General features: G+C 40.4%; 8 protein-coding genes, 2 long non-coding RNA genes and 2 pseudogenes across 20 annotated transcripts; 4 read left to right on the forward strand and 8 right to left on the reverse strand.

Moving 5' to 3' along the window:
- Positions 1–3,400: 3,400 nt before the first annotated feature.
- Positions 3,401–52,356, reverse strand: LOC120747113 (vitamin D3 hydroxylase-associated protein-like). Of its 4 annotated transcripts, none has more exons than XM_040052759.1 (16): positions 19,214–19,706; positions 18,712–18,949; positions 17,683–17,796; positions 17,304–17,444; positions 16,307–16,440; positions 15,904–16,110; positions 15,778–15,818; positions 15,534–15,658; positions 14,331–14,456; positions 13,279–13,376; positions 12,995–13,094; positions 12,765–12,808; positions 12,626–12,665; positions 5,259–5,367; positions 4,684–4,829; positions 3,401–4,336 (listed from the first exon to the last, which is right to left on the reverse strand). In XM_040052759.1, the coding sequence occupies exons 1-16, from the start codon at positions 19,327–19,329 to the stop codon at positions 4,214–4,216; spliced, it is 1,902 nt and encodes a 633-aa protein (XP_039908693.1). In that variant the 5' UTR covers positions 19,330–19,706; the 3' UTR covers positions 3,401–4,213. The 4 variants fall into 4 exon arrangements, 3 of the variants coding, with proteins under 3 accessions (XP_039908693.1, XP_039908694.1, XP_039908696.1); XM_040052760.1 differs by lacking the exon at positions 19,214–19,706 and adding an exon at positions 51,593–52,356 and having other exon boundaries at positions 3,403–4,336; XM_040052762.1 differs by lacking the exon at positions 19,214–19,706 and adding an exon at positions 19,841–19,887 and having other exon boundaries at positions 3,403–4,336.
- On the reverse strand, positions 22,445–32,188 carry LOC120747077 (annotated as a pseudogene).
- Positions 42,360–52,477, reverse strand: LOC120747117 (annotated as a pseudogene).
- On the forward strand, positions 43,637–59,292 carry LOC120747119. Of its 5 annotated transcripts, none has more exons than XR_005699040.1 (4): positions 43,637–43,646; positions 45,163–45,173; positions 50,894–50,899; positions 57,955–59,292. It is a non-coding gene; the product is annotated as an uncharacterized LOC120747119 (long non-coding RNA). The 5 variants fall into 5 exon arrangements; XR_005699041.1 differs by having other exon boundaries at positions 58,025–59,292; XR_005699043.1 differs by lacking the exon at positions 50,894–50,899 and adding an exon at positions 56,618–56,626 and having other exon boundaries at positions 58,165–59,292.
- Positions 56,050–67,366, reverse strand: LOC120747118 (vitamin D3 hydroxylase-associated protein-like). The gene is made up of 15 exons (XM_040052770.1): positions 67,042–67,366; positions 66,582–66,695; positions 66,102–66,239; positions 65,825–65,958; positions 65,467–65,673; positions 65,330–65,370; positions 65,080–65,204; positions 64,760–64,885; positions 63,832–63,929; positions 63,498–63,597; positions 63,376–63,419; positions 63,232–63,271; positions 63,048–63,156; positions 62,369–62,514; positions 56,050–56,508 (listed from the first exon to the last, which is right to left on the reverse strand). The coding sequence occupies exons 1-15, from the start codon at positions 67,219–67,221 to the stop codon at positions 56,386–56,388; spliced, it is 1,725 nt and encodes a 574-aa protein (XP_039908704.1). The 5' UTR covers positions 67,222–67,366; the 3' UTR covers positions 56,050–56,385.
- A 2,865-nt stretch (positions 67,367–70,231) lies between these two features.
- On the reverse strand, positions 70,232–107,468 carry LOC120747114 (vitamin D3 hydroxylase-associated protein-like). 4 transcript variants are annotated; one of them, XM_040052766.1, is made up of 18 exons: positions 106,763–107,467; positions 105,625–105,738; positions 105,316–105,456; positions 105,008–105,141; positions 104,394–104,600; positions 104,269–104,309; positions 102,306–102,430; positions 102,053–102,178; positions 101,860–101,957; positions 101,587–101,686; positions 101,351–101,394; positions 101,216–101,255; positions 101,032–101,140; positions 100,594–100,739; positions 97,876–98,031; positions 83,098–83,170; positions 82,070–82,072; positions 70,232–70,928 (listed from the first exon to the last, which is right to left on the reverse strand). In XM_040052766.1, exons 1-15 carry the CDS (start codon positions 107,009–107,011, stop codon positions 97,909–97,911), a joined length of 1,797 nt encoding a protein of 598 aa, XP_039908700.1. In that variant the 5' UTR covers positions 107,012–107,467; the 3' UTR covers positions 70,232–70,928; positions 82,070–82,072; positions 83,098–83,170; positions 97,876–97,908. The 4 variants fall into 4 exon arrangements, with proteins under 4 accessions (XP_039908700.1, XP_039908697.1, XP_039908698.1 ...); XM_040052763.1 differs by having other exon boundaries at positions 104,269–104,600; XM_040052764.1 differs by lacking the exons at positions 70,232–70,928; positions 82,070–82,072; positions 83,098–83,170 and having other exon boundaries at positions 97,616–98,031; positions 104,269–104,600.
- On the reverse strand, positions 70,842–82,055 carry LOC120747115 (vitamin D3 hydroxylase-associated protein-like). The gene is made up of 15 exons (XM_040052767.1): positions 81,471–82,055; positions 75,203–75,316; positions 74,818–74,958; positions 74,541–74,674; positions 74,183–74,389; positions 74,045–74,085; positions 73,795–73,919; positions 73,440–73,565; positions 73,252–73,349; positions 72,918–73,017; positions 72,789–72,832; positions 72,645–72,684; positions 72,461–72,569; positions 71,405–71,550; positions 70,842–71,159 (listed from the first exon to the last, which is right to left on the reverse strand). The coding sequence occupies exons 1-15, from the start codon at positions 81,693–81,695 to the stop codon at positions 71,037–71,039; spliced, it is 1,773 nt and encodes a 590-aa protein (XP_039908701.1). The 5' UTR covers positions 81,696–82,055; the 3' UTR covers positions 70,842–71,036.
- Positions 83,126–91,867, reverse strand: LOC120747116 (vitamin D3 hydroxylase-associated protein-like). Its single transcript, XM_040052768.1, has 15 exons — positions 91,347–91,867; positions 89,849–89,962; positions 89,126–89,266; positions 88,661–88,794; positions 88,317–88,523; positions 88,185–88,225; positions 87,948–88,072; positions 86,569–86,694; positions 86,391–86,488; positions 86,061–86,160; positions 85,925–85,968; positions 85,779–85,818; positions 85,595–85,703; positions 84,564–84,697; positions 83,126–83,322 (listed from the first exon to the last, which is right to left on the reverse strand). Exons 1-15 carry the CDS (start codon positions 91,569–91,571, stop codon positions 83,200–83,202), a joined length of 1,761 nt encoding a protein of 586 aa, XP_039908702.1. The 5' UTR covers positions 91,572–91,867; the 3' UTR covers positions 83,126–83,199.
- Positions 106,647–111,154, forward strand: LOC120747120. Its single transcript, XR_005699045.1, has 3 exons — positions 106,647–106,676; positions 110,352–110,441; positions 110,551–111,154. It is a non-coding gene; the product is annotated as an uncharacterized LOC120747120 (long non-coding RNA).
- A 9,202-nt stretch (positions 111,155–120,356) lies between these two features.
- On the reverse strand, positions 120,357–122,584 carry LOC120747246 (cytochrome b-c1 complex subunit 6, mitochondrial). The gene is made up of 4 exons (XM_040052966.1): positions 122,428–122,584; positions 122,096–122,125; positions 121,581–121,742; positions 120,357–120,584 (listed from the first exon to the last, which is right to left on the reverse strand). The coding sequence occupies exons 1-4, from the start codon at positions 122,467–122,469 to the stop codon at positions 120,552–120,554; spliced, it is 267 nt and encodes an 88-aa protein (XP_039908900.1). The 5' UTR covers positions 122,470–122,584; the 3' UTR covers positions 120,357–120,551.
- A 967-nt stretch (positions 122,585–123,551) lies between these two features.
- On the forward strand, positions 123,552–128,041 carry LOC120747244 (cytochrome P450 2J6-like). Its single transcript, XM_040052965.1, has 9 exons — positions 123,552–123,947; positions 124,035–124,197; positions 124,442–124,591; positions 124,674–124,834; positions 125,823–125,999; positions 126,124–126,265; positions 126,513–126,700; positions 126,794–126,935; positions 127,134–128,041. Exons 1-9 carry the CDS (start codon positions 123,744–123,746, stop codon positions 127,310–127,312), a joined length of 1,506 nt encoding a protein of 501 aa, XP_039908899.1. The 5' UTR covers positions 123,552–123,743; the 3' UTR covers positions 127,313–128,041.
- A 6,514-nt stretch (positions 128,042–134,555) lies between these two features.
- LOC120747308 (cytochrome P450 2J6-like) lies at positions 134,556–139,038 on the forward strand. Its single transcript, XM_040053087.1, has 9 exons — positions 134,556–134,947; positions 135,035–135,197; positions 135,293–135,442; positions 135,521–135,681; positions 137,126–137,302; positions 137,425–137,566; positions 137,814–138,001; positions 138,095–138,236; positions 138,442–139,038. The coding sequence occupies exons 1-9, from the start codon at positions 134,744–134,746 to the stop codon at positions 138,618–138,620; spliced, it is 1,506 nt and encodes a 501-aa protein (XP_039909021.1). The 5' UTR covers positions 134,556–134,743; the 3' UTR covers positions 138,621–139,038.
- The last annotated feature ends 2,950 nt before the right edge of the window (positions 139,039–141,988 follow it).

The following is a 141,988-nucleotide window of genomic DNA, read 5'->3' on the forward strand; positions in this document are numbered from 1 at the left end:
TGCCTGACCATTCGGTGGGCGGTTGTCGCTCTTTGCTATTACCTCCTGGGCTCCGGATTCACCCTCTGGAACATCCCGCGAAAATTCAGAAGCAGATTTGCGATGCAAAAACGCGTCAGTCGCGCTACTTGCTCGCGCGAATAAAAATACGCGCGGCTGTTTGTGTGTTGCATTTTGTGCATTCGACCGTATTGCGTTTACCGCTCAAATTGGAAAAATAGGAACTCCAGCGTCAAGTCACACTGCGACAACCATTTAGGAGCCTGGTGACGTGATGCTCTGACCTAGGTCAAAGGGGCAGATCCAGCCAAAGCCCTTCATTCTTCATTCAATATGGAGGAAAGGCTCATCAACGCCGTAGCAAACCACCTGGAGCTGTAGGACACCAGCTGCTTTCTCTACCGAGAATTTAAATATTATTTCAAATAAATGTTTGCAATGACTAATGTCTCAGTTCTACTACACAGCAAATATTGGCACACAACTTGACACATGTAGAATTCATTTCATATTATACTAATGAATCATGCTCACAGGTGTACACACGGGTGCTCACACACAAAAACTACACCCTTTTTGGCTCCTACCTCAAAGCACACTGTGCGCTGTCGATCCTACGTGCTGCACAACAATATTCAATATTTAGTATTTACTGTTATATTCACAAAGATCATCGCAATGATGTTGTTTATTATATTGCTCTTTTTTTTTGCTTGTTTTCTCTTTTTTCTTTCTCAGCAGGTGATCCAGGTGATTCTTATATGTATTTTTTCTCTGTTTGTTTTGTTGGTTTTTGTATTTCTCTTTCTTTCACACCTTTTCACCCTTTTCGTTCCCCCAGTCATGTCTGTCCCGTGTGTAGCGAGTGAAAATAAAATACAATAAAATAAACAATAAAAGCAAAGGTGAATCAAATAGACCATTACGGTAAGGCTGGGATGGTCCATTTGGTAAAGTAAATCCGTTGGGCATCTTTCTTTGCCTTTAGACAATAATTCTGATGGCAAAAGAACCAAACGGGACACCTTGTCCCACCTTTCTGCAGCTTTGATAGTTGGCTAACCTCCCTCAGTGCTACCTTGATCTTAACCTCTAGCCTCCTTCTCCATGGAGGGTACTGCCCCTTGTAGCCACGCATCTCACTTGTCACTGCTGCCATATTGTAAATCAGCTTGTTAGTCTTGGTAATGATGGCTTTAGGTATCGTCCGTAACATCATCTAGCAGACCTTCTGAGGGTACTTCATGTAGTCTGGGTAACCGCCTATGGGGGGTCCAGGTTTGATCTCATCTTTCAGGTCAGTTCCTCTCACACTCAACGATCCTTCTCCTATCGCACTTGGCTTGGTACCCAATCTCAGGTGGGGGTGATGATATCTCCCCCCTGACCTGGTGTCCTGGCTCCCCCTTGCCGTGGCATTTATGTTGTACCTCATCAATCTCTAGCTGTGAGAGCAGTCCCTTCTGAGCTACTAGTTGTTTCGTCGTCGTGGATGTTGGGTATCGAAGAATCCATAGGTCCCTCATCCTATTCATGTAGCCCCTTCTGCCAGGGTTACTTGCGTAGTAGCATGCCAAAAACGCCCTGTTTTTGTCTCTTGCTCACCGATTGCTTCTTGTTCCAGTAGCCCATTTCTTGTCAGGGTGCCGTGGTTCCTCATCACCTGAAGCGGACCTTATTGAGCCGGGCGACGTCCGAGCCAGCATGCCTTCATATTCATCTATCATGTCTGCGGTAGGCTCGCTTAGCATGGGGGGTCTAGCCTTAGGACCCTTACTGGATGCAGACACCCCAGGCGGGAATTGAACTTGCAATCCTCCACTCCAAAGACATGTAGTCTAACCATATATATATATATTTAATGTATTGTATTATTTAATGTATTGGTTGGGGTGAAGAAACATGGGTGTGCTAACAATTTTCATACCTGTTATGAATTCTAATTTTCAACATTTTTTCCGTAATTTAATTTCAAGCTTTATTACGTAAAATTGAGAGCAGAGGACAAAATAAAAAGCCTGGTCTTAAAAAAATATAAAACCTTAATTTTTACAGTTAACATTTATTCAATCTTTAGCAAAGAGTCAAAGAACTTTCTAGATACACTTGCAGAGGGAGTGTGTCATGATTTATGACACAATTAACATATTAATAATGCTAATGATAATTAAGTTAAGATCTTAACTATATTTAGTATTAATACTAAAAATACTTTTGAATCATACTTGAGTCACACTTTTGTTGTTGTTGTTTTTTTTTTCTTTTGCATGATATTTATTTTGTTTTTGCATGTGAAAGAGCTGAGTTGAATCAATTAACATTTTAACTTTCTAAAGGGGGCAAATTAGCATGAAGATGTAACCTCAAAAATTGATGGTAGAGTAAAGTTCTGTTGGTTATCTAGTAATAAAGCACTAATATTCATGTTCATGTCAATAATGAACCACATTCTTCATACAACAGCAAAAACTGCTGGGTCAAAAACAAGAACATTAAGAATCTACTAACAAAATAAAATGCATAACCACAGGTTGAAAGCATGTTTGAAATGAATCTCAATATACTTTGATAAAAGGGTGAACTCTTCTGGTAGAAGTTTATGAGGGGGTGGGGGTCTTCCTGAAACAGCTATTCACAAGAAACGGGTGGACAGTAGCATTCCTCCAGAAGGGTTGGTTTGTTAAATGTGCAGGCAGTCATTTTTTTAAGGTTATTTAATACAAAAACTTAATATTTAATACATAAATATACATTAATTAGTGTGTAATTACATCTTCCAACAAACTGAGAAATTTTCATAAACTTAAGCTTAATCCTATAAAAATAGGGTCACCACAGAGTGTGCAACATTTGTGGAAGCCTGTCATGTTCCCCTGACATCCTGACAATGGCTCATCAGGTGGTTGTAGTGTAGGAGGTAGAGCAGCTCATCTACTAATTGGAAGGTTGCTGGTTTGAGCCCTGGATGCTCCAGTCTCCAGTCTGGCTAAGTATCCTTGGGCAAGAGACTGAAAAGTTGCTGTCCAATGCATTCATCAGAGTATGAATATGTGTAAATGTCAGCTAGAATGCCCTTAGGTGTAGAAAAAGTGCTTTCAATGGATGAATGAAGCATGTTAAATAAAGCACTTTGGCTGCTTACAGTAGAAGAGTGCTATATAAGAACCAGTCCATTTACTATTTACCAGATGGCTCCATGTGCTAATTACACATCTATTTACAAAATGTTAATTTTAAAGCTTTGACCAACCATGTTGGTCTACTACTTCCATTCATGAAATTTGCAAGGAAAATTCAGCTAGTCATGACTCAACTTAAACATTTTACCACTCATTTGTTATGATTAAAAGAAAAACTCCAAAATAGAAATCATCTGGTGAATGGCATGTTAAACAAAATGTATGTCTATTGTAAATCACTGCACATTAACTGCACACGCAGTAACTTTTCATAGGGAAGGAGTTGATAATCAGTAGAGCTCGCCTAAGAATAGCAGTTTTTAGTTTCAAAGTAATTCAGTGAGAGCTGCCAGGAGACAATTAGTGGACTTAAAAGTCTAAAGAAAACAAAAGAGCATTATTTAGCGGGTTTAATACACCTTACTGTGCTGAAGCATATATTACAGGGTAAATATCGGGCAGCAGAATCTACTTTGACCTCTCGAGTATGACGAGGACGAATGGTCCCCTAAAGTTTTCTCATAAAAATAGTATCAATATGTTTATCCTGACTGACAGCAGATGCTGATTTTTAACTTACTTCATTGCGTCCTCCAGCTTTCTTTAACCCAGATATTGTATCATGAATATCTCCGTCATTGTGACTGAATAAGAAGACACACACACACACACTCCTATACATATAAATTATGTCTGTTTTAATAGCTTAGTGATTTCAATTTTTTAAAATGTACTGTTCCAGTTATTAATGGCTGTATGTATTTATTTGTTCATTCCCTGTGAAGAACCTTTACATGTGATTTTGGCATAAAGAAATAAAACTGCCTTGACTTTAACCTGAATTTTAACTGTTAAAATTTATTTAAACTTTACCAAATAGTCAAGGCACAAAAATTGCCAGATTATATTTGTAAAAAAAGAGAATGCTCTGCTATTTATGAAAGATTCAGCTCTCATTTATAGGATCTACTCAAGTTAACACATTGCCTCTGAAGTCTGCAGCGTCTCTTGTGAGACTGAGAAAGAAAGCAGCTTTACTTCTTGCTTTCTTTGACCAGTTGTTCCACTTCCTTCATGAAGCGCAGGCAGAGCTCATCCTGCCACGGCAGAGCAACACACTGAACCGCCACAGGTAGACCCTCGCCACCGGTCATTGCCTGAACACAAAAACACACTCCTGTCACTTAACGCTCAGCAGCTGGACCGCAGTCTTCTGCCTCGAGCTGACTAACAAATTGTGGAACATTTAATAAAGTTCATGTATAACTGAGAGTCAATAAATTACAGAACCACAAGAAAAAAATGTCTCAATCGTCTGATCTGGTTTAGCTCTTGGTTCCATGTAGGATAGATGGGCCTACCCACCACCACACCTGAAATCTTCCTGTGTGTAGTCAGTGTAGTTGAAAGTTGTATTCATTTGTTTAGAAATTTTAAAACTGCATGAAAAACTGGTCTCACAGTAAATGTGTTCAATCTGTCTCCCCTCAGTGGTATGTGTTACCTCTTTGAGGAACTTGTCAAAAGTGTCCTGATAACAGCCCTTATAGTGTTTTAGTTCCTCCTCATCCTTCGCAGTCACTGTGGAAACAGTGACTACACCCGCAGGAAATTTTAAGAGATTGTAGAGCATCGTGCAACTGACAGCAGCTGAAATAACAGAAAATACAAGTAGATTAGTTATGATGAAATATTTTAAGACAGATTCACTTTTCTTTAGCCCTTCAAAATTCTGTTGCTCTTTAATTAACATGTGATTTATTTAGTGTAACAGTGCCTTTGTATTATTATTTGTCCAAATGTTCTAATCTACAGGTGACTTTCCTAAATGACTAATGTCTGGAGATATTGTTTTTCTTCACTCTCTGCCTTTTTTAATCATGCGTGTTAGCACTAGAGAAAGGCAGCAATCCTAATTTTTTATGAGATAATTGTTATGTGATCCCAAATCCCAGGAACTATGCTGCCACCTAGGAGCATTGCACACATCCACAAACTTATCCTGAGATTACAATAATGAAAAAAGAGAGAGAGATAGATGGACAATAATGCTTTTTTTTAATACTCAGTATACCATACTTGAAACTTTGTCAGCGTGCAATAACCTGCTGGCTGGCCCTATCATGGGGGACAACAGCACATCGATATTGCAGCTCCTCCAATGTGCTATTGTCTCTTGAATATAGTCCTAAAGAAAAAACAGGAAATTTTCTTGATCCTTTATACAACTGCGATTCCAAAACATTTGGGAGACTGTGTAAAATGTAAACAAAAACAAAATGCATTGATTTACAAATTTTGAAATATTTAAACTGAGAAATTTTAATATCTATCCATCCATTTTCTTCCACTTATTCAGGGCCGGGGTCACAGGGTTAGCAGCCTAAGAAGCAAAGCCCAGACCTCTCTCTCCCCAGCCACCTCCTCTAGTTTATCCGAGGGAACAACGAGGCCTTTCAAGGCTAGCCAAGAGAAATAACCTCTTCTGCATGTCCTGGTTCTACTCTGAGGTCTCCTCCTATGTTGATCTGTGGAACCAGCACTCCAAAACAGGAACTCTAGATAAATAGTCTAGTCTCTGATCCTATGAGTATTACACAGCAGGCAGTGCAGGGCTTGGATGGAACTGATGGCTGAGGGGAACTGCCCAGTCCTTCTTGTGGTTGGAGGCAATGGGAATGGGATAATGGGATAACCTTTTATAATTCAGACATACAAAACAAACAAACAAATAAATATATACGCATAAACATATACATAGATAGCTGAATATATATATGTACACACACACACATGGGTGTGCACACACACACATATGACTTGAAATCACTTGATCATCACGTCCAAAATGGAGTAGGAAGAAGTATGTACATACTTATTAATCCCTACCTCGTGCTTAGCAGTCTATTGATTTACAGTAATCATCATTTCTTCCCCCCAGCTCTTGTATACACTTGCTCTGTTCAAATTTTGTAATAACTAGTTTTTATCAAACCATGTTTTTAACTGAATCATTTCTTGTGTGACAATTTTCAAGATCTGCTCTGAATGCGCCCTAATGCAGTAAGTAGTTGCATCATCTGTATCATCTGCAAATAAAATAAAATGCAATATATCAGATGCTTTACATATGTCTTTGATGTACAGGATAAACAATTTTGATCCCAATACGGACCTTTGTAAGACTCTACAAACAATGTCTGCACACTAAATGAAAATTCACCAATTTTCCCAATTTTCCCAAATACCTCTCAACCCGCTGAAGCACAACTCCTTTAACGTCACAGTGCTCCATTTTATCAAGTAATATTTCAATATTTCACGATTAATTTTATCAAAAGCTTTTTTGGATCAATGAAAACTCTAAAGTGTGCATTGTCTTGTTATATTGTGTTTTGTATCTATGTTATTAGTGATGTTTTCAATTAATTCCAGTAATGCCATAGTTGATTTGTTTGATCTGAAACCATACTGAGTCCATTAACATTTTATGTTTATCAACGAATTGCCCATAGCCTCACGAAACCCTGCTTGTTAATGAAAACCTTTTCCAGTATTTTGGAGAATTGTGAAAGTCTGTACATGTAATTTGTGATTTCCATTTTTGTACAATTGTATCACTTTTGTGATGTTAATGCACCAGTTTGTAGAGAGAATTCGCACATTTATGCTTAAAGCTTTAGAGATACCATCAATAGTTTATTTAACAATTTTTGTATCACGGCCATTAAAGTCTGTAGAAGTTTGATTTTGTGGTTTCCCAACAATGTCCATGATTTTCTTTTCTTCCACAGCTGATACAAACATTGAAGTTTGTCTGCTCTCGCTGCAAAACTTCTATCAGTCTGGTCCAACACTTACAAAGAATCTATTAAATTCATGAACTACTTCACCAACATCACTAATATTTGTATCCTTATTAATACCCTATTACACAGGGTAATTTAAATGCCTAGACCTATTTTACAATGGTGTTTAATGTTTTCCAAATCCCTGTTAATGTTTTTCTTCATGTCTAATAAATTTGCACAATTTTTGTCAAAATACTATTTAATTTACATTTTGTTATATTTATTTTCAGCTTTTTAATTTCATATGGTATATATGGTATTTTTCTTTTTACATGCATTTTGTAATCCTATTGTGATCCATGGGCAAACTGCATATTTTTCTTTGTTGCAGTATTGCTTTATTAGTCAATGCCTGTCATATAATAATTTAAATTTTCCTAAGAATGTCTCATAAGCTTTATCAATATCCCTTTCCTTATACACTACCTCCAAATTTCCCCTCAAGTAGGTCACTTTTAAATGCATTCATGGATTCCTCTGTTCTCACCTGTTTTATTTTAATTCATTTTCCTGTTTGTCGTTACTATGATTGTTGTCATATACTGGAAAAAATGCACAATGATCACTGATGTCACTAATTAGAAGGCAATTTCGTTTTCTGATTCATTAGTTAAGATACAGTCTATTAATGTTTTTCTGGACTTATCACATCTGTGTTGAAATCCCCATAAATAAAAAGAACTTTTTGGTTTGATTTTGTATCCACCCACTCCTTAAATGCTGGTTTACCTTAAAACCTTAGATGGTTTTCTATATATGTTGTCCACCAACATAGTCATTTTTTCTACCACCTTGTAAATTTTCTGTTCACAATAGGCATCTCATATCCATACCTACTGCATCTTACCTTCATACCTTATGATTCTGTCTTTACTTTTCACCCACTTTTAACTAGAGCAGACGTTACTTCATTAACATCACTTCATTGCATTCTCTACTTTTCTATGTTGCACTTTAACATGATTTATCAAACATTCTATCACATATGAATATTAAATCACAATATGAATATACTTCCGTACACGTTTATTCAGTTTATGCTATTTTTCTTCACTAGGATTTATTAATAGTTCAATGACATATGAATATTAATTTCAACGCGATTTTCATCAACTTATTCACATAGGACTGCTTTTCTTACTTTTTATTTATAACTATGCCAATCACAATATACACAATATAAGTGTTTTTTTGTTTTTTTTAATCACACATGTTAAAATCTGACATTCTCTTGTTTACTTAGTCAATTTGACCAAGACAGGCTCTGGGCTGTGTGCCATGTTTGCATACCCCCTGGGTACAAATAACACCAACAAAGACCAACACACGCCCTTGTTCCCAAATATTTACTTTTCTGTGACCCTCAGGCTGCAGAATAATCCCTCTTCCCTCTGGGTGGTGGGTCTGGTATTCTTGGCCATTGGTCCCTGCTTCTCTCCCAGCTTGGATTGTTTTTGTGATGCAGCGTCTAGTCTTCTTTTTTAATTTTTATTGTTCTTATCATTTTCACTGGGCTCCATAAACTACAGCGTTTGTGACCTTCCGATCTTGCCTAATTTGGCATGTGGGAATGCAGATCTGCTGCTGTCTGCCAGTGGCTCTCTGTCTCGACTTACTGGCTACATGGCCCAGTGTGTCATAGACCTGCCCCAATTTCCACATGAACTCTTCTGCTCTTCTGCTTTTTTGTCCATCAAATGAGGGATTTTCTCCACTGATGCGCAGATATCTTCTCCCACCTGCAGACATTACGCAGGGCGACCCATGCCTCCTGAGTCACTATCTCTTGGGCCCTCAGATGGAGGCCACATGCGGGCCACTGTGATGATGTTATTCTGCTCCAGCACCAGTTTCTGTGGGTCTATACACCAATTTCTTGGCTGGAGCCTCCCTCGATTTGGCTTCTGTGGACTGCTTCAGCCACCTTCTCCTTCAAAAAAATGCCATTCTCGCCCTGGATTGGTTCCCTGAAGGCCCTCTTCTATACTAATTTTCACATTTGCATCCCCCACTCTCTTGTCCCCTCTTCCTCTGCGTACATTCACTCAGTGTTGTTGACCTTGAACCTTTCTCTCCCTGACTTTTCACCCACTTTTATCTCTGAGGTATCTATGAGCAGTGTTGGGGAGTAACGGAATACATGTACCGCCGTTACGTATTTAAAATACAAAATATGAGTAACTGTATTCCGTTACAGTTACCGTTTAAAAAGGTGGTATTTAGAATACAGTTACTTTATTGAAATAAATGGATTACACGGCGGTACTTTCCCGTTTCATTTTGTCGCGGGTCAGGACTGTTTGGGTTTTGTTTGACAGCTATGGTTACCATGGTTACAGGGTGACGCTCTCTCTCTGCGTGTTTCCTGGGTGAGAGAGCGCCTTTTTGTTGTTGTTGTGCTAAGCTAATAGGCAGAATGCTACAGGTATAGCTCTAAAGAATGTAGCATCATAGGCAGTGTACTCGGTGCTGCAGGGAGAATGGACTGCCATACACGTTATGTGTCTGTGAGCGAGGGAGGGAGAAAAAGGAAAAGTACGAGTTGTCATCGAGGAAAAACGGGAGCTGGAAGCATGTAAATATAATAATAACCACTGCAGCCAAGAAGAGTGCCTGACGAGCCCAGTTGTAAGTAAGCTATTAAGACTCGACTGTACACCGTGTTCGTGTTTTCCTCCAAAAACAATAAGTTCCGTTGGAGCAGCCTTTCAACGCCTCTCTTTGTCTCTCGCAAGCAAAGTTGACCCAGACAACAAAGTAAAGCTACTTTTTGGCTACGAGCCCGAGGTATTAGTCAGAGGTCCCTTTACTACGGTTTGGAGCTGCAGACCTTCAGTAACAGTAATAAATCACAGCAATAGTACATTCACGTAGTTGTAAACAGCATGATAATATATTAAGTAATCCAAAGTATTCAGAATAGGTTACTCTCCTTGAGTAACGTAACGGAATACGTTACAGAATACAATTTGGGGCATGTATTCTGTATTCTGTAATGGAATACATTTTAAAAGTAACCTTCCCAACACTGTCTATGAGGTAGAGGTTACTTCATTAAAATCGCTTTATTACATTTTCTTCTTTTCTATATGGATATTAAATCACACATGAAAATACTTCCCTTCATGTTTAACTCACTTGCACCTGACTGCTACAATGCCTCCTGCACCTTTTCGAATGTTTTTAATTTTTTCATGAAAAACATTACCTTATTTTGTTTTTGATGACAGCAAAAACAGACCTAAAAAAGGTGTAAGGGGATCAACAAAAGCCAAAAGATATGTGAAAAAAGAGAAATAAAGAGCTGGATGAAACTGATGCAGCTAATTAACTCAGTATCATGACTCTGATGGAAAAATAAAGTATTTCAGAGAGGCAGAGTTTCTCAGAAGTAAAGAAAACTGCATCTACATATTACAGAACAATTTCAAAATAATATTTGTCAATGTAAAATTGACAAACAAAAAGACTTTTAACTATCTCATTATCTACGGTACATTATCATTAAATGATTCAGAGACTCTGGTGAAATCTCTCTGTGCAAGGGACAAGGCCAAAAGTTTGTGTTTGTGAACTTTGGGCCCTTGGGCAGCAGTACATTAAAACAGGGATGATTTTGTCATGGAAATCAATGCTTTGGCTCAGCAACATTTCCAGATATCACTGTCTGCGAACACAGTTCGCCATGCTATCGACAAATGAATCTTATGTGTTGTCTCTATACGATCACTCATCTGCCTGCTGTCCTGGATGTTTGGCTGCTAATCTTTGTTATATAACTTTTTCTTTCCACACTGCCAAACTCAATGTCGACAGCGTTGTTCTAGTTCACTCATCTTCTAGCCTGTCCACTCAAAGCTCCATGCAAGCCTCCAGCTTCATCTTCACCACTACCATACTCTACTTCTAATTCCTATCACCTCTAAGATTCTGCTATGATGGGTCAATCGCCAAACCAGTAGCTGAACTCTGTATCTCAGTAAATCATGTTCAATTCTTCCAAATGAACTGTCGCTATTGAAATACAGCTTAAAGCTCTAAAGCTCATGCAAACGGGAATTCATATATGAACATAATCCATAAACACCACCACCACCTTCTTTGGGCCAAACCTCTTTAGAATGGACTGACACAAAGTAAAAGACTGTTTTGTGGCCAGACAAATCACAATTTGACATTAGTTTTGAAAAACATGGATGCGGCATCCTTCGGACTAAAGAAAAAGGAACCATCTGGCTTGTTATTAGTACTCAGTTCAAAAGCCTGCATGTTTCAGTGCCATGGCATTGGCAGCTTGCATATCTGGAAAGACACTTTTTAATGCTGAAAGTTGTGTATGGGTTTAACCTTCACAGACATATGTACAGGTTTAGGTTTAGAAGAACATAAAACTTCCATTAGAATGATATTTTCTTGCTGAAGATATTTGAGCAAGTCAATGCTAAAGTGTATATTGCAGCTATTACAATAGCATGGCTTTGTAGTAGAAGAATCATTTTTCTGAACATGGTATACATTATTTTTTCAGTTTGAATATTAGATTTGCCCCGGGGCCTCCTCCCGGTGGGACATGCCTGGAACACCTCACCCAGGAGGCGCCCAGGGGGCATCCTTGTCAGATGCCCGAACCACCTCAGCTGGCTCCTTTAGATGTGGAGCAGCAGCGGCTCTACTCTGAGCCCCTCCCGGATGGCCGAACTTCTCACCCTATCTCTAAGGGAGAGGCCAGCCGCCCTTCGGAGGAAGCTCATTTCTGCCGCTTGTATCCGCGATCTCGTTCTTTTGGTCACTACCCACAGCTCGTGGCCATAGGTGAGGGTAGGGACGTAGATCGACCGGTAAATTGAGAGCTTCGCTTTTACACTCAGCTCCCTCTTCACCACGACGGACCGGTGTAGCGTCTGCATTACTGCAGCTGCAGCCCCAATCCGTCTGTCGATCTCCGGCTCCCTTCTCCCATCACTCGCGAACAAGACCCCGAGATACTTGAACTCCTCCACTTGGGGCAGGAACTCATCCCCGACCCGGAGTGGGCACTCCACCCTTTTCCGGCTGAGAACCATGGCCTCAGATTTGGAGGTGCTGATCCTCATTCCCGCTGCTTCACACTCGGCTGCGAACCGTTCCAGTGCGAGCTGGAGGCCCTCACCCGATGAAGCTAACAGAACCACATCATCCGCAAAAATCAGAGATGAGATTCTGAGGCCACCAAAGCGAAAGCCCTCCGCCACTTGGCTGCGCCTAGAAATCCTGTCCCGGGGCAGACCCAGGACACGCTGGAGAGATTATATCTCTCGGCTGGCCTGGGAACGCCTTGGTATTCCCCCGGATAAGCTGGAGGAGGTGGCTGGGGAGAGGGAGGTCTGGGCCTCTTTGCTTAGGCTGCTGCCCCCGCGACCCGGCCTCGGATAAAGCGGATGAAGATGGATGGAATATTAGATTTGTTTTCTATGTGCTATTGTGGATAAATGTAGGTCGGTAAGATTTGCCAATAATTGCATTCTGTTTTAATTTACATTATACACAGTGTCCCACCTCTTTTGAAATTGTACTGTGATACTCAACCATGCATCATTAGTTGAAAGTTAAAGTTACCTCAACAGCAGCATGTTGCTTCCACAGATCGGAAACAGATCTAAAAAAATAAAGCATTATTTTGTGACTTTGCCCATCACATGTATTATATGAAAAAAGAATCATGTACAGATGATGAATTTCAACAATACTTTCTCACCGAACTCCACAAATAGCACTCACGATGGAAGACAGACGAGGTGACTGCAAAAAACAAGTGAACGTTATTGACTGGCCTGCACAAAGCCATGGCTTTAATCCCATTGAAAATCTGTGAGTTTACACATTCTGGCACTTTACAACATAGGCTCTATCAGATAAAAGTTCCAAGATTATGTTCAGTCCTGTGCTTGAATTTACACATGTTTGTCACCAAATGAGAAAACTCACCACAGGTTTTAGTAGGAAGGAAAGGATTTTCTTAAACCACTTAGGGAGCGAGTGTATGAAAACCTGCCGCTTCAGAGAAGGGTCCAGAAGTGCCCCTTTCCTAAAATGAAATGAATTATTTACTGTGTTGACACTTAATGACATGTAATGATTTTAGTATTCTACAGTATTTTAGTTTATCATGCTAGCACCTGCAACTTAGCACTGAAAAAAAATCATACATTTATTAGATGTTTTAAGTTCATGAGAAGTGATTAGATGAATTATTAAAAGGTACAACTCACAGTTTTTGTAGAAGGGTGGTAGCACCATCTGCATATACACCCGTTATTAATAGCTCAGGAACAATTTGGCTGATTTTCAGTGGAGAGTAAGGAACCAACTAAAGGCATAAAAGAGAACATTAAAGATGTATGGCTCATATCAAATACTAGGCAGTGATTATTAGTGTGTGTGTGTGTGTGTGTGTGTGTGTGTGTGTGTGTGTGTGTACATATTTAGACATCTTTGTGAGGACAGAAAATTGGCACGCGACTATACTTGTGGGGACCAACGGTCACTTATGGGGACAATTTGACCCGTCAGTGTATGAGTTACTGACGGGTCAAATTGACCCCAACAATATCTATGTAACATAAACATGCAGAGAGATTTTATTAGTTCATTACACTCTTTAAGCCAAGCAGAAGAAGTTTTATATAAAAAAAAATACTTTTAACAATTTTTTAGATTTTTTTAGATGGCTTAACTTTTAAAAGGGTCAGTTTGGACACTGTCTCAGCTGAACTCTGGACACGCACACACATACACATACACTGATACGCACTCACTCATCCCCCCTCCCTTTCCAAACGCCTTCGATGCTTGTTCCCTCCTGGGAACACGGCGGGTCTGGGCCCGCGCTGGAATAATAGCGCAGGGCAGGATGGCTGCTGCGTTTGCTTCGGATTACTCTTCACCCCCCCCCCCCCCATCTTGTGCTGTGGACATTTATGTGCTTTTTGTGCAGAGGAGGGTTTTTTTTGTTTCCTGTTCTCATGCTGTCCTCCCAGGAGCCCAGCATGAGTAGAGGTCTCTTTTTTTCCTCTTGTACTTTCCCATTGTAGTGTATATTTCAGTGTTTTTCTGTAACGCTACCGATCTCCGACTTGTATCCCCATGTGATGTCTGTGTTGTGTGTGTAAGGTCGGGGGGGGGGGTCCCATTTCACAGCAGGGCAACGTGCATGTGGCGAATAAAGCCTTGATTGATTGATTGATTGATTGTCCTGTAACATAACAGGGGGTTCATAACAATTCAGGACAGTAACGATTACATGTGTGTGGTGACGTCTTACTGTGTGCCCTGCTTGCTCTAACAGAGCTTTGACCTCTCTGACACCTCGGACCATGCTTGGAGACGGTTGCAAGTAGCCATCATTTTCCAAATAACCAATCCTAAGAGGTCTGGAGCTTCTGTATATCTGTAGATGAGGACAGAATTATTAGCCCACCAAAGAAAATTTCAGCTTTTTAAAAGTATTCCCAAGTGCTGTTAAGAAGAGCAAGGGATTGTTAACACGGTTTTTTCCAAGCATCTTAATTTTATTTTGGATGGTTACATTATTTTACTTTGGTCTTTGTTTAAACTCACAGATTTTCAATGGGATTAAAGCCATGGCTTTGTGCAGGCCAGTCAATAACGTTCACTTAACAAGTGGGAGGCACATATGCAAACTGCTGTAATTCCTACACCGTTCACCTGATTTGGATGTAAATACCCTCAAATAAAAGCTGACAGTCTGCAGTTAAAGCACAGCTTGTTCGTTTCATTTGAAATCCATTGTGGTGGTGTATAGAGCCAAAAATGTTAGAATTGTGTCGATGTCCCAATATTTATGGACCTGACTGTATGCAGGGTCATAGCGAATGTTTTCTTTGAGATTACAATTCCAGGCTTGGTTAAGACATTCACTAGTGTCTTGGCTAAGGTCTTTAGACATATTTCTCACTAGTTTTCTTCCCAGAATCAATTAAATCTTTCAATTTTCACAATTTTCATTTATTTGCTTTTTTTTTTACATGATGCTTTCTCAACAGCTCAAACCCTTCCTGAGGTTTTTGTACTGTAAATTGGAAAATAGCCCTCAGTTTTAACTTGACTTGAAGAGCTTTGAACATTACAAATGCAATGACTTTTAAAAAGGTCAGCTTTTCCGGGGGTTATTATATTATTGGCCCAGGTTAATTTTGTTGTATTTCTGCTACAGTTCAAAGATTGTGTGTAAACAGAAATAGTGTATGTGTTCAAAAGAAAACCGGTATATTTAGAAATGGTGAAAATGTTGAAAATCCTTTGCTCTCATAAAAAAAAAGCACTTGGAAATGTTATAGGAAGACTATTAACTTTGTCCTTTAGAACTTCGTCTTTTAGCATAGAGAGATGTGTTAAGAAAATTAACTTGATTAATTTCTAGTTTCTAACATCTATGAATGATCTGAAAATATATAGAAAAGATGATCATCAACAGAGGACATGAATCCCACAGTACAGGACACACCTCCATGTTAAAAGGTAATGGTGGAACAGTGGGGTCCAAAGAAAACATGTGGTCACAAAGAAGCGCCTGCATGCACAGAGCCAGGCTGTCCACATCTCTTGCCATGGGTCCAGGAGATGACGACACTAGTTTAGTAGCAAGCATAAAGCAAATGTTTTGAACAAAATGTTCCAGAAAATTTGTGTAATATTATCAGACACTGGTTATATATAATCTGCATTTACTTCATGTGCTAGTTTCTTACCTGACTTTTGTCCTCGACAAATTGAACGAAAACCCTGTAAACTGTTCATTATCCAAAGGTGTTAACAAATAAAGAAACCTTAACTCGTCAATTTACAATCATTTTCTATGACTAAAAAGGATCTACCTCAGTCGGTGAGCAGTTGGCTTGAAACCACAGATTCCACAGAATGAAGACGGAAGACGGATACTGCCACCTAGATCAGTGCCTATACCAAGCAGGGAGCCCCCTCCCCCAATGAGAGCCGCCTCCCCACCAGATGAACCACCAGGAGTCTTCTGGGGGTTATGAGGGTTCACAGTCTGCCCGTAGATAGGATTACTGCAGTCATAGCTAAAGGTGGATGCAGACAAACAAAGACAGGTTATGAGTCTTTACATAAAATACACACATGGAAGATGCAAATGGTACATGTATTGGTTCTTATATAGTGTGTTTCTACTCTATCAGGGGACTTAAAGCACTCTCCTCATTCACCCATGAGTACACAGAGTTGTTTTAAATTTGAAATCTTGATTAAAAAATGTACCTCATGAGGGCTTGGGCCAAGTTGGTTCTCACAAAGGGAATAGCTCCTTGTTTCTTCAGGACTTGAACAAGCACACTGTCCTTTTCAGCGGGCTGGTCCAGGTTAATGACCACACCACAAGAACAGTCATGATCCTTGTGAAGTAAATTAAAGAACACAAGAGTGCATCAAAGACTACACAAATGCCATACCTTAATATTTTGAAAACCTGTAAGTGAAATTCAGAGATCATAAATAACATTATTATTAAGACCTTAATTTATACAGTATTCTCACTGAGATTGAGATCTCTTTCTAAAGAGGGACCTGCTTACAAAAAATGCCAAGAAATTGAGAAAGATAAAACAACACAGTAAACTTGATCACAAATTAACAAAGACATGTGTCTAAAACCTTTTTAAATTATCAAATGAAATCAAAGATCGTAACATCATAGTTTTTGTGTAGTTCATTTAATTCATAGGCAGCAAACCATTTAAAACCAGCTTTTCCAAGTTCTGTGGAAATAAGAAGTAGAGTCAGTATTTATGTGTTGCTCATGATTTATAAAATTAACTGTTTTAATTCTAATACTTGGTAAAATGGTAAATGGCGCTTTACTTAGTCCCTAAGAACCCTGGAGTGCTTCACACTACATTCAGTCATCCACACACTGGTGATGGCAGCTACATTGTAGCCACAGCTGCCCTGGGGCGCACTGACAGAGGCGAGGCTGCCGGACACTGGCGCCACTGGGCCCTCTGACCACCACCAGTAGGCAAATATGGGTTAGCCCAAGGATATTATGAAACTGCTTGCTCACATTTAGACCCACTCCTCCATGTCAGGTTTAGCTTTTTGCAACCAACTTGGCAATGGTGGAAAAGTTCATCTTGAGGTTGGACTCCAGAAAGCAATGGTTGGTGTCCTAGCTGCATTCGTCCATTATTATACTGCCTATAGCGTAACTGCCATTTGTTTGCACTACAAATACATTAATTTATTAAATTATTCTTACCTTAAATGCAATATTTTCTTTGATGCTAACTGGAACTCCGTACAAGAGACCATCCTTGTTGGAGCCAACAGTTGTCAGCTGGTCCAAACTCTCCAGCAAAATTTCAGTGCAGCAGTTCAGCTTTTGGTTTACAGCCAGAGTCTGTTGGAAAGGAAATGCGCACAGAGAGATTCAGATGAACTTATTTACTTTAAAGGGATACTGATCTGTGTAAGCGCTCTGTAAAATATTAAACTCTCACTGGAAAAGAAAATAGATTACTTAGTGTTTATGCTAGCTAAAATAAACTGGTGTATATATTGTATTTCAGTCAACCTTCAGATAAAAAGATCTGTGTTATGTTAGGCAGTGAACTCTTGTGTCATGCTGGATAATGAACCTTTTCCATGTAAGAGTAAAGCACATTGTCAGGGTTCAGTGAGCCGTCCTTCAGCTGCTGTGTCAGCTCAGACAGGGAGAGCTTCAGGATCAAAGCAGAGTCAGTCGTGGGATGCTAGAAGACGCAGACCCACACAGAATCATTATGTTATAAAAATTTATAAAGCTGTAAGAAAGAAAGAAAACCATATCAGTGTATAGATTCAGGACTCCTACTTCCTGTACTTCTGCACAATTGTAAAGTGTAGAAGTAAATTTAAATCTAATTTGATATACAAAGAGGTGTTTACAAAGGTTATAAAGCTAGTTATGTAGCTATTTGGTGGTTACGTGTTTTGATATTTACATGTTTACACGTTTGAATGTTTAGACATGCATGTTCAAACCAGTAATATGTGTTATATCTACCTAGTTGTTTTCCCTGTTCTGATCTGAGTTCAAGATTTCCTGGCTTCTGAGAGGCCAGTGAAGTATTCATGAGGGCGGTACACAGAAAGTGTGAGTTGTTGCGGTGTGCGGAGAGTAAAGAGGCTGCTAAAAAGTTATCCGTCTCCATCTTGCTGTTCCTAATTATTCAGAGAGATTCCAAACCATCTAGTGAGCCCTCGCGTTACACAATCACCAGATTTCTACGGTGGCCCCTAGAGACAAAGCACGCACAAAATCCAAAACACTTACAAAAGTTTTGGATTTTGCAAGTGTTTTGGAGTTTGTGCGTGCTTCGTCTCTAGGGGCCACCACAGATCCAACAGAGCAACTTTAGGGTGAGGTGGAACAGGAGACGTGCAGCTGACAAACCGCGTGTGTGAAGTTATGTGTCAACTTGGGCCAACAAAACAAATCCAGAAGAGCAGCATAATATTAATGTGTTTTTAAGTTTTTGTATGCAAGTTGACAACAAAAAGTGTCAGTAATTTGGAAATTAATAACTAAACCTCTGCCAGGCTTAAACTAAAAGCACATAATTTGTTTTGATTTCTATCTAAAGAAAAGGTTAAACATTTCAGTGTTTAAAGCTCTGAACTCTCACCGACTGTTTGTACCGGTGCACCGCCTGCTCTGCCCGCTGCAAGCTCTTATCTCTCCTGTTTCTGGCTCTCTTGATCTTTTCCTCCGCCTGTCGGAGGCTGTTGATCTTTTTCACCTGCACAACCAGGTATCCCACAATGCAGGCAACACCAGTGAGCAGAGCCGCTGTCCAGTTGTCCATCTTCACTCTCTTAATAAACAGTTCAGTGTTCTGCGTGGCTTTCGTCTTTGCCCTGTGGCTGCAAAATGCAAAAATCTAAGTGGACCTAACACACAGCTTTTTAAACACGACAGGCTATCTTGTTTTAGCTGTGGGCGTGTTGTGCATGTACCGTGCCCTAATTTAGGGGTGGACAGTTAATTTACCCGACGCACCTCGGGGCCAATTGAAGCACCGCTGCGCACTGTACCATACACGCACCATTCTAGCCCATTCGTTCATTTTCATTGCCGACACTGTAATACCCAATCAAATCTCTTAATGACACTTGGGCCTCTCCTACCTTCGCTGTGACTTATTGAAGAGTTTAGTGTGAAAACTTTCAGCTGAAAGGCTAAGACAGAAAAAGAAAATGAAAGTAAAAATGAATTCAGCGCAATGTGTGACATTAAAAGACATATTAGCTGTGGCACCAGCCAATGCCTCACAGGCGTATATATACACGTGTGTGTGTGTGTTTGTTTACATGTGTACATAACATGATACCTATCAGTAGAGAAGTGCCACAGGCAAATAGTAAAAAGGTAAAAGGTAAAAAAAGAGAGTCATTTATTGCCTTTATAACATATTTTCATTCATAATACTTTGTTGAAACATATTCTGTGGGGTAAATATCATAGTATGTTAATTATTTAAAAAAATGAACACCAGCTACCTTGACCTCAAAAACACATTTTCAGAAGATTGGTATTATTATCTTGCTTCTCATTAAACAGTGACAGCTCATTGCCACTGATTAACTAAAATACACATGTACAAACACACACACAGGGCCGTGCAGAGAGGTTTAAAGGGGCGGGTGCTCAAAGTTAAAATGGGGCACGTTGAACCAGGCTGAATAACAACAACACACATTCATCAAGAATCTAATATGGGCAACAAGGCAAAGCAAACGTCGCCGATGTTTTACCTGATGGGTACAATGTTGCTGTTGAGGGGTTGCTGTGGATAGTGCTGGAGGGCAGGGCTGTGTTGATCTGAGACTGTAGACAGTAAAAAGTCCATAGGAGAGATGGTAGCTGATTAAACAAGTGTCATGAGATAATAACAAAATGCAAAGATTGGTGACAGCGCTTGGAACCATAAGGCAATCTATCTATCAAGTTGTGTCTATCTGAGAACAAGGCACAACTTGCTATTGCAATAAACTATAATCTAATTATCCACACCTAACAACTCCAGCACTTAATCTATAATAAAATGATGACAGAAAAATGTTGTAGCACTGCCTTTAGTAGCCTCACACAGCGCCTACTGTTTCCTCCTCATGTCCTTACCAGCCATGTCTGGACAATGTTATATCATGAGTAATATTTTTTTTAAAAATCCATCTAAATAAAACACACACATGCACGCACACACAGTGACATTTTACACCTTCTTCAGAATACTGTATATACTATGGGCATCATGGTGCTGATCCAGAATCCTTGCATTATTATTTATTACTAGAGCTACAATAATAAAGCAAAGAGGAGGGGGAAGTAATAAATATGAAATAATGTCATTATGATGATTCCATTTGTTTCACTATCCACTCTGTGCAGGGGCAAAGCTTATTACATTTTTAAACTGCAGAGATACAATTTTACTGCTGTAAAATCCACATTTTGTCTTATTTAAAATATAAATCTAATATAATCTGCTTCTTAATGTATGTTCTTTAAAGTATAGCGTGTGTTTTTTAATATATTATAATTATAATAATGCATAATTATGTGGACATGCATATTAGATCATTTTTTAGTGAAATATAATCCCTTCAGAAAGGCAGGAAAAGCCCGGAAACTTACTTTAAAACTAAATATGTTCCCTAAAACGGTGACAGAGCTACAGACCCATGACAGCCTTACACAGGTAGCCAGCAGCTGTGACCAGCACTACCTGTGCAGTTAATAAAAGGACAGGTAATGTTTGTCGCGCTGTTGCACACACAGCACGCTCGTTTGTTTCAGTTCGTCAATTGCAACAAGACAGCTTACCAACGTGTACGTAATAAGCTAATACTCCTGTGTGCTACACACTACAGTGTGCGCTGTACACCTACTTACTGGTTGTGTCGCATCAGTCTGTGTCTCTGAGTTAACTTGTGTTTCTCCTACAGCTCCGGAGCGCAAAAAATGCGCGTGCACTTTGTGAGCTCGTTCCCGGCTCGTAACCAGCGCGTTCTGCCGTCAAGGGCGATCATTGGTTAAATGTGATCATGTGACTGATGCAAGCCAGATTTTATTTAGCAAAACTGTGATTAATAGTTAAATATTATTGTTGAAGGGCACAGACAGGACTCCGCACGCACACACACATTAAAAAATAATAATAATAATTTTTTTTTAAAAAGTTGCCTCAACAAAAGGCCACTTTGGGCATCCATCAGGAAAGGGGCGGGTGCTCAAGCCCCTCTAGCCCCCCCCCGCACGCGCCTGCACACCTGCACACACATATCGTTTCTGTCTGTTTTGATATGTCAGTGACCTTATTTTTGAAACGTTGCCTGTGAAGCCTTTAAACGTTAACTTGACTTTAACTTGTACAAATAAAACTGACTTGACTCTAGAAAAATACATAGAATTCATTTTATTCAATGTGTTTCACAGACAGCTTACAGCAGAGAAATGTGGGTTTTCTAGTCTCAGAGACGTCTCTAGATTCAAGATTCTTTATTTGTCTCGTGCATGGTTATACAGGTATAACACGCAGTGTTTCTTGCCTGTGTTTTCTCCCAGAGTCGCCAGTTCAGGTTGGTTTTGTTAGTCATTCCCAGTTTAGGTTATCTTTAGGTTCTGTTTTTGCTCGGCGTGTTTCGGTTTGTGCCACCAACGTTTAAATAAAGCTCGCTCACATCCAAGCCAGTGCCAGCGTTTGGGTCCTCTCTCACACACCACACATCTGCCACTGCAGCTGTGACAGATTCCAGTTTTTGTTAAACCTTGAAGTGCCTTTTCAAGCTTTATTACATGATGGTGATAGAAAGACAATACAAAAGACCTGCCTTAAAAAAATAAGAACAAAACAAAACATAAATGTATAATTTATGCATAAACGGGCAACCGTGGCTCAGGGGGTTGGGAACCGTATCTGTAACCGGAAGGTCGGCGGTTCAATCCCCGGGCTCTCTGTCCTGGTCGTTGTGTCCTTGGGCAAGACACTTTACCCTACCACCTACTGGTGTTGGCCAGAGGGGCCGATGGCGCAATATGGCAGCCTCGCTTCTGTCAGTCTGCCCCAGGGCAGCTGTGGCTACAAACGTAGCTGCCTCCACCAGTGTGTGAATGCGAGAGTGAATGAATAGTGGCATTGTAAAGCGCTTTGGGTGCCTTGAAAAGCGCTATATAAATCCAATCCATTATTATTATTAATTTAACCTTAAGCAAACAGCCAAAATGCAAAAAGTGCATAGATTACACTTGTAGTGCAGAGAATATTTCACCATTTATGACTTGATTAGCTCATTATTACAGGATATATTCAAATTAACATGTCTCCTCTGAAGTCTGCAGCCTCTCCTGTGAGACTGACAAAGAAAGCAGCTTTACTTCTTGGTTTCTTTGACCAGTTGTTCCACTTGATCCACTCATGAAGTGCAGGCAGAGCTCATCCTGCCACGGCAGAGCAACACACTGGACCGTCACTGGTAGACCCTCGCCACCGGTCACTGCCTGAACACAAAAATAATACAACTGCAGTGAAGGTTCAGAGTAATGATCATATTTTCATAACATTCCAAAGGGAAAAAATGGCATTTTATATATAAGGAAAAAAAATGATATGTCCTTATGGTTCCGTAGTGGAGCTACACCAATATAGATCTGATACTAAGGGAAAATTAGAAACAAGCAGTTGAAAGACACAGGGAATGTGGGGAATGACGTGAAGTAAACATTCAGCTGGCTGAAGAACAACCTGGGCATGTCAGAGAAGTTGCAGCCTTTATTGGAAATTCTTCATATATTTTTAAATTATTTAAACTGCAGTGCAGCAGATGAACAGCTATACTGTAGGTTCCCTGGTATCACATGACTATCATGGTTCACACATTTCTTAAGAAAAAACAGAAATGACTCTACTTTTTAAGGAAACATAAGAAGGCTAACATCCAACAACATGCACAGAGGAGTAATAGGGAACATCAAACGATGAACTCTACATAGCCCGGGACAGATGTGCTACAGCAGCTGACTGAAACCACATTAAAGTACACTGACGCACATTTACAAGTATTCAAAACATAAATATATCTATACTTGAGACTTTACATCGAGGTCTTCTGAAATGTTGTGGCTGCACGAAAAGTTAGCCTGACAGTGAGTCCAAAATACCAGAATTACTAAACAGGTCAAAAAGGCGCAGTCCCCAAATATTGCTGGTGTTTCATGGGGAAGTTATGTATGTTTATGCATGAGTACATCTGCGATCTCACACATTGTCAAAGTGCAAAGTTTATCAGCGTAAATACATTTTTTTAGACTGATGTCGTTCAAAGGCCTGATTCTTTTGAGGATGGGGTCCAAAGTCAGTGTTTCTCTGCCTGTCTCTCAATTTTTTGGCCATTTCTCTTTGAACCCCATTGCACAGGCTGCGAAATTGAAGAGTTGGAAAAGGTTTTGTTGCTGCTGGCATTGTGTGACTCCTTTAGATTGGAGGCTGCAGGCCATCTCTGAGTTCACTGAGTAAGTTCAGTATTAAGTGTCTTTGTAATTCAGTTCCTTGGAAATGTTAAAGCTGAATGAATGCTGAACTCAGCTGCCAGGCTCTTAACATCAGCAGGTATCAAACTGATGATCAGTGAGACTTCAGCCTCTGTTTCTAGTCGTTCATGTTTCTAAAGTAGAATCACAGTGGCGATCAGTTAGAAGTCTATTTCTGCTGGTTTTTAACCTTTGCTATATGCTGTCAGCTTTGTGTTCATAACCAGATTTACCTAAGTAGAATTTTCAGGTATCTGTACTCTACTTGAGTACCTACTTTTTTTTCTGACACTTTTTTTTTTTAACTTTTACTGACTACATCTTAACACAAATATCTGTACTTTCTACTTCTTACATCTTCAGAGCGGACAGGTCACTCTTGGTTTGGCGGTATCATCCTGCTGTTTATGCTTGGGAGTTAAAGTTGGCTGGAAGGAGGTGACCGTATGTTGGGTTTAAGATTCTTCGGAAATCTTGTTAGAGCTACAGAAGAGGAGGAACCATGAGGGGAGTGCCGTTATTTTAAGTGGCAGTTAATTTCAAGTTCAAAGTTTCTCAGCTCAACAAATATCAGCAAACACACAAACTGTTTGTGTGCAGTTTGTCTCACAGTGTGTTGCTTGCTAAAGGTCCAGCAGCTGTATTTCACCAGAAGACTAAAGAATGAGAGCAAACTTCACTCTGAGATGGAGAAAGATGTAGAAAGGCAAAACAAACAAAGCCATACTAACTTTGTGTTATTCAAATGTTGCATGAAAAAACTGAATAGTTTTGTCCGGGGTAAACAGGTTAGCAAGATTTAATGTGGTAAATTCACAGTAAATCAGCCATGATAGCTGGTGAAACTGCTGACATCTTGTTGAATTCAGTTGTGTAAATCCGCAAAAGAGGAGCAGGCCAGCGTATCACAGCATGTACACTAAGAAAAACTTATTGGAGCTCACATTAGAAATGATTCTAAGACTGTTTTCTCTATGCTGAGCCACTACACAGATCTCATTGTTCATCAACCTGCTGAAGATCCCGTTAACCCTTGACTGTACTCTTTTTATAACATAAGAGTGTTCATAAGTGCACGTGGCACCAGGACACTCTAGGCCACAGGTCGATGATCAATTTTGTAATCGTATCACCAGACCTGAGGCCATATGTTTTGGACACTCGGGTAAAGAGAGGGGCTGAGCTGTCAACTGATCACCACCTGGTGGTAAGTTGGATCAGGTGGCGAGGGACGACGCTGGTCAGACCTGGCGCGCCCAAACGTACAGTGAGGGTGTGCTGGGAATGTCTAGCAGAGGCCCCGGTCCACGAGATCTTCAACGCACACCTCCGGCAGAGCTTCAACAGCATTCCGAGGGGACATTGAGTCCGAATGGACCATGTTCAGCACCTCCATTGCCGAAGCCGCTGCACGGAGCTGCGGCCGCAAGGTAGTTGATGCCTGTCGTGGTGGTAACCCCCGAACCAAATGGTGGACACCAGAGGTGAGGGGAGCCACCAGGCTGAAGGAGGAGTCCTACCGGGCTTGGTTAGCCAGTGGGACTCCGGAGGCAGCTGATCGGTACCGACAGGCCAAGCGGAATGCGGTGCGGGCGGTGGCAGAAGCTGGTGGAGCGCTGCTGACTTCGACTGAGAAAATTGTCAGGCAGTGGAAGGAATACTTCGAGGACCTCCTCAATCCCACTGGCACGTCTTCCATGGTGGAAGCAGAGTCTGGGGACGAAGGGGATGACCCACCAATCTCTGGGGGCGAGGTCACTGAGGCAGTTAAACAACTCCTTGGTGGCAGAGCCCTTGGTGTGGATGAGGTCCGCCCTGAGTTCCTGAAGGCTCTGGACGTTTTAAGGCTGTCTTGGTTGACACGTCTCTGCAATGTTGTTTGGAGATCAGGGGCAGTATCCCTGGACTGGCAGAGTGGGGTGGTGGTCCCATCTTTAAGAGAGGGGACCGGAGGGTGTGTTCCAACCGCAGGGGAATCACACTCCTCAGCCTCCCTGGGAAAGTCTACGCCAGGGTGCTGGAGAGGAGAGTCCGTCCGTTAGTTGAAACCTCAGATGCAGGAGGAACAATGTAGTTTTCATCCTGGTTGCGGAACACTCTTTATCCTCTCGAGGATACTCAAGGGTGCATGGGAGTTTCCCCAACCAGTCTACATGTGTTTTGTGGACTTGGAGAAGGCATTCAACCGTGTCCCTCGGGGGGTCCTGTGGGGGGTGCTCCGGGAGTATGGGGTGTCTGGCCTATTGCTACGGGCCACTCAGTCTTTATACGACCGTTGCAAGAGCAACGGACCTCATCTCTGCTTTTTGCAGACGATGTGGTCCTGTTGGCTTCATCAGGCGATGGCCTCCAGCTCGCTTTGGAACGGTTCACAGCCGAGTGTGAAGCGGTGGGAATGAGAATCAGCACCTCCAAATCTGAGGCCATGGTCCTCAGCCGGAAAAGGGTTGAGTGCCCACTCCGGGTCAGGGAGGAGACCCTGCCCCAAGTGGAGGAGTTTAAGTATCTCGGGGTATTGTTCCCGAGTGATGGGAGAAGGAAACGGGAGATCAACAGATGGATTGGTGCAGCGGCTACAGTGATGCGGACGCTGTACCGGTCCTGTTTTGGTGCAGCCGGTCGATCTACGCCCCTACCCTCACCTATGGTCACGAGCCGTGGGTAGTGACCAAAAGAACGACATCACGAATGCAAGCCGTGGAAATGGACTTCCTCCGAAGAGTGGCTGGCCTCTCCCTTAGAAATAGGGTGAGAAGTTTGGCCATTTGGGAGGGCCTCAGAGTAGAGCTGCTCGCCTCCACATTGAAAGGAGCCAGTTGAGGTGGTTCGGGGATCTGACAAGGATGCCTCCTGGGCACCTGCCGGGAGAGGTTTTCTGGGCATGTCCCACCGGGAGGAGGCCCTGGGGCAGACCCAGGACACGCTGGAGAGATTATATCTCTCAGCTGGCCTGGGAATACCTCTGTGTTCCCCCAGATAAGCTGGAGGAGGTGGCTGGGGAGAGGGAGGTCTGGGCTTCTCTGCTTGGGCTGCTGCCCCCGCGTCCCGGCCCCGGATAAGCGGAAGAAGATGGATGGATGGATGGATGGTGTTGAGGCAAAGTCACCGTCTAAAATGTAGACACCAGAAAATAGTGATTTTTATTTTATTTATTTACTTTTTTAAATTGTCTTTCACTGAGTGTGTCCTTGGTTGGATTTTCTGTAGCAGCTGGGTTCAAATAGGAGGCTTGAGGCAGAGATGAGATGCAGACCAACTGCATGTTTATTCACCAACGGTAAAATACCAAATCATAACACAAAATAAAACAATGTAGTCCAGTGGTGGGACAAGGTTTGCAGCAACAGCCTCTGATGTTAACTGGCAGCCCTTTATAAACTGCTGCCAACTGGCCCTGAAGCCATACCATTATCTGGGGTTACATAATAACTACACACACATTTTATCTAATAACCTTTATGAACACCAAATGAATACAGTAGACACGGAAAAATGCAAAAGTAATGTAATGAGTTGTGTAATGAATTGGTTTCACCTGTGAGTAATTAAATATACTGCATTACTTTCAACAAGTGTTCTGTGTAATATGTTTAATTAATAATTCTTTGAGTAACGACCCCAAAATGCACAAACATTTGACCAAACAGCATGCAGTTAATTTGCATGACTGTAATGTCTTCCGTATGGTATTCCAGTCCCTTCTTTGTAATATGTATGTTTTTAATCACATCTTCGTTTGATATTACAAATAAACTGACCCATGGAGAAAAGTTTCACTTCCAGACACACATATGCAAAATGATCAGTTCCAAAAGACTCAGAGTTTCCACCTCTTAACCACAGTCTTCTTAGTGCACTCTCTTTACAAAAATCTACTTTATTCTTTTTTAATGCTAAAACCCAGTTTGTCCTGAGACAAAGTGTTAGTAAATCTGGCTCTATGTTTTCAATCAGTCTTATCTCACTGGTACATGTTGCCTACCTCTTTGAAGAGTTTGTCCCACATGTCCTGATAACAGCCCTTATAGTTCTTGAGTTCCTCCTCATCCTTTGTGGTCACTGTGGAAACAGTGACTACACCCGCAGGAAAGTTTAGGAGATTGTGGAGCATCGTGTAGCTGGCAGCAGCTGAAAGTGTAGAAAACAAAAATAGATCAAAGATAAAGAAAAATATAAACACTGTTTTTAACCTTTACAAATGCAGTTGATGTTTAATTTAAATATAATTTAGTTAATGCAACAATACCTTTGCATTGCTCTTTATCCAGATGTTGTAATCCAGGTTACCTTTTTAAATTAAATTATGTCTTTTGCTTTTTAAATTTTACAGCTCTCTCTAGGAAACTATTCAAGTAAAAATATCTGTGATCTAATTTGTGACTGATGTTTCACACTTTAAACATCTTTAAAGTTCTTAGATTACAGTGTTTTAAAAACAAAGTGATAGATACAAAAACTAAGTTGTCTGTCATACTGAGTTAATCATACTTGAAAGTTTGCCACAGTATAAGAAGTTGTAGGCTGGTCCAATCACAGGACACAGCAGCACGTCAATTTTGCAACTCCTCCAATGTGCTATTGTCTCTTGAATGTAGTCCTAAAGAAAACACAGGAAATCTCAATTTCATCTTCAGACTTTCATACGTGACCATGCATCATCAGCTGACAGTACCTCAACAGCAGCATGTTGCTTCCACAGCTCTGGAACAGATCTAAAAATGATGCAGAATGTTTGGATATAATTCCTAGCACATGGAAATGTAACAAAGAAACTGAGATTCAAGCACAAAAATGAACAATAGCAAGAATACTTTCTCACCCAACTCCACAGAGAGCATCAAAGTTGGCAGAAACACGAGGAAACTTCCAAAAGAAGACAAACTGAGGTGTAAAATTAATTTTCCAACCAATCTCTAAATTAATATGTTCCTGTCACAGAATTAGAGGACTCACCACGGGTTTGAGCAAGAATGAAATGGTTTTCTTCAACCACTTGGGAAAGCCGTAAGGAAAAACCTGAGGCTCCAGACAAGGGTCCACAGGTCCCCCTTCCCTAAAATGAAAGAGATCATTGGCAGAGGAGAAAACAGTCTGTTCAGAGACACTGAACTGAGAATTACTGTAATGGTTTCAAAAAGAACCACAACCCCATGTTGTTCATAAAGACAATGGCAGCATGCTGATGTTTAGTGGTTAGAACTAAAAAGAAACAAAATCTCTAAATGTTACATGATTTAAGTTTAGAAAACAAATGGTACTAACTGACTTATTAAATGGAACAACTCACAGTTTTTGTAGCAGGGTGGTAGCTCCATCTGCAAATACACCCTTTAAAAATAGTTCAGGGATAATTTGATCCATCTTCAGTGGACAGTAAGGGACGAGCTAAAGACACAAATATCAACACTGAGGACCTATGACTCATATCACATGCGTGGCTTGACAGTGATCATAGTGTGTGTGGTGACATCTTACTGTGTGCCCTGCTTGCTCTAGCAGAGCTTTGACCTCTCTGACGCCTCGGGCCATGCTTGGAGATGGATGCGTGTAGCCATCGCTTTCCAAATAACCAATCCTTAGAGGTCGAGCTTCTGTATATCGAAGGGTCAATCATTTTTACTTCCTCAGTCAATTAAACATAATCAGTTTGCAAAGGTTAAGATTACAGCCTGTAAAGTTAGTTCTGTATCTCAGGACATTAATAACAGGTGAGGTAAGAGTAGGGATGGGTATCGTTTAGGTTTTATCCGATACCAGTACCAAACCGGTACTTTTGAAACGGTGCCGGTGCTTAAACGGTGCTCAAACTGATTGGCTAGAATCTAAAGTGTATCACAGCTCAGGAAAAAAAAAAGCACCGAAATAAAGCACCGAAATGTGCGCTGTTTTTTGGTCTGGTTACTACCGTTTATGTCAGAACCGGTGCCGTCATGGCACCGGATACCGGTACCCATCCCTAGGTAAGAGTAACATTAAGTGAAGCGTTAGGACAACTATGTATCCGCTTAATTTGTAGTTTTTAACCAAAAGAATAATCATTAACAGATTATATGAACCTCACAGTACAGGACACACCTCCATGTTAAAAGGTAATGGTGGAACAGTGGGGTCCAAAGAAAACATGTGGTCACAAAGAAGCGCCTGCATGCACAGAGCCAGGCTGTCCACATCTCTTGCCATGGGTCCAGGAGTTGACGACACTAATTTCATACGAAATATAAAGCAGTGACTCAAATATTTGAGACAGTTTGTGTCTGTGAACAGTGTTGGGGAGTAACGGAATACATGTACCGCCGTTACGTATTTAAAATACAAAATATGAGTAACTGTATTCCATTACAGTTACCGTTTAAAAAGGTGGTACTTAGAATACAGTTACTTTGTTGAAATAAATGGATTACACGGCGGTACTTCCCTGTTTCATATTGTCGCGGGTCAGGACTGTTTGGGTTTTGTTTGACAGCTACGTGCTGTTGTTCTAGGCGGCAACGTTACGGTTGCCATGGTTACAGGGTGACGCTCTCTCTCTGCGTGTTTCCTGGGTGAGAGAGCCCTTTTTGTTGTTGTTGTGCTAAGCTAATAGGCAGAATGCTACAGGCATAGCTCTAAAGAATGTAGCATCATAGGCAGTGTACTCGGTGCTGCAGGGAGAATGGACTGCCATACACGTTATGTGTCTGTGAGCGAGGAGGGAGAGAAAGGAAAAGTACGAGCTGTCGTCGAGCAGAAACGGGAGCTGGAAGCATGTAAATACAATAATAACCACTGCAGCCAAGAAGAGAGCCTGACGAGCCCAGTTGTAAGTAAGCTATTAAGACTCGACTGTACACCGTGTTCGTGTTTTCCTCCAAAAACAATAAGTTCCGTTGGAGCAGCCTTTCAACGCCTCTCTCTGTCTCTGGCTAGCAAAGTTGACCCAGACAACAAAGTAAAGCTATTTTTCGGCTATGAGCCCGAGGTATTAGTCAGAGGTCCCTTTACTACGGTTCGGAGCCGCGGACCTTCAGTAATCGTAATAAATCACACAGCAATAGTACATTCACGTAGTTGTAAACAGCATGATAATATATTAAGTAATCCAAAGTATTCAGAATACGTTACTCTCATTGAGTAACGTAACGGAATACGTTACAGAATACATTTTGGGGCATGTATTCTGTAATCTGTAATGGAATACATTTCAAAAGTAACCTTCCCAACACTGTCTGTGAAATATTGCTATACAGTGGTTATGTAACTACATTTACTTTATATGTAAAGTACATATGTTTCTTACCTGACTTTTGCCCTCGATAAATTGGACGAAGGCCCTGTAAACTAATCATTACACAAAAGTGTTAACAAAGACAGAGTTTAACTCAGTGTAACTCAATGTATAATAAATTTCCAGGAAACTGACTGAATGAGACCCACCTGAGCCGACCTGCAGTTGGCTTGAAACCACAGATTCCACAGAAGGATGCAGGAATACGGATACTGCCACCTATATCAGTGCCTATACCAAGCAGGGAGCCCCCTCCCCCGATGAGAGCCCCCTCCCCACCAGATGAACCTCCAGAGGTCTTCTGGGGGTTATGAGGGTTCACAGTCTGCCCGTAGATAGGATTACTGCAGTCATAGCTGTCAACAGACAGTTAATGAGTCTCTGCATATTATTTTCATTCATATTTTCATTATTTGCACATTTGGAATGGACAAAGGCAACTTAACACATGCACTCAGTTTTAAATGTGCTGTAGATTTTTATGTGAGTAACTGATAAAAGATGTACTTTAAAAGAGCTTGAGGCAAGTTGGTTCTCACAAAGGGAATAGCTCCTTGTTTCTTCAGGACTTGAACAAGCACACTGTCCTTTTCAGCGGGCTGGTCCAGGTTAATGACCACACCACAAGAACAGTCATGATTCTAGTGTTGGAAAAAACAAAGATGATAATGTTACATCAAATACCTGAGCTACGATGCTCGAGAATACTGTACCATACTTATAAATACTGATGGGAAATACTTTAACTGTAACTGAAATTTGCATTGCATAACCTTTGTAATACCTTAAATGTAATATTTTCTTTGATGCTAACTGGAACTCCGTACAAGAGACCATCCTTGTTGGAGCCAACGGTTGTCAGCTGGTCCAAACTCTCCAGCAAAATTTCAGTGCAGCAGTTCAGCTTTTTGTTTACAGCCAGAGTCTGTTGAAAGGAAACATCATCATCTCCATCACCTTTGTAAAATATTAAACTCTTGTTGGAAACACAAACATTACTTGACACATCAGTCTGTGTTGCTTATATGATTATTATTATCCAGTGTGTCTAAACTTTAACTGTAATAAGACACAATTCTGTGTAAAAAGAACTAAAAAGCAGTGAGTTATAAGTAGGAGTAATGTCAAAAATAAACAACATTAAGATAAGTCTGAGTAATTTAAATGATTACTTGTTTAAAAATGACTTTTGCTGTATTTGATCTATTATGAAAGATTTGTGTCATGCTGGATATTGAACCTTTTCCATGTAAGAGTAAAGCACATCCTCGGGGCGCAGTAAACCTTCGTTCAGCTGCTGTGTCAGAAATTATTTTTTGGAGCGGCACAAATAATTTCTGTGGCATCAGATTTGATGCAGAACAGCTGATTGTTCTGTAAATAGTTTGAAATGTTTATTTATTTATTTATTTATTTTAAAAACGCCTTGGCTGCATTTTTAGGTAAACAGCTGCAAAAAACTTTGTTTGCAAAACTCAGTAACTTTTTTGAAGAAGTAACTATATAATTAATTGCCCAGCATTGGTCATTATTTACTGTATTTTGCAGACAGAGAGCTACAGGACTCTCTCCCAGACCACAGACTCAGACTCATAATACAAGTCAGAGCTTTATAAAGAAAGAAAAAAAAAGAAAGTTGTGTTTTCGAAATTGGAGTTCAAGTTATTTTTACTTCCAATAGTGTTAACATCCTACACAGGTCATGAACAAGATTTTTTTTAAATTTTCATTGTAAGTGGGCTAAAGCAGTTAATTAAAAGTAGTCTAACATAAATGTAAACGTTGTAATTTGATTATTTTAATAAACATGTAACTTGGATGGATTTGATGCTGGCGTGACCACAGTGCACACGTCTGCTGTTGCTCACAGTGGTCCAAGTGTCCGCTCAGGGAGTTTGTGTGTTCGCTCAGACACGTGAAAAATTAGAGGGAACATTGCTGGTAAGATGTCATCAGAGCTGTAAATATTACTGCAGATGTTACTGTGTCAAAGTTACTGTGACTCAAACATAGAAAAATAGATTTTTTATTTCCCTCACCTAATTTTTAAAAGTATTTTATAGCATATAACACCTTTGGAAATATGCTTTGGTTCCCATTTAACTCCAGAAAATCATAAATCAAAATATGGATATTACCTGTCCACAGATTCATGGTGATGTAACTGCTCTTTTAACTGTCTGGTGTCTTTGCTTGATTTTTCTGAGTGAGAAATACTAAATGGTTATCCACTGACATAAACATTTATTGTTCAGCTAAATTAAAAAATAGTTTGTGGTAACTTACGTTTTAACATTTTGCTTGCATACAAATTAAATGCAACTAAATCCCATTAAATTTTTATCACTGTTGACTTAAAAGATTTCTAGTCCAACAACACAATAAACAATATAAAAAGTGTATGTAAATATGAATATAAAATAATAATGAAAAACACTTCTTGTAAAGCGTTAAATCAGCGTAACGATTATTTTTAAATGCAAAAAATTGATCAGCCAACATACTGGAAACTGTTCTCCTGAACAATTAACCGCCACTACTGTAGCTGGTGTTATTTAATGTTTTAAAGGTTTTCAAATCAACATTTCATATTTTTTATTTTATATATGTATCTGTTACACAATTTAAAACTTTAATAATCTCACAATGAATCAAAGCCTCGGATGTAATCCTTTTGAAACTACGTTTAAGCGTCCCATAACTTTGTATTGCAATTTACATTAATGATATTGGCTGTTGTAAAGGTCCAGTTTTGTTTATTGATCTAAGCCTGAGCAGCTACGCGTAGTTTCCAGTAGAGGGCTCTGTCGCTTAGTTAGCAGCAAGCTGCACTTCCAGCTTGTATTTGATTGCTTAGTTGATATTTTATTGTATTTTCTGCTTTGTTTGAGTTCATATTTGTAATAAGCGTCTAAGAAAATGTACTTTGTGTTTTTGTTTAGTTTTCACGGTGCATTGGCGCACCTCAGCACTGTTAGATTCTGAATGAATCTCAATGTAAAAATTAATGCACCCATCGAGGCTCTCTCTATTTCTTCCTTGGTCCGGGGGACTGCTACAGTGAAAACTCGGTTGCTGAGTGAAGACTACTTGCTAGCTGCCATGCCAGATGAGTGCAGCCCGTGCCTGTCGAGCTGGGTCCGTGTGTCAGCTGTGAGAGATTTCTACACCAGTCAACATCATCATTGCTTCATCGCCTACCTCCATTTTGAACTCTGATGGTCACTTTACAAAGGTGCAGGTGTTATGCCCATTAAGGACTTTGCTGATAACAAAGTTAAAATGTCTGCACACTAATTCAGAGTAACTTGCCTTAAATATGTTGTGGTTTACAGCCTTAAAGGTATACTGTATTGCACTAAGTAATTACAATCTTTAAATTGTATTGGTTTATTCTTCTTGAAAGTAACGTTATGGTATATCAGCAGGATTTACAGTTACATTTTGTCTAATATGTGGGTGCTAATCTGTTTATTTATGTGATGTAAACGTCTGATGTGAGCATTGTTTCCAAAAAGTTAAAGTAAGTCCAGACGTTATCACATAGAGCAACATACACATTACAGTAACAAAATGTTGAACCCTGCTGAAGAAGCCGACGACTCAGAGCAACAAGGAGTGAGAACCAGCAATCGGGAAAGGCATTTAACTGAAAAAGGTAAAGAAATGCAGGAATATGAGGCAAAGAAAAATGAGAAGGCATTTAACAAAGTTTATGACACTTGGAAGAAGGCAACTAAAGAAATCAGAACAAAGCTGAAAACTTTCTGCTCACCCAAAGAACTAAATAATATCAGTCATGACATAAGAGACAAGCACGCTGTAGTACAACAGCATTATGAACCCATTCGCCGCAGCCAATCCATGACGCCAGACATTGTTAAGCGAATGGATGCTTGTGCAGTGCTTACAACTGACATTTGTGAAGTTATTGCTAAACGACAGGAAAATATCAATCAGCTCTTTAATGATCGACTTTAAAAGGAAAGAGTACCGACATTTAGACCTCACAATACTACTCCAGAACGAGAAGAACTTAGCTTAGTTCAAGCCCTTGCCAGCTCTCTTATCCTAAACAGGCTTCCTGTACATGAGCCCACCATCTTTAGTGGCGACCCCCTAACGTTTATGGATTGGAAGGTATCCTTTATGGCACTAATTGGTGACAAACCTCTACCTGTGTGTGAGAAAATGTTGTATCTAAAGAGCTATCTTGCAGGTGAAGCATGAAAGGCGGTAGAGGGATATTTCTTCCGCAACAGTGAGCAGGCATACGCAGGCATTTGGAGCGTTCTAGAGGAAAGGTATGGCAGCCTATTCGTTATCTAAAGAGCCTTTAGGGCTAAACTCACAAAATGGCCTAAAATAGCTGCCAATGATCCTATAGCACTGAGGGAGTTTGCAGATTTTCTCCAAAGCTGTGCAGAGGCTATCCCCCAAGTCAAAGGCCTAGATATCCTTATTGATTGTGAGAAAAATCACAAGCTTCTAAGAAAACTGCCTAAGTGGATAGTACAGAGATGGAGCCGCATTATAGTGGAGGAGCTAGGCAAAAGCCAAGACTACCCCAACTTCGCTCGCTTTACAAAGTTCATACAAAACGAAGCTAAAGTAGTTTGCAATCCTGTTGCCTCACCATTCCTAATGAACGAAAGGGCATCAGAAGAGCGGAACGTTAAAAGAGCGAAGGCACTCAGTACTACCATTCAACCAAAGTCTCCACCGATCCCAGTATCCACTTCTAGACCTAAACCCCCATGTTTGTTTTGCAAAGAAGAATCGCATGGCATAGCTAAGTGTCCTGCTTTTGCAGCGAAAACTAGTGATGACAAGAAAGTTTACATTCAGGAAAATCCTCTCTGCTTTGGATGTTTGAGAAGGGGTCATGTAACCAAAGAATGCAGAGGACGTCTCTCCTGTAGTAAGTGTGGCCGGCGTCACCCCACCTGTCTACACACAAAAAGAGCGAATGAACCTAAAGAAAGCAAAACTGAGGATTCTAAATCCCCAGATGAAGGTGCAAACAAGGAAGTGCATAATGTTATGACTCATGTACTAACAAGCAAAACATCTTCCACATCCAGCATAGTACCAGTATTTGTGTCAGTTGCATCTGAGCCTGAGAAAGAAATACTTACATATGCCCTGCTTGACACCCAGAGTGACTCATCCTTTATTTTAGAGGATTTGGCCTCAGAACTAAATATAGATGCCCAACCAGTGCAGTTAAAGCTTAGCACCATGACTTCCGTCGACACAGTTGTTGCAAGTAAACTTGCCAACAACTTACAGGTGCGTGGGTTTGACTCTGAGACTCCTGTCCGAATAGAACAAGCCTACTCTCGTGACTTTAACCCAGTTGACAAGTCTCATATCCCTACCAAGGAAACTACACTTCAGTGGCCACACCTTGAAGGCTTAGCTAACAAGTTACAGCCATTGCAGAACTGTGAAGTAGGTCTATTGATTGGTTATGACTGCCAATCTGCGCTAGCCCCCCTAGAGATTGTCACAGGCAAAATAAACAAACCTTTCGCACAAAGAACCCTACTAGGATGGAGTATTATTGGTTCTGGTAATCCCCACCTAGACAGAGAAGGTAACCAGAGTTATGTGCACAGGATCACAGTCAAAGAAATGCCCATACTATCAGCTACAGATGTACTCAAAGTCCTAGAGACTGACTTTAATGAGAGAAACTATGAGGATAAGTATGTATCTCAGGATAATGTTCGCTTCATACAAATCCTCAGTGATACAATAAAACAAAGACCAGATGGGCACTATGAGATGCTGCTTCCTTTCAAGGGCAATGATCCACCAGCTCTTACCAACAAAAGGCTAGCCACAGTCCAACTGCAACACCTGACGAAAAGGCTAAAGGCTGATAAACAGTATAATGAACATTACTGTTCCTTTATGAGAGACATTATCAGCAGTGGTGATGCAGAATTAGCCCTTCCTTTGTCTGATGGCGAGACTGCATAGTACATCCCACACCATGGGGTATATCACCCGAAAAAACCAGCCAAGCTAAGAGTCGTCTTTGACTGTTCAGCAAAATTTCTCGGTGTCTCATTAAACGACACTCTTCTCACAGGTCCAGATATGATCAACTCATTGGTGGGGGTACTCTGTCGTTTCAGAAAGGAAAATGTAGCCATAATCTGTGTTCTCTGTTTGTCCAGATAGGGATGGGCGATATAAACGATATAAATTTGGCCAACGATAGAGATTTTGATTGTACCGCTCTATCGCGATAGCAAATGTTGATGATGTCATCAAGCTGCGCCTGTTTTGGTCGAAAGCATTGACTGTAGAAAACATGGACGACGCGACAGCACCCCAAAAATGAAGCCAAAACGTCTCTATCGCCCCCTGGTGTCTGGCTGCAGTATAGGTCATAAACCCCACCTCCTCCATGTTAGCGGATGGGACTGGGGTTAGACTAAAATAAATTTATTCTCCTCAGATAATTTTTTTCCAAAGATTCTTTCTTTTGTTTTCAATAGTTCTCATCACGTTGACTGATGTCCAAGAGGTCTCCTTTCCCATAAGTTTGATTCTAATTCCTAACACGGTGATGTTAAATTGGGGTGAAATGTCATCGTAGCAGCTTTGACTGGCAGCTGCGGTCACGGTGAAACTTGCGTATCTCTGTTCGGGAATAACAGATAGAGCGTAGGCTCTGAGAGGAGGGACAGCGTTTACGCTACGAAAACACAACTGAGTGTTTTAACCTGACAGCCTGAGGTGTTCTTCAGTAAACGGGACTACCCGACTGAAGGACCCGAGGCCCCGCTGCAATTTTTCGGTAAGTTAAATGTGTTTGTAAGCTACTCCGTAATTACCGTCCATAGCTAGCTCCTGAGACCTAGCTAGCTAAAATGAGCACTCGGCTGTCAGGGTTCGTTTAGCTAACCCATGCAGGTGAATGAATTTACCCTGACTAAAGAAATCAAGAGAAACGCTCCGGGCTGCTCAGTCACTAATTACTGTTACTGTACTTTTATTACAAGTATTATACTTTATAAACAACGCCTCTCGCCCTATGACAGCTGGGATAGGCTCCAGCACCCCCCGCGACCCTGAAAAGGATAAGCGGAAGCGAAAGGATGGATGGATGGATGGATGGTTTTGTTGCCTTTGTGATTACAGGAGCTGCCCTCAGATTCAGACCTCAGCACCACCCAGTGACAGCAGACAGATCATCCAACATATTCATATGTTAACTGCAAAATGAACTGATGAAAATAGTACAAAGGTTAATGAAAGATGCAGCTGTTTTATTGATAAAGCAGAGATCATGTCAACATGTTGGTTGTCTGGTCCAAAGTTTCTGTGGGAACATGACATTTCATATGCACCCAGCCCCTCAGCTGTGTTGTTAGTAGGGGATCCAGACGTCAAAGCACTCAAAGCTCTCACAACTCAAACAAGTGAACAAGACAATATCCTCAGCCATTTGTCAAGGCTTTCAAGCTGGTCAATGCTCCTTAAAGTGGTTGCAAGGATAAAAAAGACTGAGATCCAGCAAAGCTTAGTATGGCAATTTTGTAACAGTAGACGAACGGAAAACAGCTGCCGACACAATAATAAAATAATAAAAAAAAGCTTCTTCAGCAGCAGGCCTTTTCTCGAGAGATGGAAGTGTTGAAGGTGGGAAATTACCTTCTGAGTTCAAGTCCCCTCTTTAGAGTAGATCCAGTACTAGATCAAGGACTTCTCCGTATTGGAGGAAGACTTAAGAAGTCAACACTCTGTCAGGGACTTAAACACCCCATCATCCTCCCAAAAGACCATCACATTACAAAGTTGATCATTGTTCTTTTTCATGCACAGATTTGTCATCAAGGTAGAAGCCAAACTCTCATGGAAATCAGATCAAACTGATTTTGGGTGATTGGTGGGAGCAAGGAAGTTGCAAAACTTATAAGCAAATGTGTTCAATGTGGAAAACTAAGACGTTCACCAGAAGAACAACGCATGTCTGAACTTCCAAAGGAACGAGTTGAAATCTCAGATCCTTTCATGCATTGTGGAATGGACTGTTTCGGACCATTTGTCACAAAACAAGGTCGCAAAGAGCATAAAAGATACAGACTCCTCTTTACATGTCTTTCCTCACGTGCAGTCCACATTGAGATGCTTGAGGATCTTTCTACTGACTCTTTCATCAACGCTCTGAGATGTTTCATCAGCTTAAGAGGAGCTGTTTGTAAGTTGTACAGTGACCAGGGTACAAACTTTATTGGAGCCAAAAATGAGCTCAAAGAGTCTCTTAAACAATATAACACAGATTCCTTAGAAGCATTCCTTGCCAATAAACAGTGTGAGTTTGTCTTCAGTGCCCCATCTGCTAGCCACGCCGGAGGTGTGTGGAAACAACAGATTCGAACCATCCACAATGTTTTCAATGCCACCATTGCTCAATGCCAAGGCAGGCTGGATGACAGCTCTCTGAGAACTCTATTCTATGAGGCGATGTTTATCGTTAATGGCCGACCACTGAGCGTCGATGGAATCAATGATCCTAAATCTCCTGAACCTCTAACTCCAAATGACCTCATAGTGATGAAATCAAAGGTTGCACTGCCTCCACCATGAAAGTTCGCGAAAGAGGACTTATATGCAAGTTAACGGTGGCGCAGAGTCCAGTATCTCACTGAGCAGTTTTGGAGTAGATGGAAAAGTGGCACGTACCACATCAAAATCTTAAAGTCAATGACATAGTCATTATCAAAGAAGAGATGCTTCACAGAAATCAGTGGCAACTGGCTCGAGTGGTTGAAGCACCAGAAGAAGATGATGGTTTGGTCCACAGAGTCAAGCTTCAAGTTGGTGATCGAAGCTTAACAAAGAAGCAGGGAACAGCACACAAACCTCACATAGTTGAGCGATCTGTTCAAAAGCTTGTAGTTCTATTAGAAAATAACTAATTGATGTTTGAATCAATACTGTCACACCAGGCGTATTTTAGCGAAGGTTTATTGATGATGTACTTGAAATTGTGTTGTTCTTGTAGTAATGTGCATATGTTAAAGCTGGAAATCATGTAAAGAATGTTGTTTATAATACATGATTTGGTGGGAGCGTAAAGGTCCAGTTTTGTTTATTGATCTAAGCCTGAGCGGCTACACGTAGTTTCCAGTACAGGGCTCTGTTGCTTAGTTAGCGGCAAGCTGCACTTCCAGCTCAGACCAGTTTTTGTGGTAATGTAAAAATTACTGCACCCATCAAAGCTCTCTCTATTTCTTGCTTGGTCCGGAGGACTGCTACAGCTGTTGAAGCTAAAGGTTTCCTGAAGGAATTTTTCTGCTGTTTTCTGACCAGCGCATGGATTGTTCCCAAGATTGTTTGTGTCTCGGCATTTCCTGCTTCCTGTTGATGTCTGCTTAGTGCCCGTGGTCAGCTTTGATGACCTCCGCCGTGAAACCTGAGGCCGCTGCGTCGGATTTCTCGACTTGCTGAAGCCCGTGCTCCAGCTCCAGCTCCAACTCCAGCTCCTGCTCCTGCCAGGATTGGCCTGGTGAGTGACAGATCGCTTTTGAACGACACTTTTGATCTTCAGGACTTTTTCGGTTCCCGTGATCTGGATTTCCTGTGTGTGACTGAGACGTAGCTGAGTGGTGGCGAGTCCAGCGCTCTGTCTGAACTTCTACCAGTGGATTGCTGCTATTTTAACTCGCCACGGACGTCAGGCGGAGGTGGAGGCACAGCGGCTATTTACAAAAAGAATGACAAATGTAAGCAGTGTTTTCTGAAGCCTTCATTCTCCAGCTTCAAACTTACCTCGCTTGAGGTGAGTCACACAAACCCGGTTTTCTGCGCCTCATCTATCGCCCCCCGAAATACAACAAGAACTTCATAAACGACTTCTCTGATTTTCCAGCTGGGATTATGCCCAACTATGATCATGTTCTTTGATCATTTATTTATGATCAAATTAAAAAATATTTTCCCAAAAGTTTACATAATGAATGACATACAACACAAAAGCAAATGTACTACGTACTAACTCATATCACCATCAATGAAAATAAATTGGGGGTTTCTTATTATTATTTTACAATAATCTCAGTTCAAAGTAATTCAGTGAGTGCTGTCAGGGAACATGTTAACTATCAGAAAGGAGCGGTTAACAGGAAATTAGCCCACTTTAAAGTCCAGAAAGAGTAATTTATCATTTTTATAATATAATTCTGTCCAAAATACTTTGAAACATATGCTGTTGGGTAAATATCATGGTATGCTAACTATATTTAAAAAATAAACTGGGTTGCACCAGCTACCTTGACCTCAAAACCTTTTTTCTGAAGATTAGTATCTATAAGTTGCTGCACATTCAGGACATAGATGTTGCAACACAGATTGCTCATTGCCATTCATTAACTAAAATACACACACACACACACACACTTTCTTTTTTATAAGTTAGTGAGCTTATTTTTTAAACATTAGCTGTGAAGCAATTTAAACACACATGACTTTAGCCTGTACAAATACAACTGACTTGACTTTAGTAAAATACATAAAACTAATGTTACAGACAGCTTAGAGCAAAGAGATATAGGTGTGTTTTGTGCAGATTATTTTCGATACCTATCGTTTAATGTTAATTTTCAACATTTTTAAACTTGTGCTAGCACCGTCTCTTTGCCTAATATTGACATGCTTCCAGTTTTCAAGCTTTTAGTGCCTTTTCATGCTTTATTACATGAAATGGATGGTGTTAGGGAGAAATATTTTCATGTATGGTTAAGATGTCCTTTTATACTTCTATATTTTTTGTATTGCAGGGATAAAGGAAAGTGGAATCAGCCATTCCACAACTTGTTGCCAAAAGATGTAAATAATTCAGGGCCTGTGTGTGTATATGAACAACCCAGTTTCATACAGGAGAAACCTTCTTGGCTCTGGGTGTGATAACAGTGTTCTCTGCAATAAGAAAGAGAGACTTTGTGTCGGTTAAAGCTGATATCAGCATGACAATAAAACATCCCTGATAACAACTGAGGTAAGGTGTTTTCTCGCACGGGGCACTCTGTCAAGTGAGATCTCTCACTGTAAGCCAGTGACTGTTGCCACGTGGAAAGACTATCAGGAGAACAAATCAGAGAGTGCCAAGTCTTAACCACGGCTCTTTCCCTGTGTCATTCTTTCAACCAATCAGACAGATGCACATTCTCATGTAAATCTTTCTATAACTGCTAAGATAGTTTACTCTCTTTTGGAAGTTGACTGCTTGCAGACTGTAGTTTTCTGAACAGAAGAGATCCATGTATGTGCTGATTTTTGATCATCCAATGCTTTAATAAATACACCAAAAGATGAAGCGTTTTGACTGCAGGTTCCTAAAAGTGGATAAATGATCATGATAACAATGGTGATAGCAAGACAATATAAAATACTTTAAAATATAAGAACAAAAAAACCAAAAAAAAAAACCCCCCCAAAAAAAAAAAAAAAAAAAAAATGCATAATTTTGCCAGTTAACTTTTATTTAACCTTTAGCAAACAGCCAAAAAAAAACCCAGAAAGTGCCCAGATTAAGCTTGTAGTGCAGAGAATATTCCATTTATGACACCATTAGCTCATTATTACAGGAAATACTCAAGTTAACATGTTTCCTCTCAAGTCTGCAGCCTCTCCTGTGAGACTGAGAAAGAAAGCAGCTTTACTTCTTGCTTTCTTTGACCAGTTGTTCCACTTCCTTCATGAAGCGCAGGCAGAGCTCATCCTGCCACGGCAGAGCAACACACTGAACCGCCACAGGTAGACCCTCGCCTCCAGTCACTGCCTGAACACAAAACACACTCCTGTCACTCAATGCTCAGCAGCTGAACGCACCACAGTCTCCTTCATCCACCTACTGTAATAAAAAGAAACTCTATAAATATTGGAGCCGCAATAGACTGATCTGGTTCAGTTCTTGGTTCTGTGTAAAGTCATGTTAAGTACATAGAATTGAAGTGAATGTCCAGAGTAATACATCACATTTTTAAATAACATTCCACAGGAAAAAAAATTGCATTAAATTGTATTTCTTAATTTAGCTATTACAAGATAAAACTGATACTAAGGGAAAAATTAGATTCAAGCGAGTAATGTTTATTATTACTTCAACATGCGCAGATGAGTAATAGGGGACATCAAACGATGAGCTCTACATAGCCCGAGACAGATGTGCTACAGCAGCTGATTGAAACCACATTAAAGTACACTGACGCACATTCACAAGTATTCAAAAAAAAATCTGTATTTTAGACTTTACATCAGGGGTTCCTGACTTGTTGCTGCATGAAAAGCTAGCCTGACACTGAGTCTATGACACCAGATTTACTAAACAGGGCAAAAGAGCACAATCCCCAAATAGTGCGGATAGGCGTTTAGCTAGAAAAAAAAAAATGGTTTTGCAGAGTTCACGTGAAAGTTATGTACAGGTCCGTCTCAAAAAAAATTTGCATATTGTGATATTCATATATGTCATATTTGATCCGACCAATAACAAAAAAGTGTTTTTAATACAAAAAAGTCAACCTTCAAATAATTATGTTCAGTTATGCACTCAATACTTGGTCGAGATTCCTTTTGCAGAAATGACTGCTTCAATGGGGCGTGGCATGGAGGCAATCAGCCTGTGGCACTGTTGAGGTGTTATGGAGGCCCAGGATGCTTCGATAGCGGCCTTAAGCTCATCCAGAGTGTTGGCTCTTGCGTCTCAACTTTCTCTTCACAATATCCAGCAGATTCTCTATGGGGTTCAGGTCAGGAGAGCGAGTTGGCAGGCCAATTGAGCACAGTAATACCATGGTCAGTAAACCATTTACCAGTGGTTTTGGCACTGTGAGCAGGTGCCAGGTTGTGCTGAAAAATGAAAAAAAAAAAAAACTTCAGGCATTTCCCTTGCCCCAGTCTTCCTCCAGACTCTGGCACCTTGCTTTCCGAATGACATGCAAAAGTTGCTTTCATCCAAAAAAAACAAAAACAAACAAAAAAAAAAAAAAAAAAAAAAAGTACTTTGGACCACTGAGCAACAGTCCAGTGCTGCTTCTCTGTAGCCCAGGTCAGGCGCTTCTGCCGCTGTTTCTGGTTCAAAAGTGGCTTGACCTGGAGAATGCGGCACCTGTAGCCCATTTCCTGCACACGCCTGTACACGGTGGCTCTGGATGTTTCTACTCCAGACTCAGTCCACTGCTTCCGCAGGTCCCCCAAGGTCTGGAATTGGTCCTTCTCCACAATCTTCCTCAGGGTCCGGTCACCTCTTCTCATTGTGCAGCCTTTTCTGCCACACTTTTTCCTTCCCACAGACTTCCCACTGAGGTGCCTTGATACAGCCCTCTGGGAACAGCCTATTCGTTCAGGAATTTCTTTCTGTGTCTTACCCTCTTGCTTGAGGGAATGATGTCCAGAATGATGGCCTTCTGGACAGCAGTCAGGTCGGCAGTCTTACCCATGATTGCGGTTTTGAGTAATGAACCAGGCTGGGAGTTTTTAAAAGCCTCAGGAATCTTTTGCAGGTGTTTAGAGTTAATTCGTTGATTCAGATGATTAGGTTAATAGCTCGTTTAGAGAACCTTTTCATGATATGCTAATTTTTTGAGATAGGAATTTTGGGTTTTCATGAGCTGTATGCCAAAATCATCAATATTAAAACACTGAAAGACTTGAACTACTTCAGTTGTGTGTAATGAATCTAAAATATATGAAAGTCTAATGTTTATCAGTACATTAATGAACTTTATCACAATATGCTAATTTTTTGAGTAGGACCTGTATGTGTAGGCGTGTACATCTGTGATCTCACGTATTGTCAAAGTGCATGCAGCTGAATTTGTGTAGACCCACCAGTAATAAGTAATGGTGTTGGAGCACAGCTGATGTGCTGAAAACTGTGTGCTGTTTACAATCCTGGAATTATAACTGTTTAAAAATGTATTTGTTAAATTTTATCAACATAAATACATTGTTTAGTATGATGTCCATCAAAGGTCTGATTCTTCTGAGGATGGGGTCTAAAATCAGTGCTGTCCTCCTCCCTGTTTCTCCATTTTTTGGCCGTGTCTCTTTGAACCCTATTGCACAGGCTGTGAAACTGAAGAGCTGAAAGCAGTTTTGTTGCCGCTGGCATTGTGCGACTCGTTTAGCTTGAAGGTTACAAGTCACCTCTGACTTCATTGAATAAATTTAGCATTGAGTGCAATTTTCCCTCAATTTTTCACGTGTCTGAGCGAACACACAAACTCCCTGAGCGGTCCCTTGGACCACTGTGAGCAACAGCAGACGTGTGCACTGTGGTCACGCCAGCATCGAATCCATCCAAGTTACATGGTTTATTAAAATAATCCAATTACAGCATTTACATTTATGTTAGACTACTTTTAATTAAGTGCTTTAGCCCACTTACAATGAAAATGTAAAAAAAAAAAAAAATCTAGTCATTGACCTGTGTAGTATGTTAACACTATTGGAAGTAAAAATAACTTGAACTCCAATTTCGAAAACACAACTTTCTTTTTTTCTTTTTTCTTTTTTTTAATAAAGCTCTGACTTGTATTATGAGTCTGAGTCTGTGAGAGAGTCCTGTAACTCTGTCTGCAAAATACAGTAAATAATGACCAATGCTGGGCAATTAATTATATAGTGATAGGGCGATCGTGGCTCAAAGAGTTGGCAGTTCGTCTTGTAATCGGAAGGTTGCTGGTTGGAGCCCCAGCTCGGACAGTCTCGGCCATTGCGTCCTTGGGCAAGACACTTCACCTACCGCCTACTGGTGTTGGCCAGAGGGGCCGATGGCGCAATATGGCAGCCTCGCCTCGGTCAGTCTGCCCCAGGGCAGCTGTGGCTACAAGCTGCCCTGGGGCAGTAAATGTAAACAGGAAGAAAACCAAACATTGCAGATATTTTTATCATAACTCTGGATTAACACAATTTAAAAACTGATATAAAGTCCACACTTTTTCCGTCAATTGCTCCGTCTGTCCTGCTCACATCTCCAATGGTTGTACATGTTGTCATTAACATGGCTTCACTCCACATCAGCCGCTTTGCCAGCTAAAAGACCGGTGTCGGCACATAAGGACGCTGTCATAGCCTGTCAACCACGTTGATTAGCTGCGTATATACGAATGTGAATCGCATCATTGGCTGGACTACGGGATAAGGTGGCATCGTTCTAATCCCATACGGGAGCCGCCAGTCACTGACTGACTAACACTGCAAAACAGAATTGTTAAAGCATTCATTTTCATTTCAATTCAGGTTAGAGTTTTTTTGTGCGCAACGCAGATTTTCTGTGCGCAGAGGCCGTGCCAGCAGTGCGCAATTGAGCACGTGCGCAGCTTAGAGGGAACATTAATTGAGTGGTTTGGTAGTCAGTTCCTTGGAATGGTTAGTCTGATTGCCTATCGATCTTGCTTATCGGTTGCACTTGCACATGAGATACAATCAGCTGATTTCAATTCATATGCCGCAGGGCGAAAATAGTGACACAGTCAGTTTAAATTGCAGAATAGAACGAGCGTTAAGGTACAGTGAAAACGTCCAGAACAGAAACAACTGCAACAGTTTTTAAATCTACTGCACAATATTTTAAGGCATTTATCTGCTATAAAAAGACAGGCCAGGAAAATCTCATCACATTCTCTGTATTTTATCCTCAGTTACTTTGACACAAAGGCATCTGCTGTGATGCTTACACCTCTAAGATCTCACACGTGTCAGCTTTTTTTTATACAAATATAAAAATAGGGATATGTACTGATGAATGATCAGAATTCTAGTATTTCTAGATACCTGAGTTAAAACTGAATCGACTGGAGTCAAAATCAATACGCAGCACTAATTTCATGGAGAAATACGAATGTAATGTAATGAGTTGTGTAACAAATTGGCTTCACCTGGGAATAATTAAGTAATGCACTGGATGGCCTGGCCTGACACAACGTGTTAGTAAAGCTGGCTCTATGTTCTCACTCAGTCTTATCTCACTGGTACATGTTGCCTACCTCTTTGAAGAGTTTGTCCCACATGTCCTGATAACAGCCCTTATAGTGCTTGAGTTCCTCCTCATCCTTTGCGGTCACTGTGGAAACAGTGACTACACCCGCAGGAAAGGTAAGGAGATTGTAGAGCAACGTGTAGCTGCCAGCAGCTGAAAGTGTAGAAAACAAAAATAAAGAAACATAAACACCATTCTTAGCCTTTACAAATGTTGTTGAATGTTGATGTTTAAAGTGTTCACATTTTAAACATCTTTAAAGTCCTTAGATTACAGTATTTTAACTCATTCACTGCCATTGACGTCTATAGCCGTCAATTGCAGTGAATGAGTCAATGGGTTTAACTCATTCACTGCCAATGGCTGGCAGTGAATGAGTTAAAAACAAAGTGATAGATACAGAAACTAAGTTGTCTGTCATACTGAGTGAATCATACTTGAAAGCTTGCCACAGTATAAGAAGTTGTAGGCTGGTCCAGTCACAGGACACAGCAGCACGTCAATGTTGCAGCTCCTCCAATGTGCTATTGTCTCTTGAATGTAGTCCTAAAGAAAACACAGGAAATCTCAATTTCTCCTTCAGACTTTCATACGTGACCATGCATCATCAGCTGACAGTACCTCAACAGCAGCATGTTGCTTCCACAGCTCTGGAACAGATCTAAAAATGAAGCAGAATGTTTGGATACAATTCCTAGCACATGGAAATGTAACAAAGAAACGATTCAAGCACAAAAATGAACAATTTCAAGGATACTTTCTCACCCAACTCCACAAAGAGCATCAAAGTTGGCAGAAACACGAGGAAACTGCCAAAAGAAGACAAACTGAGGTGTAAAATTAATTTTCAAACCAATCTCTAAATTAATATGTTCCTGTCACGGAATTAGAGGACTCACCACGGGTTTTAGCAAGAATGAAATGGTTTTCTTCAACCACTTGGGAAAGCCGTAAGGAAAAACCTGAGGCTCCAGACAAGGGTCCACAGGTCCCCCTTCCCTAAAATGAAAGAGATCATTGGCACAGGAGAAAACAGTCTGTTCAGAGACACTGAACTGAGAATTACTGTAATGGTTTCAAAAAGAACCACAACCCCATGTTGTTCATAAAGACAATGGCAGCATGCTGATGTTTAGTGGTTAGAACTAAAAAGAAGCAAAATCTCTAAATGTTACATGATTTAAGTTTAGAAAACAAATGGTACTAACTGACTTATTAAATGGAACAACTCACAGTTTTTGTAGCAGGGTGGTAGCTCCATCTGCTAAAAAACCCTTTATCAATAGTTCAGGGAAAATTTGATCCATCTTCAGTGGACAGTAAGGGACGAGCTAAAGACACAAATATCAACACTGAGGACCTATGACTCATATCACATACGTGGCTTGACAGTGATCATAGTGTGTGTGGTGACGTCTTACTGTGTGTCCCTGCCTGCTCTAGCAGAGCTTTGACCTCTCTGACGCCTCGGGCCATGCTTGGAGATGGATGCGTGTAGCCATCGCTTTCCAAATAACCAATCCTTAGAGGTCTGGAGCTTCTGTATATCTAAGGGTCAATCTTTTTTACTTCCTCAGTCAATTAAACATAATCAGTTTGCAAAGGTTAAGATTACAGCCTGTAAAGTTAATTCTGTATCTCAGGACATTAATAACAGGTGAAGTAAGAGTAATATAAAGTGAAGCGTTAGGACAACTATGTATCGGCATAATTCGTAGCTTTTAAACAAAAGAATAATCATTAACAGATTATATGAACCTCACAGTACAGGACACACCTCCATGTTAAAAGGTAATGGTGGAACAGTGGGGTCCAAAGAAAACATGTGGTCACAAAGAAGTGCCTGCATGCACAGAGCCAGGCTGTCCACATCTCTTGCCATGGGTCCAGGAGATGACGGCACTAGTTTCATACAAAATATAAAGCAGTGACTCAAATATTTGAGACAGTTTGTGTCTGTGAAATATTGCTATACAGTGGTTATGTAACTACATTTACTTTATATGTAAAGTACATATGTTTCTTACCTGACTTTTGCCCTCGATAAATTGGACGAAGGCCCTGTAAACTAATCATTACACAAAAGTGTTAACAAAGACAGAGTTTAACTCAGTGTAACTCAATGTATAATAACTTTCCAGGAAACTGACTGAATGAGACCCACCTGAGCCGACCTGCAGTTGGCTTGAAACCACAGATTCCACAGAAGGATGCAGGAATACGGATACTGCCACCTATATCAGTGCCTATACCAAGCAGGGAGCCCCCTCCCCCGATGAGAGCCCCCTCCCCACCAGATGAACCTCCAGAGGTCTTCTGGGGGTTATGAGGGTTCACAGTCTGCCCGTAGATAGGATTACTGCAGTCATAGCTGTCAACAGACAGTTAATGAGTCTCTGCATATTATTTTCATTCATATTTTCATTATTTGCACATTTGGAATGGACAAAGGCAACTTAACACATGCACTCAGTTTTAAATGTGCTGTAGATTTTTATGTGAGTAACTGATAAAAGATGTACTTTAAAAGAGCTTGAGGCAAGTTGGTTCTCACAAAGGGAATAGCTCCTTGTTTCTTCAGGACTTGAACAAGCACACTGTCCTTTTCAGCGGGCTGGTCCAGGTTAATGACCACACCACAAGAACAGTCATGATTCTAGTGTTGGAACAAACAAAGATGATAATGTTACATCAAATACCTGAGCTATGATGCTCGAGAATACTGTACCATACTTATAAATACTGATGGGAAATACTTTAACTGTAACTGAAATTTGCATTGCATAACCTTTGTAATACCTTAAATGTAATATTTTCTTTGATGCTAACTGGAACTCCGTACAAGAGACCATCCTTGTTGGAGCCAACAGTTGTCAGCTGGTCCAAACTCTCCAGCAAAATTTCAGTGCAGCAGTTCAGCTTTTTGTTTACAGCCAGAGTCTGTTGAAAGGAAACAAGCACAGACAGATTGAGATTAACTTATTCACCTAAAGGGATTTTAATCTTTGTAAAATATTAAACTCTTGTTGGAAACACAAACATTACTTGACACATCAGTCTGTGTTGCTTATATGAATATTATTATCCAGTGTGTCTAAACTTTAACTGTAATAAGACACAATTCTGTGTAAAAAGAACTAAAAAGCAGTGAGTTATAAGTAGGAGTAATGTCAAAAATAAACATTAAGATAAGTCTGAGTAATTTAAATGATTACTTGTTTAAAAATGACTTTTGCTGTATTTGATCTATTATGAAAGATTTGTGTCATGCTGGATATTGAACCTTTTCCATGTAAGAGTAAAGCACATCCTCGGGGCGCAGTAAACCTTCGTTCAGCTGCTGTGTCAGCTCAGACAGGGAGAGCGTCAGGATCAAAGCAGAGTCAGTTGTCGGATGCTAGGAGACACAGACCCACACAGAATCATTATGTTATTATTTCTTTTAAAGGCTGCAACAAAGAGACGTAACCGCATCCATGTACAGATTCAGGATTCTTCCTTCCACTTTTTTTTAAACAAACTTTCTCAAACACAGCAATGAGTTCACTGCACTTAAACGGTCTGCACAGTCATAACTTTAATTTTCATGCTCAAGTAGGCCTAAGCATGGAGACATTGAAAAGTGCCAGTATTTTGATATTTAGTGACTAACCCTCCACCAGGTTAAACTAAAAGCAGATCATTAGCTGAGATTTCTCGATAAAGAGAAAGCAGAAAACCCCCCAAAGCTCTGAACTCTCACCGACTGTTTGTACCGGAGCACCGCCTGCTCTGCCCGCTGCAAGCTCTCGTCTCTCCCGTTTCTGGCTCTCTGTATCTTTTCCTCCGCCTGTCGGAGGCTGTTGATCTTTTTCACCCGCACAGCCAGGTATCCCACAATGCAGGCAACACCAGTGAGCAGAGCCGCTGTCCAGTTGTCCATCTTCACTCTCTTAATAAACAGTTCAGTGTCCTGCGTGGCTTTCGTCTTTGCCCTGTGGCTGCAAAATGCAAAAATCCAAGCGGACCTAACAGTCAGATGTTTAAACACGACGACAGGCTTGTCTTGTTTTAGGCGTGGCCGTGTTGTGTACCGTAGCTTCCCTAATCTACATACACAGCAACATGGCCTTTCATTTCAATAATAACCCACATTCTAAAATGTAAAATCTAATTAGTTCTCAGAATGTAAAGAAATTATGCAAAATCGCTGCCTTAAAGAAAAGTACAGCTTACTTAAGATTGCTGAGTTAGAGCAACTTATTCATTGTGAGTACACAGCAGTAAGAATGGCTTGATTTTTCTGAGTGAGAAATACTAAATGTTAACCACTGACATAAACATTTATTGTTCAGCTAAATTAAAAAATAGTTTGTGGTAACTTACGTTTTAACATTTTGCTTACGTGACCAAGTGGTCGGCGGAGTTATAAAAGAATAATAAAATGACAACGCTATAGGGGAATTTCACCCCCAGGAAATATATATTTAAGAAAAATAGATAAAAGGAATAAAGAGAGGCCGCACAGATTCAAGGATGCACACCGAGGCAGATTGGCTCCAATATTAAAACTGTTTTATTTATAGTAAAAATAAATAAAATATTAGAAAATCAAATGTAGCGTCGTTGTTGACAGTGTCCTAAAACTTTAGGACACTGTCAACAACGACGCACCACAAGAAGAAAATCACTACAGCCCACCCGGTGCTGTACAAAAGTGCGAAAATGACCCACCACCTGAGGTCTCAGGGCCACTGGCACATCCTCCGTTCACCGAAATAAAACACAGAAACACGTTAAAAGAATAAAAGGACACTGAGCGTCCGGCTCGCTACAGATCATAAAAAACTAAAACCAACTTTAATAAAAGAAATCACGCGCGCGCACGCACGCACACAATACTGGAAGGCGTACGCCCCACGAATCAACTACAACTCCAGCAACAATCCAGAATAAAATAAAATAAAACCAGGCGAACCAGAAAAAGGTAAGCCTACAGTTTCACGACGAGACAAGACAAGACAGCAGGCTCCACCGAGGAGGAGCCCTCACAACAGCAGCTGGGAAGGCGTTTCACTCTTCCGATTAAGGTCGGGCAGTTTGCCACGGAGATGTGAAGCAGCAATCAAACCCTATAACAACAGATAAATATAACCTTAGCCTCCGGTAATTGTGAATGCTAATAAAAATAGTAGGACCGGAGGCGCTATACTCTCACTGGTGGAGATAACTGGAGCACTTCTCTCCGCAACGCCGGAATAAAACAAACTGCCGCGCTGTAGCTGTCATATGATCTACTCGCTTGCTGATCAATCCGTTGTGGCGTGCCAGCATTGGCTGCTGCTTTTTGCCAAACGGATGGGAGGAATAAACCAGGAGAACACCGGCTTTGTCATGGTCCTGGGTCGGTGACCCAGCGCTTTGAGTTTATGATTATTATTTTCTAGTTTATTCTGATTTTGTATTAGTTCTTGGGGTTTGGTTGTAGTGTTTCTTTTCCCTACCTGTGTCTCCCTCTGTGCTCTGTCCCCGAGTTTTGTGTTGTGAAACAGTCTGTGTGTGTCCTGTTTTACTTTGTAGGGCTGTGTCTCGTTATGCCTATTAGTTCCAGCTGTGTCCCCTCCTGTGTGCCGTTTCCTGATTGGTGTGTGTATTTATAGTTTGTGTCTGCCTGTGCTTCTCGTCGCGTCGTCTGTGAATCTCCCGTGTAGTCTACATTGTTCCATGTTTCTTCGTGTCTTTCTGCTCCTCGCTCCATGTCCTCCATTTCGTATTAGTTTTCCCAGTTTATGTTTATGTTCGGTTCTGCCCACACCTTGGTTTTGTGCACTGTAAATAAAACCCACTTGCACCTCCGCCATTGGATCCTCCTTTCTCACCATCCACACTAGAGGTCTGCATTCCCGCGGCTGTCCCGCGGGAGCCGACCAGATTTCTTGCGGCGCGGGAATAAATTTCCAAATAAAATGCGGTAGCGGTCGGTAACTCTGGTGTAATTTGAACGGGAGCGCGCGGTCTGAAAATATAGCGTGCCCGACATTTTTTCGGAACAGCATATCTGTGATTTCCTCATTCTAATTGAGCACTGGTACAGCCAGTGCTCACGCCTGTTACACGCACTGAGCGCATGGATCAGTGCTTTTTGCACGTGCATTTTACTTGCACAGTCTGTGACTCTGTGCGCGCATCACCTGCATCAGAGCGCGCTTTACCAACATGGCAGAGCAAACTGAAGATGCAATTTCCTTGAAGGACGTTCAGCTGGGATTAGACAACGGTCAGTTTACTTTAAGGAAACCCACATCAGGCAAGTCTGATGTATGGGAGTCTTTTTCATGCGTCATAGACGCAAATGGAAAAAAATTACCCTTTGTACAATGCGATAAATGCCTCAAAGTTTTACCCTTTTGCAGTCACAAGACTGGAACCTCAGGTTTAAGGCGGCACTCATGTCCCATCCCATATTTTTGCAACACGTTTTCCATGTTAAAAGATAAATGTTGCATGTTGACAGATAAATGCATCTTGTTTAAGAAAAATAAATACAATCATTGCACAACCTGCAGTTTTATCTGTTATCTCTATTTTTTGGTGGTACCCCATTTAAATGTGAGATTTTGGAAACCAGATCTAAATTTAGCGGGAACGGTCGGGTCGGGTAGAAAATTATTCTAAGCGGGCAGCGGGTGAACAAAGACTGAATATACAGCGGGAGCGGGACTAAAAAAACATTCCCGCGCAGACCTCTAATCCACACGACTGCCGCCCCAGCCGTGACAGGCTTTACTTTATATGGACTGGCGCCACCCTGCAATCAATATGCAGGTGGGTTCCCAATTAACCTAGCGAGCGAGCGAGGGAGAGAGAGAGAAAAAGAAAGGCGAGTAGCCCATCCGGCTACACTTACAAATTAAATGCAACTAAATCCCATTAAATTTGTATCACTGTTGACTTAAAAGATTTCTAGTCCAACAACACAATAAACAATATAAAAAGTGTATGTAAATATGAATACAAAATAATAATGAAAAACACTTCTTGTAAAGCGTTAAATCAGCGTAACGATTATTTTTAAACGCAAAAAATTGATCAGCCAACATACTGGAAACTGTTCTCCTGAACAACAAACCACCACTACTGTAGCTGGTGTTATTTAATGTTTTAAATGTTTTCAAATCAACATTTCATATTTTTTATTTTATATATGTATCTGTTACACAATTTAAACTTTAATAACTTCACAACGAATAAAAGCCTCGGATGTAATCCTTTTGAAACTATGTTCACATAACTTTGTATTGCAATTTACATTAATGATATCGGCTGTTAAAGCTAAATGTTTCCCGAATTTTTCTGCTGTTTTCTGACCAGCGCATGGATTGTTCCCAAGATTGTTTGTGTCTCGGCATTTTCTGGATCCTGTTGATGTCTGCTTAGTGCCCGTGGTCGGCTTTGATGACCTCCGCCGTGAAACCTGAGGCCGCTGCGTCGGATTTCTCGACTTGCTGAAGCCCGTGCTCCAGCTCCAGCTCCAGCTCCTGCTCCTGCTCCAGCTCCTGCTCCTGCCAGGATTGGCCTGGTGAGTGACAGATCGCTTTTGAACGACACTTTTGATCTTCAGGACTTTTTCGGTTCCCGTGATCTGGATTTCCTGTGTGTGACTGAGACGTAGCTGAGTGGTGGTGAGTCCAGTGCTCTGTCTGAACTTCTACCAGTGGATTGCTGGTACTTTAACTCGCCACGGACATCGGGTGGAGGTGGAGGCACAGCGGCTATTTACAAAAAGGATGACAAATGTAAGCAGTGTTTTCTGAAGCCTTCATTCTCCAGCTTCGAACTTACCTCGCTTGAGGTGAGTCACACAAACCCGGTTTTCTGCGCCTCATCTATCGCCCCCCGAAATACAACAAGAACTTCATAAACGACTTCCATTTTTTCCAGCTGGGATTATGCCCAACTGTGATCATGTTCTTATTGCTGGCAATTTTAATATACGTGTGTTGTCCTGATAAACCACTAGTAAAGGACTTTTTGGGCCTTTTGACTCTTTTAACCTGGTATAGTCCGTGCCTGGCCCTACACATGAGCACGGACACACACTGGACCTTGTTCTTTCATGTGGTCTGCCTGTCACTAACCTGGAGATCTGTGACTCTGTGCTCTCAGATCATATGCCTGTGTTATTCAATGTTGCTTTTACACATACTGCAGTTAAATCTCGCGCTGCCGCTCTGCACTGTCGGGTTATTAACCCCTCCACTGCCACGCAGTTTTCTGCTGCTTTTAATCAGCCCTGTGGCCCTTCTGACTTTGTCTCCTCTGATACAGAAGACCTTAATTCCTGGTCTTATTCTTGCTGTCAAACTATCTTGGAATCTGTGGCTCTAGATATCATTTCAAACTCTAAGACTGCTGGAATTGCTACTAGAACACTGCCAAAGAGGCAAAAAGGGAATACTTTGCAAATATTATTTCTTCCAACAGTCATAACCCACTTGTGTTATTTAAAACCATTGAGGCTGTTCTTAATACTCCATTGAATGTCTGTTTGGAAGTTTCTGCTAATATGTGCAATCATTTTCTGAGCTTTTTTATAGTGAAGGATGTCACCACCAGGGCTCTCATACAGCTTCTGACTCTGACCTCTCTGTCTCTGTTGTTTTTACTCAGTTTGAGCTTGTGACTCTCTTGATTTTAGGGGATGTGGTTCATCATATTAGGCCTGGCAAATAGAACTCTTTCTGTCAGCCTTCTCAGTTTTGTATCATCTTCTGCTCAGAATGCAACATTTTGATTATTTATTTATGATGAAATTAAAAAACATATTTTCCCAAAAGTTTACATAATGAATGACATACGACACAAAAGCAAATGTACTATGTACTAACTCATATCACCATCAATGAAAATAAGTTGGGGGTTTCTTATTATTATTTTACAATAATTTCAGTTCAAAGTAATTCAGTGAGTGCTGTCAGGGAACATGTTAACTATCAGGAAGGAGCGGTCAACGGGCAATTAGCCCACTTTAAAGTCCAGAAAGAGTAATTTATCATTTTTTTAATATAATTAAAAAATGTAATGTAAAAAAATGTAAATCTTTCTATAACTGCTAAGATAGTTTACTCTCTTTTGGAAGTTGACTGCTTGCAGACTGTAGTTTTCTGAACAGAAGAGATCCATGTATGTGCTGATTTTTGATCATCCAATGCTTTAATAAATACACCAAAAGATGAAGCGTTTTGACTGCAGGTTCCTAAAAGTGGATAAATGATCATGATAACAATGGTGATAGCAAGACAATATAAAAGACCCGCCTTTAAAATATAAGAACAAAAAAACATAAATGCATAATTTTGCCAGTAAATTTTTATTTAACCTTTAGCAAACAGCCAAAAAAAGTGTCTAGATTAAGAATTCTCCACCATTTATGACTTGATTAGCTTATTATTACAGAATGTACTCAAATTAACTTGTTGTCTCTGAAGTACTCAGCCTCTCCTGTGAGACTGAGACAGAAAGCAGCTTTACTTCTTGCTTTCTTTGACCAGTTGTTCCACTTCCTTCATGAAGCGCAGGCAGAGCTCATCCTGCCACGGCAGAGCAACACACTGAACCGCCACAGGTAGACCCTCACCACCGGACACTGCCTGAACACAAAAAAACCCCACTCCTGTCACTCCAGCTGAACGCACCACAGTCTCCTTCATCCACCTACTGTAATAAAAAAACCCTCTATAAATATTGGAGCCGCAATAGACTGATCTGGTTCAGTTCTTGGTTCTGTGTAAAGTCATGTTAAGTACATAGAATTGAAGTGAATGTCCAGAGTAATACATCACATTTTTAAATAACATTCCACAGAAAAAAATTGCATTTCTTAATTTAGCTATTACAAGATGTTAGAGGAAAAATGATTCTATGTAACTTTACCTTCTTTTAAATGTACAAGCTGTGTTTAAGATAAGTAGTTTAGAAGTGTCTTTTAGATTTTCCCAGCAAGGACGTATTGTCTCAGATTGTTTTATCTTTCTCCCAGCTCTCTGCTGACGAGACTAGAACCATATATGGAGTTGTTTTATTTTATCTGTTTATTATTTTCTTATCCTGTTCTCACTGTCTCTGTGCTCTGTGCCTATAAAAATGCCAAGCCTCTGTTCATGGTTGTGAGTTGTTCTTTGCAGCTCACCCGTGCGCACGTTAAAGCATAAAAAGTAACTTTGTCTCATTGTGTCTTTATTTCTCCTGGGTTTTTTTACAGAGTTTTCCCCCAACATTTCTTGGTCCTTCGGAGCCGGAGCGCCTCCATCGTGTCCCATCTCCGTGACCAGTCCACGTTGTTCGCCTGTCGACAGCTCACACACCAGGTGTGTGATAAAAGACCAAGAGCGTTAAATTCGGGTCTTGGCCAACGTCTTAGAAAGTGACCCACGGTGGTGGGGACCCGATCGAGGTGGACCAGACCCGGCGACACTGACCAGGTAGATACAGACACACTGACACAATCTTGCGTTAAAAACGTATTTTAAATTCAGGGAATTTAAAATAGCGGAAGTAGCTCGTCGACTGGTAGCTTGGAGCTCGTCGACTGGAAGCTCCCCACTTCTGTGGGTTAGGTTTGGAGCTCTGGGTAGCTCCCCCAGCTGGGTCTAGACAGGGTCTAGGGAATAAGTAGCTCGTCTACAGAAAGACTGGCAGCTCCCCTTATGATAAGGGTTCCGGTCGCGCGAATAGGTGTGAATGTGTGTGTGTATTGTTTCAATTAACGGAGCAAGCTGAATTTTCACGGTCCAATAAGTGACTGAGCTGCTCCTACTGTGTTTTTTTTTTTTACTGCTGTTCACTGACGTGCTGGTGATTTGAGAGAACGGTCGAGTTCCGTCTCGTAAAGTTCACACCGCTTTCGGAACTAGTCCGAAAGTCGAAGGGCGTGTGAGCAACCACTCTCGTCTCTAATACCAGCGAAGGTGATAGCAGCTGTATCGTGTATACATTACTTAAACAAAAATAAGTAAATACAATAAGATGGGTAATCAAGCAAGTGAAATTAAAACTCACTCCTGCTGACGAGCAGTGGTGAGAAAAGAAAAATCCAGGCGCCGGACAAAACAATGTCTGTAAATTGAGAAATTTAAGAAAACAAAATATAAACAGTCAGAAGAATAGAACTCAACTGCCAGTTTAGTAAAACCAGAAGACGAGACACTGTGCAGTGCCCACAATCCTTTTAGAAAGCCATGACTCATTCCTGCAGCCGCATCTGCAGCAACACCCATATCAGGAAGAACATAATAATCCCTATTAAGTGAAAACTAGAGATCACAGTAGTTTGAAGTAGTTTAAAAGGGTTGAAAACAGACCCCACTGAGTAGATATAAATATAAAAAGTACGAAATAAAGATAAACAAAGGGAAAATTACAGTAGAAATTATCTTTAGAGTATTTGAAATTAATAATAGCAAGGATAACAACCTGTAAAGTGATATTATCAATGAAACACAGTTGGCATGATGACCATGCCCACAATGTATAAAATGAATATAAAGCAAATAATTCACACGAAAATATTTTAATAACATAAATAAAGTATATTAAGGCTGTGTCACTGTTCAGCCAAGGACAGTGTGTGAAAAGGTAACTGTCTCCACCTTGGGAAAAGGATGATACTGCAGGTCATCTGAAGCCCTTGATGGATACAAAATAAAATATAAATAATATATTATAATAGAACTGCCTGGTCCGCCATGCAACAGAGAGAACAAATGTGACCGCAGATTGGATGAATTCTAAATTATCTGTTTGCTGAATAAGATGATCCTAACTAACAAATTGGCTCAGTAGTAGTATAGTGGTACACACTAATAAAATATTATAATATGCTATTGCTGTTATAAGACAAAGAGGATAATATTAACAATGACATAATATTAATATGAAGAGGCACCTTAGTCGGTTATGATGTGAGGTGGATAATTGTTAAACAGTAGTCTGCATCAAGCTTAAGGTTTGCTGAAACTCAGTGTAATGACATGTGAGATGAAGACAATACAGAGAATAACTAAACTAATGAAGTGCATAGAGGCACTTGACCAGCTTGAAACCTATCATTCTAGAATGACACATTGCTGAGATATAGAGCACACCTATAATAACAACCAATAAGCAAAACCCTGTAGACAACAGCTAAAACTACAGGATTGAGAAGCTGAATTAAATATGTAGACACTGCTAAGCTGATGAGCATGTTCCACATTTTCTTTTCCTTTTATTTATTTGTTTCTTTTAGAGCAGAAGCTGCTGTAACACACCCAAAGAAAGACTCTAGGTCTGACCAACCGTCTCAGTCATGGGCAAAAAGATGACAGTCAATAAAATTCTAAAAGATAATTTATTGACGAAAAATATATCAAGAGATAAAATATAAAGCAGTCCAGTTTCCCCACTTATGAATTGTATAAAAACACACAGTCCCAAGGCCAGAGCCAGCTATGCCACACGGCCAAGTTGCACTCCACATGTTGCCTTTAACAGGATTAGAAGTTGTCCTTGGAGACCCACCACCCTGCAAGCATATAGTCAGTGGTCACTCAAGCCTCTGCAACCCTGCTGCCTTTAGGCTGTGGCATATAATAGGCCCTGGACTGCACAGAGAGACAAAACGACACACTTAATATAAAATTCATAGCGCAAAACCCATCCATCCCAAACATATCTGATTTCATCACATTACATACCTACACAGAGAGACAAAACGACACAGCAGTGTTTGTAGTGTGGGCTATAAGTAGACCAGTGTATCAGTGCAATCAAGTACACCTGCCTCTAATTAGTCCAACCCGATTCCAGCCATTGGCTCACCAAAAATGTGACACACACAAAACCACTCCCAACCCAGTGCAACTTCACACAATAATATGGAGCTGAATTAACACAGGCACATTAGTCTACCATGTTACAAGCTGCATGCTATTAAAAGCCAACATATGCAGACTTCTGCCTTGTTCGGATGGCAGCATTTTTTCTTTTTTCTTTTGTGTCCTGACACGTTTATGTTTTTGTTTTTGTTTGATTATTTTGTTGGTTTTGGAAACGAATTTAAACGAACTTGTGACAATACTTGAGAATCACAGTGACACATAGTGATTAGGCATATGATTGAAAAATGCCTAGGTTTAGAGCTGTGAGCTATGAGCTGTGAGCAATGCAAAGTTTTATATATATAGATATATATATATATATATATCTATATATATAAAAAACTGGGAAACAACCCTAACTTCAGAGTTTGAAATGTGTGAGATGCATGAATTGTTTGAAAAACTAGAAATTATTTAAAACTGCCTTAAGTGAAAATGTAGTGTTGCATCTATTCTCCCAAAACAAGAAAAAAAAAAGAAGAAGCATTCTGTAACTTAAAAATAAGGCTGACGTGTTGACATTAGACTAAAACACTAATCCGCAGGTGGCTATCAGGGACAGAGAGGCGAGCAAAGTCACAAACACCAAGGCTGCAGACAGCCACGCAGAAACAGCAGATAACATAGAGACAACGCCTGCTAGAACCGTGGAGAGGAAGGTCACTTCACACGAGATTGTAGGAGTAGGCCACAGAGAAATAATGCAAAACAGTTTTGAGGCAGCCACTTAAGAACTTAGTTTTCAAAGGACAAATTAGTTGTAAAGTCAGCTTCAGGCCACACAACTGTACAACAATTAACTGCCCCTTTAGAACTAGTACATACAGAAAGTGGCCGCAAGTGCTTTATTAAATGCATATATGACCCGTCGTGTCCAGTAAATTTGCTAGGTAGAGACGCTCTGACAAAACTTAAGATAGGTGTAATACCAGAAAAGAATGGCATGACTGCTGAGTGCATGCTAAATGACACCCCACCAGATAGCACTAACACAGAAAACAGTAGCCGCGTGTGTCTCTCTCAAGGCTACGGTGTTCCACATTATTACTGGACTCTCGCTTTGCCAGAGCTAAAAGCACTACACGATGTGGCCCGTCAACACACACCCGCCACATCCACTTTCCAGAAACCGACCGAGTATCACAACACTCTGAGATTTAAACAAACTCCAGGCCCAGATCCACCTTATGATCAGCAAGTGTGGAAGCTAGGAGAACAGCATTTGACCTTACAGCACAAAACTGATACTAAGGGAAAAATTAGATTCAAGCGAGTAATGTTTATTATTACTTCAACATGCACAGATGAGTAATAGGGGACATCAAACGATGAGCTCTACATAGCCCGAGACAGATGTGCTACAGCAGCTGATTGAAACCACATTAAAGTACACTGACGCACATTCACAAGTATTCAAAAAAAAAAAAAATCTGTATTTTAGACTTTACATCAGGGGTTCCTGACTTGTTGTTGCTGCATGAAAAGCTAGCCTGACACTGAGTCTATGACACCAGATTTACTAAACAGGGCAAAAGAGCACAATCCCCAAAAGTGCATGCAGCTGAATTTGTGTAGACCCACCAGTAAGAAGTAATGGTGTTGGAGCACAGCTGATGTGCTGAAAACCGTGTGCTGTTCATGATCCTGGAATTATAACTGTTTAAGTGGAGTATAATAAAACTTTAAAAGCACACTTTTACTTAATAACTTTTATCAACATAAATACATTGTTTAGTATGATGTCCATCAAAGTTCTGATTCTTCTGAGGATCAGTGCTGTCCTCCTCCCTGTTTCTCCATTTTTTGGCCGTTTCTCTTTGAACACTATTGCACAGGCTGTGAAACTGAAGAGCTGGAAACAGTTTTGTTGCCGCTGGCATTGTGTGACTCGTTTAGCTTGAAGGTTACAAGTCACCTCTGACTTCATTGAATAAATTTAGCATTAAGTGGTTTGGTAGTCAGTTCCTTGGAATGGTTAGTCTGCTTGCCTATCGATCTTGCTTATCGGTTGCACTTGCACATGAGATACAATCAGCTGATTCCAATTCATATGCCGCAGGGCGAAAATAGTGACACAGTCTACAACGTGGATATAAACATTACTTTTATTTTAAATTGCAGAAAAGAACGAGCGTTAAGGTACAGTGAAAACGTCCAGAACAGAAACAACTGCAACAGTTTTTAATCTACTGCACAATATTTTAAGGCATTTATCTGCTATAAAAAGACAGGCCAGGAAAATCTCATCACATTCTCTGTATTTTATCCTCAGTTACTTTGACACAAAGGCATCTGCTGTGATGCTTACACCTCTAATAAAGTCTCACATGTGTCAGCTTTGTTTTTATACATAGATATAACAATAGGGATATGTACTGATAAATGATCAGAATTATAATATTTCTGGATGTCTGCGATAAAACTGAATCAACATCAATATGCAGCACTAATTTTACTCTTACTGCACTTTCTTTACAAAAATCTACTTTATGCCTTTTTAATGCTAAAACCCAGTTTTGTCCTGAGACAAAGTGTTAGTAAATCTGGCTCTATGTTCTCACTCAGTCTTATCTCACTGGTACATGTTGCCTACCTCTTTGAAGAGTTTGTCCCACATGTCCTGATAACAGCCCTTATAGTGCTTGAGTTCCTCCTCATCCTTTGTGGTCACTGTGGAAACAGTGACTACACCCGCAGGAAAGGTAAGGAGATTGTAGAGCATCGTGTAGCTGGCAGCAGCTGAAAGTGTAGAAAACAAAAATAAAGAAACATAAACACTATTCTTAACCTTTACAAATGTAATTATTGTTTAATTTAAATATAATTTAGTTAATGCAGTAATGCCTTTGCTTTGCTCTTTATCCAGATGTTGTAATCCAGGTTACCTTTTAATCAAGCAATGTCTGGAGACAGTTTCATGACTCTTACTGTGCTGCACTCTGTCCTGTAATGCCCAGTTTTCCCAGCAGTAGACAAAAGCAGTCGTCCTCATCTTTGATGAAATGTCTCTTTTTCTTCACTTTTTTAAGTCCTGTCACACTCTTGTATTGTAACATGTAACTGTTTTGTTTCTTATACTGTATGTATCCGGTTCCCCAGTGATGAAACCCTCTGAATCCACTACAACATGAATTACACCTTTAGCTAAACTTCATTTACAAATAGAAGTACTAAACACAATAAAAATTAAACTGGAAAAATAAAGCGGTTGTTTTCTTAGTCCCTGCAATCTTTTGCCTTTTATAGTTTACAGCTATCATAATCAGCCATACTTAAAAGTTTGCCACAGTATAAGAAGTTGTAGGCTGGTCCAGTCACAGGACACAGCAGCACGTCAATGTTGCAGCTCCTCCAATGTGCTATTGTCTCTTGAATGTAGTCCTAAAGAAAACACAGGAAATCTCAATTTCTACTTCAGACTTTCATACGTGACCATGCATCATCAGCTGACAGTACCTCAACAGCAGCATGTTGCTTCCACAGCTCTGGAACAGATCTAAAAATGAAGCAGAATGTTTGGATATAATTCCTAGCACATGGAAATGTAACAAAGAAACGATTCAAGCACAAAAATGAACAATTTCAAGGATACTTTCTCACCCAACTCCACAAAGAGCACCAAAGTTGGCAGAAAGGCGAGGAAACTGCCAAAAAAAATCAGCATCATTATAAATGTTTTATCAGACTGAACTGTGAAGTTAACTGTTAAACCAAGGACTCACCACGGGTTTGAGCAAGAATGAAATGGTTTTCTTCAACCACTTGGGAAAGCCGCAAGGAAAAACCTGAGGCTCCAGACAAGGGTCCACAGGTCCCCCTTCCCTAAAATGAAAGCGATCATTGGCACAGGAGAAAACAGTCTGTTCAGAGACACTGAACTGAGAATTACTGTAATGGTTTCAAAAAGAACCACAACCCCATGTTGTTCATAAAGACAATGGCAGCATGCTGATGTTTAGTGGTTAGAACTAAAAAGAAACAAAATCTCTAAATGTTACATGATTTAAGTTTAGAAAACAAATGGTACTAACTGACTTATTAAATGGAACAACTCACAGTTTTTGTAGCAGGGTGGTAGCTCCATCTGCAAATACACCCTTTAAAAATAGTTCAGGGATAATTTGATCCATCTTCAGTGGACCGTAAGGGACGAGCTAAAGACACAAATGACAGGATTAATGACCTATGACTCGTAGGGCTATGCGATATGTCGAAATATATCAGATGACGATATGAAAACATCTATCATTTCAAATTATATGCTATCGTTTGTCATGGTGTCGCAAAATAAACTGTTTACAGCAATATTTTTTCATCGGGACACAGAGAATACCAGCTTAGCCAGTGAAAATGAGGCAACACCAGGTAGCTCCAAATGGAAGGACCAGTCAAAACAAATCAAGGACCTTATTCCTAGACGAGGGGCTACCTCTGAAGCATGGACATGGCTTGGTTATGAAAGAACTGACGCGGACCGGAAAACTGTACTATGCAAATTACGCTGCAAACCGCTCACCACCACAGACTCAAACACGACAAACTTCTTCTACCACCTACACAAGAATCATGTGAAAGCGTATAGAGCGAGTTTATGGATGGGAAGCAAAAAAGAGCCGTCAGGTGCTCAAAATAAACTTTAGACTCAAACATTAGAACAGGCTTTTCCCCGCAGCGCGCCGTGTAATAAATACATACAAATAGAAATTGGAGCCCCTGTCACAACTTATGTTTAAAAATGTATAGCTTCATGCATGGGTCAAACTACTCAACTCCAGGTACACAACGCCCAGCTGAAAATACTTCACGCAAGTCGAGTTGCCCGAGATTTACAGAATTTACAGAAAATGCCCTATTTTGTGATATCTATTGTTATCGGGATGAAAAATGTCCTATGTTGGGATATGAGATTTTGGTGATATATAGCACAGCCCTAAATCACATACGGGGCTTGACAGTGATCATTGTGTGTGTGGTGACGTCTTACTGTGTGTCCCGCCTGCTCTAGCAGAGCTTTGACCTCTCTGACGCCTCGGGCCATGCTTGGAGATGGATGCGTGTAGCCATTGCTTTCCAAATAACCAATCCTTAGAGGTCTGGAGCTTCTGTATATCTAAGGGTGAAGAATTTTCATTTCCTGAGTCAATTAAATATAATCAGATGTGTTTGCGAAGTTTAAGATTACAGCCTGTAAAGCGTAATATAAAGTGAAGGATTAGGACAACTATGTGTCGGTTTAATTTGTAGTTTTTAACCAAAAAAAAAAATCATTAACAGATTATATGAACCTCACAGTACAGGACACACCTCCATGTTAAAAGGTAATGGTGGAACAGTGGGGTCCAAAGAAAACATGTGGTCACAAAGAAGCGCCTGCATGCACAGAGCCAGGCTGTCCACATCTCTTGCCATGGGTCCAGGAGATGACGACACTAGTTTCATACGAAATATAAAGCAGTGGCTCAAATATTTGAGACAGTTTGTGTCTGTGAAATATTGCTATACAGTGGTTATGTAACTACATTTACTTTATATGTAAAGTACATATGTTTCTTACCTGACTTTTGCCCTCGATAAATTGGACGAAGGCCCTGTGAACTAATCATTACACAAAAGTGTTAACAAAGACAGAGTTTAACTCAGTGTAACTCAATGTATAATAAATTTCCAGGAAACTGACTGAATGAGACCCACCTGAGCCGACCTGCAGTTGGCTTGAAACCACAGATTCCACAGAAGGATGCAGGAATACGGATACTGCCACCTATATCAGTGCCTATACCAAGCAGGGAGCCCCCTCCCCCGATGAGAGCCCCCTCCCCACCAGATGAACCTCCAGACGTCTTCTGGGGGTTATGAGGGTTCACAGTCTGCCCGTAGATAGGATTACTGCAGTCATAGCTGTCAACAGACAGTTAATGAGTCTCTGCATATTATTTTCATTCATATTTTCATTATTTGCACATTTGGAATGGACAAAGGCAACTTAACACATGCACTCAGTTTTAAATGTGCTGTAGATTTTTATGTGAGTAACTGATAAAAGATGTACTTTAAAAGAGCTTGAGGCAAGTTGGTTCTCACAAAGGGAATAGCTCCTTGTTTCTTCAGGACTTGAACAAGCACACTGTCCTTTTCAGCGGGCTGGTCCAGGTTAATGACCACACCACAAGAACAGTCATGATTCTAGTGTTGGAACAAACAAAGATGATAATGTTACATCAAATACCTGAGCTATGATGCTCGAGAATACTGTACCATACTTATAAATACTGATGGGAAATACTTTAACTGTAACTGAAATTTGCATTGCATAACCTTTGTAATACCTTAAATGTAATATTTTCTTTGATGCTAACTGGAACTCCGTACAAGAGACCATCCTTGTTGGAGCCAACAGTTGTCAGCTGGTCCAAACTCTCCAAAATTTCAGTGCAGCAGTTCAACTTTTGGTTTACAGCCAGAGTCTGTTGAAAGGAAACAAGCACAGACAGTTTGAGATTAACTTTTTAACTAAAGGGATTTTAATCTTTGTAAAATATTAAACTCTTGTTGGAAACACAAACATTACTTGACACATCAGTCTGTGTTGCTTATATGAATATTATTATCCAGTGTGTCTAAACTTTAACTGTAATAAGACACAATTCTGTGTAAAAAGAACTAAAAAGCAGTGAGTTATAAGTAGGAGTAATGTCAAAAATAAACATTAAGATAAGTCTGAGTAATTTAAATGATTACTTGTTTAAAAATGACTTTTGCTGTATTTGAGCTATTATGAAAGATTTGTGTCATGCTGGATATTGAACCTTTTCCATGTAAGAGTAAAGCACATCCTCGGGGCGCAGTAAACCTTCGTTCAGCTGCTGTGTCAGCTCAGACAGGGAGAGCGTCAGGATCAAAGCAGAGTCAGTTGTCGGATGCTAGGAGACACAGACCCACACAGAATCATTATGTTATTATTTCTTTTAAAGGCTGCAACAAAGAGACGGAACCACATCCATGTACAGATTCAGGATTCTTCCTTCCACTTTTTTTTTTTACAAACTTTCTGAAACACAGCAATGAGTTCACTGCACTTAAACGGTCTGCACAGTCATAACTTTAATTTTCATGCTCAAGTAGGCCCAAGCATGGAGACATTGCAAAGTGCCAGTATTTTGATATTTAGTGACTAACCCTCCACCAGGTTAAACTAAAAGCAGATCATTAGCTGAGATTTCTCGATAAAGAGAAAGCAGAAAAACCCCCAAAGCTCTGAACTCTCACCGACTGTTTGTACCGGAGCACCGCCTGCTCTGCCCGCTGCAAGCTCTCGTCTCTCCTGTTTCTGGCTCTCTTGATCTTTTCCTCTGCCTGTCGGAGGCTGTTGATCTTTTTCACCCGCACAACCAGGTATCCCACAATGCAGGCAACACCAGTGAGCAGAGCCGCTGTCCAGTTGTCCATCTTCACTCTCTTAATAAACGGTTCAGTGTTCTGCGTGATTTTCGTCTTTGCCCTGTGGCTGCAAATTGGTTTAAATGCCACATGGACCTAACACACAGCTGTTTAAATGCGACAGGCTTGCCTTGTTTTAGCTGTGAACTAAAGTGGGCGTGGTGAGCATGTAGGGTTGATTAACTTCAGGACAGACAAAAAGCCTTTTTTAGTGACTCATTAACCAGTAGCCACCAACAACTAATATGAGCGTGAGGAAGAGTGATTAACCCACTAACAAAAAATCAATATGCTATGTAATTAATAGGGGTGCAACGATACACAAAATTCACGGTTCGGTTCGGTTCGATACTTTGGTGTCACGGTTCGATATTTTTTCGATACAAAAAAATGTTCATGCCTTTTTAATTTGTCATTTATTAAAATTATAAATATATATTTTAACTCAAAAGTACAGTTTTTAAATTTAATGTTGCTGAAACAAAAGTAATTAAAAAAATAATCTGATTGAGGAATCACTCATCTTTGGAAAAGAGAGTTTATTACAGAGAAATGGCTCTTTCCAAAATAAAAGCTATACTATACGCTTCTTCTGGGCTATATTCTCAGCAGCATATTGTAGCGGGTCAGGGCTGTTCGGGGTTCTGTTTGTACAGTTATGTTTTGTTTATGTTGCCATAGTGACGGGTGACGCCCTCTCGCTGCGACGGTGTGTACTTCCGGGGTCAGAGGGCGCCCTGTGTGTTGTTGTTGTTGTTGCTGTGCGGTTGCCGCGCTGAGCAGTTAGCTAGCGGCAGTGTTCTTCTGCAGATGTCAATAAATGGCTGTGCTCCCTGGCTAGCTCACGGGAAGCAAGACCAAACGACACCTCCGTCTCCTCCTTGTCTGAGCTCGCCAAATTGGTGTCAGAAGTGGGATGATGGTGGCACTCCATGTTCTGACCCGAGTGACTTTTCCCCCGCCGGTCGTGACCGGCCGGTGCGCCAAAAGAAGGCACCTGGACATTTGCAGGACTTTGTGTGGGGTAATGGGGTCGTCGGGGACGACTGACCCCTTAGGTGGGGGCTATGTAGCGGGTCAGGGCTGTTCGGGGTTCTGTTTGTACAGTTGTTTTGTTTATGTTGCCATAGTGACGGGTGACGCCCTCTCACTGCGACGGTGTGTCCTTCCGGGGTCAGAGGGCGCCCTGTGTGTTGTTGTTGTTGCTGTGCGGTTGTCGCGCTGAGCAGTTAGCTAGCGGCAGTGTTCTTCTGCAGATGTCAATAAATGGCTGTGCTCCTTGGCTAGCTCACGGGAAGCAAGACCAAACGACACATCCGTCTCCTCCTTGTCTGAGCTCGCCACAATATTAAACATATCAGGTCCCCATAAGGAGAATCATGTGCTAACAGCTGTCTAAATGACTCTGGTAAAGTTTGTAGCATGCATGCTTGTTGTTTTTGTCTGCTTCCACTTGTCTTTGCACTAGGATGATGTCGGTGTAAACGTGCAGTCATATTCGTTGTGTTCCCACTAGTGCTGTCAGCGTTAATCTCGTTGAAATGACGTTAACGCCACAACACCGCAAATCTCCGTGCGTGGGGCTAGACGGCCATCACGTTAACGAGCTAACTGCGCTAACACACTAGTTCCCACCCATGTAATTGAGCATTGCGTGGCACATCCAACATACTGTTTTACTTTAGTCCATGACGCGCTTACCTTCAGAGTCATACGTCACATGAAAACCAAAATAATTCCAAACGCCAGATCTGAATGAGGGTGGGGGAGGTTCAATTTGCCATGTTGCAAGGTGAGCTTAACTTCTGTCTCGCTAGCTTGCCCTGCGCTCTTCCTTCTGACTATGCTGTCTGTGTTGAGCGCTCAGTGGATCTGCGCTCGACAGTGCAGCCTAGGCGGAGTAGTCGAACGCAGATTCACTGAGCGTTCAACACAGACAGCATCGTCAGAAGGAAAGTTGATAAAATAAATTACAAATTTTGTATCGTTCATACATATGTGTACCGAACCGAACGGTTCAATATCGATACGAATATCGTTGCACCCCTAGTAATTAATAGCATAACACATAAACTTCATTCAACACTGTAAAATTAATTAGCTCCAAGAAATTATGGATACAACTACAAATATAGTTATTTGGCTTATATCATGATATATATCGTTATCGCCTGAAATGAAAAAAGCATATCGTGATATGAAAAAATCTTATATCGCCCAGCTCTATTAACAATATAGCTCCAAGCTACCTCATTGAGCTACTTAGATTATACACCCCTGCTAGAGTACTAAGATCATCTTCCCAGTCACTCTTGGTACTGCCGAGATCCCGGCTGAAGACTAGAGGTGACCGAGCGTTTGCCTTGGCTGCACCCAATCTATGGAATAACCTCCCCATCGCTGTCCGCGAGTCTGATTCCATTCAATCCTTCAAATCGCGGTTAAAAGCCCACCTATTTAGCCTCGCCTTTTTCTACCAGTTAATGCTTGTTAGTTAGTTTAATGCTTATTTCTATCTCCGGTCTATTCTTAACTACTTTTAATCATTTTTAAAATTTTTGACTGTTTTATCCTTTACATATATTGTTCTTTTATGCTTTTATATGCATTTCTTTTGCTTCTATGTTTTTAATGCCATTTAACCTGCTAGCATGTTGGTACTTTGCCATAGCCTGTAACGAACTTGCACGTTCATGTGTTTGTTTTGTGCAGGTGACGTACCTTTTTATGTTAATTCAGCTGTGCCAGTGCCCTGCTCCGATTGGTGCGTGGATACACCGCCCCGACGTGACTGGTTCCAGCCGGAGGACCCGCCCATTAAAAGGAGTCTGGAGTGCTACGGCAGGAGAGGTCCTCGCGTTTCTCATGACCGAGTAGTGTAACTGTGGCAACCGCTGGCTACAGTGCGGCTTAAAAGTTGTGGAAGTGGAGTGGGTATGGGTGAGCTGCCGTTTCTTTTGATCACCCGTTTTTTCCTGTTTTGAATTAGTTAAGGAGGTCAGACTCTGTCTTTACTTTTGACTTTGTTTTGGTAAGGTCAGGGGAGCGGGATTTGTGTAGATTTGTTTTTGTTTATTATTTTGGCCTTGGCTCACCCTGAAGTGTTGACACTCCCGTTTTGTTGTTCCTTTTTTTCACTTTGTAAATAAATCACATTATAAGGAACGGATTTGTTTCCTGTGGCTGCTTGGGTCTTGGGGTGGGAAGCGAGTGCCTCACTCATGTTATTGCCTGGCCCTAGACGGGTCGTAACAAGCCTTCATCCTTCCCTGTTACTTCATCTTACCCTCTTGTATGTTAAGCACTTTGGTACACCACTGGTTTTAAATGTGCTATATAAATAAAGTTTGTTGTTGTTGTTGTTGTAAACAAAAGCAAATGTAGTATGTACTAATTTGTATATGTACACAATGTAAATCGTAGAGTTATGTGCACAAACAGTAATATTACTTTACATACTTATTATTTAATGCTAATTCTTAACATTTTTACACATGTACTAGCACTGTCTCTTTGCCTACTGTTGACATGATTCCAGTTTTCGTTCTTTTAGTGCCTTTTCATACTTTATTACATGAAATGGATGGTAATGCGACAAAAGACCTACAACAATAAGAACAAAAAATGTGTAATTTTACCAATTACATTTTATTTAACCTTCAATAAACAGCCAAAAAACAAAAAGTGCCCAGATTAAGCTTGTAGTGTAGAGAATACTCCACTATTTATGACACCATTAGCTCATTATTACAGGAAATACTCAAGTTAACATGTCTCCTCTCAAGTCTGCAGCCTCTCCTGTGAGACTGAGAAAGAAAGCAGCTTTACTTCTTGCTTTCTTTGACCAGTTGTTCCACTTCCTTCATGAAGCGCAGGCAGAGCTCATCCTGCCACGGCAGAGCAACACACTGAACCGCCACAGGTAGACCCTCGCCACCGGACACTGCCTGAACACAAAAACACACTCCTGTCACTTAACGCTCAGCAGCTGAACGCACCACCTAAATGTGTAATTTACTAAACAGTCTCAAAAGTCTCTGAGCCCCTACTTCTTAACTGAAGTCTTCTTACTGCACTCGCTTTGGAAAAATCTATTTTTTTTTCATGCCAAAAGTTTGTCCTGACACAACGTGTTAGTAAATCTGGCTCTATGTTCTCACTCAGTCTTATCTCACTGGTACATGTTGCCTACCTCTTTGAAGAGTTTGTCCCACATGTCCTGATAACAGCCCTTATAGTGCTTGAGTTCCTCCTCATCCTTTGTGGTCACTGTGGAAACAGTGACTACACCCGCAGGAAAGGTAAGGAGATTGTAGAGCATCGTGTAGCTAACAGCAGCTTAAAACGCAGAAAAGATAAATCAATTACTTATAAAGAAACATAAAAACTATTCTTAACCTTTACAAATGCAATTATTGTTTAATTTAAATATAATTTAGTTAATGCAGTAATGCCTTTGCATTGCTCTATATCCAGACCCAGGTTACTTTTTAAATCAAGTAATGTCTGGAGAGTCGTCCTCATCTTTGATGAAATGTCCCTTTTTTTCCTCTTTTCAAAGTTCAGTTGTATTATAACGTGTAACTGTTTTGTACACTAAGGAGCTTGGAAATAAAAGTGTCTGGACTTCTTTAGGTTTCTTGAAGACGTTTCACCTCTCATTCGAGAAGCTTCTTCAGTTCCAAGAGCAGCCGGTGGAGAGTCCCAGATTTTAAGCCCCATGGGAGTGTCCCCAAGAGGGTCATGGACCACCCATTGATCCTATACCTAATCACACCATCCAAGGTGTGAAAACGGGTGTAAGTCACAAGCAGCAATGACGTTTTTCTTTCCAAGCTCCTTAGACTACAGTGACCTGGATGACTGAGTTCACAGACATGTTTTGTACACTGTCATTCTTTTTTTTTTTATCATGTCTATCCGGTTCCCCGGTGATGAAACCCTCTGAATCCACTACAACATGAATTACACTTTAGCTAAACTTCATTTACAAATAGAAGTACTAAAACACAATAAAAATTAAACTGGAAAAATAAAGTGTTTTTTTATTAGTTACTGTTATCTTTTGCCTTTTATATTTTACATATCTTTGTAATTTTCTGAAACTATTAAAGTAACAATATCTGATCTAATTTGTGACTTTTGCTTCACACTTTAAACATCTTTAAAGTCCTGTAATTACATTTTTTTGAAAAACAAAGTGATAGATACAGAAACTAAGTTGTCTGTCATACTGAGTTAATCATACTTGAAAGTTTGCCACAGTATAAGAAGTTGTAGGCTGGTCCAATCACAGGACACAGCAGCACATCAATTTTGCAGCTCCTCCAATGTGCTATTGTCTCTTGAATGTAGTCCTAAAGAAAACACAGGAAATCCTAATTTCATCTTCAGACTTTCATACGTGACCATGCATCATCAGCTGACAGTACCTCAACAGCAGCATGTTGCTTCCACAGCTCTGGAACAGATCTAAAAATGAAGCAGAATGTTTGGATATAATTCCTAGCACATGGAAATGTAACAAAGAAACAATTCAAGCACAAAAATGAACAATTTCAAGGATACTTTCTCACCCAACTCCACAAAGAGCATCAAAGTTGGCAGAAACACGAGGAAACTGCCAAAAAAAATAAAAAACAAAATCTTAAATGTCAATTTAGATCTAAATGTCTACATCTCTGTCACAGAATTAGAGGACTCACCACGGGTTTGAGCAAGAATGAAATGCTTTTCTTCAACCAATTGGGAAAGCCGTAAAGAAAAACCTGAGGCTCCAGACAAGGGTCCACAGGTCCCCCTTCCCTAAAATGAAAGAGATCATTGGCAGAGGAGAAAACAGTCTGTTCAGAGACACTGAACTGAGAATTACTGTAATGGTTTCAAAAAGAACCACAACCCCATGTTGTTCATAAAGACAATGGCAGCATGCTGATGTTTAGTGGTTAGAACTAAAAAGAAACAAAATCTCTAAATGTTAGATGATTTAAGTTTAGAAAACAAATGGTACTAACTGACTTATTAAATGGAACAACTCACAGTTTTTGTAGCAGGGTGGTAGCTCCATCTGCAAATACACCCTTTATCAAAAGCTCAGGGATAGTTTGATCCATCTTCAGTGGACAGTAAGGGACGAGCTAAAGACACAAATATCAACACTAAGGACCTATGACTCATATCACATGCGGGGCTTGACAGTGATCATAGTGTGTGTGGCGACGTCTTACTGTGTGCCCTGCTTGCTCTAGCAGAGCTTTGACCTCTCTGACGCCTCGGGCCATGCTTGGAGATGGATGCGTGTAGCCATCGCTTTCCAAATAACCAATCCTTAGAGGTCTGGAGCTTCTGTATATCTAAGGGTCAATCTTTTTTACTTCCTCAGTCAATTAAACATAATCAGTTTGCAAAGGTTAAGATTACAGCCTGTAAAGTTAATTCTGTATCTCAGGACATCAATAACAGGTGAGGTAAGAGTAATATAAAGTGAAGCGTTAGGACAACTATGTATCGGCATAATTCGTAGCTTTTAAACAAAAGAATAATCATTAACAGATTATATGAACCTCACAGTACAGGACACACCTCCATGTTAAAAGGTAATGGTGGAACAGTGGGGTCCAAAGAAAACATGTGGTCACAAAGAAGCGCCTGCATGCACAGAGCCAGGCTGTCCACATCTCTTGCCATGGGTCCAGGAGATGACGGCACTAGTTTCATACGAAATATAAAGCAGTGACTCAAATATTTGAGACAGTTTGTGTCTGTGAAATATTGCTATACAGTGGTTATGTAACTACATTTACTTTATATGTAAAGTACATATGTTTCTTACCTGACTTTTGCCCTCGATAAATTGCACGAAGGCCCTGTAAACTAATCATTACACAAAAGTGTTAACAAAGACAAGAGTTTAACTCAGTGTAACTCAATGTATAATAAATTTCCAGGAAACTGACTGAATGAGACCCACCTGAGCCGACCTGCAGTTGGCTTGAAACCACAGATTCCACAGAAGGATGCAGGAATACGGATACTGCCACCTATATCAGTGCCTATACCAAGCAGGGAGCCCCCTCCCCCGATGAGAGCCCCCTCCCCACCAGATGAACCTCCAGAGGTCTTCTGGGGGTTATGAGGGTTCACAGTCTGCCCGTAGATAGGATTACTGCAGTCATAGCTGTCAACAGACAGTTAATGAGTCTCTGCATATTATTTTCATTCATATTTTCATTATTTGCACATTTGGAATGGACAAAGGCAACTTAACACATGCACTCAGTTTTAAATGTGCTGTAGATTTTTATGTGAGTAACTGATAAAAGATGTACTTTAAAAGAGCTTGAGGCAAGTTGGTTCTCACAAAGGGAATAGCTCCTTGTTTCTTCAGGACTTGAACAAGCACACTGTCCTTTTCAGCGGGCTGGTCCAGGTTAATGACCACACCACAAGAACAGTCATGATTCTAGTGTTGGAAAAAACAAAGACAATAATTGTACATCAAATACCTGAGCTATGATGCTCGAGAATACTGTACCATACTTATAAATACTGATGGGAAATACTTTAACTGTAACTGAAATTTGCATTGCATAACCTTTGTAATACCTTAAATGTAATATTTTCTTTGACGCTAACTGGAACTCCGTACAAGAGACCATCCTTGTTGGAGCCAACAGTTGTCAGCTGGTCCAAACTCTCCAGCAAAATTTCAGTGCAGCAGTTCAGCTTTTGGTTTACAGCCAGAGTCTGTTGAAAGGAAACAAGCACAGACAGATTCAGAGAAACGTTTTCCCCTGAAAGAAGTTTCCATGCTTCAAGGGGATGAACATTCCTGTCAAAAATAAAAAAGAGAGACAAGTCCTGAAAATTAAAATGATTACTTGATTACTAATGATTACTTCTAAAAATTAGCTTTTGGTGTATTTGAGCTATTATGAAAGATTTGTTTTGTTATATTAAGTAAACCTTTGTGTCATGTTGGATACTGAACCTTTTCCATATAAGAGTAAAGCACATCCTCAGGGGTAAGTGAGCCTTCCTTCAGTTGCTTTGTCAGCTCAGACAGGGAGAGTGTCAGGATGAAAGCAGAGTCAGTTGTCGGATGCTAGAAGACACAGACCCACACAGAATCATTACTTCAAAAAAACATTTAAAGCAAGAATTTAAGACTTAGTATCACCTCTAATTTTGCATCCTGGTCATGGAACAACCTTCAGAACACATTAAAGCTCTCCCTGACAGAGTTCATAACACTCAAAAAGACTTATGTAACCGAAGACTGTTATTGCCATTTATAAGCTGGATCTGTATTTTTGTATTATTTTGTCTCTAACTACTTATTAAGTGTTTTGATGTTATATTTGAATTGTAACTTGTAACAATGTAAGGGTTTGTCCTCTTGACCAATTTATCCTTGAAAAACTGATGTTAATCTCAAGGGATTTTTCTGGTTCAAAAATAAATAAAATAAATTAAATTAAACAAAAAAGCATTGAACCAGGATTTTTCCTTTGTCTGTGTTCCACCTCCGTATACTTAATTACTAGGGGTGCAACGATACTCGTATCGATATTGAACCGTTCGATACAGTGCTTTTGGTTCGGTATGCATATGTATGAACGATACAAAATTTGTAATTTATTTTATCAACTTTCCTTCTGACGATGCTGTCTGTGTTGAGCGCTCAGTGAATCTGCGTTCGACTACTCCGCCTAGGCTGCACTGTCAAGCGCAGATCCACTGAGCGCTCAACACAGACAGCATCTTCAGAAGGAAGAGCGCAGGGCAAGCTAGCAAGACAGAAGTTAAGCTCTCCTTGCAACATGGCAAATTGAACCTCCCCCACCCTCATTCAGATCTGGCGTTTGGAATTATTTTGGTTTTCATGTGACGTATGACCCTGAAGGTAAGCGCGTCATGGACTAAAGTAAAACAGTATGTTGGATGTGCCACGCAATGCTCAATTACATGGGTGGGAACTAGTGTGTTAACGCAGTTAGCTCGTTAAGGTGTTGGCCGTCTAGCCCCACACACGGAGATTTGCCGTGTTGTGGCGTTAATGTCATTTCAACGAGATTAACGCTGACAGCACTAGTGGGAACACAACGAATATGACTGCACGTTTACACCGACATCATCCTAGTGCAAAGACAAGTGGAAGCAGACAAAAACAACAAGCATGCATGCTACAAACTTTACCCGAGTGATTTAGACAGCCGTTAGCACATGATTCTCCTTATGGGGACCTGATATGTTTAATATTGTGGCGAGCTCAGACAAGGAGGAGACGGAGGTGTCGTTTGGTCTTGCTTCCCGTGAGCTAGCCAAGGAGCACAGCCATTTATTGACATCTGCAGAAGAACACTGCCGCTAGCTAACTGCTCAGCGCGACAACCGCACAGCAACAACAACAACACACAGGGCGCCCTCTGACCCCGGAAGGACACACCGTCGCAGCGAGAGGGTGTCACCCGTCACTATGGCAACATAAACAAAACATAACTGTACAAACAGAACCCCAACAGCCCTGACCCGCTACATAGCCCCCACCTAAGGGGTCAATCTTCCCCGACGACCCCATTACCCCACACAAAGTCCTGCAAATGTCCAGGTGCCTTCTTTTGGCGCACCGGCCGGTCACGACCGGCGGGGGAAAAGTCACTCGGGTCAGAACATGGAGTGCCACCATCATCCCACTTCTGACACCAATTTGGCGAGATCAGACAAGGAGGAGACGGAGGTGTCGTTTGGTCTTGCTTCCCGTGAGCTAGCCAGGGAGCACAGCCGTTTATTGACATCTGCAGAAGAACACTGCCGCTAGCTAACTGCTCAGCGCGGCAACCGCACAGCAACAACAACAACAACACACAGGGCGCCCTCTGACCCCGGAAGGACACACCGTCGCAGCGAGAGGGCGTCACCCGTCACTATGGCAACATAAACAAAACAACTGTACAAACAGAACCCCGAACAGCCCTGACCCGCTACATAGCCCCCACCTAAGGGGTCAGTCTTCCCCGACGACCCCATTACCCCACACAAAGTCCTGCAAATGTCCAGGTGCCTTCTTTTGGCGCACCGGCCGGTCATGACCGGCGGGGGAAAAGTCACTCGGGTCAGAACATGGGGTGCCACTGTAACCGGTTTCTGCTTCATCCCGCTGCAACAGTTCGGCCCAAACAGACTCCTCGACTCTGCGTTGTGTAGTGTTTTTAAAAAGACAAGGAGTCTCTGATCGATCGTTGCCACTTTATTTCCTGAATGGAAACAACGGTGTATTATCAGTGCACAGGCTCGCCACACACCACTCCGCACAGCACACTACGGCAGAACATCTCATTAGCATTCCGCTTTAGCATGCAGTTTCACACATTAATAAACAAATGAAAAGTACATAAAACTGGTGTTGGACATGTGTCCACTAAGCACTTATTACACTCGGTGCTCATCAGCTAATCAAACATGTTTTATGTGTCTGTACTACTTAGCTATATCGTGTGCGGAACAATACAACTCACCTCTCGTATGGCTACGGCAGACTGGCAGCGATTACTGCAGCCAGCCTCACCTAACCAGCCACACCGAGAGGGGGGGGGCGCTGTTTCCCCATTACACTGATATTTGTGGCAAGTGGAATAATACCACATAAACACTGTTACACCACCATCATCCCACTTCTGACACCAATGTGGCGAGCTCAGACAAGGAGGAGACGGAGGTGTCGTTTGGTCTTGCTTCCTGTGAGCTAGCCAGGGAGCACAGCCATTTATTGACATCTGCAGAAGAACACTGCTGCTAGCTAACTCCTCAGCGCGGCAACCGCACAGCAACAACAACACACAGGGCGCCCTCTGACCCCGGAAGGACACACCGTCGCAGCGAGAGGGCGTCACCCGTCACTATGGCAACATAAACAAAACATAACTGTACAAACAGAACCCCGAACAGCCCTGACCCGCTACAATATGCTGCTGAGAATATAGCCCAGAAGAAGCGTATAGTATAGCTTTTATTTTGGAAAGAGCCATTTCTCTGTAATAAACTCTCTTTTCCAAAGATGAGTGATTCCTCAATCAGATTATTTTTTTAATTACTTTTGTTTCAGCAACATTAAATTTAAAAACTGTACTTTTGAGTTAAAATATATATTTATAATTTTAATAAATGACAAATTAAAAAGGCATGAACATTTTGTTTGTATCGAAAAAATATCGAACCGTGACACCAAAGTATCGAACCGAACCGAACCGTGAATTTTGTGTATCGTTGCACCCCTAATATATATATATATATGTGTGTTTTTAATGCCATTTAACATGCTACTATATTGGTACTTTGCCATAGCCTTCATCCACCCTGTTACTTCATCTTATCCTCTTTATATTAAGCACTGGTTTTTAAATGTGCTATATAAATAAAGTTTGTTGTTATTGTTGTTGTTGTATTGATCTATTACAATGAGATTGGAAAAACTGATCGAAAAAATTGTAGACAACCATGTGTCAGCAGAAAAGCCCCAATAGACCTCAGCACTGATTCTCTAAATCTGTGTCAACTATTAAAAGGAGGAATCGTGTTTTTACCCAAATAGTCACTCATTTGGTACTTCTATGACTATGATTCAGACAGCTTCCTGACATGTTGGCCTATGTCTCCACGTCTTTGAACAACTAAAGGATTAATGTTCCAAAAAATATATTTCCTTATGGTTGCTTAGCCTGTATGTCGATTGGTTTCACAAGTTTCACGTGCTTCACAGTAGATATGGTATTGGCCAGGTGATGCCTGGTTTCCACGAGACATGGCACTTGGTATTCAGGTCAAAGACTTTTATTTTTGTTTCTTTAGACCAGAAAATGTCATGTCTCATGGTCTCAGAGTCGTTCGGGTGCCTTTTTGGCAAACCTCAGCTGGGCTGTCATGTGCTTATTAAGAAGGAGTGGTTTCCATCTGGCCATGCTATCTTACATTGGTTGAGTACTGCAGAAATGGTTGTTCTTCTAGAACAGGGGTGGGCGACTCCAGGCCTCGAGGGTCGGTGTCCTGCAGGTTTTAGATGAGTCCTTGATCCAACACAGCTGATTCAAATGGCTAAATGACCTCTTCAACATGTCCTGAAGTTCTCCAGAGGCCTGGTAATAAACTAATCATGTGATTCAGGTGTGTTGACCCAGGGTGATATCTAAAACCTGCAGGACACCGGCCCTCGAGGCCTGGAATTGCCTACCCCTGGTCTAGGTGGTTCCAGACTTCTTCTAGTTATGGATGATGGAGGCTACTGTACTCACTGAGACCTTCAGTTCTTCAAAAATGTTTCTGTACCACAATACAATCATATCTCAGAAGTCTACAGACAATTCCTTGGATTTCATCAGTTGGTTTGTGCTCTCACATGCAATGTCAACTATAGCACTTTATATAGACAAGGGTGTGATTTTCCAAATCATGTCCAATCAACTGAGTTTACCACAGGTATACTGCAATCAAGTGGTAAAAATATGTGACATTGAATCAGTGGAAACAAAAAGCACCTGAGCTCAATTTTGAGAGCCATGGCAAAGGCTGTGAATACTTATGTACATGTAATATTTTTGTGTTTATTTTTAATAAATTTGCAAATAATACCAAATGCTTTTGACTTTGTCATTATGGGGCCTTGTGTGTAGGAACAAGCAAAGTGCTGTGGCATCATTAATTTAATGCTCAGCTCTTTTCACCACAATGGAACAGTAACTGCCCCGTGTCACTCTCCTGCTCTACTCTGCTCTCACTTGTAAACAAGAATGAGGTTTATTTAAATATTGTGCCCAGTGCTGATACCTCAGGCATTCCGTCATTTCCCAAATGGCATCAGTTGCCTCAGAACTGAAGATGCCCTTTGTCATCCTAGTGGCTTTACACTTGGCTACAAACCACCCCAGTGCAAGGTTGAGGTCATGGCTTGATGAAGCTAACAGAAACACATCTGCATAAAGCAGAGATGAGATTCTGAGACCATCAAACCCACCACCTACAAATTCCAGATTTCTATTGTAAAAAATATATCATCTTCTTAAATGGTGCCTTTAACAAATACCCCTATTGTAATACTAAAAATTAAGCAACACTAAAACCCCCAAAATACAAATGTTTATACAATAAAAACTAATCTAAAACAATAAACAACTAATTACGACTGAATTTAAAATTTAAAAAATCCAAAGAAATGAAATAAATAATAAAATACTGATAACATTCAGTGTGTTTCAATGTAATAAGCTACATCTAAGCAAGTCTGCAACTTAACACCATGTTTTGCAATAGTAAATCCATCCATCCATTCGCTTCCGCTTATCCTTTTCAGGGTCGCGGGGGCACTGGAGCCTATCCCAGCTGTCATGGGGCGAGAGGCGGGGTACACCCTGGACAGGGCAATAGTAAATAAATCCAATAAAGCACCTTTGGAGAACTGTGGGAACGAGCGATTCACATCATGATTTTTATGTCAATATGGAGCAAAGTCTCTGAGGAATGTTTTCAGCACCTTATTGATATAATATCTGAAAATTAAGGCACTTCGGAAATAATACATAATTATTTATGAGGAGGAGCTTCTTCCCGCAGGCGATACGGTCTCTCAATCACACCACCACACAGTACTGACCCACACATATAGTTCTTGCACACACACTGGACATTCTGGACATTGTTTTCACTTCATCACTTAAATCACTTTAAGCATATTTGCACTGCACAAGACATAATGTGGATTGCACAACACTGGTCATTATATTCTTCATTTCCAGTTAATACTTGTACAGCTGCTGTTATTGTGTATATAATATTTATATTTCTTCATACATTCTTATATATTTCTATACTGTGTATTGTGTATTTTGTTGTACAGTTATTTTATTTTCAACTTTAATTTATATATTTTATCTTATTCTTTCCCAGTTAAATTTACCCTTCAGTCTAATTTGTGTTGTACAGTTATTTCATTTTTAACTTTAATTTTTATATTTTATTCCTTCCTAGTTAAATTTACCCTTTTTAATTTTCATATTTATTTCCTATCTTGTTCATAACCTTTTCTTCTTTTCTTTAGGTCACGAGCAGTTGTCCAAGCATTTCACTGCATATCGTGTATGACTGTGTACGTGACAAATAAAATTTGAATTTGAATTTACCAAATTGTTTGTCCACAGTTCACCAGGTTTGAACTAATAACTCCAAAGATTAACTTAAACAATTCAAAGTCCAGGGCTCTGAACTCTCACCGACTCTTTGTAGCGGAGCACCGCCTGCTCTGCCCGCTGCAAGCTCTCCTCTCTCCTGTTTCTGGCTCTCTTGATCTTTTCCTCCGTCTCTCGGTGGCTGCTGATCTTTTTCACCAGCATAACCACGGATCCGACAACGCAGGTAGCACCAGTGAGCAGAGCCACTGCCCACTTGTCCATTTTCACTCCCTTAATAAACTGTTCAATATTCTGCGAGGCTTGCATTTTTGTCCTGTTGCTGCAAACTCGACTAAATGACAAGTGGACTTTACACACGGTTGTTTAAATGGGACAGGCTGACCTTTGAGCAAAATAAATAGGCGCGTTAAGCAAGTAACAGCTCCTACTTTAATAAAACAATGACGCTCACTCACTGCGCGTGCGTACTTCCAAATAGCGCGGCACTGTGAATGACAGCGTAAACAAAAACAACAAATATGTGTTGAAGTGCGTGTGCATCCAAATTAATTACAGAAAGTCCATTTAGGACTTCTCCTTAGAAAGATCACCTAAACGTTTTCACGTAAGTTCTGTATTTTATAGTGATTATTATCATTTTTATATTAGGATAAAGGAGAGCCGACCGCTTACTCGCTAACTTCCTATAGCCTCTTTTCCCCTTTCTGCACCGCATCAGCTGTTAGCTTTCCGTGACCCGGAAATTATTCTCCCTCCGGAACAACGGATATTAGTGTTTCGAGTTTAGTTAATTTTGATATTATTAAATATATAACTATATTAACAACAGTTTCAACCTTTATTATTGTCACGATGATCATGTCATAATTCCGTTTAATATATGAAACATTTTACAACAAAAAAACAACAACAACAAAAAAATCAACAACAACCCCAAAACAAAGCCACTCCCCCCCCATCAGAGATCTTCGGGGCAGGTTTGAAAGATCAAATCAAATGTAATACGGCTTATAAAACAGGAACTATTTATTTTATTCGTTTATAAATATCAATGTCAAACCACTACATTAGAAAAATAAATGGTTTGTTTTAATGTCATTAGCAGATGAACAATACACATATAGTGAACGTTATGGTCATTTTGGGCTAATAATTTCTTTGAAATGTCCTTTTTTTCCATGGTGGGCCGATTGCAAGCTGTACCTCAGAAAGTTTTGGTAACCCTCAACAAGCTTCTGGCAGAGTTCTGTCTGGATATTTGACCGCTTTTCTTGTCTCATTCTTCTCATGTCTGCATATATTTTATGTGTACATATTTAAGTATTTCACATAGTCTGCTTGTTTGTTTGTTTACTTGTAACCGTTTGAATAAATTTGTGACTTTTTTGTAATATTGTTTAGTATGCTTTTTGGTCTTTTTATTGTCTGTGAGGTTATTTTGGTCTATACAAATAAAGCAGACTTGCCTAATGATTTCACATTTTATTTTCTCAACAAGATCTAGCATGTTTGCTGTTATGGATATAAAGAAATATAAAGCATAGATGGGGATAGCAAGACAAAAAAACACATTAAATTATTAAATGAATGTATGAAAGAAAGATGAAAAATGAAAGAGTTAGAGTTCCTAAAGCCTTTAGGAAACAATCAAAGACCAAAATAAACACAAAATGAATAGACTGTACTTGTACTACTAAGATTCATCCACCATTTATGACTCGATTAGCTCATTATTACAGGAAATACTCAAGTTAACGTGTCTCCTCTGAAGTCTGCAGCCTCTCCTGTGAGACTGAGAAAGAAAGCAGCTTTACTTCTTGCTTTCTTTGACCAGTTGTTCCACTTCCTTCATGAGGCGCAGGCAGAGCTCATCCTGCCACGGCAGAGCAACACACTGAACCGCCACAGGTAGACCCTCGCCACCGGTCACTGCCTGAACACAAAAACACACTCCTGTCACTTAACGCTTGGCAGCTGGACACACCACAGTCTCTTTCATCCACCTACTGACAAACTCTGAAACTACTAATACATTGTGTGTATATCTGCTTGGCAACAAGGAATGTGACAATATTTCTAGTTACAATAGTCTGATACGTTTCATTTCTTGGTTTTGTGTATGGATGGGCCTTTTACATGTTGGTGTTAAAGAGTCTGTTTAATCATTATCGCCTCTGTCAGTGCGCCCCAGGGTGGCTGTGGCTACAATGTAGCTGCCATCGCCAGTGTGTGAATGGGTGGATGACTGGATATGTAAAGCGCTTTGGGGTCCTTAGGGACTAGTAAAGCGCTATATAAATACCGGCCATTTACCATTATACCCACCACCACCACACTGGACATCTCTAAGTACATAAATGCTCCTGGAACCATGATGTAAAGTCATGTAAAGGCAGCTGATTTCCCTACCTCTTATACAGCATTTTCTTTAATAAAATGCAAGAAAAAAAATGCTGGTTTCAATGTTCCCAGTCTAAGGGCTTTTTAACTTTAAACATATTGTCAAAGTTTTGGTCATCTGTTTGTTAATTTGTTGGTTATTTAGTGGAGATGCTTTTGAGTGCCCATTGTGGTTTCTCAATCCAACTATTAGAATAAACAACCAACACTGTGAAAACACTTAAAAAAATTCTCTTACCCAATCGGTAACATTCAGAATAAAATAACGTGCCTCACAAATGTTTCACATGATGTTACTTATCAGGGCTGCAATATAGAGCTGTTGCATTAATTTAATTGCCATTTTGAAATACACAGAGGATTTGGGGAATGACATTAAGTAAAAGGTCCACTGATCTCTTACTGACACTATTGATTGGTCACCCATATTGGACATTTAACATTAGTGAAACAGGTCAACAGCTGTAAGTTCTATGGCATCATAACATTATCGTGGTCATCACAGTTCTATCCTGTTAAAGAAGCTCAGAAATGACCTCACTTTTAGAAAACCTAAGAGCGCTAACTTCCACTAACAAGCCAGGCTGGTCCAGGACAGAAAGATGCAGGTGACTGAAACCCCCCCCAGAAATTTATTCTATAATAAATTCATCTATAGTTTAGGCTTCACATCCGTGTCTCCTGAGAGATTATGCCTGCATGAAAACCTAGTCTTACAGTAGATCCAGCTCCATATATTTCACCAGTCTTCCCTCACTGGTATGTTTCACTTACCTCTTTTAAAACCTTGTCAAATTTGTCGGGATAGTGCTCGAATTCCTCCTCATCCTCTGCAGTCACTGTAGAAACAGTGACTACACCGGCAGGAAAGTTTAGGATATTGTAGACAAATGTGTAATTGGTATTGACTGAAAAAAAAAAAAAACATTGAATGATGAAGAATACTGAAAGAGAATTCTTTCTTTAACCCTTACAAATTTTGTTGCCATTTCATCAACTCATGATTTGGAAATTTTAATAAAAATGCATTCACATTGCCATTTGTCTTAATGTTCTAATCTACATGTAATTCTCTTAACTGAGTAATTTCTATAGCAATGGTGGGCAATTAATTTTCCCAAGGGGCTACATGTGAAACTACAACTGCCTTGGAGGGCTGCACTAATAAGTGGAACTTTGTGAATCTTTAAACAAAACAGCTCTGGATGAATGTTGCTCTCCATCTGGCTTGAAAGAAATTGCAACTTTCCCATGAAAGCCTTCATCAAGTTGGACAAATGCCTTCTATTCAGCATCGCAGGGCTTTGGATTGTCTTTGCCTTTCTTATCACAACACCTCCCAGTGTATATTTCAATGCAAATGTAACAAAGTCAGCTCCGGTTCAAAATTTCAAAAATTTGTCCGTGTCAGGTTTGAACCACAGCAGAATGCTCTCCATAAACTTAGTGCACCGCTTTCCTCGGGACTTCACTGAATACTAAGAGGGAATGTCTTGTAAAAACAAAAAGATCCCAAAATCAACACTACTTTCTGCATCATGTTTTTTTGTATGTCAGCTGACATCCTTCAGGGGTAACAGACTAGCATCTCTCAGAAATGGCTCTTCCAAAATAAATGACAGGAAAGCTGTAATCTCTGGAACGTGTACATTTTAGAAAACTAACAATCACCTAAAAATATTTCTGATCTTATTTGTGACTTATGTTTAAAACTAAACATCTTATAGTTTACCTTGAGATTACAATTTGTTGAAAACAAAGTGACGCACAGACTATGCTGTTTTATTGTACTCAGTGTACCATACCTGAGGTTTTGCCACAGTATAAGAAGTTGTAGGCTGGTCCAGTCACAGGACACAGCAGCACGTCAATGTTGCAGCTCCTCCAATGTGCTATTGTCTCTTGAATGTAGTCCTAAAGAAAACACAGGAAATCTCAATTTTTCCTTCAGACTTTCATACGTGACCATACATCATCAGCTGACAGTACCTCAACAGCAGCATGTTGCTTCCACAGCTCTGGAACAGATCTAAAAATGAAGCAGCACGTTTGGATATAATTCCTAGCACATGGAAATGTAACAAAGAAACTGAGATTCAAGCACAAATGAACAAATATCAAGAATACTTTCTCACCCAACTCCACAAAAAGCACTCATTCTGGCAGAAGTGTGAGGAGACTGGGGTAAAAAAAAGTTTCATCAGAATAAACTGTCAAGATCAAACTGATGTATGAATTCATATACATCTGTCAGAAGACGAAACAACGCACCACAGGTTTGAGGAGGAATGAAATTATTTTCTTCAACCACTTAGGAAGCCTGTATACAAAAATTTGTGGCTCCAGACAAGGGTCCACAGGTCCCCCCTCCCTAAAATTAAAAAAGGAATCCTTGGCACATGGGAAAGTAATCTGGTCAGAGAAATTACTGTAATGGTTCCAAAAAGAAGCACAAGCCCATGTGCCCTATAGATAATGTCAGAATGGCGATGTTCACTGGTTAGCGCTGAAACAAAAATTACATTTCTAGCTATTAGATGATGTAAGTTAACAAGAACATATTAAGTAATTATTAAAAAAAAAAAAAAAGATCCAACTCACAGTTTTTGTAGCAGGGTGGTAGTTCCATCTGCCAATAAGCCCCTAAGCCACAGCTCAGGGACAATTTCATCCATCTTCAGTGGACAGTAAGGGACAAACTAAAGACATAAATAATATTAAAGACATATGGCTCACATAACACACTTGACCGCAATCAGTGTGTGTGGTGACGTCTTACTGTGTGTCCCGCCTGCTCGAGCAGAGCTTTGACCTCTCTGACGCCTCGGGCCATGCTTGGAGATGGATGCGTGTAGCCATCGCTTTCCAAATAACCAATCCTTAGAGGTCTGGAGCTTCTGTATATCTAAGGGTCAATCATTTTGAGAGATGAGATGGTGAGATAGCCTTTATTTGTCAGTTGCAGTATCAGTATATGTATGTGTGTGCGTGTCCATAGTTCAGCTGAGACAATGTCCTTCGCCCTGCCAGGCTAAGTAAACAGCCAAAACAGCTGTGTAAACAGCTGGCGCCAAAGGGGTATCCGCATAAGTGATGGTATTTTTTACTTTAGTGCGAACAGCTCATATGAATTTCAAAGCAGTTCTACAGTCCAACACTGGTCTCTCAATCTCCCGTTGGAGAGCCGCGAGCTTCGCAATACTTGCGTTCTGTGATGTTGTCATTTCTTGTGCTCAAGGAGCCGATTCTGAGAACTCACGGCAGTGTGCCTCCCCGAGATGTCATCTTAGTACATCCAGAGATGTTATTCCGGGCTAGCCCTTACGAGATGTATCCAGAGATCTTATTCTGAGTATTCACAGCAGCCGTAGCCTCTCCAAGATCTTCTCCGTGCTGACTCAATAAGACCATTTTGAGAAACTCACGCCTCTCCCATCGTTCCAATCCCAGCGGGCAGCCTTGTGGGGGTTTGAACAGCCGGTTCCGCTTTCTTAATTCTTCGATAAGTCAGGGCCAAGCCAGCTCCAATCAGCCAGAACCCTGTTACCATGGTTCCGAATAGGTAGATATCTTCAGCACTCAGGCTCACCCGAGCCCAAACTTCTCGTTGAGAAAGGGGTGTCAATTGCATTCAGAGACCAGCTGATCCAATCCATAATTCCTCTTTTAGGTTTTAGAGAACAGACTGTGAGAGAGTGTTCAGGGAAAATACAAAAAAAACACGAGACTAGACAAGGACATAAGCAGGGAAGATAAGGGAGAGGAGAAAAAGTGTGCCCGCCTCCTCCGAGAGCCAAAGAAGAAAGGAAAAGATGGCCTTTAGTTAACTTGTTTTTAAATATAAATATTAATGTATTGTTTATTCTAAGACATTAATACATTTAATAAGTGTGTTAAGACAATAAGCCATTTCATTAATTTACAAGTTTGAACATTAACTATCTGGTCAAAGTCCAGTAAAATAATCCTGAACAGTCTTCATTTCACCTTCAACTTTCAGGTTAACCTCCTAGCACCTGGCGTCCACATATGTGGACATCACATTTTGGGTTGTGTAGACCAAAATACTACATACTACAAGGGCCTGATGTCCACTTACAAGGGTATTATACTGCCACTGTATCAGGCAATTACAAAAATTGTCATCAACAGACACACCTCCATGTTAAAAGGTAATGGTGGAACAGTGGGGTCCAAAGAAAACATGTGGTCACAAAGAAGTGCCTGCATGCACAGAGCCAGGCTGTCCACATCTCTTGCCATGGGTCCAGGAGATGACGACACTAGTTTAATATAAAACAAGAAGCAGTAAACCATATTCCCAGACTGTGGAACATTACAGCGGTTATGTAACATCACATTTTACTTTGTTTAGTAAGTAGATATGTCACTTACCTGACTTTTGCCCTCGATAAATTGGACGAACTCCCTGTAAACTAATCATTACACAAAAGGTGTTAACAAACATAAATGCTTAACTCAGCAATGTATAATCATTTTCCAGGAAACTGACTGAATGAGACCCACCTGAGCCGACCTGCAGTTGGCTTGAAACCACAGATTCCACAGAAGGATGCAGGAATACGGATACTGCCACCTATATCAGTGCCTATACCAAGCAGAGAGCCCCCTCCCCCGATGAGAGCCCCCTCCCCACCAGATGAACCTCCAGAGGTCTTCTGGGGGTTATGAGGGTTCACAGTCTGCCCGTAGATAGGATTACTGCAGTCATAGCTGAATGTGGCCAAAGACATATGGGTAATGAGTCCTTGCATATTATGCACACTTGTAATGGGCAAAGACAACTAAATAAGTGCACATAGTATTTAAATGTGCTCCAGATTTATGTCAATCTCTGATAAAAGATTTACCTCAAAAGAGCTTGAGGCAAGTTGGTTTTCACAAAGGGAATAGCTCCTTGTTTCTTCAGGACTTGAACAAGCACACTGTCCTTTTCAGCGGGCTGGTCCAGGTTAATGACCACACCACAAGAACAGTCATGATTCTAGTGTTGGAAAAAACAAAGATGATAATGTTACATCAAATACCTGAGCTATGATGCTCAAGAATACTATACTCAGTACTGTTTACACTGAGTAGGAGACGCTCTGTATCTCATTGTACATCTGTATAGTGACAATAAAAGCATTCTGTTCTATTCTATAACATACTTACTAATACTGATGGGTACAGAAGAGGATTAGGACCAACGAAAAAAAAGTGGGCACGTCTTTTTTCTTCTTCTTTTCCAGAATTCTGAGAAAAGTAGAAGAAAAAAAAAGACGTGCCCACTTTTTTTTCGTTGGTCCTAATCCTCTTCCGTAGATGGGAAATACCTTAAATGCAATATTTTCTTTGATGCTAACTGGAACTCCATACAAGAGACCATCCTTGTTGGAGCCAACAGTTGTCAGCTGGTCCAAACTCTCCAGCAAAATTTCAGTGCAGCAGTTCAGCTTTTTGTTTACAGCCAGAGTCTGTTGGAAAGGAAACAAGCACAGACAGATTCAGACAAACATATCAATCTTTGTAAGCCCTCTGTGGAATATTAAAGTCTTTTTGGAAACTCAAATATTTCTTTGGCACATGAATCTGGTTTGCTTTCATAAATATGTCTATAAACCTTAACCGTAGCAAAGACACAAGTGTAAGTAATAAGAAATACCTAGTTAGCTGAGAGTATACCTAAAGTAGAACACTGATACAAGACTGGAAAATGAAATTGATTATTTAGTGTAGACATTAGCTTTTGCTCTATTTTATCCATTATGTAAGCTCTGTGTTATGTTAGGTCAAGGCTGGGCAACTCCAGGTCTCGAGGGCAGGTGTCCGGCAGGTTTCAGATCTCACCCTGGGTCAACACACCTGAATCACATGATTAGTTCAATACCAGGCCTCTGGAGAACTACAAGACATGTTGAGGAAGTCATTTAGCCTCTTGAATCAGCTGTGTTGGATCAAGGACACATCTAAACACTGCAGGACACCGACCCTCGAGGCCTGGAGTCGCCCACTCCTGTGTTAGGCAGTGAACCTTTGCGTCATGCTGAACACTGAACTTTTTCCATGTAAGAGTAAAACACATCCTCGGGGGTAAGTGAGCCTTCCTTCAGTTGCTTTGTCACTTCAGATAAAGACAGGCCAAGGATGAAAGAAGAGTCAGTGGTTGGATGCTAGAAGACACACAAAGAACCATGTCAGAAAAAAGCTGCAACAAAGAACTAAAACGGTATGGATCTACAGAATCAAGATTCTTTATTTGCCAGTGTTGCATCTCCCTACCAAATTCAATAAAAGACAGCTTGCTAATGATGAAATAAACAGCAATGAAGACGTATAGAAGGAAAAACTTATCGTAAATTGTGTAGACAACAATGTGAATAGAACCAGAACAGGCTCAAGAAAACTGAGCACTGACTTTTGTATGGACCTATCAGAGGGATGAATTGCTCAAAAGAATTTTGAGTAACTCACTGCATTTAGGCATGGAAGCATGTTCAAGATGACCTGCTCAGATTCATCAAAATTGTGAAGAAACGTGATTTATGTGACTAAACGTGGCATGACTGTCAGTGCCAGATGTTCCGATCTCAGTATTTTAAACGCTACTGATCTACTGAAGTTTTGAAAATGCCTTGTTGATGTTGATATACATATCGTTAGCTTCATAGCATAAGTGCCTAAGTCATTTTTTGGTCAAATTGAGATTTTTGCCTAACTTTACTCCCCTACCACTGCTGCATCATCCTGTCCGTCTGTTTTCCGAAAACACAAAAAAATGACTTAGGCACTTATGCTATGAAGCTAACGATATACTCAAAAGTTTAGTGGCTTCTCGACAAGAACATCTACAGGCTCCTGTATTTCTTATTATGCTTATAAATCACATCACGGGCAGAAAAGTAGCTTCTGCAAGGGTTTCCTTAGAATAACAGAAAAACCATATTTACTTCTAAAGAAAAAAACAAATACCTGACTGTATTTGTTTTCGGATGGCTGCTTTGCTACATTAGTGCAAGATAATGCACTAATGTAGCAAAGTTCAAATCTTCTTCTTGGTGTTATTGAGTTCACTGTACTCTTCTTCTGATTCTGGTCTCTAAAGTCACCAGAATCTAATCAAATAGAGGACCTTTATAGTGTGTTGGAATAGGAGATTTGCATTATGGATGTACAGCCAACAACTCACCAAAACTGTGTTATGTTTTTGTGTCAATTTGGATCAAAACTCTAAGAAAACAACTAGTTGAATCTCTGCCAGGAAGAATTTGAGGGGTGGGGGGTGGCTTTAAAAGAAAAGGCAATCTAACCCAGTAATAGCAAGGTGTTTCAAATAACTTCTCCACAGAGTGTAAATGCAAAAGACAATCTAGAAATAGCAGTAGGTTATTATCGCTGTGTTTGTCGGCTAAGTTTATTTTTTAATGCTCAAGGTAAGCCTGCTGACAACAAAAGCTGTCAGTGATCTGATAAATTATGTCAGGTTCGAACTAAAAGCAGAAAATCCAATGTTAAACTTTCCCCCAAAAAACTCCTAAATTAAAGATGAACTCTCACCAACTCTTTGTATCGGAGCACCGCCTGCTCTCCCCGCTGCAAGCTCTCCTCTCTCCTGTTTTTGGCTCTCCTGATCTTTTCCTCTGCCTTTCGATGGCTGCTGATCTTTTTCACCAACACAACCACAGATCCCACTGCACAGACAACACCAGTGAGCAGAGCCGCCCTCTGACTGTCCATCTTCACTCCCTTGAGAAAATCCTGGATGTTCTGCAAGGCTTGCATCTTTGTCCTGTCACCGCAACTCCAGTTTTAAACGGGACAGGTCGGCCTTAGTCAGGCTTAAGTATGCTAATCAAGAGGGCGCTGTTGTGCCTAAATCGTTGTCAGGGACCAAGCAGTAAAGCATAAAGGACACAGGTGTTTTAATTCAAAAAGGGGGTTTTATTGACCCAAAAACATGAAGATATATTTAACAAAGCCAAAACTTAAACAGGAAGACCAATAAAAGAGGTCAACTCAATAGACTAAACTCAAGATAATAATTAACAAAACCTCAAACAAACATAAGATAAACTGACCTGGTCAACTCAATAGACTAAACTCAAGATAATAATTAACAAAACCTCAAACAAACATAAGATAAACTGACCTGCTGAAATGGGGGAACTTAAATATGGAGTGCCAGGACTGCCATAATGCATTAATTAAATACACCATTAAATAATTAATTAAATGTGGCAATAATTAATTAAAATTGGAATTAATTAATTAAATAAATAGTTATGACACATGTAATTAATTAATTATTGACACATTTAATTAATTATTTATGTATTTCACATTTTAATTAATTATTGACACATTTAATTAATTATTTATTGACACATTTAATTAATTATTTAATGATATATTTATTTATTTCATTTTGGCAGTCCTGGCGCCTGGCTCTCATCATGAAATCATTTTATCTGTCAGCCTCACCCATCAAACTCAGGGGGCGGGGTTAACGCTGCCCATGCAGCTTCTCTAACATTTGATTGGTTGCCGTGCAAAGTAAGTCAAAACAGGTCGATCCTAGATAATCGATTGCTTGTGTAGACTTGGGGCAGCCAGGTATCCCAGAATGCAGATCAAATCACAGGCAGCAATGGTGGTGGTGTAGTTTTAAAATAACCCATTTTTCTGTCACCAGCTACACTTTTAACAGTGTTTTAGCCGCGAATGTCGCGACGTATGTCTGGTCAGGTTGTCAACATAGAACATGTTTGCAAAAGTGCTCAGATGTTTTCAGAGATTTCACTAGCTCTGCTAACAATTAGCATGCAGAGTGCACCCAGGGGGTTACGTTAACCGGTTTGTTTACATATTCCACTCTCCGTGTTCCACATGTTGCATTCGCAGATTCTCATTTTCACCGAACGATCGTCTCTTTCCGCCTGGTCTTGTGTCTCTGTGCTTCTGTAACATAAAGAACGAGCTGACATTTTTCTCACGAAACCAGCGATCAGCTCAACAGACCCTCAGTTTACCTGCATGCATCCTCCTCCTCATCTGTCAGCTGTTTAACACCTGCTGCTAATTCAAGAAACACGCCTACATTACCTGGTGATAGTCACAGTTTAACCGGGCAGCCGGTACTCGATATAAAGCAATGTCAGCGCATTTTTCTGCACAAGATAAGTAAATATAGTGTTTTCCCCGAGCGCAGAGCTGCTGGAGCTTGTTTCCTTACAGAGCACTTTATAGGCGAAGCAGCTTCATCAGCGGCTGATGTCCAATCACCGGCACACAGCTTTGAAACCTCAGCTGAGTTTTAGCTCTCAGTGGTTAAACGCTGGACTTCATTCACTCAGGTTCTGTCTGTCGGGTCACGTTTACTTCGCTGTTTTATTTACAACTGAGCAAATCGGTTTGGCTGAGGTTAATGTTACGTTTCATAACTGCATAGTTTCACAGACGTTTAATGGTTCACTGGCACATGTGTTAGACTGAACTATCATCTAAATATCATCTGTTTTTTAATAGTTATTCAACTGTATTCTAAGCACCAGCTGTCTGTTAGAATGTGATTTTTTTTTCTGTCTGTTGGCAGAGGTATAAAAATGCGCAGGAAAATCTGACGTGCATGGCAAACTTCACCGACGATATTTAGGGAGGAATAAACACACATCAAACATAAATGAACCATTTGCCTGTCTCCATAATTGAGAGCATTTTCTCTTCTTATGTCAACACTCTCTTTTTTTTTTTTTTTTTTTTTTGCTTTTTCGGTCATGTTATGTTTACCTGTCAAAGGCTTGTTACAAACTATGAAACACATGGTGCAGACTTCTGGATGTTAGAAGAAAACTAATACTGCTCATGAAGGAGACTAAAGGCAGGAAGGTGTCCTTTAAAACTAAACATGTTAATAGGACCTCCCTATTTATATCATAGTTTATGATATAGCACGTGTATTTCAGTAATAGCCTGCTGATTTCAGGTGAACAGTCGCTCACGTAGGTGTTATCTGTGAAACTCCTTAACTATAATTTATCCAAGTTAACTTCAGTTAACCATTCAGACAGTTCTTTTGCAATGAAAAACATAAACACCCATGCTGCCGGTAGGTTTCCTCAGTGCCAGCTGTTAACATTATAGCTGCTTATGCAGTAACCATGGTAACCACGGACTCTGAGCGGCTGGATCAACGGAGGTCAGACAACAATTTTACATGTATGATCTTAAAACAGGACACAGCCACTATACGTGCTGGCCTCATATCAAATGTGAAGGCAGACTGAGTCTATGTTTGACGTTTTTTTATATCTAATCTTCCTTTTCAAACATTTAAACAGCAGCGAGTCTGCGGCTGAGGGAATACAAACTCAAATTGTCGGAACAGGTTGGCTCGTTTCTTGGATTCATTTGGTGATTTATTAAATGTATAACTGTTATTCTAATCTGCTGCTGAGTCTCTTACACTTTTCTTTATGCTGTATATTTTCACGTCTCTGGAATAGTTGGCAGTTAGATAGTCAGCTGGGAAACTTTGTGTTAACTCATGGAGCTGAGGATATCGTGGATATCGTGGATATGCTGACCTCGCTCCGTGGTGTACAGGGCCGTTTACCCTCATGATTAATATTCACTATAAAAATATTAGCCGAACATCATGAAGTCTGTATGTGTTTCATAGTGTCGAACAACCTTTGTACAGTTAAAGCCAGCAGTTACTACATGACAGAAACACCAACGTTATCTCTTTTATGCGTTTATACACAGGTCACGCTGATTACTGAACAAAAACCCAAAGATCAGATGTTAAACAGATTTATTTGCTCTCTCTCCTCCTTAAACATGTTTTTAATGTTAGTTATAATTCAGAATTGCGACTGAAACACGTAGGACACATAAGAACATCAGGAAATAAAACACCGATAAATATAACCTCAGTAAAAGAAGTCAGCGGGGGTTACTACAGCTGTGTACCGGGGCCTGCGCTTTGTCGGTGGGATTGCTTGCGAGGCGAGCGGGTCTATCCCACGCTTTGCCGTGAGACTGGGCAGACATTTCCGAAATCATCGAAGCACTTTTGCAAAGAGGCTGTATCTTGACAAACCGACCAGACACATGAAGATTAAACCACTACATTCTCGGCTAAAAAAATATTAAAACAGTATTTGGTGACACACAAACAGGGTTTTTCAAAGTTCAGTTCTGTTAGCTTCCACATGCCGGTTGTTGTGTGCTAGAAACAATGGCCACCAGGCCAAAGCAATGGTTTTGACTCGATCAGCGTTAACCCCGCCCCCTGAGTTTGATGGGTGAGGCTGACAGATAAAATTATTTCATGATGAGAGCCAGGCGCCATGACTGCCAAAATGAAATAAATAAATATATCATTAAATAATTAATTAAATGTGTCAATAATTAATTAATTAAATGTGTCAATAATTAATTAAAATGTGAAATCCATAAATAATTAATTAAATGTGTCAATAATTAATTAATTACATGTGTCATAACTATTTATTTAATTAATTAATTCCAATTTTAATTAATTATTGCCACATTTAATTAATTATTTAATGGTGTATTTAATTAATGCATTATGGCAGTCCTGGCACTCCATACTTAAATACTGGTTTAGCTAAACCAAATGACACACACGGGGAAAATAAAATGGCTGCCATATAACCAACTAATACAAGCCAAGTAAACAAACATGAAACACCCCCCAGGCAATGAAGCATGTGGTGCTATCCAATTAGGCTGTCAGTGGTACTTCAGGTCCCCCAGCCCTTTGCCACACCTTTTGTCAGACATAAACACACCAGCAATGTTTTGGTTCTATAACATTTTTCTATTATTACTTTATTATGAATTATAGGTGCAAGAGTTTTAGAGTGTGGATAATTAGATAATAGATCAATGTAATAGCAAATTGTGCCTTGTTCTCAGATTCACAGCAAGTGGAGAGTGATAGATGAGATCAGGAGATGGAAGGAGGAAGAGAGGCAAGAATGATCCACAGGCAGAGAAAAGTTTATTTCTCACAGTTTTGTTCCCTTATGGTTTCAAGCACTGTCACTAATCTTTGCATTTTATTATTATCTCATAACACTTGTTTAATCAGCTACCATCTCTCCTATGGACTTTTTAATGTCTACAGCAGGAGTGGGCGACTCCAGGCCTCGAGGGTCGGTGTCCTGCAGGTTTTAGATGTGTCATTGATCCAACACAGCTGATCAGGGCTGGACTGGGACAAAAAATCAGCCCGGGCATTTTGACTAGTTACCGGCCCACCATGGTATTATAGGAAAAGCCATAAAGCCTTTATAATAAACTTAAACCTACACCATCCTCCCTATTCTGGTATTCTAAACAGTACTTAGCAAAACTATAAAACAACCTAATTTATAATTACATATACCTCACTAATAGGGTTGCCAACTCCCAGCAAAAAAAGAAAAGAAAGAAAAATAGGGAACCACTCCCCCACCCTCTGCCTCAAGATGCTTTACTGACAAAACCGATTTTAATTTAATGCACGTATAAAACAAATGCACAGAAATCTATTATTTTTCTCCAGTAATTAAATAGATTTAACATCTTTCTTCAACAGAATTGCAGACTGCACAGATGGTATCTTAACAAAGGAAAGAATACCATAACTTACTAGGGCATATACTAGACTTAATATTTACTGAATACAATAATGGATTTCTATACATTTTACATCAGATAAAAACTTCGGTTGTAAGATTCAGATAATTATTTATTAAAAGGTAGACATCGTAAATGAGAATATGAAAGAAAAGTATTTCCTTTTGCCCCCCTCTCCCTGTTAAGGCCCTACCTGCCCCCCTGGCAACACTTTGCTAGACCCGCCCCTGCACAGTTACCAGCTGTCAGCTACATAAAAAAGGATCCTGGTGTTATTTGTCTCTCAGAAACAGTTCATAACTTCCCTTCAGTTCATTCATGTCACCTAAAAGGTAAACCTGTTTCTCCATCACCTGTTCAGCTCTGATGATTCAGTAAGGACATCTCCTGGTTTCATCTTCATGTTTCCCTCTCACCACATATACAAACCGACATCATGACCAGCAGCTTTACAGCTGTAGCTCCAGCAAACATCAGCTGATTCTAGAAATGAATATTAAATAAATTCTAACAACAGCTGATCAAGCTTAAACGTGCTGCTGTTGTTTAGCGCGACATCCGCTGGTTTCTTCTTTCTGGTGCAAAGTGGGCGAGCCTGGTTCTGCCGGAGGTTTCTTCCTGTTAAAAGGGAGTTTTCCCTTCCCACTGTCGCCAAAGTGCTTGCTCACAGGGGGTCATATGATTGTTGGGTTTTTCTCTGTATCTGTTATTGTATGATCTACTGTACAATATAAAGCGCCTTGAGGTGACTGTTGTTGTGATTTGGAGCTATATAAATAAAATTGAATTGAAAATTGAATTGAATTGAAAAATGTTTATAGAGGTCATATTTTTATCAAGGGGTATACATTCGTCATGACTGACTTGAGTAGCTAAGTTAAAGGGTTGCTAGATCAAGACTAGCAACCCTAAAACGGAGAAACCTTTATTATCTAGCGTGCATCAAGACTTAAAACATGGAGCAGTTGAGTCAGTTTTAATTCTCACGTTTAAACTGCCTTGCTCACTACTGCTCAGGTTACCTGTTGGGAAGTTTTGAACAAAAAGCCTGTCTTCTAAAAGCTATATGGAACTTATGGAACTTTTTTTTCAATAATATCAATAATACATGAGTTCAAAATACAGTCGTGGAATGTGGAAGCTGCTCTCTTCTGGTGTTTTTTTGGCTACATTATTACATGCTGTAAATTCAATTCCAAAAAATTGAAAAAGTTCTACATTTTGTTTGTACATTTTTTTTTTACTGAAGCTCACTTGATAATTACAACAAAGTGACAACAAAGCCCAAAACTCGTGACAACCAATCCTATATAAGGGTTTCAATCATCAACAATGCATGCAAGTGAAACAGTGTGACAACCAACCCCAGTCAACCCTACTGGCAGTGCAGAGGATGCTCAACCCTTTGACACATTTAAATAGCATTTATGGGGAAAACTCAAGTCATGTGAGACTCAGAATGAAATCAGCTTTACTTCTTGCTCTGTTTGACCAGTTGTTCCACTTCCTTCATGAGGCGCAGGCAGAGTTCATCCTGCCACGGCAGAGCAACACACTGGACCGCCACAGGCAGACCCTCGCCTCCAGTCACTGCCTGAACACAAAAAAAACACACCTGTCACTTAACGCTCAGCAGCTGAACGTACCACAGTCTTTTGCCTTCACCTACTGACAAACTGTGGAATTTCAGATACAGATTGTGTATAAGTGCAAGGCCAGAAGACCTGCAAAAAGACTAAGATGAGACAATAAATGACAGAACCACAAGGAAATGATACAAAACACTGACAAATTCTGGAGTCACAATAGTCTGATCTGGTTCAGTTCTTGGTTCTGTGTAGGATGGATCAAATTGGGCAATGACCTTTCCGAAAGCACTGGAGGGTTGCCCATTATTGGACATTCTTTATGAGATGAGATGAGATGAGATGAGATGAGATAGCCTTTATTTGTCAGTTGCAGTTACCCACAACCGAGATTCAGATTCAGAAGACTTTATTTATCCCCAAGGGGAGATTAAGAGACTGACTTTGCCGACCGTACATACAATAGACAAACATCACATTGGGGAGACAGGTCAGGCTGGGTAGCTGGCCGGTCAGCTACACGAGCAGCGACCGAACAATGGAAAATTGCACAACATCAGGAAAGACAAGGAGAAAAAAGAACTCCCCCAAGACTGAGCTCCAACAGGGAGATCAGTTTGGGAACAGAAAAAAAACACCTCAGCGCATAGCGCATGAAAAACTCTTAATACACCATAGAAACACATGACAAGCAACAGGGATGGATAAAAGGTGAGAGACAGCCACTGTAGACAGCGCATCCAGGCCTGCAGCATATGCGCTGGTTCCCTGTGATCCACCGTCTGCATTGGGAGGGGATAAGCATTGAAGGCATTTGGAAGGGGAGCGGGGATGAATGTATATCTGTGTGTGTCCAGAGTTCAGCTGAGAGAGTATCCTTTGCCCTGCCAGGCTAAGTAAACAGTCTTCCAGCCAACCCAGGTGGCCTTCCGTAGGATAGGGGAGGAAGAGTCTAAACACCGTCCGTTATCCGGGAGAATTTGTTTTGTTCAGCTCCAGCCTTGAGACCACAGCTGTTGCCGAAATGGTAGCTACATGAAATGATGGTGTTTTTTTCCTTTAGTGCGAACAACTTACGTGAATTTCAAAGCCGTTCTAGCAGTCCGACACTGGTCTCTCAATCTCCCGTTGGAGAGCCGTGAGCTCAAAGAGCAAATTCTGAGAACTCAAGACCGCCGTGAGCTGTTATTCAATTTTCGCTCATATGTTTATATATATATATATATATAAATAAAATTGGCAAAATGGAGAATGGCTGATTTTGAAAAACAAAAACTATTTAGTACTTTATATTCTTTCTTTTATATTTCCAGAGGTCTAAATTGCAGTAACAAACCTTTTTTAATCTTCGCAGAGGTGTAATAGGAACATGACTCTGACGGCCGTGTCTACAACAGCACAATTGAAATAATCTGCTAATATTCATTCATTTATCATATTCATATAAATCAGATACAGAGTAAGACTGTCCACTTCAACCTTACTTTCACATTTAAGTTACTTTGCAGCCCTCCTGTAGGCCCCTCACGTGCAGGAGGTGGAATGTAATGTATGAAACTTATGGGCAGTGGCTACAGTCTTGCTGCCTGTATGTTAGAGTTCTCACTGACTGGTTGAGACGGTTGGTACCCTCACTTGACTGATGTAGTTAAACAACTCCTGCATGACTCATTTCAATCTCATCTCTGCTTTTGACAGATGATGTGCTCCTGTTGGCTTCATCAGGTTGTGGTATCCAGCTCTAACTGGAGCGGTGGGTATAAGAATTTGCACTTCCAAGTCTGAGACTGTGGTCTTCAGCCAGAAAAGGACGGAGTGCCTACTTTGAGTCAGGGAGGAGTATGGTCATGAGCTTTGGGTTGTGACCGAAAGTTCAAGATCGCAGATCCAAGCCTTCTCCAAAGGATTACTGGACTCTCCCTTAGAAGTAGTGTGAGGTGTTCAGCCATCCGAGAGAAGCCAGAGTAGATCTGTCACTTCTCTACATTGAAAGGAGCCGGTTGAGGTGGTTCAGGCATCTGATTAGGATGCCTTCTGGACACCTTCTGGGTGAGGTATTCCAAGCATGTGCTACATTGGAGACATGATATCTCTCATCTAGCCATAATAAATTATCTATAGTTTAAGCTTTACATCTGTGTCTCCCAGAAGATTATTTCTGCAGGAAAACCTGCTGTCACAGTAGCTTAAACTACACTATGTGTTCAATTAGTCATCCCTCACTGGCATGTGTTACTTTCCTCTTTCTTTTTCTCTTTTTTGAGTAATGACACCAACTTTGATACACCTCAAACAGGCAGAAACATTTGACCTCACACAATGCAATTAATTTGCATGAGTGTAATGTCTTTGATACGCTGCTTAGAAATGGTGGTTCTCAAAGTGGAGCCAATGAGAACCCAATGAGGTCAGAGAACTGATTTGCAATTGGAATCGCTAAATTCTTATCTATTCCCATCCCTACTTGGTAATCTGTATGTTTTTAATCACATCTTTGTGTAGCATTCCAAATAAACTGACGAGTGACTATGTTTTCAATCAGTCTTATCTCACTGGTACATGTTGCCTACCTCTTTGAAGAGTTTGTCCCACATGTCCTGATAACAGCCCTTATAGTGCTTGAGTTCCTCCTCATCCTTTGCGGTCACTGTGGAAACAGTGACTACACCCGCAGGAAAGTTAAGGAGATTGTAGACAACTGTGTAACTAATAGCAGCTGAAATAACAGAAAATATAAATATATTATTATGTAGAATATTTATTAATATTCAATAGAATAATTAATATTGAAATTTATTTGTCCAGGCTGTCAGGCTGCTCTTGCCAAAGTAATGTTAAAAAAAGCAGTTACAATCAAAGAGTCAAAGTTGTGCTGTGATTCAATGCAAAATCACAAAAAATTATCCATTCTCTAACAGGGAGTTTATCAACAAGTGTTTTGTGGCTGAAATTGGACAAACTGTGATAAACAGAACACTATGTTGTCACTTGTACTGAGTGTATCATACTTGGAATTTTGCTACAGTAAAACAAGTTGTAGGCTGGTCCAATCACAGGGCACAGTAGTACATCGATGTTGCAGCTCCTCCAATGTGCTATTGTCTCTTGAATGTAGTCCTAAAGAAAACACAGGAAATCTCAATTTCATCTTCAGATTTTCATACGTGACCATGCATCATCAGCTGACAGTACCTCAACAGCAGCATGTTGCTTCCACAGCTCAGGAACAGATCTAAAAATGAAGCATATCATTCCTAGAACATGTATAATATGAAAATCTAACAAAGGATGAAGTACAAATAAAACATTTCAAGAATACTTTCTCACCGAACTCCACAAAGAGCCCTCATGTTGGCAGAGACACGAGGAGACTGCAGATAGATAGATAGATAGATAGATAGATAGATAGATAGATAGATAGATAGATAGATAGATAGATAGATAGATAGATAGATAGATAGATATGCATTATTCTGCTAAATCACTCAATCCGGTGATTTAAATAAACAGACCATCTATTTGACTATTTTTGTATGTGTCTGTCACAGAATTGGAGGGCTTACCTTAGATTTGAGCAGAAATGAATGGATTGTCTTATACCACTTAGGAAGACGGTAACGATGAAACTGTCCCTTCAGACAAGGGTCCTCGGGTCCCCCCTTCCTAAAAAGAAAGGGCTCATTAGCACATAAGAAAAAAGCCTATTTTGAGATACTTAACTAATTAATGGAATAGTTTCAAAACCAGTCAACACCATCGTGTGCTCAAGAAGACAATGGCAGCATCTCTAGGTATTAAAAACCTATTAACTAAACTGTTAAAAGAAAAAAACTCACAGTTTGGTTAACAGGCTGGTACCTCCATCTGCTAAAAAACCCTTTACCATTAGTTCAGGGAAAATTTCATCCATCTTCAGTGGATGGTAAGGGACCACCTAGAGAAACAAATGCCAACATTAAAAAACATGACTTGAAAATGATTATTATATGTTTTTGTTTTTGTGTGTGTGTGTGTGTGTGTGTGTCTTACTGTGTGTCCTGCTTGCTCTAACAGAGCTTTCACCTCTCTAACGCCTCGGGCCATGCTTGGAGATGGATGCATGTAGCCATCGTTTTCCAAACAACCAATCCTTAGAGGTTTGGTGGTTCTGTATCTCTAAGAGGGAATCACTTTTTGTTTTTAATGCTCACATGAAATGAGACCATTTATGCATATATATGCACAGGCAATTACAACAAAGGATTATCAACAAGTGACATGAATCCCACAGTACAAGACACACCTCCATGTTAAAAGGTAATGGTGGAACAGTGGGGTCCAAAGAAAACATGTGGTCACAAAGAAGTGCCTGCATGCACAGAGCCAGGCTGTCCACATCTCTTGCCATGGGTCCAGGTGAAGATAGCACTAGTTTAACATGAAACAAGAAGCAGTAAACAAAATTCACAGACTGTTTTTTCCCAGGACTGTCTATCAGTATCCCAATATTGACTCTGTATATATGTAGTAGGGGTGCAACGATATTCGTATCGATATTGAACCGTTCGATACAGTGCTTTCGGTTCGGTATGCATATGTATTGAACAATACAAAATTTGTAATTTATTTTATCAACTTTCCTTCTGACGACGCTGTCTGTGTTGAGCGCTCAGTGAATCTGTGTTCGACTACTCCGCCTAGGCTGCACTGTCGAGCGCAGATCCACTGAGCGCTCAACACAGACAGCATCGTCAGAAGGAAGAGCGCAGGGCAAGCTAGCGAGACAGAAGTTAAGGTCTCCTTGCAACATGGCAAATTGAACCTCATTCAGATCTGGCGTTTGGAATTATTTTGGTTTTCATGTGACATATGACCCTGAAGGTAAGCGCGTCATGGACTAAAGTAAAACAGTATGTCGGATGTGCCACGCAATGCTCAATTGGTGGGAACTAGTGTGTTAGCGCAGTTAGCTCGTTAACGTGTTGGCCGTCTAGCCCCATGCACGGGTGATCAGGGGTAGCTCGTTAACGGAGATTTGCCGTGTTGTGGTGTTAAGGTCATTTCAACGAGATTACCTGACAGCACTAGTGGGAACACAACAAATATGACTGCACATTTACGCCGACATCATCCTAGTGCAAAGACAAGTGGAAGCAGACAAAAACAACAAGCATGCATGCTACAAACTTTACCCGAGTCATTTAGACAGCCGTTAGCACATGATTCTCCTTATGGGGACCTGATATGTTTAATATGCTGCTGAGAATATAGCCCAGAAGAAGCGGATAGTATAGCTTTTATTTTGGAAAGAGCCATTTCTCTGTAATAAACTCTCTTTTCCAAAGATGAGTGATTCCTCAATCAGATACAGGGCTCGCAATATCGCTAGCCCGACGTACCGGGGCTAGCGATTTTTCCAGTCGGGCTACCAAAATCTATCTCTGCCCTGCCCGTCGGCCTATCGTAGGAAGGAAAAATATATGTCAATGCTTTTGCATTCTTTCAGAAATGTAGCTGGGTAATTATGTCATTGGCATCGGTGAGCCACTGTCAATATGTGACATATTGAAATCGCGTTTGAATTTGCGCTTGTTTTTTTGCTTTCACTTTGCAATCGTGCGAACTGTGTATAGAGAGCGACAGCACTGATCTGTGAGTGATGATAATTTGTGCACCAATTCCTCTGACATCGTCTTATCAATCGTTAGCTTACTACGCAAACATGACAAGTGAAATCTCCCGCAGCAAGCTTAAACATGTGAGAGGTTGATCGCGCAGAGAATCGCTGAGCTTATGTGAGTGAGCGTGTAAAAGCAGCAGGATATATATTTTAGTTCTGCTGAGCCAAATAAGACAGGTCAGGGTGAAGAAGTGACAGCCAAAGAAAAGCTTACCACAAAACGGAGAAGTTATGACAAATCAGACTATAAGGCAAAAAGAAAGTGCAGCTTTATGGTTTCATGGACAAAAGAATTTCTGTGGCTGCGATATGATGAGCTAAATAACCAGGGCTGCACATAAGTGGTCCGCAGGTGCGCATTCGCTGTCAAAATAAAAAACATGCACAAGGGTTAGGGTTAAATTTAAAAACTGTACTTTTGAGTTAAAATATATATTTATAATTTTAATAAATGACAAATTAAAAAGGCATGAACATTTTTTTTTGTATCGAAAAAATATCGAACCGTGACACCAAAGTATCGAACCGAACCGAACCGTGAATTTTGTGTATCGTTGCACCCCTACTAAGTAGATATGTCACTTACCTGACTTTTGCCCTCTATAAGTTGGACAAACTCCCTGTGAACTAATCATTACACAAAAGGTGAGATAAAAGTTTTTCTCAGCAATGTATAATAAATTTCGAGGAAACTGACTGAATGAGACCCACCTGAGCCGACCCGCAGTTGGTTTGAAACCACAGATTCCACAGAAGGATGCAGGAATACGGATACTGCCACCTAGATCAGTGCCTATACCAAGCAGGGAGCCCCCTCCCCCGATGAGAGCCCCCTCCCCACCAGTTGAACCTCCAGAGGTCTTCTGGGGGTTATGAGGGTTCACAGTCTGCCCGTAGATAGGATTACTGCAGTCACAGCTGAATTTGAACAGACAAGAAGGTGAGAAGTCTTTGCATGTTATGCACATGTGGAATAGCAAAGACAACTGACTGAGTTTTAACCACATCAGACATAAAAGGCAGATGGGGTATTGTCATCACCCCTCCAGGTGGGCAGAGTGGATACCCAAGTTTGTGAATGTGATAACTCCAGAATTAAGTGAGGTGACATAGGAATTTCGAATTGGTGTATCTTCTAAAAATCTTGGATGACTTTGAATCTCAATGACTTCGACCTTAAGGTCATAGGTCAGCTTTTCTAAAAATTACCCGGATTTTCAAATTTATGCCATAGGTGCATCTAGGAGGCTGACGGGCAGAAATGGCAGACACCGGTATTTTTAAATTGGCTCTAGATTTATGTCAATCACCGATAAAAGATTTACCTCAAAAGACCTTGAGGCAAGTTGGTTTTCACAAAGGGAATAGCTCCTTGTTTCTTCAGGACTTGAACAAGCACACTGTCCTTTTCAGCGGGCTGGTCCAGGTTAATGATCACACCACAAGAACAGTCATGATTCTTGCGTTGTGAAAAAAAAGAGAAAGAAAGAAGAAAAAAGATGATAATGGTGCTTCAAAGATGTAAATAATAATGCTTGGGAATGCTATAAGTTAGACATAACATAGAAATTAGTTAGAAATACTGACCAGAAGGCCTGCAATTGATATTTGCATTATTTAACCTTTGTAATACCTTAAATGCAAGATTTTCTTTAATGCTAACTGGAACTCCGTACAAGAGACCATCCTTGTTGGAGCCAACAGTTGTCAGCTGGTCCAAACTCTCCAGCAAAATTTCAGTGCAGCAGTTCAGCTTTTGGTTTACAGCCAGAGTCTGTTGGAAAGGAAACAAGCACAGACAGTTTGAGATTAACTTATTTACCTTGAAGGGACCTTGATCTTTGTAATCACTCTGTAAAATATTGAACTCTTGTTCGAAACATTGAACCTTTTGGTGTATTTGAGCTATTATGAAAGATTTGTGTCATGTTGGATACTGAACCTTTTCCATGTAAGAGTAAAGCACATCCTCAGGGGTAAGTGAGCCTTCCTTCAGCTGCTGTGTCAGCTCAGACAGGGAGAGTGTCAGGATGAAAGCAGAGTCAGTTGTCGGATGCTAGAAGACACAGACCCACACAGAATCATTATGTCATTAAAAAAGCTGCAGCAAACAAATAAAAGCATATGAATGTAGAGATTTTCCACTTCTTTACAAACTCTGTCAAACGTGACAATGACAATTCACAGTGCTTAAATGGTCTCCACAATTACCAGATTTCAATCTGACAGAGCACCCTTAGGATGTGGTGGAACAGGAGATTTACATCACTGATGTGCAATCAACAAATCAACTGCAACTGGTAATGCTATTGTGTCAATATGGACCAAAATCAAACAAACGACCTAGAATAGCTGCATATTATTGGTGTGCTTTTAACTTTTATTTTAATGCTCATGTTTAAAAGCCCTCCTGCCAGCATGGCAGGTAATGGCCCATTGAAGTTGCCCGTATATGACTTACTTTTGTAACGATTTTGAAATGCTCTAAATAGAAAAAATCCTGTTTCCACAGGATTTTTTCACCTTAGATCAACAGTATACAACCTCACGATGTTACCATATCAATTTCAATTACTTTGGAAAGTAAAATCAGACTGACTTGATATTGACATGGTATCACTGTGGGGCTTTATACTGTCAATACAGAGTGAAATTATCCTGTGGAAACAAGAATTTTTCTTTTTAGAGCATTTTGAAATTGTTACAAAAGTAAGTCAGATATTGGCAATTTCAGATTTCTGTGGTTGGATAGTGTTGATATAAAATGCAACTAGTCTTTGTAAATATGACTTTTGCTTTCAAGAGCATTCTGAAGTCATTGAAAGAGAAGTTCAAAAATGAAAATTCACAGGGCTTTTACTTTGAAATCCAAAAGGAGATGGCTTTAATATTGACATGTTATTTTGAAATCAGGTTTCAACATCTTTTGCCATAATACTTTGAATACACAGGGAATTTAAAACAAAGTGGAGGCTGGCTTGACACCAGTGCCAGGTCTGAACTAAAAGCACATAATTTGTTTTGATTTCTATCTAAAGAAAAAGTTAAACATTTCAGTGTTTAAAGCTCTGAACTCTCACCGACTGTTTGTACCGGAGCACCGCCTGCTCTGCCCGCTGCAAGCTCTCATCTCTCCTGTTTCTGGCTCTCTTGATCTTTTCCTCTGCCTGTCGGAGGCTGTTGATCTTTTTCACCCGCACAGCCAGGTATCCCACAATGCAGGCAACACCAGTGAGCAGAGCCGCTGTCCAGTTGTCCATCTTCACTCTCTTAATAAACAGTTCAGTGTTCTGCGTGATTTTCGTCTTTGTCCTGGGGCTGTAAATCATCGGCGGAGCGGGTAGGGAGGCTTACTGGGCTTAAGCCCGGGTTGTTTCAGAAGCTCAGGGTCTTTTGGAATCTAGTTTATTTCATAGTTAGATGCCTGACTGACAACTGTAAAAAAAACTACACAACATTCGAGGCACATAGCGCGCAAATTCCCCCTAAATTTGGTATGATCCGAGCTTCAACTTGCTTTCCCTCTGCAGGTTGTTTTTATTGGTTACACACATGAATATTCATAAAGCTTGTTGCTGTATTACCTATGAGAAATTACTATAACTGGTTACAAAGTGTGATTGTGCTGTGCCAGCATGATTATACATTGTGTGTGGTTATATGATGGGAGTGCAGCTCTCCCAGATTGTTGTTGGTAGAATCTGTTCTTCTCAAGGCTGCTTGTTCCCCTTATCAATGTCATGCACGTAGTCATATGCGTAGGTTACCTAGATAGCAAACAGAAGCATTCTAGCTTTCTAAATGGCATTATGTAGCTTTTTAAATGGCAACCTACAACACATACATTAAACCTAACAGCGACAGACAAGAAACATATTATATTATATTATAATATAATATAATATAATATAATATAATATAATATATTATATTTTCTCTACAGCATTAAGAAAGTTAATTTTATTGGTTAACATTTCTTTAACCTTTAAACCATATGCACATTATACTTGCAGCGCATGCTCAAGTGCTTATGACACATTTAGTTAACATTTACAGCAAAGCAAAGTTGAGACAGTGCTTGTGAGAATGGGTGTGATTGGGTGAATGTGGCATGTTGTATACAGCGCTTTGAGTACTTCGGGAGAGCAGAAAAGTGCTATATAAGAATCAGTCCATAGAGATTGACAGACCACGTGAATTCCGCGCATTGCATTGTAGGTACGAGTGGCAACAAAATCAAAACACTGCATCAATCGCTAGCATTTCCAGCACCGGTAATCATTAATTCTGCGGTTTTAATCCCTACTTGCATTTTATTTGCCCCAAAAACAGTTATGTACAAAACGACGATGAGCAAAGACAGACTTGACTTGACAAAAAGGAAAAAAAAAAAAAAAAGTACGAGGAAAAAAATCTAAGGAGTGAAAGGGTCAGACCCATACGAGCATAGTGGAGTAAGGACGTTAGCGTGCTGCCCAACTTGATGACCAAGATGAAGGAAAAGAAAAACAGAAGGGAAGAGGGACAGTGAGAAAGGGCACTCAAAAAGAGAAAGAAGAGAAAAAAAATCTCCTGGATCACCTGTTGAAGAAAAGACGAGAAACAAGCAAAAACAACAGAGCAACAATAACTAAACACACACCATCACGTTAATATGAGCTAGTGTAAACAGCAGTAAATACTATAGTGAATGTTGTTGTGTAGCAAGCAGGACCGACAGCGCACAATGTGCTTGGAAATAGCAGCCAATAAAGGTGTAGTTGATGTCTATGAACAGTGAACCCCTGTGTGCACACCTGTGTGGATCAGTGCGCTTATATTCAAAAAGGTTTCCCCATGTAATGGTCTGCTAGATGATGTAGAGAGCCATAGCCCCGTCCCCCAGGGCATGAAGCAGGCATGGAGGAGATCCAGGCTCCAGACATCCAGAGGCCCCAGAGTGCGAGAGCCCACGAGGACAAGACAGACTGTAAGAGCCAATTAAAGGTTAATTTTATTGGTACTGGTAAAATAATTAGAGGAGAAATATATATGTTTGATGTTAAGAATATAATTTTAGTTGATTTCAAAATACTGTTTTGTTAAAGGTATAGAACATAGACGTGCGACATTCTAATGCGCTTTTTAGTATTTTGGGCTTCCGGCACACTGTAATTACGTAGTTGGGGAGTCGGATAAGCTGGAAGCAACACAGTTTTTTGACCGAGTCTTGCCATGTAAATTAAAAGTTTCAATAAACATATTTTTTGCAAGAAAAGTACCTGGACTTGCTTGCGTTTCAAATGCATGTTGCCGGACTGACTCCTAAAGGTGGTACAGAAGAGTGAAATAGAGACGGAGTGCCGCCACTACACAGACTTTTAATTAATTTGAAAACCTGATGCTTAGCCTTGTCCACCCCAGCTGTAAAACTCAGAAAGCATCTTGATGCATGCTCAATCATCCAGGTAAGCCACTGGTAAACTAGTGACCAATGGCTTAAGTTTGTTAATGTCCAAAAAGTTCATGGTGAAGGTAGTGGATGAGAGATAATTGTCAAAGAACACTACCTGTATACGTCTCTTGTGTGGGTCTACAGCCTGGATTACGCTAACTAACGCTAACTTGGGATGACAACTCAATGGTCCCACACCGGTGGGAGCTCCAACACTCTCCTAAGTAGCTCCCCCGACGAGCCCTGATCACCAACAGGTGTGTGGCAGGAACTTCAGGTGTGGCCAGTCCTCTTGCAGGGCCACACCCATCAGGCCTGCATGTGGCTGTTCTCCATCCTCCAGCCACACATGTACACACCCACACCCTGCCTCTACATATAATGAGTGGAACACCGAACAACACAGCATAGTGCAGAAAAACACACATCCCCAAATAACAACAACAACACTAATAATAATAATAACGGGCCATCCTGCTCACGGACCCCCGAGTCCTCCAGAGCCGGGTCCATGACATGTACCACAGGCCTTCGAGCTGGCAGTAGTTAAACCTTTACTTAAAAAGCATCTCTAGACCCAGCAGTCTTAGCTAACTGTAGGCCAATCTCCAACCTTCCTTTCATATCAAACATCCTTGAAAGAGTAGTTGTCAAACAGCTAACAGATCATCTGCAGAGGAATGGCTTATTTGAAGAGTTTCAGTCAGGTTTCAGAGCTCATCACAGCACAGAAACAGCTTTAGTGAAGGTTACAAATGATCTTCTTATGGCCTCTAAAGTGAAGTTAAGTCTTTTTGCGTTGCTGAGTTCACCATTGCTTTCTTTATTTCTCAGGATGTACCAAGCCATAGATTTTGCCACTCCTGATATTGCAGCAATTTCTCAGATGTTTTTTTTTTAAAATGTTTTTACAGCTTAGGAATGGCTTGTTTTAGCTGCATGCAGAGCTCCTTTGCTACACCATCAAACAGCCTTTGAGTCAATTTTCCAATTACTTTTGCTCTGTTTAAAAAGAGTGTGGCACATGTTAAGGAGTTGAGACTCCTAAATCCTTCATCCAATTTGAATGTGAAAATTGAGAGTCTACACATTATGTCCATGTCAATTATATAACTATAATTATAGTGTGTTGTAGTAAATGGTTAAATAAAACAAAACTGGTGTCAGTGTCCAAATATATATGGACCTAACTGTATGTTCATTTGAATCTGTCTGTGCTTGTTTCCTTTCAACAGACTCTGGCTGTAAACAAAAAGCTGAACTGAAGTTTTGCTGGAGAGTTTGGACCAGTTGAAAACTGTTGGCTCCAACAACGATGGTCTCTTGTATGCAGTTCCAGTTACTTTCTAATTTCTAATCAGTATTTGTAAGTATGTTATGTATGAGCATTATCACTAAGGTCATTAACTTGCCATTACCATCTTCTGGTTTCAGTGATGAATCATAGAATCATGAGTGTTCTTGTAGTGTTTTCATTAACCTGGACCAGCCCGTTGAAAAGGACAGTGTGCTTGATGAAGTCCTGAGGAAAAAGGAGCTATTCCCTTTGTGAAAACCAACTTGCCTCAAGCCCTTTTGAGGTAACTCTTTTATCAATGATTGGCATAAATATAGAGCACATTTAAACACTGTGTGGACTCATTCCGTGGTCTTTGCCAATTCCAAGTGTACATAGTATGCAAAGAGTCATTAGCTATCTGTCTTTGCTCACCTTCAGCTATGACTGCAGTAATCCTATTTATGACCAAACTGTGGACCTTCATAACCCCCCAGAAGACCTCTGGAGGTTCTGGTGGGGAGGGGGCTCCCTGCTTGGTTTAGGCACTGATATAGGTGGCAGTATCCGTATACCTGCGTCCTTCTGTGGGATCTGTGGTTTCAAACCAACAGTTCAGGTGGGTCTTATTCAGTCAGTTTCCTGGAAAATTATTGCACATTGCTGGGTAGAACTTTTATCTTTGTTAACACCTTTTGTGTAATAATAATAATGGATTGGATTTATATAGCGCTTTTCAAGGCACCCAAAGCGCTTTACAATGCCACTATTCATTCACTCTCACATTCATACACTGGTGGAGGTAGCTACAGTTGTAGCCACAGCTGCCCTGGGGCAGACTGACAGAAGAGAGGCTGCCATATCGCGCCATCGGCCCCTCTGGCCAACCCCAGTAGGAAAGTAGGGTAAAGTGTCTTGCCCAAGGACACAACGACCAGGACAGAGAGCCCAGGGATCGAACCGGCGACCTTCCGGTTACAGATGCGATTCCCAACCCCCTGAGCCACGGTCGCCCCACGAACTACTCATGAATGATTAGTTCATGAGTAGTTCATCCAATTTATAGAGGGTAAAAGTCAGGTAAGTGACATATCTACTTACTGGACCCATGGCAAGAGAATGTTCTATGTGAACAAAGGCGTAAAAAGAACACAGTGTTAGTTGGTTCCTTATTTCTTATTAATGTTCACAGTTTGAGCTGCTCTAAAATGCCTTTTTTTAAATTTACTCATTAACCAGCAGCCACCAACATCAGAAAATGAATACAATACAGAGTGAGTACCACTAACAAAAATCACTGCTATGTGATTAACAGCCCAAAACTCTGTTATGAACATATACATTCTATGTTATAAACCAACTGAGAAACCCAGTTAAAGAAAAAATAATATGAAATAACTTATTTTCAGTGACTAGCTTTTGTGTGCTAAAGGAAAAAGTTAAAAATTTACAAATTGTACTTTGGTCTACCCAATTCTTGCCACATAGTAAAATCCCAAATGTTGCACTTGGAACAGAAAACTCCAAAATAACCTCCGTTTTAGCTTTGACCACTCAGTTTGGTTTAATGACTTTCATTAATGAAATATACTTTTGTGGCGTTTGAATTTTAACCAGATTAACTGATTGTGAACTCACATATTCATTAATGTCACTATTTCACTTGTTAGGACAAAAAAGGGGGGGATGGAGCAGAGGAAGCAGAGGTCTCACAGATTACACCTATGCTCCTAATTTTCTAAAACAATGAGATTTGCAGGAAAGATAGTGCCGGTCCTAAATCAACTCAATCATTTGATCACTTATTTATGATTAAATTAAAAAAAAGATTTCTCTCAAAGAATTTATATGATGAATGGGAAACTAAACAAAGGCAAGTTTATTAATATAGCACAATTCAACAGCAAGGTGACAAAAGCAAATGTACTATGTACTAATTCATATATGCATACAACGTTAATCACTGAGACTAACTACCACATGCAGTAATTGCTCACGAGGAACAAAGTGAACATCATTATCAATGAAAATACATTTTTTAATTATTATTAAAAAATGTATTTATTTTCAAAGTAATTCAGTGAGTGCTGTTAGGACACATGTTACCTATCAGAAGGGAGCTGTCAGCAGGCAATTAGTGTTCTTTAAAGTCCAAAAAGAGAAATTTATTGTTTTCTAACACAATTTCATCCAAAATTCTTTGTTGAAACATATACTGTCGGGTAAATATCACAGTATGTTAATGGGCAGCACGGTGGCACGGTGGTTAGCGCTGTTGCCACACAGCAAGAAGGTCCTGAGTTCAATTCCACCATCAGGCCGGGGTCTTTCTGTGTGGAGTTTGCATGTTCTCCCCGTGTTTGCGTGGGTTCTCTCCGGGTACTCTGGCTTCCTCCCGCCGTCCAAAGACGTGCAGCTTGTGGGGATAGGTTAATTGGATAATCCACATTGTGAATGTGCGAATGAATGTGAGTGCGAATGGTTGTCTGTCCCTGTGTGTTAGCCCTGCGACAGACTGGCGACCTGTCCAGGGTGTACCCCGCCTCTCGCCCTATGACAGCTGGGATAGGCTCCAGCGCCCCCCGCGACCCTGAAAGCGGGAGCGAATGGATGGATGTTAATGATATTTAAAATAGGTGGCACCAGCTTCCTCAAAACCTTTTTTCAGAAGATTAATATCTGTCTGCAAACGGAGATATTGAAACACAGACAGCTCACTGCCACTGATTAACTAAAATATACACACAAACACTCACGTAGTTTACGTCTGTTTTGATATGTTAGTGACCTTGTTTTTTAAATATTGCCTATGAAGCCCTTAACTTTCATTTAACCTTTAGCAAATAGACAAAAAACAACGTGTTTAAATTGAGCTTGTCGTGCTTGTAGTGTACTCCACCATTTATCAGCTGGTTAGCTCATTATTACAGGATATACTCAAGTTAACATGTTTCCTTTGAAGTCTGCAGAAAAGTTTATTTACAATCACCAGGTGAAATATAAACAAAGTGCCGGGTCGAGATTTCCAGGGATCAACGGGAAGGAGGGGGGGAGGTCCGTACACACAGTCACGATCACACGCCACACTCCTCTTCTGCCAAAACACACTCTCGCTCCGCTGGCACCACACCACACTGCCAAACTCAGGAATCCAGGGAAGGTAAACAGGAACAGGCCCAGGGTTTGTACAGCCTGTACATACCCTGGAGTCTTTGGCGGATCTAGAGGGGTGGTATGGGGGTGCATGTGCCACTCTAAAATGATCTCTTACCTCCTTAGTGCCACCCTCTTTGTGCATATGACAGTGTTGTTCATTAAAATAAGATGGCATTAACACTTTGAGCCAAGCAGCAATTAAAATTGAATATAAATTGTAACACTGAATATAAATTCTAAAACTTTTTGGTAGCAACTGATGCCTGTGACTGTGCCAGAGCACATTTGAATCAGCACCATGGGCATCATGACACGGCCATCATGGGGTGTATCTGGGATGATCAGGAAGAGGAGTACAGAAGTCTGGTGAGGAACTTTGTTGCATGGAGTCACACAAACCACCTGCAACTCAACACCTCAAAGACTAAGGAACTGGTTGTGGACTTCTGGAGGTCCAGAGAAGGTCCACTGCCGGTTCAGATAGAGGGGGAGGAGGTGGAGGTGGTCAACAAGTACAAGTACCTCGGGCTGTGAGTGGACAATAAACTGGACTGGTCATGCAACACAGAGCACCTGTATAAAAAAGCCCAAAGCCGACTGTACTTCCTCAGGAGGCTGAGGTCTTTTAACATCTGCAGGAAGCTCCTGAGGATGTTTTACCAGTCAGTGGTTGCTGGAGTACTTTTCTATGCTGTGGTGTGCTGGGGGAGCAGCACAGCAAAGAAGGACTCATCCAGGCTGGAGAAACTGATCAGGAAGGCTGGCTCTGTGGTCGGCATGAAGCTGGACACTCTGGTGACAGTGGCAGAGAAAAGGACATTAAAGAAACTGATGGACATTATGGACAATGCTGGGCATCCTCTGCACACGGCCATAAACAATCAGAAGAGTCTGTTCAGTGACAGGTTGCTTCTCCCCAAGACAAGAACTAACAGACTTAAAAACTCCTTTGTCCCACACGCCATCAAACTGTTTAACTCCTCTCTGGAGGGGAGAGGGAGGGGAAAAGGAGGACAAAGGAGGGGGGAACAACTAAGCTGTAGTGCCTCTTCACCTCACTGTGCAATACCTTTTGTGCAATACTTTTTGTAAATAGTCAATGGTGCAATAGACCTCAATACTTGAAATGTGCAATTCACTTGTATTTTTATTTTTATTCCTATTTATTCTATTTATCCCCTTCGTATATTTTATTTATATTTGTCTCTGTATTTATATATGTGTGTGTGTGTGTGTGTGTGTGTGTGTGTGTGTGTGTGTGTGTGTGTGTGTGTGTGTGTGTGTGTGTATATATATATATATATAATATTCTGTAACTCTGTAACTTCTGTCGGTGCTGTGCTTTTTGGAAATCGAATTTCCCAGAGGAACCCACCCGAGGGATTAATAAAGTTCTATCTTATCTTATTTCAGATTTGGCACAGGTGGTTGGTTGTTACACCGTGGAAATGGGATGAAGGTGAGTGTCATTAATCGTCTGGGGTCACAGGACACGCCGCACCTCCAAATCACATGACTGATTTAAGCTGACATAACAACAAGCTGCAGTCACGCTGAGTCTCTATTTCAGCTTGTGTTGAAAGTTCGGATTTCAAAGTATACATCAGTTTCTAAATTTTAATGACAGGCCACAAAATCCAGAGTTATAATAAAAAATAAAATAAAAAAATTAAAGAAAGGTAAAAAGCCACCTCTTTCCTATTGGTGGAAAAGTACTATGTCGACCAATAAAAAAAATTGCAACACATGATTTGGTTGTTTAGGGGAAGTTTTGGGAGTGACAGCAAGGCAAGGCAAGGCAAATTTATTTGTATAGCACAATTCAACAACAAGGTGATTCAAAGTGCTTTACAGAGACATTAGAAACAAAAACAAATAAAAAGCATGATTTAAAATTGATTAAAACAAACAAACAAACTAACTAACTAAACACACACATTTCACACCTGTTCGCGCGATCTGAACCCTTATCGTAAGGGGAGCTACCAGTCCTTCTGTGGACGAGCTACTTTCTATTTTAAATTCCCTGAATTTAAAATACTCTCTAGACCCAGTCTAGACCCAGCTGGGGAGCTACCCAGAGCTCTAATCCCACTTAACAAACAAACAAACAAACAAAACAGTATATAAAATCAAAACAGATAAAATCAGAAATAGATAAGATCAGTAGTTAGTGTAAGTTTTGAAATTTAAGCTTAAAAGTGTGGATTTGGTGCTTTATTCAAATGCAGCTGAGAACAGGTGAGTCTTCAACCTGGATTTAAATAAACTGAGTGTTTCAGCTGATCTGAGGCTTTCTGGGAGTTTGTTCCAGATATAAGGAGCATAAAAGCTGAATGCAGCTTCTCCGTGTCTGGTTCTGACTCTGGGAACTGATAAAAGACCGGATCCAGATGACCTGAGGGATCTGGAAGGTTCAGCAACGAGAGAGAGAGAGAGATCGATAGCGAGTTTTGAGATGTGAGAGATTTGTGACATTTAGCGTGGAGTGTATAGTTAGTGTGTTGTGTTGAACTTAGTGTGTAGTGTATTCCTTGCTCTGTTTTGTGTGTCAGTGAGGGTACTAATGAATGTCACACAGGCAGATTGGTAAACACTGTCTCCAGGTGGAAAATCAGAGGAGTGTTACACCTCCTGCTGTCAGGCCTGCAGGTTTATGCCTGTGGTGTTCGTGGCAGACGAGTAATTTTTTTTTTTTACTTGTGGGGCATCTTATTGCGACACTTGATTCTTCTCTCATTTTAGTTATAGTAGTATTTTTAAATGGTTGTACAAATAAATAAAACAATTTGAAGGTGAGATACAAATGTAAAATCAAAAGTAGTCAAAAATGGCCAATTATATTTTGGACCTCAGAGGGTTAACCCAATAAATCATGAAAAATTAGGCCAAAATTTCAATTTTTGTTCATGACAGTGCAGATTTCTGACATTTTGTGTAGATTTAAGCACGTAACAATTTGATTTTTTTCTAACAAAAAACTTTGTTAAAGTTAAGTTCGACTTTTGTTGTGTTTGTAAATGAATGGTTATTAACATTCCAGAGAAAATGGCATTTTATTAAAAATATTTAACAATAATACTCATTAACTCAGATTATTTTTGATACACCCCTAGTGATTTCTTAAGGGAAAATCAAATACAAGCAGTCGAACGTGACAGGGAATGTGGGGAATGACATGAAGTAAACATGCAGCTGGCTGAGAAAGAAAACTTCTCTGACACCATTGGTGGGTCACTGGCTATTGGACATTCTTTATATTTTTTTATATTATTGAAACTGAAATGCAGCAGACGAACAGCTATACTGTAGGTTCCCTGGTATCACATGACTATCACATTTCTTAAGAAAATTCAGAAATGACTCCACTTTTTGAGGAAACATAAGAAGGCTGACTTCAACAATATGCACAGAGGAGTAATAGGAAACATCCAGCCATGAGATCTACAAAGCCTAGGACAGATGTGCTACAGCAGTGGCTGAAACCACATTAAAGTACACGGATACTTTAATTCTGAAGTAGAATCACCGTGGCGATCACTTACAACAAAGATAGCATGTGCCTTGCCTTGATCTGCGCCTGCTGGTGTAGTCTTTTGGGTTCCTGCCCTTTAGCCTTCACACCTGATTCTCATCATACCATCAAAGACAGGTTTTTATGGTCCATGTTCTTTGGAAAGGAATTACTAAATATTTACCAGTCATAATCACCTGCCTGTCAAGCCCCTGCTGTCTCTGCCTACTTAGGGAACTCTAAACAGTCACACCCGTTGCTGCCTTCCTTCTGGAAAAAGTCAAGAAAGAATCTAATCCAATCAGCACATTTAAGGCTTCCTCTCTTCAAACCAATCAAATTATTCAAAATATACTTTTGGGTTCAGGTCATACATTAGTCTTCCACCATAACTGCCTTGGTGGATATGACATTGCTATGGTGTGAGTGGATCAAAGTGACATAAATTTTGTCATCAGCTGGTCAGCATGGGGGTTCATGCAGATGTCCACATGAGTACATGTTTCTTATCTGCTGGATACCAAAAGTGGCTCGGCATCCGCTGGTCCAAGATATGTTTTGCTGCCATTTCAAGCAGCAATGCGCGTCTACATTTTTATAAGGTAATATAGAAGCTGAAGACACGAGTGTACAATCATTATTCAATTCAATTCAATTTTATTTATATAGCAAGCACTTGGCGACAGTGGGAAGGAAAAACTCCCTTTTAACAGGAAGAAACCTCCAGCAGAACCAGGCTCAGGGAGGGGCGGGGCCAACTGCTGCAACCGGTTGGGGAGAGAGAAGGAAAACAGGATAAAGACATGCTGTGGAAGAGAGACAGAGGTTAATAACAGATATGATTCAATGCAGAGAGGTCTGTTAACACATACTGAGTGAGAAAGTGACTGGAAAAACTCAATGCATCATGGGAATCCCCCGGCAGCCTACGTCTATTGCAGCATAACTAAGGGAGGATTCAGGGTCACCTGGTCCAGCCCTAACTATATGCTTTAGCAAAAAGGAAAGTTTGAAGCCTAATCTTGAAAGTAGAGATAGTGTCTGTCTCCTGAATCCAAACTGGAAGCTGGTTCCACAGAAGAGGGGCCTGAAAACTGAAGGCTCTGCCTCCCATTCTACTTTTAAATACTCTAGGAACAACAAGTAGGCCTGCAGAGCGAGAGCGAAGTGCTCTAATAGGGTGATATGGTACTACAAGGTCATTAAGATAAGATGGGGCCTGATTATTTAAGACCTTGTATGTGAGGAGCAGGATTTTGAATTCTGGAATTAACAGGAAGCCAAAACAGGAGAAATCTGCTCTCTCTTTCTAGTCCCTGTCAGGACTCTTGCTGCAGCATTTTGGATTAGCTGAAGGCTTTTCAGGGAGTTTTTAGGACATCCTGATAATAATGAATTACAGTCGTCCAGCCTGGAAGTAATAAATGCATGAACTAGTTTTTTCAGCGTCACTCTGAGACAGGATATTTCTAATTTTAGAGATGTTGCACAAATGGAAGAAAGCAGTCTTACATATTTGTTTAATATGTGCGTTGAAGGACATATCCTGGTCAAAAATGACTCCAAGGTTCCTCACAGCATTACTGGAGGCCAAGGTAATGCCATCCAGAGTAAGAATCTGGTTAGATACCATATTTCTAAGATTTTCAGGGCCAAGTACAATAACCTCAGTTTGATCTGAATTAAGAAGCAGAAAGTTAGCGGCCATCCAGGTCTTTATGTCTTTAAGAAATTCCTGCAGTTTAACTCATTGGTGTGTGTTATCTGGCTTCATGGACAGATAGAGCTGGGTGTCATCTGCATAGCAGTGAAAATGTATGCTATGTCTTCTAATGATGCTGCCTAAGGGAAGCATGTATAATGTAAACAGAATTGGTCCTATCACTGAACCCTGTGGAACTCCATAATTAACCTGTGTGTGTGAAGAGGACTCTCCATTTACATGCACAAACTGGAGTCTATTAGATAGATATGATACAAACCACTGCAGTGCAGTACCTGTAATACCTACAGCATGTTCTAATCGCTCTAATCAATTATAGTCAACAGTATCGAATGCTGCACTGAGGTCTAGCAGGACAAGCACAGAGATGAGTCCACTGTCAGAGGCCATAAGAAGATCATTTGTAACCTTCACTAAAGCTGTTTCTGTGCTGTGATGAGCTCTGAAACCTGACTGAAACTCTTCAATAAGCCATTCCTCTGCAGATGATCTGTTAGCTGTTTGACAACTACTCTTTCAAGGATTTTTGATATGAAAGGAAGGTTGGAGATTGGCCTATAATTAGCTAAGACTGCTGGGTCTAGAGATGCTTTTTAAGTGAAGGTTTAATCATTAACCTTTACTGTACTGTAGATTCATTACATTTTTTTACCAGGATTTTGATGATATAACAATACAGAAGCTCAGACATTCAAAGGCAATGCAGATAAAGTTATTGCAATAGTTTGAAAAAAAAAAAAAAAAAAAAAAAAAGTGATTTCTTTGCTTCTGGGGTTGACTTCTCCTTGATTTTGTCTAACTGGTGGAGAATACAGCAGCAAGTACTTGTGCTCTCAAAAGTGGTATGAATGGCATGGAGCTGTGGCGGTGTTCTGGGAATCCATCCTACCCGTTGTTTCTACGCATGCGCACAACACGAAATTCAGTGACGAACCGTCGTACCTATGTAAATATAAGCTACTAACGTAAAATTAAGTGCCAAACTGTCCTACCTTTTCAAATGTGACGTACAAGCATACTTTAACAGCTAAAATTAAGTGGCAAACCATCATACCTTTGTGAATATGAGCTAGAAGCATAATTTTACAGCTAGAATTCAGTGGCAAATCATCTTACCTTTGTTAATAAGAGCTACACACATACTCTGACGGGTAAAATTACGTGCCAAACCATGATACCTTTGTGAATGTGACCTACAAGCATACTTTAACGGCTAAAATTTAGTGGCAACCCGTCCTGGCTTTATAATTATAAGCTACAAGCATACTCTGATGGGCAAAGTTCAGTGGCAAACCGTCATACCTACTGACAGCAGAAATGTGCATAAACTACTTACGGCAGGACGTTTTGCCAAAGTAGGACGTTTTGTCAGAACAGCGGCACCACTGTTTGTGTAAAACAGAACTGATGTGGCCATCATAGTTGGGATATCAGTAGTTGACTTGTTGGCGGAGCTGGCTTGCTGAAAGAACACAGACGCTAGTATTTACCAGTGACTGTAGAAAAGCAGAGATTTTATCATATTGTAAAAAAAAATATATTTAAAAAGAAAATCACCATGGGGCAGATGGTAAGATGTTTAAGCCATCATCTTTAATGAAATGTTGACTCAGACATGTTAAATACTTTTTTACATGAGCAGATAATGTATACACTTCAAGTTACAACATACAGTAGAGCCACAAATGGATGTATTTTACTCCAAGTTCTTCTTACGATACAATATGTGAAGAAAGCCATTAGCCAGTGGTCAGTTACTGAGAGCTTCATTTGACAGAATGGAACAATTTGTGTGCCACCTGTAGAGAGGACATACAACAAATAATTCATCAGTGCAAACAAACAACACAGACATTTCATATCACTTAAGTTACTGCTCTTACATGTAGGCCATACAAATGGATAGTTTCTTGTATATGTTGCTCTTATGTTGGCAACTGCCAGATAAAGGTGTGTCATATTGCCATGGTAAGCTAAAGTTAACTTCATGTATGAGGGACTGCAGCTTTGCTTGCAAATGTTGAGTAAAAATGTAATGATGATTATCTCTATGATTTCTGATAAAAATCTCCCTTCAGTCACATTTATCTAAGCCTTCAGGAGATCAAAAATGTCTTCGAGAGTAAAAGCAGTCCTACTTTACACATCATAATACTACTCACTTTCAGGTTTGCACTCATACGGAGCAAAACATGGAGCTCAGTCATAAAACCGAAGGCCAGGTCTATTTATTAGTTTAGTTTATTATTATTTTTACAAGTCTAACAAACTTCAAAGTCAACTTCAAAGTCAAACTTAGGTATTCCCACCTTTATTATTCAACACAGCCTGAACTCTGTTAGGCAAAGTTTTCTATAATTTCTTTAAGTAATTTTTAATAACTCCCAATACTTACTGAAAGGGCTTTGAGAACTACTGCTCAAAACCACTTTAAAGATTCTGACACCCTCACTTTGATTTTTCAGACTTCTGAACACTCAGTGACTGGACTGTCATTGTTGCACTGTTTTTGTTTTTATTTGTTTTTATTTGCAATTTTTGTACACTTGCACTTTATGTAGTCCTCTGTTGATTGTCTGTTATATGTTATACATAGCACCATGGTCTTGGAGGAATGCTGTCTTACTTCACTGTGTACTGTACCACAGCACATGGTTGACGTGACAATAAAGCCACTTGACATCGACTCTTTGAAAACGAAACATAAAGAAACGAGGGACTGAGAACACCTGCTCTTTTGTCAGTGTTTTTTTTTAGTCTTTCTGCCTGGTACACCTGGCTAACGGCACACTTACACAGTGGTCTCGAGCATGTAGGAAGTCAAACAGCTCCTCGGTACAGTCCTCCTCCGTTGAAGACCGGGAGCCAACTCTGGTCTCACATTGCTCCAGACGTTCCCAGGTGTGAATGCAGTGTTCTGCCTCCGCACACTTCTGCCGCAGTGATTCAATAGGATCCTGAAGAAGAAAGTTTAACACTCAAAGCAACTGGCTTTCAATAAGAGACACATATGCCAGTGTCAGTGTCCAAATGAGTGCAATGCCATATAGCTGAGGAAAAAAGGAAAGTCCATTTGGAAAGAAAAAAAAAAAAAAAAAAAATCCATGAAGTGGGTGGTTTGTTTTTGTTTTCTTTTTATATACAGGAAAACTGCCACACTTTTTTTTTTTTCAAATATCAAATGACAAAGTAAATTATCACTTTGTTTTTTTAAATTGGTTTTGTTCAGTAAAGACCAAAATAAAACCATCAGTCATAATGGGATATATTAACATACTTTGATTCTGTTAAGGTTATTTAATTAACATACCACCATCTCTTCCTCTTCTTCTTCCTCCTCCTGAAATACACAAGACCAAATTAATAACACCAATAAACCACCACCCTCGAGAAATTGTTATCAATTGCTTTTGTATCGATTCATCTTCACCAGTTAGTCCGTCATTATTATCACTGACTGCGATTTGATTCTACTGCGTTAATTAACCTTTAATCTTATTCTGAACAGAGATGTTTAGAGAGGTTGGCTAATGCTAATGTCAACTAAGGATGCATCGTAGTTAGCCTCGGTGTATTAGCCTATAAGCTGAACGTCAAACGTCACTAGCTTACGAAATCGTATCTGTAACAAATACTAAGAACCTCTGGTTCTCCGTTCGTGATCCTTTTCTCCTCGTAAACCATGATATCGGTGGTCTTATCCTTGAATCAGCTAGCTGTCAAATCTCAGATATTGGAGGACACACCAGGTCATACGAGCTAATAAGCTAGCGAAGGCAAATACTTCCGGTTGCTTAACTTTCAAAATGAAACTGCTCTTCGATCATTGCCTGAACTTGGAACAGAACTTGTAATCCTTTTTATTTGCTCGATACGCAAACATGCCAAAGTTTCGCCTCGACTCACATACGTTTTACATTGAAAGTTCCAAGTATTTATTTAAATGACATATGTTTTATTTTGAAGTCAATCATCTACTTCCCCCGAGGGTAGGATATCCGAGTTTTATCAGTTTTAAGATGTGAACGCAAGGTGCACATTACAAAGCCACTTATTTGTTTTTAAACCCATATAACAGATAATGCAATTCATTCATTTGAAACATGAGACAAATTTTTAATGCACGACAACTTAAAAATTGTTACACTCTATACTACCATCGTGTGTTAGGAAGTGGTACTACATGATGAATTTGGCCACGTTCTTAAAGCCCTTTTTTGAGTACTTTGTTCTTCCTTTGTTCCCTTTAGAGTTTTTTGCTTCAAATGGGTCATCTGAGTTGCTTTCCTGTTTCAACAACATGAAATAGAGTTAGTTTGTTAAATAAGGTGAGAAGAACACCACTGGCTTTCCCAGAACTCTTCTGAAATGAAAGCTTAATGGCAAATACAAACCAAGCAAAGTTCTCAGAAATGGAAACAAGATTTTAGTTTTGGTACATTTAAAAGTCAGCCTTGAAGAAACGCAGATTTGACCATTGTTGGTTGTGGTAACATGTCGTTTTATGATCATGTAAAGCTTTAAAAATCTCACATCTTCCACTCTGTCAAATGGCAAAACTACAAACTCATTTTCAAGATTCCAATGAGCATTTTTTTTTTTCTGTGTATGTTAGTGTTGCCCCAAAGATAGCAGTTTTAAAGTGGTAAAAATAAGAACTGAAGTATTAAAGTTTGGCTATTTCTTAAATCTAATCAAGCCACCCTCAAGCCAAAAAGATTCTCTACTGTTGAGCAACAATACTTGATTTTAACGTCCTAGATTAAAAATGTTTTTCACATCCTTTTTTCTCCATGAAATAAGGCCAGAGTTCAGAGTAAACTTTATTTGCTTTACCAAGTGATAGTAATACTGAGCTTCGCCCTCTCTGCAGTGATAGCACTTGTTGCCTACTCTCAGACTGAGTCATCTGTCTTACAGGAGAAATCGTACCCACGTACAGTGACTGTATTTACAGAATGGATTCAATCATTTCTGTAATTGGAACCTATGTTTCCTGGGATCTCAAGAGTCTGCTGCTCTTCGCTGCAGTTTTCATCATCACTGCAGACTATATTAAGAATCGTCGGCCAGCAGGCTATCCTCCAGGACCCCGGGGTCTTCCAATTATGGGCAACCTATTCACTATAGATCAGAACAGAGCCCATGAGAGTATGACACAGGTACCTGTTAATCTTCAAATTTTACTTATTAACTCATATTTTCATCTCAAGCCTTGTGTGTATCTTCTTTGATAAATCCTTTGCCAGTTAGCAGAGAGATATGGAAATGTGTACAGTCTACGGATGGGACAGGAACGGATGGTGGTTTTAAACGGGTTTGATATTCTGAAAGAAGCTCTAGTGACGCAGGGAGACAGCCTGGCGGACCGCCCGGACCTTCCTTTACAGACTGATAGAGCACACAGACTAGGTAAGGGTACTAAAGATCAACACAGATACAAAGTTTGATAGTTTAAACTTTTAAGGTTTTTGGCCTTACCCAGAACCAGTTGTATTATTCTGGTTTGCCCAAAGACTCTCAGCTTTGATTGCTTCAAATTTAACTTTAAGAAAGGAGTTAGGGATAAGAATAGAGAAGTGGTTATATAGTCCTAAAACACAACCTTCTTTTTTATAGTTGAGAAGTTTGCTGTCCCTGCTCTTTTTCTGATCAGGTGTCATTGCCAGTAGTGGAAACCTCTGGAAGCAGCAGAGACGCTTTGCACTTTCGACCCTTAGACAGTTTGGATTTGGCAAGAAGTCACTTGAATCTGTGGTCCTGGATGAATTTACATATTGTGCAAAAAACATCAGAAGCTATAAAGGTACGTGCTTATTTCACGGTAAGACTTTTAGAATGAACAGATTCACATAAATTTACATAAAAGTTTCTCTTCTATTGTGGAGGTAAGCCATTCGATCCACACCTCATCCTTAACAATGCTGTCTCCAACATCATCTGCTCCCTGGTGTTTGGCCATCGCTTTGAGTACGGTGAAGAGAAGTTCATTAAAATGATGGAACTGTTTGATAAAGCGCTCCAGATTGAAGGCTCCATTTGGGGACAGGTACAGCATTTAAAAATACTGATCACATCCTAAATTCACGGGCCACAGCTCTGCCATTTATTCCTTACAGGAATGTTTTTTTTAAATGTCAGTGAATGATATGGTATGTAAAGTTTATCAATATTAAGTCTCCTCACTACTAGAAGCATACGTACTGAAGTGTCTGACACAGTAAAAGAAAAATAGTCACCTTTTAGGCGAGAAAAGAGGTGATAACAAACAGGAAATTAACACTGAGCAGTGACATGCAGAGTAGGAGAGAATATCCAAACTGTATAGATGAAGCTATAGAGGTTTTATATTGATGGACACATTTTTACACTAGCAATAAAGAAAAACACTTTAAAAAAACACACACACACACAAAGACAAACGATTCCCCCAATCAGAACTTTATCTTTTAGGTTTTGTACTCAGCAAAATCACTGACAGCAATGCTCAAATCCAAAGTCATGATGCTATATTCATCCTGGAGTCTTGTCTCTTCCTCTTTCTTTTTCTTTTGACCACCACTGTTTTATTTTGCTTGGTAAGCATGATTAGAAATCCCGCAACACTGTTGCCAAAAACCAAATTGTTGCTTAGTTAACAGCTTAGCACACATTTTCCACAAAAGGTTAGAAAGAACAAGTAATCTTTTTCCCAGCATGTCTCTCCACCATCAGAACTTTAAGAAAAAACATGTATTTTATTCAGTAACCTATAAAATGATTGAGTTTGAGTTTGCAGTTAATATTCAATTCATAAGAAAAATGTATAGCATACAAAATTTTGGGACCTTTGGATCACAAAGTGGAAATATGACTTAATAAAACTCTTATAATATGTCCACTTTGTTGGCTGCCCCTCCCTGAGTCTGGTTCTGTATTATTAACCAAACTTTTGACTGGTGCTGTACTTTCCAGTAGTTTATTTAGACTGAGGCATGGCATAAATGTATTATTTGCACTAACGTGAATGTATTGTTCCAATCTGTTTCCTTGTGTAGCTCTACAATGCATTTCCTGTCCTGATGAGACGTTTACCAGGTCCACATCAGAGTGTCGGGCAGATGTGGAATGAAGTGAAGGATTTCATACGAGTAGAGCTAAATGAGCACAAGAAGACCTGGGATCCCTCAGAAAAACACGACTACATTGATTGTTACCTCAGTGAGATTCAAATGGTAAGGAGATTAGGACTTAATTTGCCATTATAAATTGCCATGTAATTCAGGTAACACTGCCAATAAAGGCACTTTTTAAAATCATTTCCAATGTTTTAAAATGTGTGTTTGCATGTATTTTCAGAATAAGGGGCAGGACGACAACACTTTTGATGAGGAAAATCTGGTTATTTGTGTTTTGGATCTTTTTGTGGCTGGATCTGAAACCACATCCACCACCCTGCGCTGGGCTTTCCTCTACATGGCAAAATATCCTGAGATTCAGGGTAAGAGTATTGACCAGACCTGGAAAGCTCTCTGTTTTTATTAAATAATCTGGACATGTGTGGCACTAAAGGAACATTCTGGTCATAATTTCTTAAGTGTAAACTTTTCTATTTCCAGGTTATACTCAGCTTTTTAGATGTATAATGTATTTTGCAATGGTGCACAAATCTCTTTAATAATCAGCGCTGTTGCACTACGCTGTAAATTTCATTGCTGAAATACTGTTTTCTTTTGTCTTTTGCACAGAAAAGGTACAGGCTGAGATAGACAGAGAGATTGGAGAGTCCAGACAGCCTTCAATGGAGGACCGCGCAAACCTGCCTTACACTGATGCTGTTATCCATGAGATCCAGAGGATTGGAAACATAGCTCCTCTTGGCGTGCCGCATGTCACCAACAGAGATGTCGAGCTGGGGGGCTACACAGTCCCAAAGGTCATTGCTCAAACCAATTTTGAGTAAAAGACAAACATGGTTTATGTCATATTTCATTTTGTGTGTTTTATTTATTATTATTCCAATTGCCAGGGAGTTATAGTAATTCCCAATTTGACATCTGTGCTGTTTGACAAGAAAGAGTGGGAGACGCCTCACACCTTCAATCCAAATCACTTTCTGAATGAGGAGGGCAGATTTGTGAAACGAGCAGCTTTTCTGCCTTTCTCTCTTGGTAAGGAACGACTCTGTAGATATTTTATTAATGTCTGTGCAAGATTTTTCAGCAGCCTCTTTAAGTATACACTGTGCTGTTGAAGAGATGATTAGTGAAGGACAAAAAGGGATCGTAGGTCCTTCTATAAAATCGGCAACTAATCTGTGCACAGTCATCCAAAGGAAATCTAGGACTAATGTCAGTGTCTTGTCTCAGGTAAGCGGGTGTGTCTTGGAGAGAACCTGGCCAAGATGGAGCTTTTCCTCTTCTTCACCTCCTTCATGCAGCACTTCACATTCTCCATGCCTGCCGGGGTGAAGCCTGATATGGACTACCGCTTTGGGCTCACTCTGACACCGAAGAATTATGAAATCTGTGTAACCCCACGTCATTAGAAACTGCCAGCACTTGTGATCTTATTACCAGTTCAAGGTTTAAGGAAAAAAAAGACAAGATTAATAGTTGATCACATGTTTTGATTTGAATTTCACTACACACCAGTGAAATTTCTCTTGCCTCTTTAATAATAAGTGCATTATTACCTTTAGTTATTACTGTTAGTTACATCTGAAGGACAAATCTATCAATCAAATTAACCACTCCAACAGTCAGAGACAGTAAAATTCCTATTGCAAAATAAACACCTAGACTTCAGCTCAAACACTATTTTAAGTGGGACATGAATGGAGAGTTTTTGTCTTTCATGAATGGTCTAAGGAGCTTGGAAAGAAAAGCGTCTGGACTTCGTTAAGTTGCTTGAAGATGTTTCACCTCTCATCTGAGAAGCTTCTTAAACTCTAGGGTCAAATGGTGGAGAGTCCCAGATTCAACCCCTGTAGGAGTGGCCCCCCAGGCAGGACTGGACTGGGACAAAAAAATCAGCCTGGGCATTTTGACGATAGACCAGCCCACCAGGTATTATAGGAAAAGCCATAAAGCCTATGAAAACAAATGCTGGTGTGACAGTGTTGTACACTATCTTGTTGGTATATATGTATCAATCTAACAAACTTAAACCTACACCATCCTCCCAATTCTGGTATTTTAAACAGTACCTACCGGAAATATCAAACAACCTGATCAATAATTACATATACCTAACTAGCAGGGTTGCCAACTCCCAGCAAAAAAATAGGGAACCACCCCCTATCCTCCGCCTCATGATGCTTAATCGACGTAATCAACTTTCATTTTTTGCCAGGGTAAAACAAATGCACAGAAACCAATTATTTTTCTACAGTAATTAAATAGATTCAACATCTTTCTTCAACAGAATTGTACCATGTGTGCAACATGGTACCTCCTCAAAGGAAAAACTACTATAGCTTACTAGGGTATATTAGACTTAATGTTGACTAAATACAATAATGGATTTCTATACATTTTACATCAGATGATAACTTTGGTTGTAAGATTCAGATAATTGTTTAATAAAAGCGAGAAATTTTAAATAATAATAAGAAAGAAAAGTATTTCCTTGTGCCCCCCTTTCCCTGTTAATGCCCTACCTGCACCCCTGGCAAAACTTTGCTAGACCCGCCCCTGCACAGTTACCAGCTGTCAGCTACGTAGAAAAGGATCCTGGTGTTATTTGTCTCTCAGAAACAGTTCATAACTTCCCTTCAGTTCATTTATGTCACCTAAAAGGTAAACCTGTTTCTCCATCACCTGTTCAGCTCTGATGATTCAGTAAGGACATCTCCTGGTTTCATCTTCATGTTTCCCTCTCACCAAACCGATATCATGACCAGCCCCTTTACGGCTGTGGATCCAGCAAACATCAGCTGATACTAGAAAGTAATGTTAAATAAATTCTAACAACAGCTGATCAAGCTTTAGCGCGACGTCTGCTGGTTTCTTCTTTCTGGTGCAAAGTGGGCGATAAACAAACAAGAGAGACGGGACTTACTACAGAAAAGCCAATCAGCTGATCATTGATCAGTTTCATGATTGAAGTAACAACAGGAGAGGGAGGGGGAGAGAATGAGAGAAGAACAGGCAGCAGTGCAGTGTAAAGACACAGAATAACTCCAGCTTTGTGTCTTTTTTTTCATTCTAGCTGAAGTTTGGGGCAAATTGCGTTCCTTTACACCTAAATACGGAACTTTAAAGTTCAACATTATCGGCTGTAATTGTTCCAGCCCAGAGTCAATCATGACCAATTGACCAATCCACCTTTCATTGTTTATACCGTTACAAAAAAACAAACAAACAAAAAAACGTCGGCCCATAAAAACGAAAAATCACCATCAGGCCTACCGGGCATTTGCCTAACCCTAACCCTAACCCTACTGATGGCCAGTCCAGCTATGCCCCCAGGGATCTCAAAACTGGATTATAGATGGCAGACAGTTGGTGTCGTAAGTCACCGCCTCTGTTCAAAGGTGGTCGCTCACAGTGGACATAGATGGGGACAGGGACATCTCAGTAGGTAGGGTGGTGACCCCATGATCGGAAGGTTTAGGGTTCAAATCCATTCAACGGCAACCCTGAGGTACCTCTGAGCAAGGTACCGACCTTATATACTGCTCCCCGGGCGCCCAGTGGCTGCCCACTGCTTCACTGAGTGAATGGGTTAAATGCAGAGAGGAATTTCCCCAGGGGGGACCAATAAAGTATACATCATCATCATTAGATGGCTTCTTTCACTCCTCTTTCAAACCATCTTCTCTGTCCAAAATGTGAACAGTGGCATCCTTGAAAGAGTGACCTTTGTCCTTTAGATGCAGATGGACAGCCGAGTCTTGTCCTGTGGAGGTGGCTCTTCTATGTTGTGCCATGCGTTTATGAAGTGGCTGTTTGGTTTCTCCAATGTAGAGGTCTGGGCATTCCTCGCTAAACTCTACAGCATACACTACATTGTTAAGTCAAGAACGGCCATCTTTGAACAGAGGTGGTGGCTTATGACACCAACTGTCTGCCATCTATAACCCAGTTTTGAGATCCTTCCCAGACACCTTAATGCCCACTCACATCCTGGGCCATCTGACCTCAGGAAATCACATGATAGGTCGGGGCTAGGTTTCACAATGAGCTCACCCAAAACCTTGGCTTATTGTGACCTACACCCGTTTTCACACCTTGGCTTGTGTGATTAGATAGAGTATCATTAGGGGTCCATTGTCCCTCTGTGGGGGGACACTCCCACAGGGCTTAAATCTGGGACTCTCCACCATTTGAACCTAGAACTGAAGAAGCTTCTTGGATCTCCATACCTCCTTTGTTTTTGGTCCATTTTTTCAAGTCGATCCTTTTTTCTGTTTCCTATCGTTGGACTTACATATATGTTATGCAGCTTTAATGGCCTAAAAGCAAAACCAGGAAACACAAAGTACACAAGATTAAAAATTAAACTACACATGAGGAAGCACACACACATATGCAAAAGCAAACAGAATAGACTCCAACAACTAAACACTAGAAAAATGGCAGGTTCCACGGGCATCTTGACACAGAGAAGGCAGGACTATAAACGAGGGCATAAAACTCATGGAAGCTATGAAAGAAAAAAAATATAAAAACGGGAAATACCAAAATATAGGACTGAGGGAAATGCCTCACAGCAAGAAGGCACTGAGTTCAAATCCACCATCTGAGTTTGCATGTTCTCACAGTTTTTACGTAGGTTCTGTTCGGGGGTTCCCACGTCCTCCCACAATCCAAAGACATGCAATTAGTTTGGTTAGGTGAAATGGCGATTCTAAATTGTCTGTAGGTGTGAATGATTGTCTGTCTCTCTGTGTTAGCCCTTAAATAGACTGGCACTCTGTCCACAGTGTACCCCGCCTCTCACGCTATGGTAGCCAGGATAGGTTCTGTTTTCCACTCTTTGACAAATCAAATTCATCAGCTCATTTTCAAGACTCTAAAGAATACAGTCACATTTATAAAAGCTGGGGAGAAGCCAGCAGCACCAGTCCGAAATACCTTGCCTAGCCTGTTGGCAATGGCGCACGACTGGGAGCTGAAAGTTGACCTGGCAAAGCAGTTAAAGTTCCCTGAAGCGGTAGCCACGACAACTTTGAGGCCAGATATAGTTGTTACATCAGTTTTCTCCAAGCAGGTAATCCTTCTGGAGCTTACTGTGCCTTGGGAAGACCGTATGGAGGAAGCTCATGAGAGGAAGAGGACAAAGTATTCCAAGCTAGTGGAGGAGTGCCAGAGTAATGGCTGGCGGGCAAGATGCCAACCCATCGAAGTGGGATGTTGAGGATTCGCGGGTCAATCCCTTTGCAGGGCATACAAAATGCTAGGCATCGTAGGGGGTAACTAGTGAAGAGCTATCAAGGTGGTCACCAGCGCAGCAGAAGCAGCGTCAAGGTGGCTGTGGATCAAAAGAGGAGAGGCATGGCATGTAGGGTAGCGCTACCTGGACACAAGCTGGGGCTTGATCAACCCACGGCTGGGTCGCCTGGGAGAGGGGGTCTGATTGTTGAAAGACCCGAAACCCCCAATGACCCCAGGTTACATCACTGATGATGTGTCCAGGGGCACCAGAGGGTGTATCATCAACCGTCAAACAGTTTTTATGTGTGTATTACTATTAATGTACTTACTGCACCAAGCAGAGGGGTTTGGACTGGGGAAAAATAAGAACATGTATGGCATTAGGCCATTTGAAGTTTGGCTGTTTCTTTTATCTGATGAGATTGCACTTTAAATCAATCACAATAAAAATTAGCTTACTTGACCTAGATGAGATGCAGTATTTACTTTGACTCGCTGTATTTGTTTCCTGGGATTTCAATAGTCTGCTGCTCTTCACGTTGGAGTCTTGGTTTTCTGTTCTTAGCTGAGTGGAATGGCACATGGTGTGGTCTTCTGCTACTGTAGCCGATCCACTTCAAGGTTCACCATGCTGTGTGTTCACAGATGCTCTTCTGCATACCTTGCTTGTCATTAGTTGCCTTCTGCCTACAATTCAAAACCTGTACAACGCCAGGACCATGTGGTGGGTAAGAAATACTGGAGATGAACCTTTCACCATGGCCATAAACTCCCCTGTACCAGGAGCTGTAGCCCATCAGGACCAGTACCCCTGGAAATAAGAACTGAATATGTGAGTGTGCGTGATATAACCATAACACACACTTAAACGTATTTACTCCAGATTTAAAAAGTTTGCTCACTGGATTCATTGCACTGAGCTGTGTACTTTGCACATTATGTTCACAGATTTTAACATCTGTCCTTCCTAGTTTATAATGTTTATGTACCCTACTCTTCTAAATATTTCGGTTTGTATATATACAGTTGTGTGAAAAAGAACATTTTCACAGAATTTGCTGCAGACCTGTGAAAAACTAAGCGTAACCTATCATTCAGGAACTTGTAGAACCATCTTTAGCAGCAGTAACTAATTAACATCTGAGAAATCATTTACAGTGTTTAGTTCACTGAGGTTGGCAGGCATTTGTTTATACACAGAATTCTTAAGTCCTGTGCATAAACACAGCATTTCACGCATTTACTTTTTCAACCATTCTGTTGTAGATTTGCTGCTGTGGTTGGGATCACTGTCCTGTTTCATAGGTCTTACTTACAGAATGCCTTACTTTGGTATGTTTGAGGAGTTCTTGGTAGACTCAGGGACTGTGACGTGCCCAGGTTCGGTGGCTAAATCATGTCCTCTCTACTACTGTGTTTGAAGGTTGATATTTTCTCTTTTTGGAACATTGTCTAAAAATAGACTTAAATAACCTTTATTATCCATTGTGATACACAGTTTGAACTTCAGTAGGTCATCTTGACAGTGTCAGTACCCCTGAATGCACTGATATTTGCATCAACAAGGACTTGAAGAAAAGGTGTACGTAGTGGTTAGAGAAAGAAACTATTTGCCAGAAAATGTCAGGTTGGAATACCCAAAAAAGACTCAGTGGATTAAAGGTGGCACTATCTATGTAGGTTTCTATTGAAAACACACAATTTGTCTCAAATGCCCCAAATAACTCATTTGCCTGTTGGTCCCCTGGAGATCTAACAGGACCTAACTAAGCCTTCTTCTCAGAATTTGGAGACGTTATGCAATCAAAAGGCACTGGGCAATAGGCTAGCGAAGGCACACACTAGACTTCCAGTTGCTTTACTTTCAAAATTAAACTTCAGTTCGTTACCTTTGTCGACTCATTGCCTGGGGAAAGGTGAACATACGATTTGCAAATTTTAAACAGAGTGCACGTTTAACATATTATTTAGAGGCCACCTCGAATCCAAGCGGATTATTTGGTGGCAACACAATTTGGGATCCTTTTTATACTTCAGAGGCAGGACACAAAATGCTCGATAAGCAAAACATTTCACTTCGACTCACAGATCAAAGCTCCAACTGTTTTATTTAAACGACCTGTATTTTATTTTGAAGTCAATCCTCTACTTCCCCCGAGGGTCGGATTTCCGAGTTGGGACGGCGTCTCGTTATCCAGACGGTGTTTATGAGTTTCAAGTTAGATTAACGTGAAAGCAACGTCGACGTTACAAAGACACTGTATTTTAATACCCATCGTTTAAACTCTGTGTTGATGTTTAAAATTGCTTTATCTCACTTTTAATCAGTCCGGGTCGCTCTTTACGGACAACAACGAATTTTGCATATTATCCTAACATAACAGATCGTGCAATCGATTCATTTGCAACATTAATCAAAATGTTAATGCATTGCTATTTGGAACTTTACTTTTAATACTCTGTGCTACCACCTTGTGCTGAAAAGTGTTGCAACATTAAGGAAAATGAATTTGGCCATGTTCTTAAAGCCACTGTTTTTGTACTTGTCCTACTTTTGTTCTCTTTTGTTCCCACCACTAACACATGACCCTACGCTGTGTTCACTGCATCATTCCATGTTTGGCACTGATCACCACCTGCACTCATGTATATATCTATCTACTTAGCACTTTTAATTCTTGTTTTTATTTTAATGTCTATTTTAGCGTAATTTATAACAGTATGTTTGCACTGAAGCACCGCAGCAATTTCCTAATGTTGTAAACCTGCTCAACATTTGGCAATAAAACCCTTTCTGATTCTGATTCTGATTTAGAGTTGTTTTCCTCAAATTAGCCTGCTTCTTAAATTAATCTGAGTTGCTTTTCTGTTTAAACAACATGGCATGAAATTCACAACAGAGTTAGTTTGTTAAATAAGGTGAAAAGAACACCACTGGCTTTCCCAGATCTCTTACTTCACCCCTACGCACACTATTGCCTGAAATGAAGGCTCAGTGGCAAATACAAACCAGGTGACACTGCCAGATTTCAATGGACAATATCACCAAAGTTCTCAGAAGTGGAAACAGGATTTTAGTTTTGGTACATTTAAAAGTCAGCCTTGAAGAAACGCAGATTTGACCATTGTTGGTTGTGATAACATGTCGTTTTATGATCATGCAAGGCTTTAAAAATCTCACATCTTCCACTCTGTCAAATGGCAAAACTACAAACTCATCTTCAAGATTCTAATGAGCAGTTTTTTTTTTCTGTGTATGTTAGTGTTGCCCCAAAGATAGTGGTTTAAAAGTGTTTTTTTTTTTTATTCATTTTCATCTCTATTTCTTAAATCTAATCAAGCCACCCTCAAGCCAAAAAGATTCTCTACTGTTGAGCAACAATACTTGATTTTAACGTCCTAGATTAAAAATGTTTTTCACATTTTTTTTCCCCATGAAATGAGGTCAGAGTTCAGAGTAAACTTTATTTGCTTTACCAAGTGATAGTAATACTGAGCTTCGCCCTCTCTGCAGTGATAGCACTTGTTGCCTACTCTCAGACTGAGTCATCTGTCTTACAGGAGAAATCGTACCCACGTACAGTGACTGTATTTACAGAATGGATTCAATCATTTCTGTAATTGGAACCTATGTTTCCTGGGATCTCAAGAGTCTGCTGCTCTTCGCTGCAGTTTTCATCATCACTGCAGACTATATTAAGAATCGTCGGCCAGCAGGCTATCCTCCAGGACCCCGGGGTCTTCCAATTATGGGCAACCTATTCACTATAGATCAGAACAGAGCCCATGAGAGTATGACACAGGTACCTGTTAATCTTCAAATTTTACTTATTAACTCATATTTTCATCTCAAGCCTTGTGTGTATCTTCTTTGATAAATCCTTTGCCAGTTAGCAGAGAGATATGGAAATGTGTACAGTCTACGGATGGGACAGGAACGGATGGTGGTTTTAAACGGGTTTGATATTCTGAAAGAAGCTCTAGTGACGCAGGGAGACAGCCTGGCGGACCGCCCGGACCTTCCTTTACAGACTGATATAGCACATGGATTAGGTAAGACTACTATAGATCAAAACAGACCCAAAGCTTGAAAGTTCAAAGTTTTAAGGTTCTTTTTTGTTTGCTTTCCCCTCTCTATTTCTGGTCAGGTGTCATTACCAGTAGTGGAAACCTCTGGAAGCAGCAGAGACGCTTTGTACTTTCGACCCTTAGACAGTTTGGATTTGGCAAGAAGTCACTTGAATCTGTGGTCCTGGATGAATTTACATATTGTGCAAAAAACATCAGAAGCTATAAAGGTACGTGCTTATTACACAGTGAGATTTTATAATGAACAAATTCACAGTTTACATAAAAGTTTCTCGTCTATTCTGGAGGTAAGCCATTCGATCCACACCTTATTCTCAACAACGCTGTCTCCAACATCATCTGCTCCCTGGTGTTCGGCCATCGCTTTGAGTACGGTGAAGAGAAGTTCATTAAAATGATGCAACTGTTTGACAAAGCGCTCCAGATTGAAGGCTCCATTTGGGGACAGGTACAGCATTTAAATATACTGATCACATCCTAAATTCATGTGCCGCAACTGTGAAATGTATTCGTTACTGTGATACAATTTATAGTAAGGTCAGTGAATGATGTTTTTTTGACACAGGTATGTAAAGTTTACTAATAATGAACTCTCACTACTTGAAGATTATGTAAGTGTCTGTCATAATTAAGACCAGTCACCATAGAGAGGTGTGGAGGTAACTGTAGATGGTTTATGTTAATGGACAATTGGACAAATAAAACAAAACATGCGATGAAGTCACAATGCTTTCCAAGAGCGTAGGGATCAAAATAAAGGCAGAGTCTGGAGATATTCTGATCATCTTCTAGACATATTACACACACATATTACAGTACGAGTGAATGTTTTTGACATATAAGTTGTAACAGTGTTTCAGTCATTTACAAAAACACAAAGACAAACGATTTTCCCAATCAGAACTTCACCTTATGGGCTTTATATTCAGCAAAATCATTGACAGCAATGATCAAAGTCATAATCCTGCAGTCTTCTCGCCTGTTTCCCTTGAGCACTGTTTTACTTTGCTTGGTAAACATCATTTAAAATGCCACTGCGCCAACAAACCAATATATATCGTACTTGCCAAAAACCAAACTGCTTCATAGTTAACAGCTTAGGGCACATTTTCCACTTGGTACCCTGTCAGAATCTACACCTTTGTTTTTTAATTACTTTACTCTTAGACATAAACAGTGATGGGAATAACGGCGTTACAAGTAACAGCATTACTTTTTTCAGTAATCTAACTAATTACTATTTCTATTGTTACAACACCGTTACCGTTACTAACGAGAAAATGCGGTGCGGTCGCGTTACTATTTTTTAACAAACAGATGGTTGAAGCTGTGTTCAGCTTACCGCACGTAAGTAATCTGGGTGCTACAGCTTTAATAGAACAGTAGCAATATAAGGTCCTTTTAAGTGGATATCAGGCTCTTGTAGAGCTAAATTGAATATTTTGGTCTAAATAACCCAAAATGTGATGTCCACATAGGTGGACACCAGGTCCTAGGAGGTTAAAGGTGAAATGTAGACGTCAAATCAAAAGTAGTTTAATGGCCAGTTATACCCTGGACCCCAGAGGGTTAAACCTTTTTTTTTTTTTTTAAGTAACGCAATAGTTGCTTTTCAAGTAATTAATTACTTTTAGAATCTTGTAACTCAGTTACTTTTTTGAAGTAGTAACTTTTTCAAAGTAACTTGCCCAACACTGGACATAAACAGGTTGCTTTAGTTTAGACCCCCAACCGGTTACGGTAGATGGCTGCCCCTCCCTGAGCCTCCTTCTGTAGTATTAACCAAACTTTTGACTGGTTCTGTCTGTCTGGTTTTCAGACAGTTTATTTAGACTGAGGCATGGCGTTTGCACTAACGTGAATGTATTGTTCCAATCTGTTTCCTTGTGTAGCTCTACAATGCATTTCCTGTCCTGATGAGACGTTTACCAGGTCCACATCAGACTGGCAAGCAGATGTGGAATGAAGTGAAGGATTTCATATGGGTAGAGCTAAATGAGCACAAGAAGACCTGGGATCCCTCAGAAACACGTGACTACATTGATTGTTACCTCAGTGAGATTCAAATGGTAGGAGATTAGGCTTAATTTGCCATCATAACTTGCCATATATTTCCGGTACCACTGCCAATAAAGGCACTTTTTAAAATCATTTCCAATGTTTTAAAATGTGTGTTTGCATGTATTTTCAGAATAAGGGGCAGGACGACAACACTTTTGATGAGGAAAATCTGGTTATTTGTGTTTTGGATCTTTTTGTGGCTGGATCTGAAACCACATCCACCACCCTGCGCTGGGCTTTCCTCTACATGGCAAAATATCCTGAGATTCAGGGTAAGAGTATTGACCAGGCCTGGAAAGCTCTCTGTTTTTATTAAATAATCTGGACATGTGTGGCACTAAAGGAACATTCTGGTCATAATTTCTTAAGTGTAAACTTTTCTATTTCCAGGTTATACTCAGCTTTTTAGATGTATAATGTATTTTGCAATGGTGCACAAATCTCTTTAATAATCAGCGCTGTTGCACTACGCTGTAAATTTCATTGCTGAAATACTGTTTTCTTTTGTCTTTTGCACAGAAAAGGTACAGGCTGAGATAGACAGAGAGATTGGAGAGTCCAGACAGCCTTCAATGGAGGACCGTGCAAACCTGCCTTACACTGATGCTGTTATCCATGAGATCCAGAGGATTGGAAACATAGCTCCTCTTAGCTTGCCGCATGTCACTACCAGACATATCCAACTGGGAGGCTACACAGTCCCAAAGGTCATTGCTTAAACCAGTTTCAAGTAAAAGACAAACATGGTTTATGTCATATTTCATTTTGTGTGTTTTATTTATTATTATTCCAATTGCCAGGGAGTTATAGTAATTCCCAATTTGACATCTGTGCTGTTTGACAAGAAAGAGTGGGAGACGCCTCACACCTTCAATCCAAATCACTTTCTGAATGAGGAGGGCAGATTTGTGAAACGAGCAGCTTTTCTGCCTTTCTCTCTTGGTAAGGAACGACTCTGTAGATATTTTATTAATGTCTGTGCAAGATTTTTCAGCAGCCTCTCCAAACATGCACTGTAAAATGTGCTGTTTAAGAGATGGCTGGTGAAGGACAAAAAGAGATCCTAAGTAATTCTATTGAATCAGTAACTGATCTGTGCACAGTCATCCAAAGGAAATCTAGGACTAATGTCAGTGTCTTGTCTCAGGTAAGCGGGTGTGTCTTGGAGAGAGCCTGGCCAAGATGGAGCTTTTCCTCTTCTTCACCTCCTTCATGCAGCACTTCACATTCTCCATGCCTGCCGGGGTGAAGCCTGATATGGACTACCGCTTTGGGCTCACTCTGACACCGAAGAATTATGAAATCTGCGTAACCCCACGTCATTAGAAACTCTGATATAGTTCAGAGTTTAGAGAATATGACAAGTTTAATAGTTGATCGCATATTTTGATCTGAATTTCACTATGCACCAGTGAAATTTCTCTGCTTTCTTTAATAATAAGTGCATTATTTCCTTTAGTTGTTTTTGTTAGTTACATCAACGTCATTGTCTCCATACAGTCTTTGGTTTTGGTCCATTTTTTTATGTCAGTCCTTTTTTAGGGATGAGTACCGGTATCTGACATAAACGGTAGTAACCAGACCGAAAAGCAGCGCACATTTCGGCGCTTTATTCCGGTGCTTTTTTTTACTGAGATGTCAGACACTTTGGATTCTAGCCAATCATTTTACCTTTGCAATCGTAGTAGGCGGGCCCAGGTATGTACGTTCTTTTAGAGCAGAGCTACAGATTAAAAATGCCCAAGGCGAAGCGGTCAAAGTCTGGCTGTACTTCACAGCAAAAGATGCAAACTCAGCAGCCTGCAACAAGTGCTTTAAGGTGATACTGTGATACTGTGCAAAGGAGGTAACACCTCGAATCTGATGAAACACCTGGCGACGCATAGCGGGGGTTTTTAAAGCCAAGAAATGCACCGTATTTGATAGCTTGCTGCGAGCCCTCACACCGAGCACATCTACTGCGGGTGTGGTGCCTGTTATCAGACCCGGAGCAACATCCCCCAAGAACCCGAAGAGGAGAGTCCTGGCCCCTAGCCCTGCCAGTGTAGCAGAAATGATGAGGATGATGATGCAGCAGCAGCCGTTCTTCTCTGCGTGAGTAGCTTAATGTTGCTCGTGTGTAATTTACAGTGAGTAGGCTAACCACGTTATTACATTAATGCATGTAAGGTGAACTAGCAAACACCGTCGTAGTTACATGCGGCTGTCTTCTTGTTTGATGGCAGATGCTCCCTTCACCCTGGCCAAAAAGGCTAAAATGACCAAAGAAAAAGAGGGAAACAGCTAAACATGAGAGGTTTTTGGACAAAGTTTGTGTTTTTCATTCTTTAAGCACTGTTTAAGCACCGGCACCGTTTCAAAAGTACCGGTTTGGTACTGGTATCGGATAAAACCTAAATGATACCCATCCCTATCCTTTTTTCTTTACCTTTTTCTTTTTGATGGACTTTTATTATGCAGCTAAAGAGAGGACGAACAGGTAGATTAAAGGACACCCAATGGCCTAAAAGCAAAACCAGAAAACAAAAAGTATAAATATTAAATAGGAACCAAATTGGTAGCTAAATACGGCAGCATGCACAGTGGTTAGCTGCATGTTCTCACAGTCTTTGTGTGGGTTCTGTCCAGGAGCTCCTGCTTCCTCTCACAGTCCAAAAACATGCAATTAGTGGGGTTAGGTGAACTGGTGATTCTAAATTGTCCATAGGTTTTCAAGACTCTGTCAAACAGTCTGTGTGCATCACTACTGTCGTACATACTGTAGTTCCTAAGTTATATTAAAATGGAAATTTTACTCACTGCGTGATAGGAGTGTTGTTTATTCCTCCAATAAAAATCTGCTTACTTGACCTAGATGAGATGTAGTATTTACTTTGACTTGCTGTATTTGTTGTATAGATTCAGTATTTTCTGTAATCAGATCCTGTCTTTCCTGGGATTTCAGTAGTCTGCTGCTCTTTAATACAGTTGTCCTTGTCATAGCAGACTACATCTAACACATAAAACTACATACAGCACACACTTGCATTTAATTTTGGTGAGCCCATGGAAGTTGGAGTCTTTCTGTTCTTAACTACTACTGTAGCCGAGCCACTTCAAGGTTCACCATGCTGTGTGTTCACAGATGCTCTTCTGCATACCTTGCTTGTTGCCTTCTGCCTACAATTCAAAACCTGTACAACGCCAGGACCATGTGGTGGGTAAGAAGTACTAGAGATGAACCTTTCACCATGGACATAAACTCCCCTGTACCAGGAGCTGTAGCCCATCAGGACCAGTACCCCTGGAAATGAGAACAGAATGTTTGAAAGTGTGATATTACTATAACACTGAGCTGTGTACTTTGCACATTATGTTCACAGACTTTGCACAACTGTTCTTCCTAGTTTATAATGTTTATTTCTAAATATTTCGGTTTGTATATATACAGTTGTGTGAAAAAGAACGTTTTCACTGAATTTGCTGCAGACCTGTGAAAAACTAAGCGTAACCTATCATTCAGGAACTTGTAGAACCATCTTTAGCAGCAGTAACATAGTCATTTTATCTGAGGAATCATTTCTTATATATAATTTACAGTGTTTAAAGTCGGCAGGCCTGTGTTTATGCACAGGTTTCTTAAGTCCTGTGCATAAACACAGCATTTCATGCATTTACTTTTTCAAACATTCTGTCGTAGATTTGCTGCTGTGGTCAGGATCACTGTCCTGTTTTCAAACCCAGCTTCAGCCAAGCTTTACCTGTTGAGCAGAATTCCTTACTTTGGTATACAGAGGAGTTTATGGTATGGTCCTTTCTTTAAAGACAGTTTGCCTCAGGAGCCCTGCCTTGATATCTGGTCATCTGTGCAGTCATCATTATACTTCTTCAGATCTCTGGTTCTCCTGCTCTCTGGTAATATTTGCTATGCCCCTAAAGCGTCATATCTTTTAGAGCTCATTAACTGGTCAGAGACCAATAAAGTTAAATTATTGTGAAGTTAAGCAATAATTGTGGTTTGATAGAACTGTAGGCTGGATGCAGTTATTGTTTCCAGGATCATCTTGGAGAAGGACTTTGTAGGAGAATATATTTTGCATTGTGAAGATTGAGCTTCTTCCATCAGGGGCAGGTGTGTTGTATTCATTAATACACTTTTTTATTTGCCTGTCTAAGACTGGGGGTAGATTTTCATCTATATTACACAGTAACAATAAATCCAGGTCATTAAAGATATAACTGCAATTAATAATAGTTTTTTATAGCACCTGGAGCTGGACTGAACTGATACACACTACTCCTCATGGTACACCCATCTTTGGATGAGAGTAGATAAGAGTCCCATCAAAAATATCAAACAAAAATGATCAAAAGAAAAAAAAGATTAAAAAAAAGATAAAATATTTGCATCTAAAATGCAAAAATGTAATCTTGTACAAGTGATATACAAGAAAAACAGTGAAGGAGTACATAAATATTATGCGTAAGCCAATGTTATTTTTACTTTCCGCTACTGAGCATCGTGAAAATCAACAACAACAAAAAAAACGTCCGCATTACCTCCAACTTCAGCTTGTTTTTTTCTTAGCTTGTACTAATTTAACTGGATTTTATAACACAACGTAAATTAAAATACTAACTCTCTAAAACACACTGTCCTCAGTACATCGGACAAAACTAAGTAATCATTCTGGTACCTTCTTTGTTATCTGCAC

Source organism: Simochromis diagramma, unplaced genomic scaffold, assembly GCF_900408965.1.
Source record: "Simochromis diagramma unplaced genomic scaffold, fSimDia1.1 OVJJ01000419.1, whole genome shotgun sequence".
NCBI lineage: Eukaryota > Metazoa > Chordata > Actinopteri > Cichliformes > Cichlidae > Simochromis > Simochromis diagramma.

Excerpts from the sequence above, each read along its gene's own strand:
- LOC120747113 (XM_040052759.1), bottom strand. The coding sequence starts at position 19,329 with ATGTCTTTTAATGTCACACATTGCGCTGAATTCATTTTTACTTTCATT. Across the intron at positions 16,441-17,303 it reads AAGAAAATATTGCATTTAAG|GATCATGACTGTTCTTGTGG; the intron begins GTAAGAATAATT and ends TTACTTCACAAG. Across the intron at positions 14,457-15,533 it reads CATTACCTTTTAACATGGAG|ATATACAGAAGCTCCAGACC; the intron begins GTGTGTCCTGTA and ends CCTCATCTACAG.
- LOC120747118 (XM_040052770.1), bottom strand. The coding sequence starts at position 67,221 with ATGGACAACTGGACAGCGGCTCTGCTCACTGGTGTTGCCTGCATTGTG. Across the intron at positions 66,696-67,041 it reads TGCTCCGGTACAAACAGTCG|CATCCGACAACTGACTCTGC; the intron begins GTGAGAGTTCAG and ends TGTGTCTCCTAG. Across the intron at positions 64,886-65,079 it reads CATTACCTTTTAACATGGAG|ATATACAGAAGCTCCAGACC; the intron begins GTGTGTCCTGTA and ends CTTCACCCTTAG.
- LOC120747115 (XM_040052767.1), bottom strand. The coding sequence starts at position 81,695 with ATGCAAGCCTCGCAGAATATTGAACAGTTTATTAAGGGAGTGAAAATG. Across the intron at positions 73,566-73,794 it reads CATTACCTTTTAACATGGAG|ATATACAGAAGCTCCAGACC; the intron begins GTGTGTCCTGTA and ends ATTGACCCTTAG. Across the intron at positions 71,160-71,404 it reads GGGACAAACTCTTCAAAGAG|GCAGTGTCCGGTGGCGAGGG; the intron begins GTAGGCAACATG and ends TTTTGTGTTCAG.
- LOC120747116 (XM_040052768.1), bottom strand. The coding sequence starts at position 91,571 with ATGCAAGCCTTGCAGAACATCCAGGATTTTCTCAAGGGAGTGAAGATG. Across the intron at positions 85,969-86,060 it reads CATTCCTCCTCAAACCTGTG|TCTCCTCACACTTCTGCCAG; the intron begins GTGCGTTGTTTC and ends TTTTTACCCCAG. Across the intron at positions 83,323-84,563 it reads TTGACAAGGTTTTAAAAGAG|GCAGTGACCGGTGGCGAGGG; the intron begins GTAAGTGAAACA and ends TTTTGTGTTCAG.
- LOC120747114 (XM_040052763.1), bottom strand. The coding sequence starts at position 107,011 with ATGATTTACAGCCCCAGGACAAAGACGAAAATCACGCAGAACACTGAA. Across the intron at positions 102,431-104,268 it reads TTATAGAGGGCAAAAGTCAG|TGCTATCTTCACCTGGACCC; the intron begins GTAAGTGACATA and ends ATGTTAAACTAG. Across the intron at positions 101,256-101,350 it reads AGGGCTCTTTGTGGAGTTCG|ATCTGTTCCTGAGCTGTGGA; the intron begins GTGAGAAAGTAT and ends CTTCATTTTTAG.
- LOC120747246 (XM_040052966.1), bottom strand. The coding sequence starts at position 122,469 with ATGGTTTACGAGGAGAAAAGGATCACGAACGGAGAACCAGAG. Across the intron at positions 122,126-122,427 it reads TCACGAACGGAGAACCAGAG|GAGGAGGAAGAAGAAGAGGA; the intron begins GTTCTTAGTATT and ends TGTGTATTTCAG. Across the intron at positions 121,743-122,095 it reads AAGAAGAGGAAGAGATGGTG|GATCCTATTGAATCACTGCG; the intron begins GTATGTTAATTA and ends TTTCTTCTTCAG.
- LOC120747244 (XM_040052965.1), top strand. The coding sequence starts at position 123,744 with ATGGATTCAATCATTTCTGTAATTGGAACCTATGTTTCCTGGGATCTC. Across the intron at positions 123,948-124,034 it reads CCCATGAGAGTATGACACAG|TTAGCAGAGAGATATGGAAA; the intron begins GTACCTGTTAAT and ends ATCCTTTGCCAG. Across the intron at positions 124,592-124,673 it reads AAACATCAGAAGCTATAAAG|GTAAGCCATTCGATCCACAC; the intron begins GTACGTGCTTAT and ends TCTATTGTGGAG.
- LOC120747308 (XM_040053087.1), top strand. The coding sequence starts at position 134,744 with ATGGATTCAATCATTTCTGTAATTGGAACCTATGTTTCCTGGGATCTC. Across the intron at positions 137,567-137,813 it reads AAAATATCCTGAGATTCAGG|AAAAGGTACAGGCTGAGATA; the intron begins GTAAGAGTATTG and ends TCTTTTGCACAG. Across the intron at positions 138,237-138,441 it reads TTTTCTGCCTTTCTCTCTTG|GTAAGCGGGTGTGTCTTGGA; the intron begins GTAAGGAACGAC and ends GTCTTGTCTCAG.